The following is a 138,091-nucleotide window of genomic DNA, read 5'->3' as shown; positions in this document are numbered from 1 at the left end:
TTTTTTAAAATAGTGAGATTCAATTACAAACCTCATTACAACATGTTCAGTACAGTTGGAGGACAGTTTTCTTCAAACACATCTCAATGAAGTATTTCCTATGTAGTACAAAATTTTGAAAGCTCATCCTGAATTCAAACATAACTTTACAGCTTAACACTGTTGCACGAATCTTTTTGAAGACCTGTCATGTCAAACTAAAAACGGCATATATGGCATTGAATATACATGTACCATTTGTGGATTGCTTTATGTTAGAGAGACATAACGGAAATTATCGACACGAAATTGGGCATCAAAAGTGATGTTTCCAATGTTTCAACTCCGAAAAACACCTTATCCTTTGCATGGAAACTAGTCTCTTAGAGAAAATATATTATCTATCTAATATCCTTAAATGCAGTCGATCTTATAGAGCGCCCAGAGAAAACCATTGGATTCAACTGTTGTGTACACCTATGCCATATTGATGTGATGTCAAATTAAATACACTGGCAGTCGTTCTAACCAACGAACTGCCAACTTCAATGTATTGACTTTGTTTCCGGCATCTCAAATGAAGCCATCGCAGCCAAAGTGACAAGATAGGACGAAGGCAAAATCGTACCATTGGGACTGCACAAAGTGAGAACAAGACTACATGATGTGTCAATGAAAGGAAATCAAACAACTTTGCAACTTTTGATGATGGATGGATCAACACAGTAAAAGTCCAGTCTTGATATTGCTTTGGAACATTTGACCAAACAAGACACAGACACAACTAAATAGGAAAAAACCGCATGTTTCAAAATTTAAAAAGTTCAAACAAGGGAATTGATGCTATAAACTTAAGTGGTTTCTCACACAAAAATCTCTTTCCTTAAATGACCATGTATTGATATGTATTTCAATTTTCAGGAACCACCAACAGTTTTATTCTCTGATACTAAACCATCTCATCCAAGATGTTCATTTAAGGAATGTGTTGCCTTGGCAGCTCCTGATACTAATTCGATCACTAAGGTATATTTTACTGCAACCAAATCTGTTGATCACACAATCACAGGTGGCTTCACTATTGTTGGCATAAAAACACCTTCGACAGTTATTCAGATACGGTCCAAATTATCGATAACGTTCGACTCAAGTTGGGATTACAACTTTAAAATCTTTATGGATGAGGCCAAAACATGGTCCTAAAGAGATAATGAACCTGTTGAATGTCTTTAGGAGTAGGTCAAGGCATTATGTGATGTTGCCACTTTCTAAAAAAGTGGAAACAAACTTGGAATGAACTCATTCAGTCCCAGCCAGCTGTCTTCAAAAGTCTTGCTTCGTCATTTGATCAGAACTATCAACATTTGGCTCGATACTAAAACATAAAGGCATGTCAATTCCTCCAAAGCTCCTTAGATGTCCGCCCAAAGATATATATTGTTAGGTCCAGCAAAAGTACCATCAAATCCCCTTCTCAAACCTTCTTACTTCTTAACATAATAAAGGTAAGACTCTTTTTTCACATAAAGTATTTGAAACAAGTGCAATTAATTCCATGTGGGTTCTTTAAACTCAAAGAATTGCTGGACGTTTTGTTCAATTATGAAGAAGTTATACAAGCAGCCACACACACACACACACACACACACACACACACACGCACATACGTGAATGCGCGTCGCTATATAAGTGCAATAATCTTGAACGCGACGTTAAACCCCATTTCACCTCACCTAATAATGTGGACGAATCTGTCTCGAATAGAGAGGCACGACAAATATCAAAATGGAACCACGTTTTGCACAATCACTCATAACATCTTCAACACACACGCCAATAATGTTTAGTGGATGTCAATACTAGCAAACCTTTTCTTCAACTACCGTATTTGACGTAATAAGCGCCCAGGGCGCTCTCAAAATTAGAAATAGAGGGCTTTTATAAGAATATTATTTTGGTGAAAAAAGAGTTGAAAGATCGTAAAATTCGTGGTTTATGCTGACAGCCTGAAATGTTTACATACGACAGATACATTTTTCCAGAATTTAATTGCCCATAATTAAGGGTGCATATAACACACGAGTGCGTATTATACACGAACAAATAAGTCTTGTGTACATTGATCAATTGGAAGGGGTGCTGATTGGGATTGTTCATTAGCCAATATAGTTGCTAATATCGCCGTGTGCGCTTATAAGAGCGGGGCGCTTATTACGTCGAATACGGTATGTGAAAAAAGGTCTCACAAAACCATTGTTTATACAAACTCTTAGAACTCATGAACAGAAGTTTAACGTAACGCTCATACAATGAAGACCTTTTGTAAACGCTTGTGAACGTAACCGAACCAATGCATGAAATGAGAGGGAAAATATGATATTTAGTGTCTGCCTATTTTGCAATGACTTTCTATGACATTTCAAGCGGTTCAGTCTCTTTGATGATATTACCTCGTCGACATTTCCACAATAATTTGTGGCTGGCAGATATTTGTGACATATGCTTGTAGACGTCGCGAACGGTGGTATACTTGCCACAACCATTGTCGGAACATTTTTCAATTGGTGTCCGTTCGTTCGTTGGCAAATAAATATTGGTGTGAATAGCAAAATGCAAAATGAATGTAACATTTAAGTTTCTTTGTCAAACTACATGGCTATCTCATCACGTGGCCCTAAACGTTTGTCAGGCTACATACATATATTTGTTATGCAAATTGTTTGGGTGGCACGTGTTACCGGTAGGGAAGGACATGCTTACACTTTTCGCAAACACCTTGTGCCATCACTGATTATCAGTAATCCATTTATATAATTTTCACCGCTATTTTTCCCTTTACATCCAGTGGAATCTGGATAATCGACACTGGTTATTCTCAGGTCACACGATCACGGTTGATGTTAGGACAAAATGAGTCACGCCGGTTCTCTTAAGCACCCTGCAATGGTTTCAACGGGAGGTTGCACTTTTGTGAGGTCAGAGTTTTCAGCGGAGAAGACAACCTTTCCTGACCACCGATTGGTCGATTGACAGCAAGGGGCATAAATTTCAAGCAAGTAATTCAATTCTGGTTACATTTAACTGTTGTATAACAGTATGTTTCTCTAAGTAATATAATAACATTGTAACGACAATAGACAGTCAATAACACTTATATCACATGAAATATATGTATATAAAATGCATCGTCAAGAGATGTACAGACTTTATCAGTAGCACATTCTGTAAACTCATATATCACCTTAGACTGCAATGACGTCATCAAACGATGGGGAGTGTCATCAAGCAATGGATAACCATAACAACCCACACGCCTGGTTGGCTTAAACGAATGTAAAATGTGTCAAAAAATTATCTGTCTGAATAAATCCACCTCTACTTTCATGTTGCAACTCCGATTGAGACGTTTATCAAAATTACAAAAGAATGTAATTTTAAAAACTCCAATCACGTAGCACAAATATGTAACGTATATATTTCAGGCGAAGATAATAGCATTTGTTTATTTCTGATCATTAGCGAGTCCGCATACAAAAACAGGGATTAATATTTAATTGGTCCAATCAATATACAAATATAAAACGAAGAAATTCTAGAATTATAAAATGTTTGTTCTTACGATGTGTTTGTGATCTGAAGTATTACATGACATGAAAAGCACGTAATAATTGATTATATTTGTTTTATGGTGTGACAGGTAGATTAGTACAATGTCCTTGGCCTGCGGTAGATGAGAGCTTGGAGTCCAAAGCGCATAACACAATGGATTTAACACGTCAGCGATATGGAGCGCCACATTCTGCAGTATCCATCACAGCTACAGTGTTCCATGTCACACGTGTTTGGTGCGGCAAGTGGATATATACACCCAAGCCCACAGTGAATTATTAATGATGCACATTATCGGCACTAGAGTCAACTGTTGACGCATTACAAGAACACAGTTTGTGCAAAGGTTGTCTGTCACCTTCTTTTCAAATTGTCGTCATAGTTTGACTTTACAAAAGGTTATTTGTGTCAAGTACGATTGATAACAGATGATGGTATTTAAAAGATGTCTCCGGCAGAATGAAAAACCCAACCAGTGTTTCCAATTAGTTCAGTTGTGTACAGATATGATAGCCCAGATGTTTGCTTACAATGCAGACATTTTATCTATAGTGTGCTGCTAACGAACTCTTCAAAATGGCCTGACCTGTCAGTCGAATTATTCTGGTACCTTTGACTTCGTCGTTTAGGTTTAACGCTCAGCTTAAGACAGTGACTTCTGAGTGTTGTTTCTATGCATGACTTATCTTATGAGGGTAACGGGTGATTAAGTTTTCATTTCAAGCAATTCATTGTACAAGATTATACTGGTATTAGGATCGAATCCCAGATCCGTTCTCATGATGATGTTTGAGTTCATCTGCTGTAAACTTTCCTCCAACAATAACCTGCGACGTTGTGGTTTTTGTGCAATAATAAGTGCTTTTTACCCACCTCACTCGCTCTATATACTTTTTTTTGTCGCTCATGTTAACGTTTAATGTTTAACCGACTCGGAGATCTAGAGCGGAACGTCGATTATCGATCCCGTTATATAAAAAAATGCCTCATGTTTCCCTGCCTGGTGCTCTGCATTGGGAGGATGAAACAAGGACTGGTCGGCTCGGAGTCAGCATCCCGTGTCTGAGTCGGGTATTCATGTTAAACTGAGGCATGATATCTCAGTAGGCTAGCACAATAAAACCCACATAAGTCCGGGTTAGTGCAGTAAACCATATATATACGTGTAATCTTCAAACCGACGATAAACCTCACCTCACATGGTATCGTTTAACCACAGGTTACGAATTATCGTGAACATTGCTCTGATTAGGATAATATTCTTGACATTTTATTCGATGTTTGTATTTATGAGAGCATGTGCATATGAAACATTATCGACATTACAGGCCTAACCACAATCTGAACAGATGATGCCTATACATACTATTTGACTTAAATTGAAAAGAAACGATAGTTATCGTACTAAAGGTTGGATCAGCTTAATAATATATTGACAAACATCTCATTATTAGATATGATTATCTGATGAACGTTATCTGAATCAATAATATTTCTTGTACATAACGAACGTCTTTCTACTTCACTGTCCTTGTGACCATTGACTCGGGAAGATCCGGGGTAGAATAGATCTTCAGCAACCCATGCTTGCCGTAAAAGACGACTATGCTTGTCGTTAAAGGCGACTAACGGGATCGGGTGGTCAGGCTCGCTGACTTGGTTGATGCATGTCATCGATCCCAATTGCGTGGATCGATGCTCATGATATTAATCACTGGATTGTCTGGTCCAGACTCGATAATTTACAGACCGCCGCCACATAGCTGGAATATTGCTGATTTCGGCGTTAAACAACAAACCAACCAACCAACCATGGACACCACTGTGGCATATCCGTTCTGGTTTACTGGCTGTCAGCTGTCTGATGAGGTATGTCAAGATGGGAAGAATGAATGGGTGACTTCATCTGCCTGCAGCTGAAAGAGGCACAACTGGAAGTAATCCGGACATATCCCGACATATCCCGATCAGGGTTAGTTTGGTATTCCATCACTTGCAGTCACGGGGCTCAGTTCGGAAACTTTGACGTCTGCTCTTGCCGTGGTAGATGTAACGTGTCAAAGGTTGTATGTGAAGAACACTAGCACTGGCGTGTGGAGCTGTAAACTCCTCAAATAGCTTGTATGGCCAGCAGTCGTAATGAACATACTGCAATCTGGCATTATGTTTTCTTTAACGCCGAACTTCATATTCAAGCTACAAGTAAATGATCGACTTCGTACTCAGTGATCGCATCCCAGTGGTTGATACCGGGGGACAATTGGGACCTATTTTAAACAGGTCCATACTGGGTGTGGCTTTACACCGCTGTTAGCAATAGTCCAGCAATATCACGGCGGGGGACATCAGAAATGGGCTTCATACATAGTAATGTGGGGCATCTAACCCGGGTCTTCGGCGTGACGAGCGAACGCTTTAACCACTTGGCTACCCAGCCGCCCCGGATGATTATAGACTTTCAAATGAATGTCTTTGCGTCTCAAATTAAATACAAATAAATGCTGATTTGTTTAGCAAAACGTAAATGTTGTTTCGCGGTGATTTACGAACTAAAACACAGGTTAACTTAGAAAGTAAATGACCACATAAGATAAATGAATAATCAATAAATTACAATAAAAAAACAAGAGACTGAAAGCACATGAGTGAACTCTAGCCTATAAGCCCTATAATTAATATTGGTAGTGCACTTACTAATTTTGTCACTCTCGAATGTCTTGAAACAGGCCTGTATCTGCTCTTGAATCAAGAATAGTATTAAATCTGGCAGGAGTTCGCTGTTTACCTATAGATATCCAAACTGCTCTTGGCAAGTAGATAAGACAGGTCAGATCGAATCGTCGTGTTGCTTTTATATAGGTACAACTAGTGTCCTGGAAACTCTATCATCCACAAGTTTCTGCAGTGTTCAAGCCTGCCATGTTGATATCAAGATCGAACTATGATGTCTTATTTTCAATGATGAAATTAGACACTCTTCTCAATTCGAAGTATATAAGTTGTGATATTATGTGGATCAGCCCTCATGTAGACCTGTATGATAATAAGCTTGTAGATAGGCTGGCTAAGACCGCTCTTGGTTTAAGCCAGGTCCTAGAGATTCCGCATCCATTCACTTGTGTAGCAAGTGTTGTGGAATAGAGACAATGCATTACATATGTGACCATTAGTTGAAAAAGCGACAAAACCTTTTCTAGTTGTGAAATAAAAAAAGCAAAGGCTGAAGCTGCTGGAATATTGCTCGATATGAAGGGCAAGTTGACTATTCGAAAGTTGAAGACATTCCTCTTGCCATACAGTTTTGTGGAGAGTTATTTGTCACTCTGAATCTTTATGCCTGGATCTAAATATGAAACAGTTGAGGTGGTCTCACTGGTCTCCATTCCTTCTAGTTAAGGTGGGAATCGGCTATTTGTTATTAAACGACATCAGAGCATCGATATACATGTATACCAATTTTGACGTAGATGTTATCAACGAGGAAGTCCTGCTTTTCACATATTGTTTTCTCAGTAAACTTCAGATTGCATTTGCTTTCATTTTTTACAAATTGTCCTGACCCTGTGAAGATAGATACGGAACTGTATCTGCGGTCACCATTTTTTTTAACAAGAACCCCATGAATCAAGGAATAAAGTTTTCCTCAAGTTTGTCATGTGGCATGGTGGTGTACAAAGTGTCAAATGTTTTGACATAATGGATCATGCTTCTTTTCTGAGACTGCAAAACTTAGCAAATCTTTTGAGTTGATAATCCAAATGGTATCAATTCCATTTGTCTCAAATACTTTCTGTGAATATAAAAAAAGTCCTTCCTTGATTGTATTGTGGATTATGGATAGTCTTTGAGACAGGGATTTGGTGGTACATTTGCTGGACCCAGCGATATATCTCTATTTGTACGTATTTTTATGGAGCTTTGGAATCAAGTACAAAAGAGCAGTGTTCATGTCTCGTCAAAAGTTGATCATACTGATGCACGGTTTTGACAGATTTCGTCCTCAGGTAACATACTGGCCTCAAATGTGGCATTATTTGGAATATCATTTATGCCAAGTTCTTTGATCAAACAATTAATGTAGTGATGCTTACATATAATGGTTATGTTACTTGAGGCCTTGTCAGGGGAATCAACTGCACACTTTTTATGTAGGGCTGCCAGACTTTGGATGACAGCTGACGGGGACAGAAAAGCTTTATTCAAATTCCGTTTCCTTTCCTTAAGTTTGTGCATTCTACCACGACAACACCACGCCCTGACGTAACCCACTCTGAAAGACATTCAACAGGTTCCTCTTTTCGCACATTTTAGGCATATTATTCGAGAGCATCCAAAATAATTTGAAAGTTGTGATCCCAATTGGTAGGAGGTCGCTCGCGGTATTTGGTCCGTATTTGAATAACTGCCAAGTTGTTATTGTGAACAAAAGAAACGTCACGTGTGATTGTATGACCTACAGGTTGATAGCAGTATGATCAGTCTTGGCAGTCACGGGTAGTGGAATTACATCATGATCTGCCAAGTCCTCGTTCTGCAACACGTTTTCTATAACTGAACAACCTGGATGAAATTGTGTTCTTATAGGAAAATGAAATGACTCACCTTAAGATTCGTACATAAACGGGGAGATGAAGTCGTTCTTACGCGGCTTCGCGTTGGGAGTTACTGTGTACATGTTAATTATTGATAAAGAAGTTTCTCCAAACTGTTCAATTCGCAATGGAAGCATTCATGAAACAGTTTCACATTTCCTTTTTGAAAGATCAGCCACAGTAAAGTTTAGACATGACAAAAGTACAATTTTGAAATTTGATAAAATCGATTTGGGGGCTTTACATTTTACGTGGATCGGTTCAAAGGGAAATTGTCGACAGTGTCACTGTGACTCACAAATTAAAATGCGGAGATTAGCCTAGAAATCGGTACGTATAGACCTAAATTGTGTAGTAAGTAAATGACCACACAAAATCAATGACTAATCAATGAATTATATTTAAACATACGGTTTTATTTTTACAAAAACGAGACCATACAATAAATAGGTCAAATGAGCGGCAGCAGCAGTCCCTGGAGTTCACTATAGTGTCACTGTTGAATTCCACAATTCCTGAATCCAGAATAATGCTGAATCCCTGCAGGAATACGGTCCTTCCAAATAGATATCAAAGCTGCACTTGTCATGAGGATCGGAAAGTCGAATCCACAAAAGGCCTCCGAATCGCCTTCTTGTCGCCTTTATATTTATGACAGGCATCAGAAACTGTCCAATCCAGAAACTATAGGACGATTACGCCAGTCATGTCAGTGCAGCCTATATGGGCAGATAACTCTAATTCTAGTACAAAGACCTGCCGCAAAGTTCCATTCGATGCTGTTGACTAAAGTTCAAATCCGGCCACGACAGCACTTGAAATCTTTTGCCGAAGCATCAATAGTTTTCTGCCAATGACATTTACAACAAATACATCTACATTGAGACTACTCACACATAATACTCTCCCTCTTCAAGAGAAGAATCATAGTTTGAATCTTTAGAATGGACAACATCAAGGAGACGGTTTGCCGAAGACAATCAATTAAAATTTCATAAAGTGCTTGGTGCATTGTACCTGGATAATTAGCAAAATTGAATTTGTGCGTTCTTCTAATCTGCGGTCCCGTTGTCTTGGGCTATACATGGCTGATCTCAATACCAAACCCTTGCAGAGGAAAACTCCACCTCATCCATCTTTGATCTTTGTTTATAATCTCATGAAGTAAAGTCATTTGATTGTCATCAGTGAACACTTCATTTGATACTTGACAAAAAGGATGCGTTTCCTCGAGCTCCCATTTTAAAGAGGTGCTTGTCAAATTTCTTTGACAAGTAAAAAGCAGGCTGATCGATACCGTTTGCATCGTCCTGAAACAAACCTCCACCAGCGCCAATGTCACTTGCATCAAATTGCAGGCTTAAATGGTTTTCCGGAATTTGGTGCTGTCAAGACCAGAGAATTCATTATTATTGCTTTTTCTCTAAAGAAAGCAGCAGGAAAGTGGTTATGTCGAAGTGTCATAACTTTGGAATCCAGTAGGAAAGGGGAAAGTCCAAGTCAAAAGTTGATAGTACTGGTTTGTGGGTTTGGGTGATCCGGGGTAGAATAGGTCTTCAAATTCCCATGCCTGCCGTAAAAGGCGACTATGCCTGTAGTGAGAGGCGACTAACGGGATCGGGTGGTCAGGCTCGCTGACTTGGTTGATGCATGTCATCGATACCTTTTGCGTGGATCGATGCTCATGACATTAATCACTGGATTGTCTGGTCCAGACTCCATTATTTACAGACCGCCGTCACACAGATGGAATATTGCTGAGTGCGGCTTTAAAAACAACAAACAAACCAACTCGACTCGAAAGTTTCCAAATCAAGTCTATACACTCGTTTGAAAAGTTTGAAAGCGTAAATGGTTCAATACTCTTCTCTAGCTACTGCCATGGAACCAAACAAATCCAGGAAACAGTTCTCATTTCAGTCATTTGTGGATAACGGTTTGGTATACGCGTGACATATCTCAACTAAATTGACAGATGCATCCTTGGGCGGACGGTCATTAACAACGTAGTTCGTGTCGTTGAACATTCCACTGACACTCGTGCATTGGCTGTGTGACTAGAGGAAAGGGTTGACGGTAATGTGAATGCCCCGACGTTCACAGATATGATCCTCATGATCCTCCGAAGAAATTATCATTCCTAAACTTCCCAAGGACGGATCTTAATTCTGTTAATTCTGAAAGTTAATTCATAATGCAACGTGTTCTAGTGGTAAACCAAATTTGGAATGCTATAACGTCTATCGTAATACTTTTGACAGAACTATCAAATCAGTGGATTGACTGCGTCTACCATAAAATATGACATCATATGTGTTGATTGACTACGTTTACCATAAAATATTATATCAAATCTGTAGATTGACTGTGTTTACTATAAAATATTATATCATATCTGTTGATTGACGGTGTTTACCATAAAATAGTATATGAAATCAGTGGATTGACTGTGTTTACTATAAAATATTATATCAAATCTGTTGATTGACTGTTTACCATAAAATATGATATCAAATCTGTTGATTGACTGTGTCAACCATAACGTAGTATACTAAATATTTATATATTTATATTAAAAAATTTGGATGATGACGATGATGATGATGATGATGATGATGATGGAGATTTAACGAGCGCTTCCAGTGTTGCCGATTTCTCACTCGTATTATTGGAACTTCGTGATGTTATATTGGAACACTTCGTTTTAAGGACGAGACATGATTATTGGAGGAAGCGTGTTTAAACCAGTAGAACGTATTATGTTTACTTCTAAAATGTCATTTACTTACTTATCTTACTATGGATTTGAAGAATCACATAACTCAAACAGCCTCCGTGGCGTAGTTGATAGAGCGTCTGCCCGGAGAGCGGAAGGTCGATGGTTCGATCACCGGCCGCAAAATACTGAAAGATAGAACCTGTTGTTAATAATACTATGTCTGGAGCTCAACATTGAGGATATAAAACGGGTACTGGAGTCACTATTCTGTGTCTGAGTGGAGCAATCATGGTAAACTGCGGCATGGTATCTAAAACTGGCATTTGTCCGGACGGGCACATACAGCCACAGCCACACCCACACACATGCACGCAAGTCGCTATGTAAGTGCATTAATCTTGAGCACAACGTTAAACCCCTTTTCGACGCATTTCACCACATAACTCGAAACGCATCTCTTGCTTGAAAAATTGAAGTGTGTTTGTGTCTAGGACTTTGGACTGAAGTTTTTAAACTCTAGATAAAGATAACAACTCTTATGTTGTTCATGGCTCTCAAATTGTGGTTAAATGTCTTGTTTTTTTGTGTTTTCCCCAATGGTACAACAGATGCAGTTTGAACAGGAGATAAACGTTGAGCTGTACCTTTCTTTTTACCCTTATAAATGGCACCAAGCTTCCCTGGTCTGACGAGTTGTGTATACGTTTATAAACCGTATAGTGCATATCGCCATAATCATTATAAATGTTTGGTTATCAATATAATATGATGACAGTTATTTTGTCTTTGAGGTACCATAAATGTATGTAAGCTAGGATGAACTCATGGTACTCCATGTTCCTAACTTGAGAACCTACAATGCCTGCTACTTAAGGTCTGTAATCTTAGCTGTGGTACTCGATGTTCCTTGTGATACTATCTACAATTAGTGACACCTCTTGAACTATTCATGGAACACACAGGCGGAGGCTTTAATTGAGCAAAGTGTTATGTTGCAGGACCCCAGATACGCGATGGCCTGTCCACGGTAACTATGGGCCAAGCGGCATGCAGTGCATATTAACAGATTTACTTGGTAATGAAACGGTTTCAAGTGACACCAATGACTTCCCTTTTGTTTACCGTTTTTCAGTGTGTTCTTGTGGTGGACTGTCACGAAAATGAACTCTCCTCTTCAAAGGTTTGTTTGCAGCAAGTTAGTTTATTAATTTCTTATCATATAGAATCACCATTTGTAAGCTATCCTAATTACATCTTCACAGTTCATGTCCTGCAATCTAATGCCTGTCATGAAGTTCCGGGTTTGAATTGGCCTTCAGCAACCCATGCTTGTCATGAGAGGCGACTAACGGGATCGGCTGGTCAGGCTTGGTGTCATCTTGTCGCAATTGCGTAGACCGATTCTCGTGATGTCAGTCGCTGCCGTCATAAAGATGGAATATCTCTGAGTGGGGCCTTAAAACAGTTACTCTTAAAGTTGTCTTGCAGTCCTGACTACCATCCTCACTGCAAATGGAACGGCTTACGGAATTGTCTACCAAGAAGGGGTAATCAGGTAGAAAAGGACACACCTGTTGTCGTTCTAGTAAAGATTGATGTGGAAAAACTATTCAAACGTTGAAGAACAAACACCCAAAAATATGCCTGTCCCAAAAGGTGCGGTCTGTTTGTCAACGGAAGGTGTGTGGCTACTTGTACTAGTCTGGACTAATGCCAATTTGTTTTGTGCCAACCCGCTGAGATACCATGTCTCAGTTTAACATCCGAATACCAACTCAGACACAGTCAACTGACACCGAACCAACCAGTTCTTGTTTTAACCCCTTAATGCTGAGCGCCAGCGCAGTCTCACAACAAGTACCCTCTTCTCTTCTGACGTCTTTTGGTATGACGCTGCCGGGGATCGAACCTAGGACCTTCAGCTCTCCAGGTGAACCCTCTACCACTAGACCACGGGGGCGGTCTTGCCTGTGGAAGGACGACGTATCAGGCGTCTTTTTTTTTGTCAAAATGGAAATGGTGTATCAATTAAGGAAACGCTTTAAATCAATTTCTTATTATTTTATGTCATAAACGTTACTGGTTTTACTCGTATGACTTGCAAGGTGCCTTTACGCCATTTCTTCCCAGTGTTGAACTTTGAAATAGAAACAGGGACTCTTAATAAAATCTGGGGGCACCGGTTCCCCAGTCGTCTAAGCCGCCGCGATTCGCTGTGAGTTGCCAGAACGCCAGAAACCTATGATTTTGGGTTCGAATCCCGGTTCGCCCCGATTATGTTTCTAGGTTTGTCAGCACCATACCCGTGCTCGTGGGTTTCACCGAAGTGGTAAACGTCTGATACCTGCATCACTTCGGGCTTTCCTCTCACATTAAGCTGACACGCCGCGATATAACTGTAATACTGTTAAAAGCGGCGTTAAACCCTACTCACTCACTCACTTAATGAAATCTGACACGATATAAATTCCCTCATACATGTGTACCATTCTTGAAATATGCAAAAAAAGACTAATAAATTTGTTAAAAACTAAAACATCAAGCAAAACGAAAATAAGAAGGTTATCTTACATATTTAAGCCTTAATTTGCATTTTGTAAAAAGCTTTCATATAAAAAAGTTAATGGTTCCTTATTTCTTAGATTTTCTTGTAATTGTCGGTAAAAAGGTTTGCCAGATCTCGTTGATTATCACGAGATCTCATTTAATCACTTGCATTTCGTTGGCAATGTGCCGTCCTTTTCATGATGTGAGGTGGAGATAGCCTGGAACTTGTAATGTTCGCTCGTCTTCGCTTCCCTGAATGAAGACAAGATATGAAACTCGTTCTAGGTTCCCCTGTACATTAATCGCTTCATAACATATATTACTTCAGCAGTGAAACGTGGAATGGTCACCTGAGCGTAGATGGATAGTATTCATGCACGTCGCAGACCATGGCTGTTTGTACTGGTAGTAGGCTCATGTCAACTCATTGCTTTTTGGTATCCATGTGTATGGTAAGATTCCTGATCGGTAATTAGAACTAGAGTGTCCAAGGTTACATGAAAATGGGAGGTGATCCTAAAAATAATTATAGTCAACGACATGACTCCCTTGCTTGACAACGGTATGAGGATCTACACCGAAACGTCGCCTTTACAGTAAATACAGAAAACAAGTTGTTACCCATAAATTGTGTCTACTTTGTCATCCGTCATCTAAGTAATGTATATCAAACATTCCATCCGTCGTCTACATAGAGACGTTTCAATCAACACCATCATCCTACTAGGGAAGAGACACATTCAAACCGGCAACCACCTCACCTCAGCCTTGCTTTACAACGGTATTAGGATCTATACCGAAACATCGCCTTTAATTACATTGTGTCTACTTTGTCATCCTTCAAATACCGAAACGTAGCCTTTAATTACATTGTTTCTACTTTGTCATCCATCAACATCTAAGCAATGCCAATCAAGGAATACACCACTTCCAGCTGGAAACATAAACGTGAACAAACCGCCTCTGTCACGACTGAGACGTATCTGTTACGAAGAGACCCGTTGTGACGATACATGAAACGATTTGTAGATGAAAGCATTGATAACATTCTGAGAATTTAATATTTTTGTCGCGTTGAAGGATTTGGCATTATATCAGCTGAGAATATAGTCACCTATATCCAGGATGATTTTCCAGTTTTAAAAGTTCAACATTGTAGCAAATGTGTGATTACATTTTATAACTACACATGCACAAATGTGTTAAATACCTGATTTCTGCATATACTATGTTTTCTGTGATGTTTTCCAGCGATCTATTGTATATTTTATATTAGAAAAGGATAACCAATTTACCGAAGTCAAGATTTGACAGAATCATTATGCCACAATTTGATAATATGTATCTGAATACATATCATTGCGTTTTAACCATGATCTTGTCTCAAGTAAAAAGTGAAGGGGTTCGGCATTACTGTATGCGTGCTTAGAAACCGAAAGAATTCTATGTTACATCTGCCATGTAAAGGGGGCACGGGTGGCCCAGTCGTCTAAGGCGCCGCGATTCGCTGTGCAGAGTTGCGTCTCTTAGGCACGCCAGAAACCTATGATTGTGGGTTCGAATCCCGGTTCGCCCCGATTATGTTTCTAGGTTTGTCAGCACCATACCCGTGCTCGTGGGTTTCACCGAAGTGGTAAACGTCTGATACCTGCATCACTTCGGGCTTACCTCCCGCATTAAGCTGACACGCCGTGATATGACTGGAATACTGTTAAAAGCGGCGTTAAACCAAACTCACTCACTCACTCTGCCATGTAAAACACTTCAGGATTTGTAGTACGCCTGTTAAATTATAGGTTAAGAATGAGCATGTATATGAAAATATGATTCTGTGTTATATGACTGTGTTTGTGGACAGAAGAAAGACACTTACAGGTACATTCCAAATAGGGTTATTGGCATCAGCCACGAATGACTGTGTCAACACCATGACCCCGATTTTCCGTGCCCCGATATTATTTCTTTCTTTGGGAAGGATCAATAACATTCAAAATTCTTCCACGTCGATAGATTACATTTTCAGGTGGAATTGGCTCATTACGACACAGCAAATATATAAACGAAAACATGTGCAAAACATATTTAAATGCAGAAAATAATATTATAAACTGACTTCATGTATTGAACCATTTGTAGTTCTCTGCAGCTTGTCGGTTATCGATTGGTCATTTGTATCACCATTCAACATCAACAGACCTTTTAAATGTGTCATTCTTAAGATAAAGCAATTGATTTCTTACGCTTACAAGACTAATCAGCGAACATAACTCCCATTGTCAAGTAAGTAGAGTAGATGGTTCAATTTGATTTCTGTCTAAAAAGTATATAAATAAAACGTAACTGGGCAACATTAATACAAGGACTTAATTGAAAGCTGTTTTGAGTGTCCTGGAGATTAATTAAACAGAGCTAGTGTTTCAAGATAACAGTCAGTTGTTCTGATTGGTGGGCTCAGGTACCACATGTCTGCATCGTCAGTCTCAGCCTCGGGGGTTCCAAGGACTAACAAGGACTTTCATTTATAAGACTAGATACATCAAAGACAACGTATCCTGCTTGTAACAACCTGAGATTGTTTCATGCTCTATCTGTCTGTTGTCCATTCAGGTATATGCTTCATACATTCGTCGTTTCCGACTGACTCATGTTAAAGAGAAGCCGCGTCAATGTATGGGCACTCCAGATCGCTGATTATTAGTGACGCGTCCTGTCAAATTATGACATACATACATACATACATACATACATACATACATACATACATACATACAAACATTAGAATATTACTTAACACGTAAAAAAGGCGTAAAACAATACTCACTCACTCGTTAACACGAAATCCTCCGTACCATCAGAGATAGATCGAGTTATCCATGGTTTGAAACACGTGGATTGTCAATATATGTAATATTGTGTCGGTACGGTTGGTTCTAGGACTATACATGGTCTTCAGCGATGGAGAACGCATAATGCATGTACCATAACACACCATAAACGCGCATCGTAATTCTGAACTAGCTTCTATTCTTGTACACCATCGTGACAATGCAGTAATTGTGACCATACATTGAAAAAGATGACGTACTAATAAAAACAAAACCAAATTCGATCATGCACTTTAACATATGTTTCTGTTTCCTATTTTAATCAGTTTAAATGTTGAATGTTATTTATAAATTACCTCAAGAGTTATTGTAATGGCAAATACAAAAATTGCTATCACCTTAAAAAGGAAAAGGTCGCGATTATAAAAACCCGAATGGATGAGATCTGATTTAAACCTTATTGGTTACGTATCAGTCAAACACGACACTTCTTGACAAATGCTCTAATCATCCTTCAAATGGCGGACACGATATACACTATTAATGACAATATAATGAGGATTGAAATCTTTACAAGGCAGTGACATTAATTAAAGGTCGCCGGGATCCAATTGTGTGCTCTTTATTCATATTAGAAAGCTACGGATTGTAAGGGATTGATTCGACATTGACAGAATTACATTTTTTCTTCCTTTTTTTAAAGACCTTTGTATTGAACCCGTTGGAGATATGACTCACAGGAACGTGTTTTTGAAAAAACAAGTACCCTCGATATGCGTCTGAGAAAAGAAGACAAGCAAACCTGAGAGGCATCAATGATTTAATGTCGCTTCAGTCGAGAGCGTTTAAAGCTACATTTACATGACGTGTGTGTTTCCGGTAACACAGTTCCTACGGAAGTGGTAAAACTCAAGGCATTACCGTTTCTTTTGTGAAAGAATACTCCACTGTCATCTTTGAATAAGTCTCTGTGATTAGAATGACGGGATGTGGCAGGCTACGGCAACATATTGTAATTGGCATAAGGTTACGAGCATTTATCAACACTTCATCCACAAACAACCATCCTATTGATCCCGAAGTGTTGTGCCTCGCCCGCAGATCGACTCACAGTTGTTGATTTTTGACAGAAACTGCCAAACTCAACCGTGGTTATCTGATGTTCATAATTAAGAAATATTGTAAATAATACATAAATGTATAATTGAATGACTAACGGCACTGTTTCATTTTGCAAATTAAATTAAATCATGCGCACACATAGAATATTTTACTATTAATTTTGTTTTTCCATAATTACACATCCGTAGGGGATTTGTTAAAGTCAGTGTTGTAGACGATCCATCATCATGAAGGGCTTGGGGCTGGTAGTGTCCTTCCGGGGCGATCAGTGTAATTGAACACTCTTCATCGGTTTGTAACATAAAAGAATTCTTCGGTAATGATTTTTTTTTTATTTTGCCTTAATCCTTCAGATTCATCTATTTATAAGATACTTTCAAGATTTTACGACTCAGGTACTGACGTCGGACATGGTGATGTTCTGACTTCACAGGCATGGGCACGGTTGGCCCAGTGGTCTAAGGGGCCAATCATTTGATATTCTGGGAGGCCGGAGATATTTTTGGAAGCAATTAATCTTCCCGAATACACAAAAATAACATACTTTTTTAGATTTTACCTAATAAAACAAATCGTTCACTCGACATGCTCGATTTTCTGAAATATGATTTTTGTGGGTTTAAAAATTGATTAGATTAAAAGTGGTCGTAAAAGGCAAAATAGCTGTGGAAATTATGTATAGGAAACGAACACTGAAAATCAGTAATGACACCAGGTGTTCGCATAAAGGGTAACCATATGTCTGGATCCTACTATCAGAGAAAGCAATTGTATCTTGAAGATCCGACTGAAACATTATCTGTCTCAAACTTGTGAAGATGCAATATGTTATTTTTTCTATACTTCCAAATAATATGGATATAATACCCCGTATTTACGCCCTTAGTACGTATGTCCGTTAAAATATAACTTGAACCATAATCGATTATACAGTCTATCGAAAATCAATAATGTTCGCACATAGTGATTATATCAAGGAATCTTGATTTTATTTGATCTATCGGAAACAATATTAAAAAATATAAATATATTTTTTACAAGGAGATTGTATATCAGGGAACGTGCATTGTTCAATTTGATCCATATTTAATCACAAGGTCTCTTAGGAAGAAGATCGAAAATATATTATATTTGTTTTCAAACCACATTCGATTACGAAATAAATAAAATAGCATCTAGTAACGACTATGTTAAGGTTTGTTAGGAATGATCATAATAATGGGTAAGCTCCTTCACTGAACAAAGGGGTTGAGTGAGTGAGTTGGGTTTAACGCCAGTTAGAACAGTATTCTAGTTATATCACGCCGTGTCAACCTAATGTGGGAGGAAAACCATAAGTGATGAAGGTCTTAGACGTTTATCACCTCGCTGAAACCCGCGAGCACAGGTATGGTGCTGACAGACATTAGAAAAACATAATGGGAGCGAACCGGGATTTGACCCCACTATCTTAGGTTCCTTGGTTAAGACGAGTGGGGTGATGAAATATAGACAATTCGGTCTGTCTGTATTTCATTGAAACGATCTATAATGATGTGATGTGATGTGATGTACGAATTTTGTAAAGGTTTGTTTCCAAAATATATACCGACATTGAAATATCTGAAGTAATGTCTAGATATCGCATCACTGTTATCAGAATGTTCTCTTATTTATTGTTCGTTCCTTCTTCTTTTCCAACGCGATAGCCAATTAAAAGAAGAGTTGAAAGAAATAAAACAACATAAAATATATGACAAAACCCAGTGTGGGTGCAATGGTCTTAAGTTGTCTGGACGGTCAAGGCAACGGATGCAGTTTGATAAAGTCTCCTTTGGGAGGCTTAAGATTGCAATCAAGACATCCGAATAAAGCTTTACGCCATTTTCAGATAGTGTGTGAGCTTCAACTAGTCCACATGGTAACAGTGAATAATAACTTCTATTGTGTCTTAAAAGCTTACCGTACAGATCAATGAAGTCCGCAATATAAAACGTCAAACGTTATGAAGTATTTCGTTGAGTGACTGAAGAAAAACGCCTAAGTGTTTGTGACTTTTATTCCCTTCAGAAAAATAAAACATTTTCTATTCATTTATTATCATAAAAGTCCGATTCCTATTCAAAGGCCAAGATGCGACATGCATGTTCCATTATAGCAAATTAACTTCATCGTTATCTGATAATTATGTATCGGTGCTTCCGACACACCACGACATAATGACGATTTCTCTACAATAGGCTTACGCTTTATTGCTTTATTGCTCGCAGTTGGTTTTGAAATCAGAAATAACAGCACATTTACAAAGAACAGACTGATAAAGTGAACTCTTTAGGAGAGAACTGTGGTCTAGGCAGTATCACAGGTGAATCACAGTGGCAATGATGGAGTCGGATGACGTCACGAGCGGCTGATCAGGCTGTTTTTGGATTGGACCATATAAACAATAGAGTCTTTCCAGCAATGATTAGACTCGCTAGAGTCTGTAGACTGAGAGAGAGTTCACTTCTATAGAGGACTGACGCAACGAGATCGTTAGGGACTGTTTTTCAGCTATGGCTGGCTGACGAGACTCTCGCAAGTTTGACTAGGTCTCGCGAGACTGATTCATGGATGTGCTGCCATGTCGTTGAGTGAACTCATCCAAGCCAGAAAGTTCCCGAGTTCTTTGGTGTCAAGAAAGCCATCTCCTGGAACAGAAAAAAACATGTATAACCAAACTGAGACTCGATCTGGGAACATAGCGCTGACAGACTGTGGCAAATTGAGGTTATCGCAGACAAAAAACAAGTTAGTATGAACAAGGTGAGGTGAGGTGAAATGGGGTTAAACGTCGCGTTCAGGATTATTGCACTTATATAACGACGTGCATGCATGTGTACATGTGTGTGTATGGCTGTTTGTACTAGTCCGGACTAATGTTGAGTTTACAGTGCTAGCCCACTGAGATACCATGCCGCAGTTTAACATGAATACCCCACTCAGACACAGTATACTGACTCCGAGCCGACCAGTCCTTGTCTTAGCCCCTTAATGCTGAGTGTCAGACACAGTAACAACATGTACTATCTTTAAACGTCTTTTGATATGACGCGACCGGGGATCGAACACCCCGACTTCCGCTTCACGGTCAAACGCTCTACCACTGGACCACGGAGGCGGTATCAGTGTGGACAAATGAACCTGGTAAATAGTCCATCTGAAGATGACGGGTAATAGGCTTAGCTTGTCTCAATATCGGATATATGTGGTGCAGAATTATCCACATTTTCAATGTTTTTGTCAAACATGTAGACGTAGAACAACAAGGAATAGACTACGTTTATATTGAGTTAAAAGTAAAATAATTTCTCTGAACATCGCAACGTTCCCGACACATTAAGACGACGAGAAGACAGTATCATATCTCTCCCCTATCGGCAAACACACTGTCCATGCCACAGCCTTAATACACTCCTGTCATGACAAATATTGCAGGTTCTCGTTCTTTCACCAAACTGAAAGCGATAAAGGGTTTCTTATTTGTTTTTTCAATGGCCTATGATTCCATTTTCACAACATTTAATGTATTTTGTCACTATAACGAAACAATACAAATTTGGAAAATATTTCTTCGAGGAGATTCCGTTCACACTGAAGCGTAATGTCGATATTCCAATAAGCATGGAAGGCTGAATGAGAGGACCTTAGGCTATTGGTCGGGACAGTGAGACGGAAAGAGAACCGGGAATATCTGCTGCCTCGACGCTCTATTTGTATTATATCATATCCATGAGTTAAGTGAGGCAGCTGTATCTACGAATCAAGAAACATAATTCGCAAACGTGTTCTGGTGGAAGAATGATGCCATTGGTTTTACGGTTTATGAACAATTCCATTGTTTTTACACTCGAGTGTACTGACTGTCGTGGAATCATACCGTCCATTGCTACCCAACTACATGAAACAAATGTAACCCTGGGACACACGGCAACAGGAGAACAACTACAACGTCTGGTGTATACTCAATAAGGAGTTGCTGTCTTACTTCGACGTCTGGATTATACTTCTCAAGGTGATGATGACTCATTACGACGTCTGGAGTATACTCCATAAGATATTGGTGAGTCACTACGATCTGTGGAGTATACATCATAAGATGTGGGTGACTCACTACGATGTGTGGAGTATACGCCATAAGATGAGGGTGAGTCACTACGATGTGTGGAGTATACACCATAAGATGAGGGTGAGTCACTACAACGTAACGAGTATACTTCATTACATGTGGGTGACTTAATACGATGTATGTAATATACGCCACTACGATCTGTGGAGTAAACGCCATAAGATGTTGGTGACTCACTACGATCTGTGGAGTATACACAATAAGATGTGGGTGACTCACTACGATCTGTGGAGTATACACCATAAGATGTGGGTGACTCACTACGGTCTGTGGAGTATACACCATAAGATGTGGGTGACTCACTACGGTCTGTGGAGTATACACCATAAGATGTGGGTGACTCACTACGATCTGTGGAGTATACATCATAAGATGTGGGTGACTCACTACGGTCTGTGGAGTATACACCATAAGATGTGGGTGACTCACTACGGTCTGTGGAGTATACACCATAAGATGTGGGTGACTCACTACGGTCTGTGGAGTATACACCATAAGATGTGGGTGACTCACTATGATCTGTGGAGTATACTCCATAAGACGTGGGTGACTCACTACGATCTGTGGAGTATACACCATAGGATGTGGGTGGCTCACTACGGTCTGTGGAGTATACACCATAAGATGTGGGTGACTCACTACGATGTGTGGAGTATACTCCATAAGACGTGGGTGACTCACTACGATGTGTGGAGTATACACCACAAGATGCGGGTGACACACTACAATGTCTGGAGTATACTTAATAAAATGTGGGTGACTCACTACGATCTTCGGAGTATACTTAATAAAATGTGGGTGACTCACTACGATCCGTGGAGTATACGCCATAAAATGTGGGTGACTCACTGCGATGTGTGTAGTATACGCCATAAGATGCTGGTGACTCACTACGATCTGTGGAGTATACTCAATAAAATATTAGTGACTCACTACGACATCTCGAGTATTGTGACTAACTGCCACGTCTGGTTTGCACTCAGCAATATAACAGCTTTGTGACGGCGGTCTGTAAATAATCGAGTCTGGACCAGAGAATCCAGTTATTGATATCATGAGCATCGATCCACGCCATTGCGAGAAGAATACCAAAACAGCGAATCTGACCACCCGATCCCGTTAGTCGCCTCTTATGACAAGCATGGGTTGCTGAAGACCTATTCTAATCCTGATACTATTATCTATAAGATGGTGGTGACTCAACACTTTCATAATTTGGAAAGACGGTAAAAGATTTCTGAGGTTGGATAGTTCGCAGCAATAAATATGAACTATAAGGCATTGTCACTTGAAAATAGGATTTGAAATAGGAAATTACCAATGTTATCGACCGCCTCCGTGGTCTAGTGGTAGAGCGTCCGCCCGGAGAGCGGAAGGTCCGGGGTTAGACCCCCGACCGCGTCATACCAAAAGACGTTAAAAGATGGTACTTGCTGTTACCCTTTCTGGCGCTCAGCATTAAGGGGCTAAAACAAGGACTGGTCGGCTCGGAGTCAGTATACTGTGTCTGAGTGGGGTATTCTTGTTAAACTGCGGCATGGTACACACACACGTGCATGCACGCTGCTATATAAGAGCAATAATCTTGGACGAGACGTTAAACCCCATTTCACCTCACCTCACCTACAAATGTTATCAAAACGTTACTAGACTTGAAATCAGTCGCCGCAATACTGCAAACTTAAGGTTCTTTTTTGTTTTATATAAAGCCACCATCAAAAATGGGTGCATTCTTTCTTTTGCACGGCTGTTAAGTTTTAATGTTTTATTTGTTACGATAAACCTGGAACAGAAAATGTAAAAAAAAACCTTTAAAATTCATCACAAAGAGGGTTTATAACTAAACGCACAACATTCAAAGTGTCGCCTTGAGAGACAGCTAGACACGAAAACGGTTTGCCATCCCACTCTTTTTACATGTGGCTTCTGTTTAAGTTACAGCCATTTAAACTTAGTTGATTTCTCATCGAACATGTTATGTAGAGTTGATAACGACCCGTGTCTTATACTATCCACGTGGACGTCAGGAACGACGTTATGCCAGTATCCCCGGGTATTGTTTGGCCCGTTAGGGTCTCTATGTGAGCTAAAGTTGTCAGACGCCATGAGAGGCACGTTGGACTCGGCGTATTATGGAAATACTATAGGTTACCAGTGGTTGAGAGATTCGTGGATGAAAAGGTTGTAGCACATGGAGTTTCATCTACCCGTTTTTAATATCTTTGCTCTTCCAATACATAATGAGGATCTTAAACACAACATGTTAATCGTATACACCTGTTACTCTTGTATTTTATGTTGGACACATACCCAAGGATATCTAATCATAGGTTATCTGTGCCAGAAGGATGTTTAACCATAGGTTATCTGTGTCAGAAGGACATGCAACTATAGCTTATCTGTGTCAGAAAGACGTCCAAAATAGGTTTGCACTGTCAGATGAATGTTCAACCATAGGTTATCAGTGTCAGAATGATGTTCAACCATGTGTTATCTGCGTGAGAAGGATGTCCAACGATGGTTATCTGTATGAGAAGGATGTCCAACCATAGGTTATCTGTGTGAGAAGGATGTCCAACCATAGGTTATCATTGCTAGTAGGATGTCCAACCGTATGTTATCTGTGTGAGAAGGATGTCCAATCATAGGTTATCTGTGTGAGAAGGATGTCCAACCATAGGCTATCTGTGTGAGAAGGATGTCCATCCATACGTTATCAGTGCTAGAAGGATGTTGAACAATAGGTTATCTGTGTGAGAAGGATGTCCAACCATAGGTTATCTGTGTGAGAAGGATGTGCAACCATATGTTATCTGTGTGAGAAGGATGTCCAACTATAGGTTATCAGTGCTAGAAGGATGTTGAACTATAGGTTATCTGTGTGAGAAGAATGTCCAACCATAGGTTATCAGTGTGAAATAGGTGTCCAACCATAGGTTATCAGTGCTAGAAGGATGTCCAACCATAGGTTATCTGTGTGCGAAGGATGTCCAACCATAGGTTATCCGTGTGAGAAGGGTGTCCAACCATAGGTTATCTGTGTGAGAAGGATGTCCAACCATAGGTTATCTGTGTTGGAAGAAAGCCTGACCACGTATTATCTTTCAGAGATGTGACAGAAGAATGTCAGAGAAGAGATTATGTTATGTAAGAAGAAAATGTTTTCTTTTGTGTGGAAGTTTCAACTCAATATTTACTGTTAGTACTATATTGACATAACGTAACAAGCACGAATTATATATCAGAATCGAATTGGAACCACACATGTTTCTGTTATTAAGGCTTTCGTTATGCTAGTTTTAAGTTATATGAGCTGAATAATTGCAGACAAGTATTGACAGAAAAAAGAAAACACCTTAAATTTTAAATCTTACCAAATTCAATTTATCTTAGACGTGATGTTTTTTAAGGGAGAAGTTATATACACTGTGCCTATTGTGTTTTAAATCAGCTCCCTACCCAAACTTTCGTGGCAACAATAAACACCATTAATATTTATTCCTTGATTAATATCTATCAGTGATGCCTACCACACTTGATTGATTTCCTTGTGTTGAGATTCACACCATGGTAGCCATGGAACACAAATCGAAGACAAAATTAAACCTTTAAGTATGCATTTTTGTCAATATCCGCCAACATATCTGTGAATACAAAATCTTCCTTTTATTTCGCACCTAGGCTCCCATCGTGGCTACGGACTTCTCTATTGTTGGATGGACCAAGATGCTGATTTTTCTTGGCCCAGGGGAACACTTCTTGCTTGGGAGGCGGGAGGACGACTCAATTGGGCATTATTAATTTAAATAGACTGCTTCAAGACACATCTGAACCGAGCTATGAAAAGATGCTGTTGAGAGTGAAAAAATATCTTATCGATTTAGCTGAATATTTAAGGGAAACTATTATCGTAACATAATATACAAGTTAGTAGGTGCGTCTGATATAGTGTTCATCATTTCCGCATATCCACGACAAGTAATTATGTGATCAATTGAATTTCAGGGGATAAAAACTCAAAAGTTTTTCATAAAATTACCCCCGGCAGTTGTAAATACCACCTGATAGTTCATTCACACACTTTGGTAACTACCTCACGAATCTTGATCAAGGATCGTTCTTTTCGTAGCTGTAAGGTCTGTGTCTATGCAAGTGCCTACTGCAGATAAGCATGTTCAGCACGGTAAAAGGTATTTTGATGTCATCCAGGAATACCTTGTATTAACGCTTCAAGAAGGATGTTTCTATTGAAAAAAAACTTTCGCCAAAGTTCCTGGCGTAACCACTGCAACTCATAAACGTTAACAAAGGCTTACGGTTTTCTAAGATCATTGCATGTCCACATTTCACAAAATTTAAGATACAGTGGAGCGACAGTCATACGACACTTGTTCAAAGGTTGTATGACCAGGTACAGTAAAACCTAGCATAACTTCCAAGTTTTTATGGGAGACACGTTAAGAACAATTCTACATTTGATGCATCAGTGACTAAACTTATGTCCGATGCAATTGCCTCTTTTGACCTGTTCACGTGTTTGTTCAAGTGAACAAATGAGTGAGTGAGTGAGTGAGTATGGTTTTCCGCCGCTTTTAGCAATATTCCAGGAATAGCACAGCGGGGGACACAGGTGAACAATTGACTTGATTATTCGTGTGTTTGTGAATGATGCCATCAGTGGGGCAAGATTCGCATACATTTTCGCGAACACGTATTATCATCACTATTTGATAGTGATTCATACACACATGCTTATGATATAGTTTGAATCGTACACTGGGCACTGCTTCAGCAGAGAGGTCTTATGATTATGGAAAAAAAATTCTCGCTTGTGAAAACCGGCGATCACCACGCAAGTCGCTGCCTGACAAGCCACCGGTTGTGTTAGGGAAGGGGTTAGCATATGAACATATAACCATTGGCATTCGTTAACCCGAATCCCAGCACAGTCAGTAACAAACGTCCCTGCAACTGATTGACAAATGACGAATATAGCGTTAGTGGCAGCGACGGTATTTCAAGGTTTGCCCCTAAGAACTAGGGTCATCATGGATAAAGTTTAGTTCACATCGAGCCGTGAGTGTAAAATCGCTGTGAATTCGGGGTTCTAGTCCTTTCATATTCCATTTGGCTTTGATGTTTTGACTCATCCACAAAGAGGAATGTATTAAAAGTTATGTGTCTTCATCGTCCATTAAGTTGTCTAGATTCTTTCTTCGTTAAAAGATTCTTGACACCAAGGAACGTTTTGATGCTGATACAAAGTGTGGCCTCTGCTATATTTTCATTGCAAGTTTGCATATGAAGGTTCATCCATGACGTCAAAACGCTGACACGTGAGCCAGCATCAATGATACATGTACAAAAGAGCGTCGAGTCAACCAGTTCTGACTATATTCGTGCAGAACAGGGTGAATGAACTACGACACACAGAATAAAAACTTTAAAACAATCAACTGCGTCGTTAGTAAAATCTTATATCATGAATCACACACCAATTCATGGTTATTTTGCTATATGTCCCTTTCTGTTAAGAAATAGGGCTATCAAATCTACGCTCGAAAGCGGAGAGAGCAAGGAAGTTATAATCGAATGAGAACCAAAAAATATCCATTAATCTGTATGATGAAGTAATTGTGATGGAAGTGAATCCTTTCCTCCTTTCAATTGCAATTTCCCAATAGTGGATTACCTAGATAAAGGACTCACTAGCGGTATGCATCTAGATATACTGGATGCATAATTATAGCTTGAAAGGCTTTTCGACCTTGCATCTCGAATGTCGAATTAATGTGAACGTGGTCCACAAATTCCTATTTTGTTCATTCAATTACTTGCGTGAGGAAATGGAGACAAACAAGTAGCAGATAACACGAGCTGGTGGAGTTGATCTCTCATAACCCTTACAACGACCCCTCAACAGCGAGAGAGAGGAGACAAGCCTACCCATTGCCTCTTTGTTACCGTCAGTCTTGCAAACGCCATCGTAACCGCGTTACCGTTAAGCACAGCAATCGAATTAGACCACTAACAACATGAGCAAAGGAAACTCCATTACTTGAAGGAAATGAGCATATTTTGTGTGTCAGACTTGACTCTGAGTATTGTCATCTAACTAGCACCGCCGCGTTGTGGGAATTCCCACACGTGGTCTAGCATCACGATACGCGGGGATGGGACGTGAGATAGACCCCTGGTGACCGACTCTCGGCTTCACTTACTGAGATCACGGAAATGGCCAATCTATGGGACAGAGACCCATCTCCACGAATTACTTAATCAAACATTTCTTCATCTTCAGATGTGGCGGGTATTTGTTACTTTTGCAGAACCAGGCATAGCGAGAAACCAAACAGAACGGGAAGCTTACTCAGAATTACGTTTGAAGTGGGATCACTTCCAAAGAGTCCATTTTTCTTTAAGCAAATGCCAATTTAACCACTGCCATTTATTATATCTTAAATAAGTTAGTTGTTTGATCAATCTTTAATTTGTGTTTAAAGATAAAATGTCTCTATTACTTCAAAATTAACGTTTGAAATCAAGCTCGTGCGACGTAGTTATTTTGGGCTGATGGCATTCAGCACTCGGGAAGTGCTGTCATTAATATCTGGTTTTGACAGCTCGCTGACCAGGCTCCAGTGCTTCACCTTCTCGACCATCAAGACCTCCAGTCGAGACCTGCCACCAACACAGATGACATCTTTAAGTGTGCAATACCATTTCAGAGATGTAACACATTACATGCTGGTACAGACTTATAGGAGGCTTGGCTTGGCACCATTGGCAGTCCAGGCAAACCTGATTCAAGTGTCTCTATCAACACTTTCCTTGTCTGCTAGCTCACTTTTTAGGCTGAATGGGAATATAGCCCAATTAATAAATGACCCAGTGTCACACATATATCTCATTGCAATATCTACACCCAAGCTGAAAATAGATATCAGACCTTGGAAAATAGAGCCCGTAAGCAAAAAATAGTGCGGAAGGGGACTCAGCGTTAAAGTATAATTTGAATGTGTGACATATTAAAATCTTTAAGAAAACAACTTGGTAAAAACCTTATTCCTTTTTCAATTGTTTGTTCTAGAAGTACTGTTTATATTCAATTTTAGAATATGAAAAATGCTTTAATCCAAACATTTTATTGAAAGCTTCGTTTCTTAAGAAAACATCATGAATAATTCGTTGAATATAAATTACACGCATATCGGATTTCCCTCATGATGATTATAAAGTGACGGATATTTGTTTTATAGCATGATAAAACGGAACGACACAACATAGCTTCAGATCTTATCACTAAGTGCCCTGTATTACCAGATCCTCTCCATCGTTACAGAAATGCCCTTAAGAGGCTCAATATGGATCCAATCTATATTAATGGATGTACTCCCAGCATGTGCTCATGGGTCCACAAAATGGCTCCAGAAATTGATTTTAACAAATGAAATGACGTTTCCATCTCCACAAATCGAGAAGCGTGCTACACACAGATATTGCGCAATAGTTGGGTCGCATGTTATTGGTCGAGCTGAAAACCTCTCTAATTCAACATCCGGGTTCTCAATGTCGCCTGTACAAATACTTGAGCCGCCTATTGGGCTTATGCACGCCTTACCCGTGCTTTTGCTGTTACAAGGTGACAGGTGCCCGACCTCAGTAAATATGATGAGTGAACGGAGCAAGGCTAATAACACACAAAAACATCCTTAATATCAGACTGTTTGATCACACGACACGGCTCTAAATAAAAAACATTAATTCCAATAACAACTGGGCTGGTATTAGTAACGCGTCAATGATGACATTGCGAGCTGAAAACGTGATTTGTCAACGCTACGTTTTGATCACGAAGATCACATTACCAACTTATTTGCATATTAAAGCAGATATCTAGAATTTATTTTACTTAATACTGTTGAGAAGAGAAGATTACTTTATTTTTTCTCATATCAATTAACAAGACTTAGTCAATTTTGTCGAGTAAGCATGTTTAAGTTCGTATTTTAGACGTTCATGTCATCACAGATACATAGTATTTTATCATTGAGGTAAAACATTTCATGTCCATATATCTTTCCATAAGACGACGAAGAAGAAGAACCACAACAACAACAGCAACAAGACGAATCTCAAATATATATGTTTCTCAGGTTCGATTATATTTGGCTGTACGTTGTCAAGCGCATAGAAATTCGTGATCAGTGCTATTGTAAACTATGATATCCTATTTTGACTTCAAGCATTGATTTTGAGACGTGTCAGCATTTGCTTAGCGGGTGTTCGAATCCCAGATTCTGTCCGATTTTGATCAATGGCTCTTCAGCATTATATTTTTTTCTTGTGTTATCCATTCATATAATTTCCAACGCTATTTAGACATTTCGCCCAATGAAATCTGTTTCGTCTTATAATGGAGACTGGCTTTGACGTTTTATTGAAATACAAAAAAATAAAAAAACAGCTTCTCTTTGGGCTTTCAACCGACAGTCGGATGACGCGCCGTGACTGGTACATCGTTCAAAGCGGCGTCAAACGAATCTGAAACACTCTCTCACTTAAACACTGCTAACACACACACGGTACCATGTCTAACATCATTTTCGAAAATATGGCAGCTCTTTTCAAGTACAAGACTGGCTAACATGAGTTCGGTTTTTCATTTTTTATATTTTATTTTTTTCATTTCAGACACTTAAGTTGAATCTGTTGTTTTCTTGGGGAAATCGAAAACTTGTGGAAAGCCTGTATCATGTAGATGTAATTCAGTGTTGTGCAGTGGCGGATTAGCGTATTGGGAGCACTGAGCACCAATAACTAACAGACAGACGCCCCAAACCCCATCACGCCCTTTCATCGCTCGCAAGGTGGCAGTAAATTTAATTCATCAAAAGAATGGCCATCAAATCAGATTTCCTCCTGTAAGTGGGTGAATAAACGGGAGCCTTCAGTGCAGACAACAAGCTACGTCAGATCAGGACGGTAATCCATAAAACAACAGAGACTTAGATCTAAGACGTCACGCTTGGCACATGACTCTCGCGACACATGGTGTCGTGTTTTTAGTCCTCAGAGATAATAAAATTTGTCGGTGTATTTCCGTTTGTATTTGTCACCTGTTTAAGAAGTTCTGGAGAGCTCAGCGGCCTAAGAACCGCTATTCGGACATCTCCTAGCGGCCAGAAAACAGTGGTTTCAATTCCCTATTTTCACTTAAACATACAAAGAGTATATAGACTCCCTGCTCGTACCATTAATTCCCGTGTAATTGACGTGTCTTTGCATGTGTTTGTCACGCGGGTCACCGGTTGGCGAGGATATAATCACCATTTCGCGAACACATGGTATCATCACTCTTTGATAAAGATCCTTATGAACATACTCGCATGAAAATGTCGGAATCGTACAATACCTCTGCTTATAGCAGATATGAAAAGGGTTTTGTCGCTTTTATATACCTTAAGACTTACAAAAGGTTCCTTTTATGATGTGGGGCGGTCGGGTAGCCTATTGGTTAAAGCGTTCGCTCGTCACGTCGAAGACCCGGGTTCGATTCCCGACATGGGTACAATGTGTGAAGCCCATTTTCTGGTGTCCCCCGTCGTGATATTGCTGGAATATTGCTAAAAGCAGCGTAAAACCACGCTGAGTGAGTGAGTGAGTATGGTTGTACGCCCCTTATAGCAATAGCAATAACAATATTCCAGCAATATCACGGCAGGGGACACCAGAAATGGGCTTCACACATTGTACCCATGTCGGGAATCGAACCCGAGTCTTCTGCCTGACGAGCACTAGGCTCCTCGACCACCCCTCAAATCCCCAGAAATGTGTATTTTAATAATAAACCTTGATATTTATAGTATTTTTTAAATTTCATTACTGGATCTACGTCAAAGTTCTAATGTGTATGCAATGCATGTAGTAATACGCTTATTCTACTGATGTGTGGGATGGACCTTCTCTTGTTTATTTTTGGTTCTGCTACCCTTGGGTGCATTATTAGTGATTGGAAAACCAATAGTGGTGGCGGGTACGGATTCCGGATCAATGAGTGAGTTAAACTGTAACGTCACATCGGCATTATTTCAGCCATAGAGCGACGGTTCCGGATCAGAATAGATGCCAGTATCAAATGCATGTAATACAAAAGAGAAAAGCGAGAATCGAGTGGTTACCAAGCACGCGTTGTTCGGTTTTCATCACAATATGTCCAGAGAGTGACACAGAGATGTCATGATTAGGGGTAAAATAGAGTGAACTAGTGATGCATCGTAAATGCCCATGGCAATAAGTATAAATTTATATTTTATTATATCAATAGTAAATATTGATGCCGCGACCATTTATCAATACGCGTTTGGAGAGCTTGTGCATTATCCATAGATGCAATAATATGAACAATATCTATTCAGTTTATATACATCTCGAGTATTCCGCGGAAAAATTCATTTGTTCGTAAAAGGCAAAATAGCGGTGAAAATTATGTGAATGGATCAATGAAAACCAGTGATGAAAACAGGTGTTCGCCAAAAGGGTAAGCATGTCCTGCCCTACTTGTAGCATCCACCACTCATACAATTTGCAGAAAGACAGTTGTGATTGTATCGCTTAGGTTTTCGTTACATCCAAGGTGTATTCGAAACCAAAATCATAGGTTTCTGGCTTGCTTAAGGGACCCAACTCTGCACAGGGAACTGCGGTGACTTAGAGATACGCTAACTCTCAACGAATTGAAAGAATATGCTGTGTGTGTAACGATGAGACGTAGAAAACAAATATCACTTCCTGATATACTCTGGTTATGAACATGGAAGAATATATCACTAACCCAATCAATATTATCTATATCCTACGAATCATGTATTTAATTACCTATGTCCGCAAAAGCCTGTAATGTAATTCAACATTAAACTATGTATATCAACCAGTCAGTGTCACTTCGCAGATCAGGGCGCTGTTCCATAAAGCGATCTTAGAGCTAAGGCGATCGTAACTCCCACACTTTAACACTTTAACATAGACTAAGATACCTTTGTGGAACGGCGCCCTGTGTTGAAATGACCCATCGCTTTATTTGCACTACTACTGTCAATATGTACACCAACGTATATGTAGCCAAGCGGTGTTCTGAATTTAAGACCTGTTCAAGGCAATGTCATCATGCGGTACAGGAACTAATCATGTTATTACAATACTATATACTAGACGTGGGCGGTGGAGCAGCCTAGTGGTTAAAGCGATCGCTCGTCACAACGAAGACCCGGGTTCGATTCCCGACATGGGTACAATGTGTGAAACCTATTTCTGGGGTCCCCCGCCGTGATAGTGCTGGAATATTTCTAAAAGCGGCGTAAAACCATACTCTCTCACTCAGTGTGCTAGACGCACCTGTCACGCAAAAGTATCACTATACTGATCTTAACTTCTTTGACAAACCTATCTTGATAAGGACAGAATTGACAGGATTTCAACTGCTCAATGCAGAAGAAAGAAGTTGAAACCCATGAGCATATTATGTCAACTTTGTCGTCATTGATACTACAGTTTCTCGAAAGTCACTCATGGTTAGTATGCTACACTCAGGGTACCGTTCTACAAAACAACCTTAGTTACGACTGTCGTAAGTCTTTGTTAAGGTGTAAGGGTTGTTCAGAGTGTTCCCGAGCACCTCAGCGCTGAAACCGCTTTGAACATCGGCACTCAGACAAACGTGTTCTATTGGATCAGCGACACACAACGGCCTTTCCCAGATTCACTACTCATCTTTCTTCTCCATCAACGTAAGTAGCATAACCAAGGACAAAGTAGGCCTAGCTTGTCACAGAGAGCGAACCGAATCGAATAAAATGACTGCTGACAAGGACGTTATTTGGACTGGTTACCCTTTATGAGAAACTGCTGATTGATTTCAATACCCAATAAGATAGATGTGACAGAATGAAAACAGGGTTTATTAACACTAAAAGTAAATGTTCTAACATAGGTTTTTAATGGGAATATGTTCCATACAAGTTCCAATGCCTACGAGACTAGAATCATAGCTACTTGTACCTCACTCCCTCCAGTGTTCCCAAGCAATCTACCAAACGGCAGTTATGTTAAACTGATGGCCATCGATAGAAGAAAGGTTCCATACCAAAGTAAGGCCCCGAAGCATTCTATTTCAATAATAGTGGTACAACTTTTGAAGTGATTTCAATATTGTGTTTCCAAATATCTCAATGTTATTGCACTTATAGTTTACAATTCCTCCATTACTCTACCGGTTTACGACTAATTTGTTTCATGTTTACTTCGAACCAGCTGCTGACACTGTCGGCTATTTGTTTAAAGTACACCGTGATAACGTTGCAATTATTTTCAGCGTGATGGGTTTGGCGCTTGGAAAATCAGTGCAGTTACATCACGGCGTGTCAGTTCAACGTACACGGAATCCCCCGAAGTTATGCAAGTTATTGGCGTTTATTTCTATTTTATAATCAGCGCGGGTGTGGTGCTTACAAAGAATTGTAATCATGGCGAATGTGATATTTGAACCCACCCATTATGACAGGCCCAATGGACAATTAATTGCAGCGCTTTCGACGACCTGGTCACCCATGCCCCCTCAATAACATTTACTACGCCTTTAACTCTCTAGCAGGTAACACCTTTGTGCTCCGAAAGTAGTGCTGTGACATTGAACATTGAGATCAGTAACCTTTCTTGATCATGTTCTTATTGACGGTGATCTAGTTCCACGGTGTTTGAGGGCTACCTAAAAACCAACATCACAACGGCGTGACACTCAAGTTGTGTATAATTGTCAAGAAATAAAGGCCTACTGTTCTGAGTGGGCATGGGACAGGGCGAGATAAAACGCCTTCAGTGAGTGACAATCAATATTAGGTCCACTTGAACTTGAAAGACTTTGCCGACATCGACATGTTAAAGTTATGTAGGGTTTAACTAATACACCTTTGAGAAGCTACTATTTGATAAAACAATCTTGTACTGGCAGTGATTTTCGAAATGGTGAGGAAGTGTGTTAGTTGGTCCTAACGCAGTGTTCAATACTGTTATGGTCTTCTCACGAAAGTGTACTGTGCACACGAGCGGGATAGAACCCGGCTATCCCGTTGCCCCTTTTTTCAAATATACAACAATAACGTAAAAAAAATAAACAGTTTCGATTATCCGCCGAAACAGATTCAATTGGGCGTAAAAGGAAAGATTGCGGTGAGAATTATATGAGAGGATCACTGAAAATCAGTGATGACACCAGGCCGAATGCTTTAAGTGTTTGCATATAATATTTTATGGGGGTTTTTTTAATTGGAAAACTTAAAACGGTAACGCTTCTGTTACAAGACGCCAAGATTTCGTTCCAATAAAAGTTTGTAATTATTTAAGTTGGTACAATGAAACCCATGATTCACATTGGTATTTATTGAAATTTATTCAATTTAGATAAGAGAATTGTGCGCCTGTCAGTCCTATCACGTGTTTTATCGAATGGTTATAGCCCTGAATTGTTACATTAGGTTAACGAGGGAAAATGACAACGTTGTATCTATACCCATTAACGTAGGAGTAATATTTAGACAGCAATACATTTTCTTCTTACACATAAAGGAATCTTTGAATTTGCCTTACACACTAATGGTTCATAATGGCGAATATCCATACTGCCATCTTATACAATATTTATCTTATTTGATGAATGGAGTAGCCATGAAAGACATGTTTGATTTTTCTCATTCTCGATATGGGATGGACGTCTTGCATTTCCATTTCTCAATTCATTCCTTTATTCAGTTTCCTCGAGGCCATCATGATCTAGATGCGCTTACAATGTAGGAACGGAAATCGAATGATTTGCTTGAACTGTTAATGCGAAGGGGGCATATCCGCTACAGTACGCATTTCTTTGGCTGTTGTAGAAATTACGGACACTGATTGGTTGAAGTAGCCCTATCAACAGTATTGTAAAGCTACTGTAACTAAAATCCTTTGATTCAAAAACTTTGGAATGTCATCCATTGGTTGGAGACGTTTCAGCACTGACTATGACGTCACTGAATTGTGCACAAATCGTCTGATGTAACAAGTACTGAGGATGACAATATGATTTTGATTTATCAATGAAACTTGGTAGATATATATGGCTGTGAGAGAGTGTAGTTTAAATCCGCTTTTAGATATACATGGCAACTACATCACGGTGGGGGAATGTACATCTTCCAGGGGCAAGAGAGTTAACAGACTATAAAAGTCCAGTTTCCACCCTTGGCTGTTATTATGAAGTTACATTTTGGCTGGACTAACGAGTCTATGCATAGTCCAATCAAAATCGCGCACCGAAATCGAAATCCGGTTCGTAAACTGTCGTGCAGATTTCGGTCAATTGCAGGATTTGCAATGCATGTACAGCATGTATCTCGTTGTGAGCAGTTATTTTCCAAATCTTTTCAGGTTTTTAATCAAGGTGATTTGATGCATTTCGCGATGTAAGACCCGTTTTATCACAATATAGATCTTGATTATTGATCAGATCGTCCTGACCGGGCGCCACCATTTTGTATGAAGCAAGTGATACGAGAGTTGGAATCTGATTGGTCCATCAGAGAGGCTTAGAAGGGACATAACTGGTAATAGCCACTCGTGGCGCTACGATCGAGCACAGTTATTCCAGCCTAGTTCGGCAAGGGTGGAAACTGGACTAAAGTCAGTTAACTCCCTTGCCTGGGGAAGATGGGGAGTGTACGTCATACACGGTACCCATGTAGTGACACAGCTCTACATGATCCAAAGTTTAAACAACAAGCCTACGCAACCGTCCCTGTAGGTGTAACGTAAAGTAAAATATGACTTACCGCTTTCATCGAACAGTTTCATTAACTGGTCCCTGACATCGACCTCGTCGCGTTTGCCCCAGGAAGCGAAGCCATTGTCCCAGCCTGCCCGTTTGCCCCAAGTAGGAAGAGTGTTCCATTTCTTCTGAGACTTCTCCTGTGAACGTTTGCCCCACGAAGTGAGAGCGTGCCAATTCCTTTTTCCCCAAGTGATAAACTGGTTCCAGTTCCTTTTTTGTTCCTCTGGAGATGCGTTCCTCTTGCCCCAAGACGTGAACGATGACCCGGACCATCGTTTTCCCCAGGCAGGAAAGTCAGAAGATGCCCATTTCTTGCCCGATGTTCCAAAATTGCCCCATCGTTTGCCCCAACTATGGAAATTAGACCACTGCCTTTTGTCTGCGGCACTATCACTGTCTTGTAAGGGTCTCTGCCCTGCCCCACTAAGTGGCTTCACCCCTTCCACCAGACTGGGATCCTCCGCCAAGGACAACTGGAGGGTGGCGAGCGTGGGGAGGATAAGGCAGAAGAAACTTTTCAGATCCATGGGGCAAGTTGGTTCTGGAATAGAGATCCGATATGTTAAGGATTATCCTGTTCAAATTGTTTAATCTTTAGATGAATTCAGATGCATTAGGCAGATGGAATATAGAAAAGAAAAGGCAAATATAAATATAAATACATCAAGCAATATCACCGTCAAAATGCCAACGGTTATTCTTTTCACATTCGTGACACAATAAGGTTAAATGATGACACCATACGTTTACACATACATAATTCATTAATACGTAAATATTCGAATATGGGAGTAGAAACAAGCAATACATGTTGTATTACCAAAGTGAAATACCATCACATTGCAAACAGTTATTACGCCAAGGAAAGTCATTCAGAAATGTCTGTACAAGCAGCATCCGTGGTTCAGTCGCCGCTTTGAACAATATCTCAGTTATATAATAAGTCATATAATGGCACTGCTGTTCTTAATGTGAGTAGCATGCTCGCATGATCGCGGACCTTTACACTTTGGTCAATCCTACAACCAGGTGGTGCGAATTCAAGGATCATAATCTGGGATTCGAATCCATGACCAGCGGAACCCGGCACGTCTTTTGTGCTAGGAGAAAATGTGACCACCAGTACCCATGTGGTATAAGAAGACTGAAGCCTGTATGGTTCAGCTTAAAATTCGGCATCAAACAAACCTAAATGACTGACAGTGACATTATGATTGACAGCAGTATAGTGGTAGTGGTTCATCTCACACTTTCACGTGACCTATGACACCAGTTCTAGACTACTAATCATACCACATGCATATTCCGATAACAATCAAATCATGGTTTATGTTGGATTGGGACTTTGTCTGACCACTGTCCAGAGCCTCGGGTCACGGCTAAGTTACGTCGAGACTGGGATCGTGGCCTACCATCTGCTAACCACAAGCCTGGCTACACCGCTGTCAGAGGTAACGCATCTTTAACTGTCATGAGACAATGATTGGGAAGATTGACGAAATGATGTCCAATTGCAATCATTTCCCCGTAGCGACCGCCCGTACAACACAATGACCTGTCCTTCAATACGATTTCTCATTTAATAATCTTACAAATTTTATACCCGCCAGTACATTTGGTAGGGCACACACAATGAATACAGTGCCTTCTACCTTATACCAGTTGCAGGTTGAAGCGGTATAGAAAGACAAATGTTAGCACGCCTTAAAAGTCTTTCATAAAAGAATTTGAGTATTTTAGTTTGATTAAAGTTTTGTTTTTAGTGTTTTCGTGAACATCTGGTGTCATCGCTGCTTTTCAGTGATCCATTCATATCATTTCCACCGCTATTTTGGCTTTTACGCGCAATAGAATCTGTTTCAGAGACCAGTTTTTCTCTGGGTTTGACATTTTATATTACAGTTTATGAGTGTAAAAAATTCAAGCCAATGTGATTTCAAAATGTGTTTAGAATTGTATCAATCATATATTTATCATATATTTTTATAAAATTTCATATGAATTCTTCATTGAACATTTTACAAAGTAAATAACATTTAGATTATCTATTTATACAACAGTTTCTCTCATCAATGAGAAATGATAGGAAATCAAGTACCATGTGTAGTTCCACGAGTGACAATCTACTTATTATCCCCTGCTGGAAACACAGTGAAAATACCATTGACCAATGCGGAAGTATCCATCATACGATTTTCTCTCTAATTAGTGTCGCTGTTTCTATGGAGTAGTTACAATATCCGCTTCTTTTATGATCCACAGAAAGCCTAGGTTATTCACGTTATTGAGCGGTTCCACACAGGTATCGTGACATTAGAACTAAAATGGTATGCGTCTTCAGAGATTTACAGATGTTTGTGGGTTTTCGTTGTTAAAATATCGAGCATACTCAAAAACAGCCGGAAATAAGACAAAACACAATGTTTATCGCCTTAGTAAATACCAAGCTATTAGTAATGTTCTTATCACTCTTTTCAGGTGTACTTAAACAACTGTTCGACACACATGACGCCATACACACTTTGATGACGTTTTTTAATATAACGTCATCAAAGTGCGTATGACATTAAGTGTTTCAATGAATGCAGGATGCAGTAGAATCATGTAATGCATATGCCCCGATCAACGATTAAGCAAGGTGAATAATGCTGTCGTGTCACCAGGCCGATTTCAACGTTTAGCTGACGTTTTATATTTTGGACAGAAAAATAAGTAAGTCTTGAAAGGTCAAAAAGACATGTCACTTCAATAAGTTAAAAGCTAAAATATATATTCCTGGTTGGTCAGAGAAAATTCAGACAATAACCAGTTTCGGTTATCAGACAAAACAGATTTAATTGGGATTAAAAGGAAAATGATATGAATTGATCACTAAAATAAGTCATGCCACCAGGTGTTCGCAAAAAGGACGTGATGTCTAGTTCACAATAATAGTTTCGCAGTAGAAATGTACACATTTTATAATGCTACATTACAACAATGACGTTTTGCACTTTGGAATATTGAGAAATAATACCTTATATAACAGTTAGTATTACTGACTTAATCTGTATCTTTAATATTTTATTTATACTTTCTTGCCAAAATCCTCATCCCCCCCACATGAAATTATTTATAATTGATTTGTCATGGTATTTGCGAAGAAAGAATGAATAGGATATTTAATATATACCTATAGACAGCATTCGAGAAAGTAGTGTATACTTATAGAACGGACACAGACATATTTATTGGTCTATTAGTCGATTTTACTTCTTGCCAGTGAATGCTTTTGTTAGTAACGAGAGGCTAAATGTGCTTGATAGAACTATAATCCGTTTCAAGACATCATTCCATTTCAGGGACATTTGTGTTGATCCTGCAGAGATAGACGTTCTCAGGGAATGTAATAGCGTCCTTTGGCCGTCTCACTTTCCAGCAGGAGGCTTGATATGGTACACGTATTGATCAAGAGGACATTATTTCTGATCCATGGAGTAGATATCAATCATTATCTGTTTGGTCTTAAGTATTGAGGATAAAGTGGATAAAATATTTTGTTGATCAATATTTGATTATGTCTTTGATATGATTGATACGAATCGTCGTCTTCTTGTGTGGTCGTGGAACTAAACTCCACACCACAAAATATTGCTGCGACCAAACATGTGAAATACTCTTGCTATAAAAAGTGCCACACAGTGAAAGTAGAACCACGGCAACAGAGAGTCAATGTTGAATACTCCGAATGTAACAAAATGTAAATGATTCTAATGTGTTTATAAACGTATCATTTCATTATTCATTTACGTCGCCTATGGGTATACAAAATATAGTTTCCTTCATGAGTGAGTGAGTTGGGTTTAACGCCATTTTTAACAGTTTTCCATTTACATCACTGTGTGTCATCTTGATGTGTAAGGAAAGGCCAAAGTGATGCAGGACTCAGGCTTTTACCTCTTTGGCGAACCGAGATTCGAACCAACTATCATAAGTTTCTAGCGTGTCCAAGGGATGCAACTCTGATCAGAGAATTGCGGCGCCTTAGACGACTGGGCCAACCATGTCCCTTTCCTTCATTTATTACACATTTACAGGATTGATATGCTCTCAACAGAACAAGCACACACCAAGTATCTACTGTAAACCATCATAACGTTTCTTTCATAATACAGCTGTGAAAACTGTGCAAAGTTTGATCTGTGATAACTATGCATAATTAGATCTGATAAGATAACTATGCATATCTAGATTTGATAACTATGCAACGTTTGATCTGTAGTAACTAAACAAAATGGCAAACTTTGCTAACATGGATCTGTATTAACTTAACAAAGTTACATCTTTGGTAACTTTGCAAAATTGAATCTATGGTAACCATACGAAGTTGGATCTGTATTAACTTCACAAAGTTACATCTTTGGTAACTTGGCAAAATTGAATCTATGTAACCTTACGAAGTTGGATCTGTATTAACTTCACAAAGATACATCTTCGGTAACTTAGCAAAATTGAATCTATGGTAACCATACGAAGTTGGATCTGTATTATAATTAACTTCACAAAGTTACATCTTTGGTAACTTAGCAAAATTGAATCTATGGTAACCATACGAAGTTGGATCTGTATTATAATTAACTTCACAAAGTTACATCTTTGGTAACTTAGCAAAATTGAATCTATGGTAACCATATAAAGTTGGATCTGTATTATAATTAACTTCACAAAGTTACATCTTTGGTAACTTAGCAAAATTGAATCTACGGTAACCATACGAAGTTGGATCTGTATTAACTTCACAAAGTTACATCTTTGGTAACTGTGCAAAGTTGAATCTATGGTAACCATACGAAGTTGGATCTGTATTAACTTCACAAAGTTACATATTTGGTAACTTAGCAAAATTGAATCTATGGTAACCATACGAAGTTGGATCTGTATTAACTTCACAAAGTTACATCTTTGGTAACTTTGCAAAATTGAATCTATAGTAACCACACAAAGTTGGATCTGTATTATAATTAACTTCACAAAGTTATATCTTTGGTAACTTTGCAAAATTGAATCTATGGTAATCATACAAAGTTGAAACTGTCACTGTTCAAAGCTGAATACGTCGGTAATTTTCCAAAATTAGATCTACGGGAATTTCTCAAAGTTATATCGGTGGTAACTTCTAAATTTAAGTTTGTGGTAACTTCGCTCAGTTAGATAAGTTGTAAATTTGTAAAGTTGGAACTGTAATAACTATGTATGGTTAGAATTGTCGTTACTCTGCAAAGATGGATCTGTGAAACATTGGTAAAGTTGGACCTGTAATAACTATGCAAACTTGGTTCTGTAACAAGAAAATAGTTCTAACATGGCCCTGAAGACATACCAGAAACAGAGAACAGTCGGCTTGTTTTGGCATTTCTGGCATGGATAAAGGGAACATGGGCTTACGCTTGTTATTGACTTTAGTAGTCTTTTGTGTTATGCATCAAAGTCTGGCTAGCCTTAGCAAACAGTCAGATACTAATCTGAAGTAACAGAGTGTTCTAGCCCGGTGTAGTCCATTTGGCTGATAATCACACAACGTGACAGAGAACACGACCAGTGTCGGACTGAGGTGAGCCACTCAAATTGTCCGCCATCATGATCGTTCGATAATCATACGGAAAAATCGCGGACGGCTTACTGGGACAACCACTTCCGTAGTAGAAGGATTAGAGGAGGTATATAGGGGAACATCCAACTTGGTGCAAAACGGGGGGAAATCTAAGGGTTATCAGAGAGATTTCACTAATGTAGTCTGAAGATTTCAGGTAGTAGGAAGAGAGTAAGACCAGTGATCAATGGCGCTGCAGACGTGAAGTAGGTTTACCTCTTCCGCTTCGTCTCAGCTCAAACATCCTCATTACGAATAAAGCGAGCTTTGAGAGCAAATCAATTTGTTGAAATTGTAATTCTCTACCATAAATCGTCCCTCTATGGAGAATAGCAATTGCAGCATGGATTTAGAGACAGGGCCCTTCCTCTTAGAGCGAACTCGATCGATCAAATCAATGCCCCTCCTATCCAAATCGAAGCTGCTCAATACTTTCGCGACAAGTTCTCCCCACGTAGCCAAGAAGAGTCGGAACCCATTGGCGGAGACAGATACCTTAACGGAGGTTGAGTGGCTTATTTGGGGCTTCACGCTGAGAGAGCCTCCAACAATCAACTCTGTATGCGTGTGTGTTTTCACCGTTCAATTGAATCACTAGGGGGTGGTTAGTTTTACAATGTAATTGCTTATACGACATAATAAAGGTGTCTTTCATGTACGAACTTGAGTCTTCTTCTCGTTTTATGTCACGCAATAACAGATGAATATGGTTTTTACCCAGTTTTATATCCCATACATACAATTGACTCGGTGCATGTGGCCTCTCTGTGTGTCAAGACGTACAATTACTGCAGCAATATTCCTGAGATATCCAGCAATTGAACAAGAATGGTAGAATCTCGTCCATCCTTCTGCTCGACTGTTGAATGATTTAAGATCGTTATTTTTAGGACTAGAATCCGATACCGTGACAGTAAGCTCTGCATTTACCAAGAATATTTCTGTGGCGTCGTTTCTGTATCAAACATAACACAGTCTATTACTTAAACCATCCAAAACAGCAATTATTGTGTCCATAGTTGTGCGTCTTAGCCGTCTGTCCCAGACATTCTAATGATGATAAAGTTATTTGCATTATCTAGGACATTTTATGGCTTTGATGTGTTACACTGACAGCCCAGTGTTATGATCGATAGCATACTGCTTTGTTAGGTTAAAATGAATTATTGTCAGTTTTCTTCATTTCGAAATATTTCAAATTGGAAGAGGTTTCTTCCGGCTGGACGGCCAACATCAACATGAAACTAATTTTCAACTCAAACTAATTTTGACAAGAACAAGAATTGAAATCCAAAGCTAAATTACTGCTATTCTAGTTCAGAATTCTATTGCAAGTACTTCATTCGGGATAAAGTGAACTGATTTACCTTAAGATTTAATTTGCAAGGTCTAGTTCACAGGGCTTTTGAAATACGGTAATTTACCCGGATGAGGGATGATGCTTTTCAGCATCAAACAAGTAAGTCTGTAGATGTATTTAATATTCTGTTATTAATAATAAAAGCATCTCTATATTGTTGAAGGCCTGATCTAAGACCTGACGGGAATTACCCAAGAATTCGTTATAGCCTTTACTCGCGAACAGATAAGTCATTTTATATATTACCTGATGTACTTTTGTGTTGGAATATCTGTGGAAAACTGCGAGAGAAATAACCTGTTATTGACATTGTGAGGTCATAATATGTGACGTCATAAATTATGCATGACAAATTGTACTATCAGACAAAATTACATTATGTCTTATCGCCATGAACCGCTACCCACACATTCAAAACATTAGCGCAGTAACGAATTAGTCTACCGACTAAAAAAATATTTTAAAACAAAAGTAATCAAAAATACATTTCCCCAGAGCTATCCCAATGTTGCTAAAATTAATATTTGAAGTGTGTGTGAGTGAAGCTTTATAGTCACACTATATCAAATATAAATAAATAATCGAGTCTGGACCAGACAATCCAGTGATTAACATCACGAGCATCGATCCACGCAATTTGGATACGATGACATGCATCAACCAAGTCAGTGAGCCTGACCACCCGATCCCGTTAGTCGCCTCTTATGACAAGCATAGTCGCCTATTTCACCTATTTCACCTCGGATATTCACGGGTCCACAGTTGGAGTAATCGAGTAGACTAAGTAATCTTCAAAACAGTCAGAAAAATTATGAAATTTTGCAACTGAAGAAAACATTAACACCCATCGGAACTGATGCACATGTCATTGTGTATGGTTCACCTGGAAACAATGGCGTGTCTGTCTGAGTACTTATTATATTCAACATGCTCTCATCCTGTAAGAAATAGCAGAGCTTGGCTTTGTCTTGATTTCCATCAAGAATTGATGTAGTCAGACGGAAATCCCCTGGGTGAATACACTTGAGATGAAGTGCACATGAAATACCTGCCTTGGCTTTACGCTCAGGCTTGTTGAAGTCAATTTAGACAAGGTTCTTTTGATTGACTTCGCACATCCATACACCGCTTGCTGCTTTGAACAGGGTGGTCTAGTTTACTGGCATAGAGGATTATAGGCGGATAATATGAACATTATGTGAAATTATATGAAGAAAAAATACACAATGGCCATTCACGTAACATCTCAGCAACCATTCCCTCCATAAGAATATTTTCACGACACAGTAAACACAGAACCGCACCCTTTATTGTCTACACTCGGTCGGGTAGCCTAGTGGTTAAAGCGTTCGCTAGTCACGCCGAAGACCCGGGTTCGATTCCCAACATGGGTACAATGTGTGAAGCCTTTTTCTGGTGTCCCCCGCCGTGATATTGCTGGAATATTGCTAAAAGCGGCGTAAAACCAAACTCACTCGCTCACTCACTCGACTCTACATTCCTGTACGGAATCTCTCGGATAAGCTCCTTGCACTAATTCCTTTCAATCATTCACGGACTCGGTGTTTCTTGAAGTCTAGACGCATATTACTTCGATGTGGTTATGTATGATTATTTACTCACCATACAACTTCGTGCAAAATCACTGATAGGTTTGATGTTAAGAGAAATATTGTTAGGATATAAGATGGACTACCTCGTGGCATATATAAGAACGAAACCTGATAATCGGTAAGTTTTGTTAACATTTCGTTCGACGTTATACAGTTTCCAGCCTAGCTAAGCTGAACTACTACTACTACTACTACTACTACTACTACTACTACTACCACTACCACTACTACTACGTTATACTACTACGTTATACTACTAGCATATTATCAGTAATTATTCTTTACAACCATGTAACTACAGGACAAACAAAGCCTGACTATATGTCAATATGTTTGCTGAAAGATATTTTGGGGACATTCGGATTCCAAACTGGTTACAGCCCAAAGTTGATTATCAGTTTATATTATTTGAAAACATATTCAGTTTACAACCTGGTGATGCTATAATACGTTTCTTATATCGTAAATATCGACAGACCGTAGAAGATCCAGCAAGTATATATTGGTGACCTGAAACACGACGCAGGAACAAGGACACCGTTGTAGTTGTCGTTCATTAGACTACACGCCATCTCAACGTAGCCGATACTTACAAATGGCCCTGCCGACACAGACATATAATCACCTTACAGCCTCGTATACCCAGTGTTCACGATGAATGTTCCTCTAACCAAGCTGGTCTGTCTCTACTAACGCTGACTAGCCACTCTATATTTATCTGTGATGTAGAAGAAAAAGGAGAGATTAAGGGACATACGTCTTTATTTACATCACTTAATTTCTAGTCACGGCCTTGGAACAGGTTTCCTCTTCCTGAGCCTTTTCCTATAATGTGTCACGCTTATTATGAAGTTCAAGAAAATGGATCACTGAGTTTTGTCAGAATTCGATGAGAGCGTGGTTGGCCTACTTCCGGTACCATCTGTTAGTCTAGTTCTGTGACGCCATCAAGTGTTGCTCTTGGTAACTCGAGGGCTTTCTGCTGCATTCCAACAAAACAAAGGTTGCCGAAACAGTTCATCATTTTCGCTGACAGTTAGGTTCTGTTGACAGAACCCGATTGAATTAACGGAAAGTTTCATAACTGTGTTTTATAAATTTGAAAAACTAATTGTCATCAACATTTTATTTATGTTGTAATTAGATAGAATTGGAGTCTCAGGACATTGCAGCTGTCTGTGTAATGAACGTTTCACAGAGAAGGATGATGTTATTTTAAAAGTGAACTTTCTTGTAGCAGGTCCAAAATTGTATACGAAACTATTATTAAAGGCACATTGCGACAAAACAGTACATAAGTAGGACCTCATACAATACAAATGAGCAAAACCATGCCAAGCTCCACATTTAATATTCTTAAAGAAGTAAAAGTGACGTTTTGAATTACGAAAAAATACTACAACTCGAAGTTTGATCTCTCATTGTCCCCTCTCAGCGTTTTAAAGTGGAGGAAATGATTTTTTTCAAGTCCTTTGTGTAATTAGTTTTTCAGAAAGGTCCATCGATCATGTTTTTCTTAAATTTGATGATTTGTGCGTTCTTCCCGAGTTGAGAGGTATAATTAGCTGAAGTTAAGGATCCTTGAAAAGAGCCATGTCTTTGGAACGACTGCGGGAATTGAAGGCGACGGACTCTCCGGTGGAGGTGCGATTGTGTACGCGAGTGTGCATGGAATGGGACAATCTCCCTACCACGTAACAGCCAGCATTTAGTGTAGGACTACCCCAGGCATCGGTAATTAGTGTTAATTATGTTGGACCATTTGCTTGCCGATAGATCGTGCAATCTCATCGATCCGGTAGTCGTGGTTTCGTCTTGCCGCGGGACATGCTATAATGATTGCGAGCGATGCAATCGGAAACTAAAGTAAACTGCGACTGTACGTCGGAATTCAGATGAAAAGGCAAAACTAGCGGGTAATTGCTCGCCAAACAAATCTGCCTATAATTTACTCTCAGTCTCATCCTGTTCACTATAGAAGCCCCAAGATCTGTCGTGCATCTTTTCACTTAAAGGAGCAAAAAATGGAAATAAAAAAGAAGGTGCACGTGAGGAAATGATCAATTTCTTTGAGCTCTTGCTGTAGTGCGATGTATGGATAGTCTAAACTGATGCCTGGATTACCGGGAAAACGGCATCAACGACGACTTTGTCTGTGAATGGAGTCGGCGTTATATGGACGTAATAGACTCTAATAGTTATCCAATATTTGCCAAGTTAGTATCTGCTGTAATCGGAGCTGGTAATAACGGATTTGTGAAAAGGTATTCTTCATTGATACTAATGTCTGACTTTTACCCTGTTTGGTGTGGAGAGGTAATCGTGTCGTGAACGACCTAAATGTTTCATTTATCATTTGCGACAATGCGGTGATTTAACATCTCGTCTTGAAGATCTATATGATATCATGTTGTATAGTACTTTTTCTTGAAGGATGGTACTGTAGTAGAATGATGGTCCGAGTTCGATTCTCCTTATGGGTTCACTGCGCGATTTGTTGCTGCAATATTTCTAAAGGAATCTCACTGGTTCTGGTGGTTGAAATAAAATCTCTACCTACCATTTGAGATCAGTTGCTGGCATTGCGTGATATCTTATTTCACGGTCATATCAATTATTAGTGAGTGCACTCTTCCATTTCTCGTTCCCACTTTCCTGGAATCTTTCATTTCCATATGTCATAGTGAGTGCGTGAATGGAATTTTACTCCGCCGCAATAATCTGGTTGCGGCATGAAACAACATTTACTTGCTCTCTCCAGGTATCAAATGTAAATGTAGTTTTAAATTAAATCAATTGGTGAAGAACATACCCAACTGCCCAAAAATATTATTTTTTTATTGTAACAATATTATCGCGTTGAGCCAATTTAAAGTCACATACTCTCAGGATAAATCCAATCTAAGGTTTGGAAGAGCTTTATGTTGTTCCCAGACTGGACTCAGTTAGAAGTCACAAGAGACACGGTAATGCCCAGTGTTCATACACTTCTGAATAACCAGTTGCTTTGATGAATAATGTAAAGAGTGGGACGGTTTCGTAACAATTCCAGACTCCATTTATACACGTTACGTACAAAATAGCATCAATCAACGACAAGGATACAGATCTTACTGCTCTCTACAATACGATCCTAATTGATATTTAGGTTTAATTGCATATTATCTAGTCTGCTTCCATTGCCTTTTGTGCTTAACGAGCGTACTGTTTGTTGTTAAAGGAAACCTTACACATAGTGTACAGTGAAAAAGACTCGACATTTCATTAAAGACGACGAAGGGTTTGGGTCCCGTGACAATCGGAATAAGCATTCGTCGAACGCATGTTGAATTTCATGAAGAGCTTCACTGAAAGAGGGGACACGGGTGGCCCAGTCGTCTAAGGTGCTGCGATTCGCTGTGGAGAGTTGCGTCCCTTTGGCACGCCGGAGACCTATGATTGTGGGTTCGAATCCCAGTTCGCCCCGATTATGTTTCAAGGTTTGTCAGCTCTATACCTGTGCTCATGGGTTTCACCGACGTGGTAAAAGTCTGAGACCTGCATCACGTCGGGCTTTCCTCCCACATTAAGCTGACACGCCGTGATATAACTGGAATACTGTTAAAAGCGGCGTTAAACCCAACTCACTCACTCACTTCAAAAAATGATTTACCCAAATGGTGAAATGCACCAAGTAAAGGGGCTCATTCGGCAAAGACAGACACCCAGTAAAGGGGTTCACTCAAATGGAGATCTTCTTCTAGAAAAGGGATATACTCAAGGAAAATTGTGCCCAGTAAAAGCATTTTCTAATTAATAAAATCCATCTAGGAGAGGGTTCCCTCAATGAAAAATTGCACCGGGAAAGGGATTCACTCCGTGAAGGAATTCATCTAAGAGAGGGATTCACTCAACGGATGAATTCAACGGAAGGAATGTACCGAGTAAATGGATTCACTCAGTAAATGCATTCACCAAGAGGGATTAATGCAGTGAAGGAATTCACCTAGAAAAGGGATACCTGATCGGTGAAAAGCGCTTAGTAAAGGGATTCACTCAAATGAGGGATTCTCCTAGGAGAGGGATTCACACAGTGTCGAAATGCGATTAATAAAAGGATTCCCTCAATGAAGGAATTCACCATGAAAAGGATTTACAAGGGGATTAACAATAAAAGGGTTCCACTCAGGGAAAGGACAATGCAGGTTCAATATACTGATCCATCGACTTGGGGAATCATAATTCATTGTGACACAAAATGAGGCTAGCAATAATTTGTTGTTATAATTGGTACTGGATTGCGTTCACGTTACTTCGAACAATATTTTAATTATGCAACCTTGTGTCAGGTTAAAGTGAGAAGAAAGCCCAAATGACGCAATGATTCGAACGCCAGACCAGCGGATCCGTGTACGGCAAAGGGGATCAAATCTGCACGAAGAGTTCTATTCCTTATGATAAAGAGAAAATGAAGAAATTACGTAAAATAAAAGTATTATTAGATGACGAGATAACATCTAACTAGAATGGCTTATGACGTCTATTGTCTTCAGGTCGAATCCGCCGGTAAATGCCACTCGTTAGACGCCGTTAAAGATGAACACTCATGTCATTGTCGACACTTCGTCATCATTTCTTTGTCGCTAACGTCTCCGGTACAAGTGAAAATAGATTTTAATATGTCATAATAGATAGGTTGTCTGGATGGTAAATACCATGCTGGATAAATCAAGGGGAATGAGAAAATCGTCACCTCGTCACGTTTAAGTGTTGGATTGGGAAAGGTCTTAGGAAAGGGTCAATATGGTTGCAAATGGTATGAAGATATATGAATCCAAACGTTTTGGAAGCGCGTTGCTGGAAATGCAGCAAGAAGTACGTGATTCATCATTCGTGTTATAAGGTGGATCAAACTTTCCCAAGTTCGTATCATCACTATGGTGATTCATAAACACATGCTCGTGATGTAGTCGGAATCGTACAATCGACTATGGAAAGGGTTTTGTCGCTTTTATTCCAATATGTTGCAGTTACAAGTTTTAAGGCTGGGGTGTGGGACATTACTTCAAGTTAAGAAATGTTGCAGTCCCATATAAAAGTGAATGGCACACTACTCCAAATTAAGTAACATTGCAGTCATCAGGGTATGTGAGTCGATTATTACGATTAGGTCGAGGAAGTAGCGCATCATTCTTTGTTAAACCCTGTTGTGTTCAGTGCTGAGCCATGGGGCATTGCATAATTGAGAGAACGAAGCATGTTAATCTATGGTAAGCAATGCTTCAGTTAACAGGATGGGCGATTGAATCATTTCTATGTTAAGTAATATGAGAGTTACAAGAGTGAGTTAGTGAATCATTTCTATGTTAAGTAATATTAGAGTTACAAGAGTGAGTTAGTGAATCATTTCTATGTTAAGTAATATTAGAGTTACAAGAGTGAGTTAGTGAATCATTTCTATGTTTAGTAATATTAGCGTTACAAGAGTGAGTTAGTGAATTATTTCTGTGTTAAATAATATTAGAGTTACAAGAGTGAGTTAGTGAATCATTCCTGTGTTAAATAATGCTACAGTTACACGGACGAGTGAGGGAATCATTTCTCTGTGTTCAGCAATGTCAGTTATAATGGTGAATGAATCATTTCTCTGTGTTAAGAACTATTACAGTCAGTTACAAGCAATTAAATTATTTACCTGAACAAACGACGGCAACATATCTTACAAGTCACAATAAGGAATTGCATCGGGCATGGAGCTGCTCGAATATTACTCGACAAAAAGGGAAAGTTGACTTTTTGAACGTTGAAGTCAATCCTCATGTCTTTTTGTCTCTCTCTTAATATTTAAGCATTGATATGAATATGGAACAAGAAGGGTGGTTTCACTTATCTTTTTCAGTGGAAAGGAATTGGTTATTAGTATATTATGAGGTGAGGTGAAATGGGGTTTAACGTCACCTTCAAGATTATTAAACGACATTATAGTGCTGGCCCCTGAGATACCATGCCACAGTTTACCCCACTCAGACATAGTAAACTGACCCCGAGTCAGCCCTTGTCTTAGCCGCTTAATGCCGAGCGTAAGGGTAACAACAATTACCATCTTTTAACGTCGTTTCATACGACGCGGTCGGGGATCGAACCCCCGACCTTCGGCTTTACAGGCAGACGCTTGACCACTTGACCACGAATGGATTATATATGGACATATTGAACTGTATCAGAATATCAATATTCCTGAAGCCCAAACTTAACTTCTTTGCCAAATTCCTTTTTTTCAATCCTAGCAGAAATTCCGATTCATATGCATAGAGAAAAAGATGTGTAAGAAGTGGAGCACAGTTGGTGACCAGAGGGATGACTACTGCTGGCCTAATTGTCTTACACCCAAAGCACAGTTGCATGAATGATGAACATGAATGTAATACATTTCCATTTTCTTGCCACCTTTCTATCCGGTAGGTTTTACTGATAACAGGAACCCATTTTAACCTGGCCACCCCACCACCCACATTGCTCAAAAACATTCCCAACATCATCTACGCTCACCCTCCATCCAATATCCCGACGCCCACCCGACCAAACCAACTCGTGTTGTGTATTCTGGTGCCTTGTACATGCCCTATCCTACCGTGAGGAACCTTCACTCTCCTACAAACACACGACAAATATGTCTGATAGTTGGGAAACTGGTTTCGCGTTTTTATCTCCACCAGATTGACACATCGAGTTCAATGGCTGTGACCCCCATTAGATATGCGGCAATTGATTGAGCCTCTCCCTGAGTACTACCGTCGATGCCTAATTTCCATGATTCTATTGTTCTCGAGGCCAAGAGATCTTTCACGAGAGTTGTGCTAATTAATGATTTCCGAGTTCCACATCACCACGTTGGGTGTCACATAGTGATGTATGGAGCTTGTTCTCTGATCTCAATGGGGACGCTGTTGTCGCTATTTATGCTGAGACTTTGGTCTTGGAATGCCACACATGTCGTTTTCACACCTATTTTTATGTCTCTAATTGACACAAATCTGCGAACTGAAATGTATTTAAATGTTTTCGTATTACAAAACGAATGGGCAGCATTAATTTGCGAAATCGACACTTTTTGCCTCTCAAATACACACTCCTTTCTCGTCAGCTGGGACTAAAGTAACAAACACGGCGAGTGAAGAAGGAAGTATATGATCATCCCCGCTTCTCGAGAAAATGTTAACCTTTTCAACTAAGATAAGAAATTCACTCGGTGGAAATAAAGTGTGCTTAATGTCCACAAGAGTGCCGTATGCCATACAAATGAAAATATCTTCAACATGAACAAAGCAGTCGGGTGGTGCGGGATCGAGAAAATATTTCATGCGAATACAATCAAGTGTGATTTCTTGTGTATGGAAACACATCTAATCAATATTTGACAACAATGTGTTCAGGCATGAAGCAGCGCTGCTTAACGTCCGTGTTACTCCTCCGTTATAACAACTTTCCCTGATTAGCTGACAAAGCTTTCCCCATGTTGGAATTAATTAAGATGGCAGCTAGGGGATCCTCAAGTTACCCGGAAGTTTATCAACGAGACAAATGACAAATTGTAAGAATAAAGGCCATAAAATCATTCATTGTCTTCCTGAAGCAATGACCACCTCAAAGCTTTCCATCCTTGTTCAGGGATCAGAACAAACCATCACTATTTACTCTGGTTATTCCCATGGTAGATCTAGATACAGGCATATCTGTTACAATCTTTGGTTAATTAAATACAGAGGTTTGTTTTTTTATAGAGTAGAGCGGCATGTTTTCATGGGCGTCCAATGATTATGGTAATGTGAAGTAATTACTCGGGAAAATCAACCACGACGAATCATTAAATATTCATTCTTAACATTTTGTCTGCAGTGAAGCTTGAGTGGGACTATCGATAAAAGAAATATGACCGAAAATGTCTTTCTATGTACTTTATTATCATTGTACCATAAATATATTAAGAATTGACTTACACTTTGTGTGAGTTCGTTGGCGTATGGACCTTCATGGAGTGAGGACCAAAGTGTATGAACGTCGTACGTCAGAGTGTGTGTGTGTGTCTGGGTGTCTTGGTGTGTATGTGTCTATGTGTGTCTGGGTGTAAGGGTAGGTGCGTTACGTGGATGTGTGTGGGTGTGTGTAGTGGGTGTGTCTATGTCTTTGTCTATGTGTCTGTCTCTAGGTGCGCGTGTCTTTTTCTCTGTGTGAGTGTATATGTGAGTGTATGTGTATCCGCGTGTGACTGTGTCTCTGTGTCTTTGTTTCTGTATGTTTGTCTTCGTGTAACCATGTTTATCGTGTGTGTATGTGTCTGTGTGTAGGGGTAGGTGTGTATGTGTCTATGTGTAGGGGTAGGTGTGTGTGTGTGTGTGTGTGTGTGTGTGTGTGTGTGTGTGTGTGTGTGTGTGTGTGTGTGTGTGTGTGTGTGTGTGTGTGTGTGTGTGTGTGTGTTGGGTATGTCTATGCCTTTGTCTATGTGTCTATCTCTATATGTGCGTGTATTTTTCTCTCTTTGTGTGTCTGTTTTGTCTGTGTATGTCTATCCGCGTGTGTCCGTGTCTCTATGTCTTTGTCTTTGTGTCACCATGTTTGCCGTGTGTGTATGTGTCTGTGTCTGTGTGTATCTGTTATGACAACGGCACATGTATCAGACACTGTATGCAAGCAAGTGACATATTTGAGCTTACTGCTTTGTATCATGGCGCTTTGAACAATGGACCCACACCGCCTGATGCCAGCACAGTGGAGTGTGAGTGAGGTTGATCAACAACATGCCACAGGCAATACGGGGGCGGTCGGGTAGCCTAGTGGTTAAAGCGTTCGCTCGTCACGCCAAAGACCCGGGTTCGATTCCCGACATGGGTGCCATGTGTGAAGCCCATTTCTGGTGTTCCCCCCCGTGATATTGCCGAAATATTGCTAAAAGCGGCGTAAAACCATACTCACTCACACATTCACAGGCTATACCATGAAGATTATGTATAATGCCTAGGTGGCCTCAGCCAACTAGTCATCACTTGGGGGACGGGTCGAATATCATATTAAAAAGGGAGCACGAATGACCCAGTCCTCTAAGGCGCTGAATCTCGCAGAGCTGCGTCCCTTGTCACGCCAGAAACCAGTGATCGTGGGTTCGAATCCCCGTTCAAACCGATTTCTGTTTCTAGGTTTGTCAGCACCATACTTGTGGGTTTCACCAAAGTGGTAAACGTTTGAGACCCGCATCACTTTCGGCATACCTCCCACATTAAGCTGACACGCAGTGATATAACTGAAATACTGTTCAAAACAGTGTTAAACCTACTCACTCATATTAAGAAAAAGCCTATCTCAGTAAAAGTTAAATACTTTATGCCATTCTCCATTCTAAGGTTATACTGATGTCATGAAAAAATATTATAAGTTTATTAACCGTATGTCTGTAAGGAATCCTACATGACATCTATTATTGCCGACTAAAATGTCAATGTTTTAAGCCACATCTGTTCCCAGCTGTGATGTAGACACAATTCATAGATCAAACAGTGACACCCTAGACACATACAAACCCCCGCGTGCATTTAAGGATGTAATTGGTAGCGTTCGCCGCTGACGTCATATCGTTCTATTTCAAGACCTTTATGGTGACACGAAACCGCACACAAGTGAAAAAAGGTTATTAGGGATAACGAAGTTTAATGTAAGTAACGAATTCTGATTAAGATGGAATAGCTAACCACGAAGCCCCGTGAAACATTGTTGATTTTAGTCATGTTTTATTTCTGTACAGATTAAGTAATAATGGTGGAGGAGGATGTAGACGATGTTATTTGTCTCCTTAGTGACTCATCGGCTGACAATCATGGTGGTATGTTCGTCAACCAAAGATATGGATAGGTGTGTGTGTCTGTCTTTGATCAATCCATTCCGATGTCTGTTATATAGTCTTAAGTCCGGTTAATATGTAATCTATGTAGTTGGTCCCTGTTAGAATAGGTCTTCAGTAACCCATGGTCGTCGTAAGTGGCAACTAACGGGATCGGGTGGTCAGGCTCGCTGACTTGGTTAATACATGTCATCGTATCCCAATTGAGTAGATCGATGCTCGTGATGTCAATCACTGCATTATCCGGTCCAGACAGGCCGAGGTCATACAGCTGGAATATGGCTGAGTGCGTCATTAAACAACAAAAAACACAGCCTAATTGCAGATAGGTTTCATTTCTTAATAAGGTTTTTTTATGAATATAGAAGCAGTATGACGCCGCTTTAAAAAGATGACAAGTAACAAGGCGGGGGACTTACTACTCTTCACACGTTGGACACATGGTAAGTGGGTGAGTGAAAGCCAGAGTGATACAGCAATATTCCAGCTATCCCACCTCGGCTTGTCAACATTCGAGTCTGGGCCAAGCAAACCAGTGACTGATAGCATGAGCAACCATCCAAGCCATTGTGACACCGTGACACGCAATCAGCCAAGTCGCAGAATCAGACCACCCGTACCCCCATACTCGATTTACCTATAGGTTTGGAACAAAACCATTGACGAGCGTTCATTTCAGTACTTATACTACACAATGCACATGTTAAAGTTTACGAGAGACAGAAGTATTTTCAAAACTGAAATGGACACTTTTCAGTTTTTAACAGCTAATTTTACCAGCTCGAGCCAATACTTCAGTCTGCGTAGCTGGTGCTAATACACAATTGCATATTCATTAGTATGCGTGAAACACAAGATGGGCACACGACGCCGTGAGACGTTGACGGAGGAGGTGATGGGGAGAAGAAGTAACAGCATCGTTGTTTTCGGGGACGAGCTGTAAACTGATCACCCTCATTAGCGTCACGCAGCCACCAGGGAGGAAGCCATTGACTGAGAGCGAAACGACCAGGCAGGTACAGTTACTTCAAGAAAGTCGTGGGACTATTAATCACATTAAAACTGGAGCTTAAAGTAGAATACAAACCACATTTCTTTACTCTTTGCCTTTGCTGCCAGAGCTGGTTTTAACCCTTACATTTGAATCATTGCGTATGTTGTATTAGTTGCGTACTCACACACGTCCTTAAGGATGTCCAGGAAGTAATTTGCTATATGAAAGTTTTGACATAACCGTCCCGATGAAAATAAGGTGTGTGTGTGTGTGTGTGTGTGGGGGGGGGGGGGGGGGGGGGACTGTGTACTTATTAACTGCCATGTCAAATTCACACTTTAGCATAGGACATGTACGAAAGGTTAAACACCGCTTATGTCAAACTTACGGTTGTCTCGAAGAAAAAGTTTGGTCCCTGCGTATTCCTTCTTTGTAGAAGTATTTACAAAGCTCCTTTCAATTTCGTCACAACAGTGTTTGACCGTACTTCATTTAAAAGAGCCGTTATAATAATCCGACGAAACACATTTATTTCGTACGTAGTGACATTACTCATTTTAAAACAGAGAAACTGAAACCGGTTTATCTCGTCGTAGCACCTCTATGGCAATAACAATTTGATTATCCTGTCAGTTGCTTCCTGAGTTTCTTGGCATACAGTAAAGTACGTTTATAACGAACACGCTTATAACGACTTGACGGATATAACGAACTGATTTTTTTGTCCCGTCTATTTGCTATTGTTATACTGTATATGTGCTTATAACGAACTACGGTTATAACAAACTAAGGTTAGTGGTCCCTTACTGTATATATACACGATTCCAAAAAATACATGGAAGATCAGCATTTATGAAAATATAAAATAGGTGATGTTTAAGATTTTGCCCAGGTTTGCATATCAATATAGTGAAATCGCTAATCGTGTCATCATGTTCGCTTCACTTGACATCCATAGTGCTTAGCTTTTTCAATTACGTGAATCACAGAAGGATAAAACGTTCAAAGAAAATATACCAATTCAGAAATGTAAGTGAGCAATGACTTGTTTCCCTCACTTTTAATCTGCATCGCTTACACAGTTCTATTCTTATGCGACATTCGAAAGACTCACACATAAACAAGAGTGTTGGGTTTAAAGCCACTTTGACCATTACATCACGTCAGGCTTATTTCATGTGGGAGAAGAGCCCGAAATTACACAGTCCACAGACGTTTAGCACTTTGATAAAGACCACATGTATTGTTATGGTGATGACAAAGATAACAGTATTAACATGGCAACGACCATCAGCGGATCCTGGTGCGACAAAGGAACGCAACGTTGAATTTAAGCACCTTAGATCCCCGTGCCACGTGTGCCCCTACAGGTATGTATACCCGAGATCATTCCTTTCCAGTTAAAGAAGGACGTTGGTGTGCGTTGAGTGCCAAGGATAACGATTAGTTTGATGTGATGTCTCTTTAGACTGTGATACTTGCAGCTCACGACTGAAGCTAATAGTACTAAGGTTAAAGTAACTTCATTTGACACCTGTCTGTCTAACAAACACTTTGAGTTTCCCCACAAGATCCAAACGCAAAGTACAAAAAGTTTTAATGGCGGGAGCCTATGGTGGTTTTTGTTTTTGTTTTAATCGTTTACGTCAGTAAAATTAGAGAGGCGAAAAAAACCCGTTGAAACGAGCAAGCCCTGAGGATGCTTCTTATTAAAGTTACACAGTCTGAGGCCTTGAACATTTTCGTACATCTTCAGATAACTGACAAAGGGTTGTAATACACTTGCTACAACACATCAAAAACATTCACTTATGATTCAAAATAAAACCAACACAATTGTCGATCTAGTCTGTGGAGGCACACTCATTGTCACCTATTTGATAGTTTGAGAAAATGTTTTCTACTTGTTACTACATTGAAGCGTTCAGATACCTTCACAGTAGCAGTTTTATTGATACAAAAGAACCGACTTACAGAGCGTACATTATACTGGCTAAAATACATAAATGAGTGAGTGGATGAATATTGTTTTACGGCGCAGTAAATATCGAGTGTGGACCGAACAATCCAGTGCAAGTGTAACGTTCACGCCGGCGGGGAGGACATTCAATCAGCTAGTCATCACCTTCTTACGTCATTTTAATCAGGGAGGCTTGGGGTAGCCTTAATGATCGGACTAAAGCGTTGGCCCGCCACGCCAAAGATCTGTGTTCGATTCTGTGCTTGGGGATGATGTGTTACCCTCATTTCTGATATTTCTGCATTGGATATTGTTTACGCTTACTGTAATGTACTTACTCACGTCAGTTGAGTCTTATGACAACCATGGGCATTGGAGAACGAAATCCAAACGGAGTCAACATGCTAATACCTTTACAAATATACCAATAAATGTCGCAATGTATAATACATATACCAATTCAAATACATATATCCATGGATATGTCAATAAATATTTCAATCCATTTACTTATACATTTACGTATACATATCCCACTACATATCCCCATGCACATGCCAATGCATATACAATACATATACCAATACAGATACCCATACATATCCCAATGCATTTACTAATATATATGACATTGCATATGCCAATACATTTACTAAACATATACCCATACATATTCCAATGCATATACCATACGAATCCCAATACAGAAGCCATACATATCCTAATACATATACCATTCATAAAGCAATACATACACCGCACATGTCCTAATACATATACCATACATATACCAATATATAGACACCATTCATAAACCAATACATACACCATACATATATAAATACATATACAATATTCATCCCAATACAGATAAGATACATACCCTAATACATACACCATACATATCCTAATACATATACCATACATATACCAGTAATATACCGTACATTAACAAATATATGTACTAAACATATACCAATACATATACTATACATATCCCAATATATAAACTATACATATACCAATACATATACCAATACATGTACCATACATATTACCAATATATACACCAATACACATACCAATACATATACCTATAACATTTCCATATACATATACCAATACATATACCAACACATATCCCTATACATATACCAATACATTTACCCATAAAATTTACCTGAACAGATCTGTATACAAAGTGAAATATATATCCTAACAAATATTCCAATACATGTACGAATATATTTACCCATACCTATATCATTACACATACCTATACCTATATCAATATTTACCTATACCTATATCATTACATTTACCTATACCTATATCAGTACATTTACCTATGTCTATATCAATATATTTACCTAAACCTATATCTATACATTTACCTATGCATATATCAATATATTTACCTAAACCTATATCAATACATTTACCTATACCTATATCAATATATTTACCTAAACCTATATCAATACATTTACCTACACCTATAACAATATATTTACCTAAACCTACATCAGTACATTTACCTATGCATATATCAATATATTTACCTATACATATACGCTGCAAAAATGAAACGCAAAAGTAGTAAAACCGCAAGTGTCTGACAGAGTTTTGCCGACATCAATACTAAATTAATACCCAAAGTGAAATGGTTATGCGGACGGTAGACGTCTTGTTTACGGCATCGCAGGGAACACTATGCAAGAAACTGCATACAAAAGTGGACAGATGTTGTGGTGGTAGTCTAATGATGTGGGTAGACATCTACTATATTGACTTGCTGCAAGTTGTGGGGAATTTAACAACGAAACGTTGTTCGGCCTCACGTCCTTCCCCATGCGCCCTTATGCGCCCAGTGGAAGTCATTTTCCACCAAAGTAACGTCCGACTTCACACAGCAAGACTGAAAACAGCCCTTTTGCAGGAATCACAACATCCAGGTCCTGCCATGGCCTTCAAAGTCTCCAGATTCAAACCCATCGAATATTTAAGGGAAGCACTGCATCATTGACTGCGAGCACGTCAGCAACAACCACAGAACTTCCGATTGTTGGCACAAACACTGCAGGCAGACTGGGTGAACATTCCCCAGGCCACAATTCGGGATCTGATTGCTTCAATGGGACGACGATACTAGTCAGTTTCGGACTCTAATTGTAGCCACACACAATATTGAGAACAGATGACCTTTACCTTGAAAGCTACTGTTCCATGTGTGTCATACAGAACCTGGGTTATTGACAATGATGTGTGCCAATTGTGAACAAACAATTACCAAATGTTGATTATTATGAAATATATATCTAAATCACTTTTGCGATTCTTTGTTTTTGCAGAGTCTATATCAATACAGTGTCGTCTGCGCAGTCCTAGATGTGGATGCAAATTGACCCTGGAATCAGTTGTGAATTTGGATGAACGTCCTTGCAACGTTGCCACAGCGTTATGTGTTAGCTGGGTAGTGACATATGAAATAACTACTTTAGTGTGTGAGAGAGCCTGCGTGCCGTCCAATGTAGACACAATAGCATAACATCTCGTGACAAAAACACATTCGGGTGAAACCTTGCATAACGAGCAAAATCTGCATGTCTTAAAATGACACATAAAACCGACGCAAGATTCCTTTTGCGCTTCACCAATTACCCCAGCAATAAACTAAAACACTTTGCCGTGTTTGTTCCACACGACTTTCATGAAGCAATACGTCTCACATCAATCCTGGTTCATCTAAACGAGAATCGTCTGCCTCGCGACCTGACAAAAATGAAATGTGTTCGAAACGAGACATTCTGCATGACGTCAGTCATATACACTTGATTTATAAGGCATCATGGCGAAACTACACAAAACCACGAAGGTAAACGCGTGATAGCGATTTAATTTCCACCTTAATTCATAGCGGCTGTTCATGTAGCTTTATAGATATAGTTACTCGTCACGCATCAGCCCCAGGCTGGACTGTACAGATGCATGCATGAAAGAGTGAATGATGTGTTACGCCGCTTTTCAATAATAGTACCGGGTCCAAGCGAATGTAATATGCCTGAATTATTGTTGATAGCGGTGTGTCACTCACTCACCCACAGCTACACCTTAAACACTGTGTTGTGTCTCCTGTTCAGAAACTAAAGCTTACTCGTTTTCATGTACACTTGGATGCATTCAAAAATCAAAAGGTTTTATTGGTTTTTATTAGCACTATTATTCGAGCTACAGGGCACCCTGTAAAAAGTCGGGTCTGAACCAGACAAAACAGTGACGATATTGCGAGCAAAGATCCATGGCGTTGAGGCACGGTGTCACGCTATCAAACAAGTCACCAAGTCTGACCGCCTGCCTTTCAAGACAAGCAAAGGTTGATGCGGGCCTATTCTAACCCCGAAATACAGCGGGGTTCCAAAAAGGTTCCCTAAATACTAGTATATGTCTGTCATCAACATCACATGAACAACCTTTAACATCTCAAGTTGTTATATTTTCCAATCAATCTGTTCGCAAACGATAACCCCGAAAGAGCTTGCTTACAACAGCTAACAACTTCCACTCAGTTTGCTAACATCATTTACCCACAAGACATTAATCCAGTCGTTAAGCACATATCTTAAAGGTGGCTTTATTCACGCAAGTGTGTCAATTGATTCCAAGCCCCGATGTCTGACTGGAGAAGTCCGTCTTCTCCCAACCCCAGGCAAGTGTCCCCCACCCCCTCCACTAAACGGACAGCCGGGGCTCGCCAGACCACTATGGCGACATGGTTGTACATCTAAATGCAGCAATGCCTCTGGGTACTGCTGAATGTCTCTATAGTGTTCCAGTCAATGGCTGTCCAATATAACGGCTCACTGTCCGTGTCGTACAATATGTTGAGCACTGGAATAACGTGTGTAGTGGTAACATTCTTCTTTATTTAATACGAATAGGACAGGTGGTGTCGTAAATTGCAGAAAAGATGGAGTGGATTATATTATTTAAGATCTGGGCTCTTGTTTTCAGACATGTGGAGGACATGTTCAAATTTGGCGCTTTAGTGACACAAATTGTGTCCGATGCAATTACCTATTTAAACCTGTACCAACTCTTCCTGTGTTTATTTAGATGAACAGTTGACTTGCCTTTGCATGTGTTTGTGACGGTTCCACAGTTGGGGCAGGATACCCTCACATTCATCACACCTCGTGTAATCACTATTGGATAGTGATTCCTAAACACAAGCTCATGATATAGTCGGAAACGTACAACGGACACTGCTTTTAGTAGATATTAGTTGTGAATATAGAAAGGGTTTTGTCGGGGTTTTTTCAATATTTATTCTTGTAATATTTTATACAGTCAGCGTTTCAAATATTCGGGAAAACATTTACAGTTGTGGGTTTTTTTTGTATGTGCCTAAGAGGAATGTTACCTGTCGTTCTGAATTCGTTGGCTTAACATGATATAATATATTGTTGAACGCTTTGGTGACAGGTAAGGCTTTTGGTACCTATGTAACGGTAATTCTTAGATGGAAATACCACAACACTGGGCAATCGTGTCTCGAGAAAAAGTTGTCTGCTGGCACTGGTACGGTCTAATGCCAATTTCAGTGCTAAAAGATTAACATGGATATTCCATTCAGGCACAGTGTGCAGACTCCGAGCCGATCAATCATTCTTTTATCCCCTTAATACCTAACGCCAGGCAAGGAAACAACAAGTACCATTTTTAACTTACTTTGATATGACACGGCCAGATCGAACCATGGAGGTAAGGTGAGGTGAAATGAAGTTTAACATCGCGTCCATGATTATTGCCCTTATATAGCGATGCGCATGCACGTGTGTGTGTGTGGCTGCTTGTACTAGTCCGGACTGATGCCGATTTATAGTGCTAGCACACTGAGATACCATGCCGCAGTTTAACATGAATACCCCACTCAGACACAGTACACTGACTTCGAGCCAACCAGTCCTTGTTTTAGCCCCTTAATGTCCAGCGCCAGACAGGGTAACAACAAGTACCATCTTTTAACATCTTTTGGTATGACGCGGCCGGGGATCGAACCCCGGACTTTCCGCTCTCCTGGCGGATGCTCTACCACTACCACTTCAGTAAAACCGTAACCCGGATACAAGGATCCGATAGTTGTGGGTTCGATTCCAATATTATACCCAAGTATGATCGTTGGTGTGTCAACACCCCACCGGGATTCGTAGTTTTCATCAAAGTGATCTGCGTCAATTGTCGCTGTCGTTCCATTAAGCTGACCCACGGTAATGTGGTTAAATACTGTTAAAGGGGGCGTTATATCGCACTCTGCACTGACACACACCTAACCATGGAGCGCTGAAGGAGAGAGAAGCCTACAGATAATGTCAAGTGGTTCTCGTTATATTGCTGTAAATCCCCGTCTCGAGTCATGAACATGGGAGAACCTTAACGACTAAAATTGAACTTGATCAACAAAATATGTGTGTGAAAAGCGAAACCAAAACTTGATGGACGTATTTATGGCCATTGGAACTAACTGTATTTCGAAGGTTCATCTGCTCCAGGGCATTGCATGCCTCACTTGTGTCTGAGTAATGAACATGTATGAAAGTTTAAACTAAACCGCGTTGCATGTGTTTTTTAGTATTCAGAACCTTCTGGCGCTTGTACACGACATTTGAGCCACAGGAAGCCCGTGATGGATGCCACGGAAAATGAATCACAAAACCGTAGATGATTGGAATTAAATTTATATCATTTAAAAATTTGAGAATTTCCCCTGCCGTGCCGACGTGTGGTAATGATCGTTTTCAATGTTCTTTACACACTGGTCGAGATCATTTGAATGTGTTCCTTCCCGAATAAATGGTGACCTTTAACATAACTCCTTTCGACTAAATCAAAGAAGAACTGATTTCATCCGATCTGTAGCCATTATTTTACGTGCCGATTGATCATAAATTATTCATGGTCTTTGGCGCCTAATCTGGGGGCCATGTGTGGTTTAGGGTCGGAAATGTGACGGGCGTCTTATGACGGAGGGGGAGTAGTGAAAATGGGGTCTTCAGGATGGAGCGATGGAACACTTAAATATTGTGGCAGCATCCTGAAGGTGCCTTCTGGTATTGATCGATGTATGGGAATGCAACATTTGTCAGGTAGAATCACGGAAAGGGTGGCACATTGTACAAGTGTCCCCACTGACATGGAAACAGCTAATCTTTATTATGTTTTTAATCAATTACATGACTGCAATGTATCGCCTAATTACTTGATTTTCTGATTCAAAGTCTCTGTTGGAAAACTCATTACTTGGAGAGTATTGTTCAATCCTTCGGCAATTTTCCGTGAAATAATGAGTCAACAATACTTTAATTGGAGGGCAGGTGTGGGGGTAGTGCATCTCCCTTGGGCGCAGAGAATACAAACTATGTAGTCTTTGACAACAAAAGAGCACAAGACTTGCTGACTAAGCACATACGACAAGACGGCTGATGAATTTTCAATCAACATCTTAATGGAAAACCTTCTTCAATATCAACATTTTAGATATTTTAAAAACGCCTAGAAAATTAATCTTTTACATTGTAAAGTGCTGCTGATTATAATCGTGTTTGACATGACAGGCATCAGGTGGGACCTAACTTGGCCTTTATTGTCATATTGCGTGCAAGTACAACCTTAGTGTGTATTCAGACAGACTGCAGTGTTTGAGTGAATGAGTTAGGGAGTTTCTTATTAACAAGGTAAGCACAGCTGCATAGTGTATTCTTTGGTTTCTTCTGGGTAACACTATAGTGACTGGGGTTTTTTCCATGGCGTTTTGCAAACCTATTGTTATATACTGTTATAACGGATGAAAATATGACTTTATAAAATACCCGTAATCGTTGATAACTGTGTACTGTGGACTGATTACAGAAAATCAATTGCGTATTGGTAGGGATGAACATGGTCACTTGTTTCTCGAAGAACTGGCGAAGTTTCTTTTTAAATTAATATGGTATCATTTCTCAATAGCTTGACCCCCAAGGTCACTGTTCCCAACACCGGGTTTCAAATGTCTTCAGACCGCGTCCGTGGTGTAGTGGATACGGCATCTGCCCAGAAAGAGGAAGGTCGGATGTTCGATCCCCGGCTGTGTCGTTTAAATATGGTTCTTTTTGTTGCCCTACCTGGCGCTCGGCATTACGGAAACAGAACAAGGACTGCTCTGCTCGGAGTCAATATACAGTGTCTTCGTGGGATATTGTTAAAATGCGGCATGGCAGATATCTAGTGGACTAACACTATATAATCGGCATTAGGTCGGGCGTATGCATGCATGTCGCTGCATAAGTGAAATAATTCCAACGATAAATCCCATTTCATCCCAACACCTCAGATGACTTCATAGTCTTCACTGTTATAACAGCTTCTAAATGCCACATAATTCTATTCTACGCATCTTCATGAAGGCGTTGCAGTCACCAACAACCTGTCTACCTGCTGCCCAACAACCTGCTTCTAATTGCCGCGTATAGACAACGTATATCTTACTCAATCTAATTCTCAAATCCCGAGCCAAATGAGACATACGCTGCAACATAGGCCGATATTCAGCAACACGAAAGTACGATCTAATGGTTGTAATTCAGCCGTATCTCCACACATCTATCATCTGCCTAAGGCATAGATCATGCGCTGTTCGACGACACATGTTGTCCATACCGCGTGTATCACTTGCATACAGGGAAGTCATCTCATTCCTTTCCAAAGTTATATTGAACCTACCTCGCCACAGAGAAAATATAAGACGTGAGGGGCGGTAGGGTAGCCTAGTGGTCAATGGGATAGCTCACCTTGCAGAAGACACGGCGCGATTTGTCAAATGTGTACAATGACGCCAATTCTCGTGTCCGCCAACGTAAGCCAACTTGAATATTGCTAAATACACTTAAAACAAGCTGCAACCAGTTAAATAATAGGTTCTTGCATAGTTTTCAAACCAAACTAAAACCGCTCACATTCATCTCACGCCCATCAACCTAATGTGTAAAACGAGTACCCTAAACGATATACCCCTGTATATTATCCCTGTTACAAAGTAGTTCCTGGACATAACTTTATCCTGTGCATAAAAAAAACACCTCCACATTCACGATCTACTCACATGCGTCCATCCCAATCTCATTGATGCAAAGGTTCAAAGATTCACTCAATGAAGAGGACAATATCGTTTTAAATCCCATCCTTAAAATCCAACATAACCACAAAGAAGGAAGACATTTATCTCTCCGAATAGGCAGGCAGTTTAACGTGGTCCCTAACCGTAGCTGGCAGTGCGATCGCAGTGATTGAATTGTTAACAAGAACATCTGAACGCTGTGATTGACGCTCCCTATCTGACCATTAATGTTTAAGTAAGACCACTCAGTGTCTAAATCCCTTCATTCTATGTCTCGTCAGCTTACTCTCACCCGTGTCAGGAGAGGCATATGCTTTCCCTTCATATGATCTAGACAGTGCAACGCCATCTGTGTTTTAAAGTAGTCGCTTAGATTTTATTTTGAAAATTTTCATCGTGTTCCTTTCCTTAAATAATTGTCTCTCCAAATGACGATCAAGTCAAACGCATTCATGATAATCATCGGACTAGATATTCCGTATCATGTCTTCACTTGTTTGAAGTGTGACATTTCTCACTGAGACGTTGATTTGGGTCAGCGATGAATGTTGTATTAATTCAATCAATCACTGTTTGTGTTATTTTCCATAAATGAAATTAAATTATCTTAACGTTTCTTAATGAATAGACATTTTCGCTGATTTAAGTCCTTACACATACACAAATTCTCCCGTTTGAATCAGTTTAATAATTCGATTGTCAAAGCAATGGGTAGTTATAACAAAGATTAGACTGTATACTAACAACCCACAGTTTTTCATTAACCAAACAACACTCTTATGGATTTAAATGTTGTGTTCTAAAGTCACAGCAAGCTCCATTGTAATACGAACTGAAAATACGTACAGATTAATAAGGACAAAATTAATCCAATTGATTTAAGGCCCCAGGAGAAAATGGAACTTTGTTCACTGCACTTTTTTCACGAAAACTTATACACGTCTTGGGATTTGTAATTCCATTAGCTAACTTGTATGAAGAGATTCAATATATATATATATATATTTATAGTACAATAGCAATATAAAGTTTGTTAGGTGGACAGAAGGTGCAAATAGTTCATATAACATACAGTATAGTAAAATACGTATATAATCGTTATTCAGTTGTAAATCTGACCTACAATCGACGTATCAATGAAATCTTACTACTGCTCGGGTTTTTTTCTATTTGTATAATGAATAATATATTTTAGGAAGATCCTTTCTAAAACAATATGTTTTAACTTGTTGGAAGGAATGCTTTGAACGGAACATTTAGAAATAGTTCTGCAACTTTAAAGTCCTAAATTAATCAATTCATTAACAACTTCTGGTAGGCATCGGCAAGCTGCCATCAAAGTGTTGAAGCTTCACAGTTGAAGCAGGACCTTCATAGAGTGGTTGCATAGTGACCTACCTTAAGTGTCAGTAAAGGAGCGTTCTCGTCGTCGTCGTCGTCGTCGTGTCGTCTCAGCGGTATCTCCGTGTCCGCTCTGGCTCCCTCTGTGAAAGACAGAGCAGAGATAAACCTGCGGGTATAGTATGCTACCTGTTGGGGAGGAGGTGGTGTGTTAATTACCCCCGAAGCAGGGGGCGGTGGGCGGGACCCTCAGTGGCACTAACGGCTTCTGATTCGCGCGCGCTGATCCACCACTGGAGGAAGAACAGCGGTGAGGGGCGGACGATCTCTCAGCGTCTTGACAACAATATGGACCTGTTGGTCGGAGAGACACATTGGTAATCAATCGATAGGCGTCTATCGATAAGCACCACCCGGCAGCGCCCCACAGGAAGGCGGTGAGGTGAAGTCCGGGTATTGATTGTACGGGGGTCTGAAAGAGCAAGCATTAACGGACGCTCCGGATGCGACGTGGGAAATGGGGATACTTAGAAATGGCGATCTTTCTGGTGTCCAATTGATCTTAGGTGGTTATGACACGGTGATAGCAGTAATTGCTATAGGCTTGATTGTGGGGTTACCAGACTTATAAGTGTCTTAAGATGTATGGTGCTAACCTTGTTTCTTCTTGAATACTTCCCCTCGCATATACCTGGCAAAGTTTGGGCATGAAAGATTCCGATCGAAGCTTCTTCAGAGTCTATCTTATCGTGTCTCGTTGAAATCAATATCTTTGGGTGTAGTCAATATAACGGAGCTTTAGAACACGAGTCTGCTGTGCTTAATTCAATACTTGTCAACTCGATATGTCGCGTATATGACAATTTACAACATCTCTCTGATAGTTTCTGTTACTGCCTGGAAAGTTTGGAGCTGGAGTTAAAGTTCAAACACCAATGATGAAAAAGAAATCAGACGTTTGTCGTGTAATGACGTCATCCCCTAAATCTGTACAGTCGTGTGCTTTGTTAACGCCGTTTTCTTTGGAGCGTACAGAATTCCGTTATTATCACATTACAGACGCTTCCCACACAGTCTCCGATATTTCAAAGAAATTCGATAACATTTGGTCGCGATACTTAATGGCTTATAGCTGTACGCACATATCCAATAAAATGACCTTTCAGTCACACCGATATGACTCCTAGCAGGAATGAGGCTCCGTTATATTACAATTGCAATGTTTTGTAACAGATGCACGTTCTGTCCCTAACCTGAAGAACTCGAAAACAACGACTACAACAAACATCGACCATTCATTTGCTGTCAACGTACACTGATATATTTGTCATTCCCCATGTAATCTCTCACCGTGCACACGCCTGGTTTGAAACAACAAAGACTTAAGACACGAGACATACTTTCCAATGTAGCTGGCAGATTTTGTCTATGGTTAACCACGACATCGGCCTCATTGTCACAAACCTTTTTGTAAATCGCACGCCCTGGCAGACCTATAGTAATGCAACCCGGTGGTTGATATTATGAGCAACGTCCCGCGCCGTCGGCGTCCGATGACACTTTCGGGGTAACCAGGCGTGATCATCCGATCTGATTAATACACGCATGATATCTTTTCCCGGGTCCCTGGTTTATTTCAGCACACAACTTCTATCACCAAGAATGGTAAAGCTTGTTACCCACTGGAAACACAGCATATTTTTAACACGACAACACAGGTTTCAGACAAAGAAGGATTATTCTGTCTTGTGATTGCAGCTCTTTCGTAGCAATAGGTTAATGTAAATATTTACAATAGCCTAGCAAGGGCAATATAATAGTTTTATTCTCTGAGCATAAATGCGCAAAGAGACTTCAAAGACACGCACTCTCTTATTGAATATGCAGCATTTCTTGTGACAGAACATTATCATCTACATAACTTGTAGAAATACCCCAAATGTGTGTTTTAAACCTTCCTTTTCATAGACAAGTACTCTTGGTATCATCATACGAGTTCTGTTATTGTGGTAACAGTAAAATCTCGAATAGAGGTACGAGTGAGTGTTTCAATGGGGTTCAACGCCGCTTTCAACGGTATTTCAGTTACATAAAGGCGTGTTATGTGGGAGGAAAACCCAAAGTGATGCCAGTCTCAGACATTTGCCACATTGGTGAAACCCACGATCGCGAGCACATTGCTGACAATAGACCTACGTGCATGCACCTTGTCAGCAATGTTCACACCATTTTCACTGCTCTGACTGCATCCACAAATTTAAACAAAACGTGAAAGCTTGATATTTGATATATTTGTAACTTTACACTTTGTGTCATTATATGTATCAGGTTCCCATTTCCCGAAATATAAGAGATCACTCATCATACTCGTTTTAGTTCTGTATGTATCATCCAATCGACTTACATGCACTGGAAATACCAACACCTTCACATATAAAGCTGTATAATGATGACACCAGGTGTTCGCGAAGTACCCTATCAGCCGTCAGCACTTAATGCTTGGGTGATTATACTCCCTTATTCAGCTGCTCACACAGATCTCTACAGCCGCCTGGGTCAAATATTTCTATTCAAGAAAAAGCGTGAACAAATAACGACATTCTCAATGGCTAGCAAGTCTCTATGATAAAGGCAGGCATGAATGTAACGCTGAGATCGCACAAAATAGAGCTGGAGTATTACCAAGTCACACGTAGCCAAGATTCTCGAACGCTGACCACGTGACATCTTGGAAAATTTCAAAATCACTCCATAGCATTTTTCGTGCAAATGAGTTGCGTTTGTTTCGATTTGAAAATAGATTTTTTAATTGCCTTAATGCAAAAGGGTAGTGATTTAACAGCTCAGTCCCCTCCGTTCTGTGACGTTTGTGCACTGTGCCTATTTAGAATACATGGTGGATTATATCATCGATTACGCCGTAATTTCCCTAATGTGTTGTGGTAAGGTGTTCTGGCCAATCAAATATGTCGAGAAGAACTCAGCACGTTCTCCACATAAATGTCAAACATCGATGGACATTGTTACATTGCTGCCGACTTTTCTTAGCAACTGGAGGTCGACAAAAACACATACTCTCTTTCATTTTTATATGAATCATAATTTCCCTTCGTGATTTGCCTATGTGGAAATTTCTTTATGATCACGTCATCTGACGTTAATCTTTTAATGAACGTCCTTTTGACGTTTTTATCCCACCAATGTTTACTTATATGTCCTACATACATTCTCAATAGGTTTTAACTTGGTAATCCCGGAACAATAATGATTATTTTGGAACAATAAGTAAACCAATAATCTATCAGACAGCACATTAACCCGTTTATGCTTTACACAGGGTGATACCTCGAAATATGTTGTCATCCCTCACGAATCGGTTCGATGGCCTGGATACGATCAGGTGTTCAGAAATGAATAAAATGCTTGCTCAAGGCCTTGTGAAGCTATATCTAGTGACATACTGACCATTACAGAAACCGCAGATAAATTAATGCTATTTTTGTATTCCCTTGATGCTTTAGTGCACAGAGAGCACTGATGGGTTACCAGGAAACCCAATGTTGAATACTTTCAACCTCCAAGTTCTGCCTGAAGGCTCAAAGTAATCTTTAGTCTTCAGTGAACCCAGTACATGTTTAAACACTAATGTCAACAATGGTCCTGCGTTTGCACTAATTATTATGTACATGTAGCCAACTCCAAATACGTATTGAAGACTACTTTCGGTGCGTCTAAATTAATGTTAACATTTTTGTTCTGTGTAGGTGAAAACATTCTTGTGATGTTCACACACCTTCTTACTTGTTTGCTAGGTACCAATTCATACGGGGCGAAATACAAATATTAGTTTTTCATTCTGTAATAATTGGTTCAACTTAGTGCCCCTGTGTTTGTTAAGAAAGTTAAATATTCTCATTAGGAACGACATATATAATTTGTATCCAATTAAAGGAGAATGGGTTTCCTGAATGGTCAGTGCAAAGGAAATCCTAATATTAAAATCACAACGTGAATGACAGAAGTCGATTTACTTGAAAAAAAGGTTAACTGTCAAAGTGATAAAATTTTAAAGTTGCAATTTTCATTATCAATGGATACATAGAGTTCCATATGGGATCGTCTTTGTTAATGAGATAAAAACGAGAAATAACATAAATGACATTATTACAATATTTTTGCATGACTGAAACCGTAATAGGTATGTGTAAAATAATCCATTATACTATTTTTGAAGCAAGTTTGAAGCAAGTTTGCATGCATCAACCAAGTCAGCGAGCCCGACCACCTGATCACGTTAGTCGCCTCTTACGGCAAGCATGGGTTTGAAATTGTCCGGATTCTGTATGACAATGTCAGGTATCTGTATGACAATGTCAGGTATGTGTATCGCAATATCAGGTATGTGTATGACAATATCAGGATTCTTTATGAAAATGTCGGGTATGTGTATGACAATGTCGGGATTCTTTATGAAAATGTCGGGTATGTTTATGACAATGTCGGGTATCTGTATGACAATGTCGGGTATGTGTATGGGAATGGCAGGTATGTGTATGAAATTGTCCGGATTCTATATGACAGTGTCAGGTATGTGTATTGCAATGTCAGGTATGTGTATGACAATGTCAGATATGTGTATGAAAGTGTCAGATATGTGTATGACAATGTCAGGTATATGTATGACAATGTCGGGTATGTGTATGACAATGTCAGGTATGTGTATCGCAATGTCAGGTATGTGTATGACAATATCAGGATTCTTTATGAAAATGTCGGGTATGTGTATGACAATGTCGGGATTCTTTATGAAAATGTCGGGTATGTTTATGACAATGTCGGGTATCTGTATGATAATGTCAGGTATCTGTATGACAATGTCAGGTATGTGTATGAAATTGTCCGGATTCTATATGACAGTGTCAGGTATGTGTATTACAATGTCAGGTATGTGTATGACAGTGTCAGATATGTGTATGAAAGTGTCAGATATGTGTATGACAATGTCTTGTATGGATATGACAATGTCGGGTATGTGTATGGGAATGTCGGGTATATGTATGACAATGTCGGGTATGTGTATGGGAATGGCAGGTATGTGTATGACAATGTGAGGTATCTGTATGACAATGTCAGGTATATGTATGAAATTGTCCGGATTCTGTATGACAATGTCAGGTATGTGTATGACAATGGCGGGTATCTGTATGACAATGTCAGGGGTGTGTATGACAATGTCGGGTATGTGTATGGGAATGTCAGGTATATGTATGACAATGTCGGGATTCTGTGTGACAATGACAGATATGTGTATGACAATGACGAGTATGTGTATGGCAGTGTCGGGTATCTATGTGACAATGTCAGGAATATGTATGGCAATGGCAGGTATATGTATGGCAATGTCGGCTATGTGTATGACAATGTCGGGTATGTGTATGGCAATGTCGGCTATGTGTATGACAATGTCGGGTATGTGTATGGCAGTTTCGGGCATCTATGTGACAATGTCGGGTATGTGTATGACAATGTCGGGTATCTGAATCACAATGTCAATTATCTGTATGACAATGAAAGGTATGTGTATGACAATGACGGGTATATGTATGAGAATCTCAGGTATGTGTATGGCAGTGTCGGGTATCTATGTGACAATGTCAGGTATGTGTATAACAATGTCAGATATCTGTATGACAATGATGGGTATCTTTATGACAATGTCAGGAATATATATGACAATGACGGGTATCTGTATGACAATGACGGGTATCCGTATGACAATGTCGGGTATCTGTATGACAATGTCGGGTACCTGTATGACAGTGTCAGGTTTGTGTATGACAATGACGGGTATCTGTATGACAATGACGGGTATCCGTATGACAATGTCAGGTATGTATATGACAATGTCTGGTATGTGTATGACAATGACGGGTATGTGTATGACAATGTCTGGTATCTGTATGACAATGACAGGTATGTGTATGACAATGACGGGTATGTGTATGATAATATCGGGTATCTGTATGACAATGACGAGTATGTTTATGACAATGTCAGGTGTCTGTATGACAATGATGCGTATGTGTATGGCTATGTCGGATATGTGTGTGACAATGGCAGGTATGTGTATGACAATGTCAGGTATATGTATGACAATGTCGGCTATGTGTATGACACAGTCAGGTATGTATATGACAATGTCAGGTATCTGTGTGACAATGTCAGGTTTCTGTTGTCTCTGGAGACAAAGTGGTCCCATGTGTGACATCAAAGTACATGTACATACATTCTCTTCACCACCATGCACAATCTATCATAATGAGGTAGAATTCCTGATGAATAATATAGTGAAGAGATCCCCCGTTTAACAGTACACTGGTAAAACACAGTGTTTACTCATAAAGCGCACACTTATGTTCTGCGGGAACAAGTTTCACTAACAATATTGAAAACTCTTAACATGCCTTGGCTAATTGCGTGTAGACATTGCGTATAGAGATGATAGATCACTGACAGAAGCTTCTGCACACGCGATGAACCCAGCAGCCCTGTTTCTCTGCTGACGTCACAAGGCACAAATTACATCAAAGAGTATTGTGACGTCGCTGTAAACTTTGTGGTGCGGGGCCCCGTTCCTCAAGGCCTTTTGTCGTAAGTCTATGTTGGAGTATGGAAGTTACAATAACGATAGCGTTGTGGAAAGGACCCCCGAATGATACAGGTAGACGTTGTTTCAAGTATGATTTTGTTAGACTCAGTAGGATTATCCTGTGAACATTTTTTTTTAAAAGTTATAAACGGCAAGTACTAAACAAAATACTAAACTCGCTCCCGTGTAATACCAATTTCATGAAACTCGTGAATAGTGAATAGTATTTGACTCGCTTTCGGTCTCATAAAATGGTATCACACGGGCGCGAGTTTAGTATTCTATATATATTCATTGTCTGATGCTATCGACTTTGTCGTGCCTGAATTCACCGTAACATGTCACAAAAGTATCAAACCGGAAGTATTATTCGTTTACAATGGGGAGATTGCACCTAAAACTTGCCATGCCCGATGTCCATTTGTCTTCTTAAATAAGTAACACAATAGCCAGATTGATGATTTTGAAGCAAAATATATCTGCTTCGTTGGAGTCAGTGCGCTGAGAAATGGATTGTGCGCATTGATTTGTTACAGACATAAATAAAGTTGCCACAGGAGTTATTTTTCAAACATGAACTGACACATTAGAAAAAGAAATAAATTGAACATTTGCTGATTGTATTGTCATTGCAACGAATATGCTTCAAAAATAGCTCAAAGCGTTAGCGAGCCTTTGTTGTTACAATACTGTTATGTACTAATGGTAATTGATAAAGCACATGAAAGATATAAGGATTTAATGTTTTCCTTAAATGCATTACACAATAGTGTGGTAGGTCACTAAGTGCAACCTTTTCTGATAGACTATTTTAATATTTTTATTGAGTTAGTTGATATTTATTGTATGCAGTAGCAACATCCTAGTATAAATGTACATTTACTCTACTGCAGAAAGTCCCATAAATGGGTTTATTATGTGTCGAACGGCACAATGATAACTAGGGCAGGTGCACGATCTACATGTGATGAATGGAAATAGTACCTTCTTTGAAAATTAGATTTCAAAGTAGTCTTCTTTGACATTTTGAGTCCTTAGGCTGAAGATAAAAAAGAAATTAATATGAAATAACATTTGTCTCAAAGGACATACATATAGAGGTTCTCAGACTAAAGATGTCCGAGATGGCTTCTACAGAATTACAGTTGTATGAGTCTTTTGATTAAAAATCGATTCACTGCGATATGTCATACCTAATGGGGTCATGAACAGTAACACAAACAATAACCCTCCAACAGCCCAACAACCGCCTCACCAAAAAACACCCTACACCCACCGACCAACAACCCTACACCCACCCACCAACAACCCTACACCCACCTACCAGCAACCCTACACCCTACCACCAACAACCATACACCCACCTATCAACAACCCTACATCCACCTACCAACAACCCTACACCACCCACCAACAATCCTACACCCACCCACAAACAACCCTACATCCACCTACCAACAACCCTACTCCCACCCACAAACAACCCTACACCCACCAACATCCCTACACCCTCCAACCAACAAACAACCCCACACCCACCTACAAGCATTCCTACACCCTCCTACCAACAACCCTACACCCACCCACCAACAACCCTACACCCTAACACCAACAACCCTACATCCTCCTACCAACAACCCTACACCCTACCACCAACAACCCTACACCCTAACACCAACAACCCTACACCCACCTACCAGCAACCCTACACCCTACCACCAACAACCATACACCCACCTATCAACAACCCTACATCCACCTACTTACAACCCTATACCACCCACCAACAATCCTACACCCACCCACAAACAACCCTACATCCACCTACCAACAACCCTACTCCCACCCACAAACAACCCTACACCCACCAACATCCCTACACCCTCCAACCAACAAACAACCCTACACCCACCTACCAACAACCCTACACCCACACACCAACAACCCTACACCCCTCCACAAACAACCCTACACCCACCCACAAAAAACCCTACACCCACCTACCAACAACCCTACACCCACCAACAACCCTACACCCTCCAACCAACAAACAACCCCACACCCACCTACCAACATTCCTACACCCTCCTACCAACAACCCTCCACCCTCCTACCAACAACCCTACACCCTCCTACCAACAACCCTACACCCACCTACCAACAACACTACTCCCTGCAACAAACAACCCTACACCCTCCCACCAACAACCCTACACCCTCCAACCAACAACCCTACACCCTCCCACCAACAACCCTACACCCTCCAACCAACAACCCTACACCCTCCCACCAACAACCCTACTCCCAGCAACAAACAACCCTACACCCTCCCACCAACAACCCTACACCCTCCTACCAACAACCCTACTCCCACCAACAAACAACCCTACACCCTCTCACCAACAACCCTACACCCACCCACCAGCAACCCTACACCCACCTATCAACAACCCTACACCTACCTACCAACAACCCTAAACCACCCACCAACAACCCTACCCCCACCCGTCAACAACCCTACACCCACCTACCAACAACCCTACACCCACCCACCAACAACCCTACACCCACCTACCAGCAACCCTTCACCCTACCACCAACAACCATACACCCACCTATCAACAACCCTACATCCACCTACCAACAACAATTCACCACCCACCAACAACCCTACACCCACCCACCAACAACCCTACACCCACCCACCAACAACCCTACACCCACCCACAAACAACCCTACATCCACCTACCAACAACCCTACTCCCACCCACAAACAACCCTACACCCACCTACCAACAACCCTACACCCACACACCAACAACCCTACACCCACCTACCAATAACCCTACACCCACCCACCAACAACCCTACACCCACCCACCAACAACCCTACACCCACCCACCAACAACCCTACACCCACCCACAAACAACCCTACATCCACCTACCAACAACCCTACTCCCACCCACAAACAACCCTACACCCACCCACCAACAACCCTACACCCACCCACAAAAAACCCTACATCCACCTACCAACAACCCTACTCCCACCCACAAACAACCCTACATCCACCTACCAACAACCCTACTCCCACCCACAAACAACCCTACATCCACCTACCAACAACCCTACTCTCATCCACCAACAACCCTACACCCACCCACCAACATCCCTACACCCACCCACCAACATCCCTACACCCACCCACCAACATCCCTACACCCACCCACCAACAACCCTACACCCACCCACCAACAACCCTACACCCACCCACCAACATCCCTACACCCACCCACCAACAACCCTACACCCACCCACCAACAACCCTACACCCTCCTACCAACAACCCTACACCCACATACCAACAACCCTACACCCTAACACCAACAACCCTACACCCTCCCACCAACAACCCTACACCCACCCACCAACAACCCTACACCCACCCACCAACAACCCTACACCCCTCCACCAACATCCCTACACCCACCCACCATCAACCCTACACCCACCCACCAATAACCCTACACCCACCCACCAACATCCCTACACCCCTCCACCAATAACCCTACACCCACCCACCAACAACCCTACACCCTCCCACCAACAACCCTACACCCTCCAACCAACAAACCTACACCCTCCCACCAACAACCCTACACCCTCCAACCAACAACCCTACACCCTCCCACCAACAACCCTACTCCCAGCAACAAACAACCCTACACCTTCCCACCAACAACCCTACACCCTACTACCAACAACCCTACTCCCACCAACAAACAACCCTACACCCTCTCACCAACAACCCTACACCCACCCACCAGCAACCCTACACCCACCTACCAACAACCCTACACCCACCCGTCAACAACCCTACACCCACCTACCAACAACCCTACACCCACCCACCAACAATCCTACACCCACCTACCAACAACCCTACACCCACCCACCAACAATCCTACACCCACCCACCAGCAACCCTACACCCACCTACCAACAACCCTACACCCACCCGTCAACAACCCTACACCCACCCACCAACAACCCTACACCCACCCACCAACAATCCTACACCCACCTACCAACAACCCTACACCCACCCACCAACAACCTTACACCCTCCCACCAACAACCCTACACCCACCCACAAACAACCCTACTCCTATCCACCAACAACCCTCCACCCAGCAACAACCCTACACCCACCAACAACCCTACTCTCATCCACCAACAACCCTATACCAACATCCAAACTGCCCTACCAACACCGAAGCATGCTCTATCGGGACGTAATATTCACGCACCTTACCACTTATATGCAATATCCTATCTACGCGCGTGTGGGTATATGTCTGTGTATATATAAAGGGGTGTCGACCTGTGATATGTGATTTATTTTCTTGTATTTCTGAATATGAACACGTTGATTCTAGTTGTTCGATTACGTTATTTTAAAATGTGATTGACCGCAATTCACCCGCTGTTAACATTATTCCATTATCATCTTTTTATGAGTTTGGTGGAATTTCGATACAGATCTATCACATTATTTTTAGAATACAGTAAATAACAAATGTCAAAGCTGATTATTATTTCCTCTCTTTTAGGTAATCAAAGTTTTTATATTCTTCTCACAATCGTACTTATAAATGTCAGATACCATTATTTTTACAATGTGTTTCAAAGTTTATTCACTGGACAGGGTGTCATTATTGCTTTTGTGAAACTGTAAACAAAACAGCATCTGAATCATTAACCGCAAGAAATTTCCCTCGCGTGTTCACTCGCACCCTCCTCGTATTCTTCTTCAGGAAATTGGGGGCACGGTTGACCTAGTCGTCCAAGGGGCCGCAATTCGCTGTGCAGAGTTGCGTCCCTTTGGCACGCCCGAAACCTGTGATTGTTGGTTCGAATCCCGGTTCGCCCTGTTTATGTTTCTAGGTTTGTCAGCACCATACCTCTGCTCGTGGGTTACACCAAAGTGGTAAACGTCTTGGATGTGCACCGCTACTGGCTTTCCTCCCACATTCAGCAAATACACCATGATATAAGAAGAATACTGTTCAAAAAGGCGTTAAACCCAACTCAGGGGACGTCAGGGGACGTCAGGGGACCCCCAATAATAACTTTTAAGGGTCCTTGCAACCAATGTGAAGGTCCTGAACTGTAATGAAATGGTTTGATCTACTGTACGTTTAGATAATTACTTTAGAGCCTGGACTGAATCAGTCATCAATGGGACAGTGGTCAGGATTGATGGATGAAACGACAGACGCCCTTGACTTCTCTTGATGCGCTTTATTCGATGTTCTTTTTAAAGAATTAGGCCTCCAGCCAATGTCCATACAGTTGGTCAGTCACATATACTATATATAACAAATGAAATAATCAGTCAACGTGGATCTTTCTAAAGCAACTTGCATAATCGATAAACATAGCCGGGTGTCCATCCGTTGATGCCAAAAGCACCTACAGTAAAGTACGTTTATAACGAACACGCGTATAACGAACTGACGCTTATAACGAACTGATATTTTTGTCCCGACAATTGCTATTGTTATACTGTAAATATGCTTATAACGAATTACGGTTATAACAAACTAAAGTTAGTGGTCCCTTTGAGTTCGTTATAACCGTACTTTACTGTATTTGTAACGTGTTGGGTATGATATGAATATAGTAGGTACTTCTCACGCAGGGTTTTACAACGGACACAAACAATAACAAATGGAATTCATCTTCGACGTAACCTTCCTTACAAAGTGTGCATATCCTTCTATCTCACGGGATATTGCAATACCTGCGCTGTAGGTACAAGGACTATATTTGTGCGTCCCTCGGGACTCAGTATATTTGTCTCTGCGTCCATTTTCTACATGTGTACGTCGCTTAAAACCCTGCCAACTCACTCAGTCACTCGCTCAGTCATGTCTTTTACTTATGAATATGATGTTCATGGGAACTTCCTTGATGTTTAAGGCACTGGCTGTTTGCGTTTCGCAGGAGCTGCTCACCACTTGATGGTTCACCCGCGGGAGATCATCGATATCTCTCCGGATACTTCCGACCCCAATGTTCCCGACACCTCGTTACTTCCGACATTGCTAAGTCAGACACGTAATTTGTTAATTTGTTTGTTGTTTAAACGCCGCACTCAGCAATATTCCAGCTATATGACGGCGGTCTGTAAATAATCGTGTCAGGGCCAGACAATCCAATGGTTAACATTACGAGCATCAATCTACGCATTTGGTATACGATGACACGCATCAAACAAGTCAGCTACCCTGACCACTCGATCCCGTTAATCGCCTCTTACGACAAGCATGGGTTGCTGAAAAATATGCTTGTAATCCTCATTTCGGAAACTATTTTATCTACACGATTCGCGACCGTATGGAAAAGCGTATGTACTACAAATAAACCATTCGTTCATTCATGTTCAGTCTACATAAGCATATGACGCATGTGACAGTGATGGGCATTCGTTTTCGTCGTTTTTCACCTGTCAGTGTATCATTTTCCAGTCATGTCTTGTCGCGATGTGCTACCTCAGTATTTCTCGCGGCTATGGTCTCCGTGATGATCTCAAGCAATTATAGCAAAAACGCTATACTTGGTTTTCATGAAATTGGATAAAATGATCGGAAATAAATGTCAAATTAAAAAGCATCTGGGGTTTGAACACTTTTTACTCGTCAGAAATAATGACGAAGATAATATTCGCTTGCGACTGATATGAGAACAAAATACGAGTTCACCGCAATTCTTAACATTTCCTGTACAGCCAAGATGCGTGCAATCGCTTCACGTGATCAGCCCTAATGCAAGGATGGGCAAGCCTTTAAACTGATGGAATCTCACAATTATTCATGGAAACAGAGTTGTTGGTTTTTTTTATTCTATTCAATAGAAACATACATTAACCTTTCATCCAGCTCTGTAGTTTGTTTTACGATTGAAGTTGGGATTATAGAAATAAAGGACCTCTTGGATCTCGTTGTTGTGGAAACATGGTTTTGTAATCCGGACGCCGATAATCTGGACTGTTGTCATGGGAACCGAGGTATCAGTACTGTCAATATGAAATGGCATTATGTTAAAATATTTTATCTAATTCCAAAATTAGCGAGTAATGGCTAGCCTGGTGGTCAAAGAGTTGTCGACTCACACCGAAGGCCCGGGTTTGATTCAGCATATGAGGAAAATGTGTGAAGCTCATTTCTGGTGTCGCCGCAATGATATTGCTAGAGGGCTGTTAAAAGGGGCGTAAAACTATACTCACCCATTCAATCCATACATGTAGAGTCACACAGATAATAATCCTTAATCAGTAAGCACCGTACAGGTGAACATGGTTACCGCCGGGGATGGGGGTGGGGGTGGATGGTGGGGGGATGCGGGGGGGGGGGGGGGGGGGGGGCAGGCGGGTAGCCTAGTGGTTAAAGCGTTCGCTCGTCAAGCCGAAGACCCGGGCTCGATTCCCGACATAGATATAATGTGCGAAGCCCATTTCTGGTGTCCCCCGCCGTGATATTGCTGGAATATTGCTAAAAGCGGCGTTAAACCATACAAACTCACTCACTCACTTACGTCTGTGCGGAGTCAGGTACAAACACATTTTTGAAAATGTTGCGGGTGGTACCAGTAGGACAGGACATGCTTCCTTTTCGCGAACAGTGATCCATTCATATAATTCTTACCGCTATTATGAGTTTTACGCCCAATGGAATCTGTTTGGGTGGACAATCAAGACTTATTATTCTCTGCCGTTGACGTTTTATATCTTACCGAAGTAGTAAACGTTTTAGATTCAATTAACAGATGTTAAATCCTGGCACTGGTCTCTTGGTTACAACAGCTGACAGGGAGGAAACAGTCCTTCTTAAGTTAGTCTGTTATGTCCTCTGAATAATCATTCCGACGTACACCTATAGTGACAGGCAAAAAAAAATATACTCCGATGTTTAATGTTGGATAAAAATGACATAAGCATATAAAAGCGAAAAAAAACCACATATATCCGCGAAGCCCTTAAACAGCGATGACACCAGGTGTTCACGAAAAGGCGAGCGCGCCCCGCCCCACCTGCGGCACAAACACACGCAAAGGCAAGCCAAGCGCTCACATGAAAAACACGTGTACATGGGAAGACAAGGCACACGGGAACACAAACAAGAAATGGATATTGGATGGAAATGTATTTGATACGAGTATCGTATTGGTGTTTTGGACCTTAAGTTTTCTGTTTTGTGGTAACTGCTTGAGCCTAGTAACGTCCCGATAACATTTCTAATTGTTTGGACAAATCCAATAATCATGAGTATACTTAGTGCATATGCGAGTATATCCCTTTAGTCTCTTTTTACTACATCAACATCGTGGGCCATAATGTTCTAAGGTAGCGTGACGTAAACGTTTACAAGTTGGGTGATAAACATATACCGGACGTAACACATATCACACATTTCCTTGACTTTGACAGTTGTTTGATTGTGTCTAGTGTCCCTTATCTATTTTATGATTTCATGCCACCTATATTATGATCTTATATTCTAAAGCAGAATACCGTAGCGGCGATAACCCAACACACGCAATGAACTTTCGACTGGTCGAATGGTGAAGGATATGATTAGTTGGTGACGATGTTGCTATGTCATGGATTACACGTTGCAGGGACACGAGTATTTGTCCTCAAGAACGCTGGTGAAGCTGTACAGTGAACTGCATAACACGTGCTTGGAAGATAACATGTGTGTTCTATATGAAAAACCTCAAAGGTCCTTTAGAATTATGGACAGGGTTTGTAATTAGCATTTATGATAAAGTACACCTGGGATGAAATATAGCACAAAAATTCTCCTACGAGTTACGCGTTGTTCCTTCAAAAGTTTCATATGCATTCTTACAAGGTAATGTTTTCATCACGAGTGTGTTGCATTAATGATTAATTATTAATAACATGCCACCTATATCATTAATATCATTTGACACGTATGATATATTGTATCAGTTGGAGAGTCTGATTCCCAACTTCATAGTGAGTGAGTGAGTGATTGAGTGAGTGATTGAGTGAGTGAGTGAGTGAGTGAGTGAGTGAGTGAGTGAGTGAGTTGAAAAGTATTCCGGACTGACTGGATATATCCCTACGTGTCAGCTTAATGTGGGAGGACAGTCCGAAGTGATACAGGTCTCAGACGTTTGCCACTTGGGTGAAACCCACGACCACGAATATGGTGCTGACAAACCTAGAAAGGAACGAACCGCTCACGGCGAACCGGGATTCAAACCCACAATCATAGGTTTCCTATTTATTATATACTTTTTGTGTAGTTGTAAAGCCTTGAAACGTAAATTTTCTAACACGCAGGGACGTTTCACCACCACTTCGATTTAAAAAGTAGTTTAGAAACAAAAGTAACAAAAAGCTATATTTCATGTCAACAGACTCCTTCACCATGCAATAGGATATATAAAAAAATCAACTAAATATTTTAGAAATCTGAGAGACCGTTGATGGAAACGAAAGAATACACGCTTGTCAAGTAACAAAAATGGAGCCTTGCCAAACGAATAGTCTCGATTGACGAGTTAAATGAGAACTTTACAGTTTATGACGGAATATTTTCAAGAGAATAACAAACGACAAGAAGGGAAATGAACTCCATAAATGACTCTGTCAATATTTTGCCTTGTCAATTTGGAACTAACGTAAATAGGAAGTCAGCAGTTTGTGTTCTGGCGAGACACTTACGATAATGGGGAGATAATTTGCGGGGAGGTAACTCTTGTAAAACAATAATTCCGTCAAAGTGTTAAGTTCACTGCGGTAAAATATAAAGTGTTATGTTCACTGCAGTGTTAATATCAGAATCTCATGCATGCGATTAAGAGATAAGGTGTGGGAGAACTAGCCTAATACCCATAATACAGGCAGCATCGGATACCACGTGAACCGGTAAAGACGTTCTGCTAAAACGAGGATTTATACCGTTTTGATTACATCATGTTTGTACTAAAGAATTTAAGAGCAAGATTCGCTGTTTAAAAACGAAAGTAAAATAGCTTCAAAGCAGTGCTACTATTACGTTTTTTTCAAAATAAATCATTATTTGGTTTGATGTTTCGGCGTGGAAGCAATTGAAATGATCTAAGCATTGGCCAAATACTAAACTAAAAACTAATTTGATTGCGAGCTAAACATTGCAAGTGGCTCGCTTTAGGGCACAGTTTTTGTCTACTCTTCAGCCTCGTTCTGCGATATCATTTAAACGTGCTGAATGTTGATTGGTTCAAATATCGATTGATGTGGGTGATCAAAGATGCCGACATTGCAGGTGTGCAAAGGTAAGGAGTAGGATAACCCTCACTGTGGCAACTTAGTTAGATGCTTCAAATATCAAAGGTTAGCTGCGACGGCGACCGACGTAGCTGAAGACGATGTCAAGTCAAGCGGGCGTTCTTCGGCTTGAAATGACAGAATCCTTAACGCTGGCACAGTATTGTAGATTGAACACACTTGACGGTACATGCACCAGTCAAAGCAGGATGTCTCTTGAGCACTCGACTGACGCAATGAACAATAATGATGTTTTATAGCATGTCATAATGTTCCCATTCCGCCCTATCACTATCACCCAAAGCCGTCTTATCCATCCATTCAACTTGGACGCCCTTGTGGAAGTATTAAAAGCGTTTATTTTACGACAAACGATGACAAAAACATTACATTGTGTCCTGATGTCTAACGGAACTATGCAAAATAGGTGGCCCATAATATATAATATAATTCACAATCGTATAACGTTCTTAAACTGCAATGACGTCATAAGATAATACTTGACAAAAAATCCCGTGGAATTTAACTATGCGCGTTAAAAGATAAGAAACTGAGTAAACAATAATATATATATTTGTTTTATATCTTAAAATTGACATATTGACATATTCAAGTTATTATTATTCATGGTATTCAGAAAACAAACAGAAGGATATCCTTCTTAAAGAAAGAACACTACTATCTGAATTCCACCTACGCCTTTTTTAACAACGTAATATAAGGTATCAAATTACAGTTAGAGCAATTAAACACTTCTTTGCGGAAGAATGAATTGAGAATTTCACTGACAACTCCGTTGTTTTCGAAATTTACATTTAAGGGAATAATGTCAATTAAATACATAAACGATATGCAATAAAAAAAATTGCAAGGAAATAGCTCATATTCATTTGAAATATGAACCAATTCAATGAAGACAGGATGGCTACATCAGCATGATTTAATTCCTATGTTTTATATTTCTTTCTTCTTTTAAAGGATTCTAAGAATTTGGTGTATGGAATGCTACAATCGCAATTCTTTTTCTAACTCTTTTAAATGAACTTTATGGATTTCAGTTAATTGTTCGGCATAATTCAGACCAGAGTTTTTTGCAAGTGTTTCACAAAATGGCAACGATTTTTGCATATTTAGGCAGAAACTGTAAAGTGATACAGCACTAAAGAGTAAACGTATTTGCAGTTCTGACATATATGTCGGAAAGTTATGGTTATGTTGAAAATCAGAACCAGGCATGATGGCAACAACCTGATGAGATTCACTTCTCTGTATCAACAGATAAAAGTGTGATGCGAAATGGTCATTGAAGATAGCTACGATAAATTCGAGGATTCAATCAAACATGAATTCAACATTGTGATGGTGTTTCGTGGATTGGTAAAAATTTGGTGGATAGGGGGAAATGTACTGACAATTTCCAATTTTTAAAGTATATACGTGTTATTCCACTATATTGATGAAAAGTATGTCTCTTGCGTGGTTATTGTAAGGTTATTTTGACCAGTGCGTCTTGGCTGACTGGCTGCTCTGGCTCGATGGCGATGTATTAAAGGATTTGAGATTTATGGTTTTGGACCATACTTTTATGAATCTAAATTTGGCAAGCAAGTGATTTAGTTTGCATGTGAGAGGAAAGCCAAAAAATGATACAGGTGTGAAATAGTTATCTCTTTGGTAGGTTACATGGTTATTGTGATGTTGTTTCAAGGCTTACTGGCTGCTTTGGCTCTTTGCTAATGTTAGAACCATATTAACCAGGATTCGAGATTTATGCTATTTTACCATACTTTTTTAAGAATGTAAATAGGGCAAACATGTCACTACGTCGACATGAAATAGAGTTATGTTTTCTGGTACATATTGTCCTGCTATGAATTCGGTGTCAAAATGATATTCATCATTGAGTAAAACCAGCCGAATATCATCTTAATCTGTCTTAGTGTCATCGTTTGAATAATTGAAACGTTGAACAATTTGACAAGTAGCAATTATTCTGATTGTTACATGATATAAATGAAATGGTTATTGTCAATAGAATTGAAGTCTGCTCCCCGTACATAAAATGAAGTGTAAAAAATAAGATTTATCATCTCTGCCTGGATGCAGTTTCTGATAATATCAGCCCAGTTTCAGCCTATCTGAAAAGATATATGAGCGGCCATTCGGTGTACCTCAGATTATTATATAGCTCAGAGATGTAAAATGTTAAATTTCTTGTCTGATGGTGTAACTGTAACTGTAAAAATTAAACCGATTTGAAAACGAGACACTGTTCAGTATTGTCCGATATTTTGTTATCCGTTAAAACAGCAGAATTTCGACATATTTCGACACAATATATGAACGACATAATTGCCGAGATGGCTGCTCTGTAAATATTGTTGCAGTGGAACCTGTTGTATGTGACTGTCACATATGTCACACGCTGTGTGCACGACGTAATACATTGAGCACTTCGGCATGCATTTATCACATACACGGCCGTATAAGCCGATTAAAAACGGAATGTTTTACAAATTGCAGTGCCATCTGGCGTTCTTTATTGTCAACGTTGTCGTTTAGCAGTTTAGTGTCCTTCCTGTGCTGTGACCTGTTAGTACATATTGTTCTTTTTTTACATACGTCTTTTGTTTGCGAGTTGTCCATTGGAGTTGTTTTGTATTTTGAATTCGGTATCCGTATTTAAATAATGACCTTTATTTGTAACATTCATTCTGTATATGTAACATTTGAGAATTATTGCGTACTGTTGTGTTTTATTTCAACATTGCATTTTTGACCGAATTGCTGCCCATACAGGTATTAATTATCATATATCCTGCGAAGTTAACAGCCTGTATCTTTAATATCAACCACTCTGTCACGTACAACCAAAAGGTGAGGTGAGGTGAGGTGAAATGGGGTTTAACGTCGCATCCAAGATTATTGCACTTTAATAGCGACATGCATGTACGTACGTGTGTGTTTGTGTGGCTGCTTGTACTAGTCCGGACTGATGCCGATTTATAGTGCTAGCTCACTGAGATACCATGCCGCAGTTTAACATAAATACCCCACTCAGACACACTATACTGACTCCGAGCCGACCATTCCTTGTGTTAGCCCCTCAATGCCGAACGCTAGACAGGGTAACAACAAGTACCATCTTTTACCGTTATTTTAGTATGAAGCGGACTAAAACCAAAAGAGTTTCGGACTATTAGAAAACTTGGCCACTCCAAATCAGAGCCGAAGTTCTGAAGGAGCGCTCGCTGTGTGGCGTTGCGTTCCTATGACGTGATATTGACGTAAGAAACATCGGTTCTAATAACACGTCTCGTGGTTACCGGGTTTACACGTCTCGTGGTTTCACCGAGTTTACACGTCTCGTGGTTACCGGGATTACACGTCTCGTGGTTACACCGGGTTTACACGTCTCGTGGTTTCATGGGGTTTAAACGTCTCCTGGTTTCCCCGAGTTTACACGTCTCGTCGTTTCACCGGGTTTAAACGTCACATGGTTTCACCGGGTTTAAACGTCTCGTCGTTTCACCGGGTTTAAACGTCTCGTCGTTTCATCGGGCCTGCATCACTTTGGGCTCTCCACATTGAGTTGGCATGCCGTGATATAACTGTGATAATGTCATTATTGGCGTTAAAGTATATGGATTCAATGAAAACTGTCGCTTGGTTTCTTCACTCACTCCCCTACAGGGAGCACGAATGGACCAGTCGCCCAAGGCGCCGCAATTCGCTGTGCCGATGTTTGTGAGTTCAAATCCCGAATATGTTTCTAGGTTTGTCAGCGCCATACCGTACTCGTGGGTTTTACCGAAAGGGAAAACGTCTGAGACTAGCATCACTTCGAGCTTTCCTCCCACATTAAGCTGCCACGCCGTGATATAACTGGAACACAGCTGTTGCAAGAGGCGTTTAACCAAACCCATTCGGTTACCCTTCAACACTACTAACCCAAGTACCATCACTACACTGTACACTATGCACACCAGTACAAAAATTGGCCCCCGTAGACCAGTACCATCCCTAACTCCTGTCCAACAGTACAGCAGTAACAGTATGTTCAACATTCTATGTTGGCATCAGCTGTCACAGCGGACTGATTTACATTCGTATGACTCCAGCCGTGGCAACAGTACTTAAAATTATATATTGTTATCGACTGCGGACTGTTATATATTTGAATCAGTCACCAGCTGTCGAGCGCAATTCAACATTATATATTGTCATCGACTTTCGCCGCGAACTCTTTTACATTCGTATTTGTTACCAGCTGTTGCAGCGGAATTTAACATTCTATATTGCCATCGACTGCGGACTGTTATATATTTGCATCAGTCACCAGCTGTCGAGCGGAATTCAACATTATATATTGCCATCGACTGTCGCAGCGAACTCTTTTACATTCGTATTTGTTACCAGCTGCTGCAGCGGAATTTAATATTCTATATTGTCATCGACTGTCGCAGCGAACTCTTTAACGTCCATATTTGTTACCATCTGCTGCAGCGGAATTTAACATTCTATATTGCCATCGACTGTCGCAGCAAACTCTTTAACATCCATATTTGTTACCAGCTGCTGCAACGGAATTTAACATTCTATATTGTCATCGACTGTCGCAGCAAACTCTTTAACATCCATATCTGTTACCAGCTGCTGCAGCGGAATTTAACATTCTATATTGTCATCGACTGTCGCCGCGAACTCTTTAACGTCCATATTTGTTACCATCTGCTGCAGCGGAATTTAACATTCTATATTGCCATCGACTGTCGCAGCAAACTCTTTCACATTCTTAGCTTTTAGCAGCTATTATACTTGGCTGTTCAAAATTCGTAGTAGTCAGTGGCTGTAGCAAGGGAATAATCAACACATATAATTTCAATTGACTGTTGCAACGGATTAAGTAGGTAGTTCTCAGCGACTGTCGCATTTGTCTGCTTAACATTCGTTGTGACATCGTGCCCACGTTGCTGTATATTGTGATAAATCCTGTTCACTGTCACACTCTCCCTCTCTTGACCCTCACTTCAAGGGGGATTTCATCGTCTCTGAAGTGGTCAGCGGGTCAGGTCAGCTCTAATCATTATATGTCTCTGTCCGGTTGGTCGTGATCCTATGATAGGCCAATTCTTAAGCCGGCGGCTCAAACTGCCAACAAGCTTTGGTAGGATTATCCTTATTAATATTTGGCCTCAGACAATGTAAGACAAAAGATTCATATTTAAAATTAATGTGATTAGTCAGGGTATTTCGTGCTAATTGATGTAAGTCAGACGGGAATATATTTAACCAAACAATTGACAGATGTGACATCAGGGTTTTTTTCATCCTATATGTCCATCCTATTCGTCCTCGGGCCATATTTCTATCAAAGAATGCGATATTCATTATCACAATAACTTAAATCAGTACATTTAGGTACAAATAATTGATACGATTATGCCCAGACTAATTCGACAAAAAAATCTTGTTCGATTATGCATTTTATTACGTCCTGTAGAAATAAAAATGGCGAAATCAAAAATGGGTGAGTGATTGAGTCAGTCGGTACAGACGCCTCTTTGACGAGCACTGTTTGTCAGCTTCAAGTGGGAGGAAAGCCAAAAGCGATGCAGACCTAAAACCTCGCTTCGTTTTTGTAAATCTTTTCAATCGATGTGTATGGATTCAACTGATTGTACAGCATTCCTCATTCCAGATTGTTTTGGAAGTGTTTCACAAAATGGCAAAAGTTAAAGTGATACAACACCAAAGAGTAACCATATTTGCAGTTCTGGCATGTATGTCGGAAAGTTAAGGTTGTGTTGAAAATCAAAACCAGGCATGATGGCAACGTCCTGATGAGATTCACTTCTCTGTATCAACAGATAAAAGTGTGTTGCGAAATGGTTATTGTGGATATCTACGATAAATTCGAGGATTCAATCAAACATGAATTCACACATTGCGATGGTGTTTCGTTGATTGGTAAATATGTTCTCCCGTGCAGCTGGTGTCGGAGAGGGGGAAATGAACTTAAGTCTAACAATTTACAATTTTGAAATACATGTTATTCCACTCAAGAAGAAGTGATATTGACAAACAGTATGACTCTTGCGTGGTTATTGTGAGGTTATTTTGACCTGTGCGTCTTGGCTTACTGGCTCCTCTGGCTCGGTGGCGATGTTATAAGGGATTGGGGATGTATTGTTTTTTAACATACTTTTATAAATCTAAATTTAGAAAGCCAGTGATTTAGTTTACATGTGACAGAAAAGCAAAAATGATACAGTTTTTAGACAGTTATGTCTTTGGTGATAGCCAGGGGCATGGGTATGGTGCTAATACCCTAGAAACATAATCCGGCGAATGTGGGATTCGAACCCATGATCCAATGGTTCTGTGGCGCCCAGCGGAAGCAGCTCTGGACCTCGGAAGTCTAGGACACTCGTGGCGTATTGTGTGGATGATTAAAAGAGGTGATTTATACATCATGTACAAAGGCGACCACGCCCCAGGATGCGTACCTGACAGTTAGGATGTTTTTATAATTAACAGAAATCCTCGACATTCAGAGTAACTTAACAAACTTGAAAAGTAAAATTAGAGACATAATTCCGATTACCAATTTTCAAGATTTCCTGTTGACGGACAATGTAATTATGTTTTTCACAATACACTTTCTCACTATACCCTTTGATGCAGCTATTTATACCACGTACGTTTCGGTGACACACTCGTTCATGTTTGAAGAATTAGCTGTGACACACAGCGTCCCTGGAATGTAGCAGAAGGGTTCCACTCAGTAGTAATTATCAGTGGAAACGTTTGCACTAGAACAGGGATTTAGCGAGTGGGTGCAGGAATCACCCGTTTCAGTCAATCGGATATCAAAGTACAACATCGCTCTTTCTCAGCGTGTGGCATAACACTTTGTGTGGGTGAACAGGAAGCCACGAGCTTGGTGGAGTTGAAGATGGCGTATAAACCACCATGACGTGTTGGTTTATTGTCACAAGTAGCACCATGTTTGTCGACTGCCACATGTAACCCCGACCCACGTGTCTACTGCTACATGTAACTCTGACCAATGTGTCTACTGCTACATGTACCACCGACCCACTTGTCTACTGCTACATGTAACATTGACCAATGTGTCTACTGCTACATGTACCACCGACCCACGTGTCTACTGCTACATGTAACACTGACCAATGTGTCTACTGCTACATGTAACACTGATCAATGTGTCTACTGCTACATGTAACACTGACACGTTGGTCTACTGCTTCATGTAACACTGACACGTTTGTCTACTGCCAAATGTAACACTGACAAGTTCATCTACTGCTAAATGTAACACTGACACGGGAGTCTGCTGCCACTTGTAACACTGATACGTTGGCCCACTGCTACATGTAACACTGACACATTGCACTCTGCAATATGTAACACTGGTACGTTGGTCTACTGCTGCATGTAACACTGGTACGTTGGTCTACTGCTACATGTAACACTGACACGTGAGCCTACTGCTACATTTAACACTGACACGTGGGCCTACTGTTACATGTAACACTGACGTAAGCCTACTGCTACACGTAACACTGACACGTGAGTCTACTGCTACATTTAACACTGACACGTGGGCCTACTCCTACATGTACTCTGACACATTGCACTCTGCAATATGTAACACTGGTACGTGAGTCTACTGTTACATGTAACACTGACGTAAGCCTACTGCTACATTTAACACTGACACGTGGGCCTACTGTTACATGTAACACTGACGTAAGCCTACTGAAAGACGTAACACTGACACGTGAGTCTACTCCTACATGTAACACTGACACATTGCTCTCTGCTACATGTAACACTGACACATTGCTCTCTGCTACATGTAACACTGACACATTGCTCTCTGCTACATGTAACACTGACACGTTGGTCTACTGCTACATGTAACACTGACACATTGCTCTCTGCTACATGTAACACTGACACATTGCTCTCTGCTACATGTAACACTGACACATTGCTCTCTGCTACATGTAACACCGACACATTGCTCTCTGCTACATATCACACTGACACAATGCTCTATGCTACATGTAACACCGACACATTGCTCTCTGCTACATGTAACACTGACATATTGCTCTCTGCTACATGTAACACTGACACATTGCTCTCTGCTACATGTAACACTGACACATTGCTCTCTGCTACATGTAACACTGACACATTGGTTTACTGCTACATGTAACACTGACACGTTGGTCTACTGCTACATGTAACACTGACACATTGCTCTCTGCTACATGTAACACTGACACATTGGTTTACTGCTACATGTAACACTGACACATTGCTCTATGCTACATGTAATACTGACACGTTGGTCTACTGCTACATGTAACACTGACACATTGCTCTCTGCTACATATAACACTGACACATTGCTCTCTGCTACATGTAACACTGACTAGTTGGAATACTGCTACATGTAACACTGACACGTTGGTCTACTGTATACGTTTAACACTGAAATGTTGGTCTACTTCTACATCAACCATTCTTTGTAATCATAAACAAACAGATTTTATCCCGTGATAACCCCATGTGAATATAAACGACATATGAAAATATTCATTCTGCACCTACATGGTACAACACCGAAAAGTAGATGTCAAACTAGATGTCACAACCAGTAAAGGTTTATCTAATTCCTCATTCGCAGTTTGCAGTTGTCGACCAGGAAAAGAGGTCGAGGTGCCCCCTGACCTCAAGTAATGTTATCAGACATTTTCTTCTTGACCTCTGTTGGACATAATATGATTGATAAATTCCGGCACACAATCAGCTGTTGATATGGTAACTGGCGCCGATATCGACGGGACAGAATCGACTGTTTGGGGCCTTGAAGTGGGTCCATATCAGTTCGCGAACAGCTGCGGGGCTAGTGAATAAACACTAATGAATGGCTCGACGTATTCTCATGTAAGAATTGTTAAGAACCACCCCGCAAAAGACACGTTTGGTCCAGCTAAACAAAGGAATGATTTGAATGTGAGGTTATTATGAACGCTGAATACGAATGTCAATATTGTTTTTTTTCCGTGGTCAGTCTTGACTGCTAATATATACCTCCTTGTAGAATTATCTTCAAAGTCCTTCTTTATGTCTTACCGTCACATATATACATTTGTGTGTGTGATAGCTGACCTATACTACTCTTACGGAGAGCAGCCGTGATATACCAAATCCCCTACATACCCACGTGGAATGGGTTATTGTCGGCTGTACTGTTACGTGGCTTCCTTGCCAAGAAACAAAGGGGAGGGGTTGGGAAAACAAAAAGGGATGGGGGGGATACATGGATTGGGGTCGTGTTTGTTTGGTTGTTGTTTAACGCCGCACTCAGCAATATTCCAGCAATGAAGCGGCGGTCTGTAAATTTTCGATTCTGGATCAGACAATCCGATGACTGACATCATGAGCATCGAGACACGTAATTGGGATACAATGATATGCATGAACCGTGTCAATGGGTCATCCCACGATCCACCACACTGATTAGTATACCAATAAACTGATGTATTCCATACCTTTATATCCCTGTGAAGCATTGAGTGGTATATATATCCAAAATAACTCACATTTTTTGAAAATGTATATAGTGACGATATATTTTGTTGAAAAGTAAGTCATAATTCATTTAATTACATTAATATAGGATAATACAAGACATGTATCTTCATATCAAAACACACACACCATCTCTCTAAGAACATACACACATACATCCACGTATACACACGTACGCAAACGCACATACACACACACACACAGACACACACGCACGCACGCACGCACGCACGCACGTACGCACTCACACACACACACACATAAAAAGCAAAATAACGATTCACTAGAAAGTGTCATTAGGAAAGACACATCCGTGTTCCGAATGACATTCACATAAATGGCTAGAAGATATCAGCATTAATATCACCATAATGCCTCGCCCTAACCTCCCTTATCCCTCCGCGGGCCTTGCTCCACCGGATGTCAGTTCTACAAAATTGTTCTAAATTGCCGCCAATCTCATCAGGCGCTGTTATGAATAGCAGGCGACAGTAGAATCTGGCGGGAGATCGATTAGCGAAGAATATTTGACTAGAAGACCAAGACTTCTGCCCATTCCTGTAGGAGGCCAGCTTTGAATAATCTATCTCTTTATGAGCAGTGTCGATTAAGAGCTTAATGGCGGAAGAAAACAAACTTTACAGAAAGTCGGTTTCTAGTCGTAATCCTGGTGTGAATTAAATTGAAATGGAGAGACTTGGGACAAGGTTCTGTATCTTGAGGGCTCAGGATGGCCACTCCCTCTTCCATCAAGCTGTCCCATCACACTCCGCTAATCACCCCAACCAGGCCCTGTGCGGTGTACGTCCCCACATAATTACATAGTGTCCCATCCGTTATTCAGAGTAAAGAGGTGTTGGATGTCACATCTTCCTTCAGTTACATCGTGGCATCTAGAACAGCTCAAACTAAGTTGTTGTTTTCCATTTCGATCATCGTCATAAAGATGACAAAGAAAACGATAACACCCTCGGTGCTTTTACCATAGAAAAATTGCAATATGTGGAATTAATGGCATGATGTTATTTTTGTAAAGTGAGTGAGTTCATTAGGTTTAACGCCCCTGTGAACAGTATTCCAGTTACATCCCGGGGTTAGTTATTAATTAAAGAATATACACGAAACAATCGCTGATATGTTTGAGGCTAAGTCGTGATCGTCGCACTGTGCAAATATAAAATCAGAGAAGTACACGCACGTTTTACCTTTAGCCACTGTAGCTTTTTTCTGTTCATTTGATCACGTGGTGCACATCTATACGTGTGTTTATTAGTACGGAAGCATACGTGAGCACATAAGTTTAACTAAAATCTTTCCACAATTACCAGTTTTAGTGCATTTAGGAATATTAAAGCAATAACACGGTGACGGACACCAGAAATGTTCTTCCCACATTGTACCCATGTTGGGGAATGGAACCCGGGTCTTTGACGTGACAAGCGAACGCTTTGACCACTGGGCTACCCCACCGCCCCTGATGTTAACGCCAGAGCATTATCGATTATCCTACAAACAGATTTCATTTGGCGTAAGAGGCAACGTAAGCGGTGGAAATTATATGGATGGATCACAGAAAATCAGCGATAGCACCAGATGTCATGTCTGCAGTATTTCAGACACATTGTGGCTAGAACATTTTATACGTTTATGTCACAAGAACGATAAAAAACAGTATCATATCACAGAATTGCATAGTGTCCTAGCTGGATTTACGCCACCCCTTCCGCCTGTGGGGATTACGTCCCCAGTTTAACCGACAATTAAGAGTACAAATGCACCAGGATAAGATGTCAAATAAACAACTGTTATAAAATGACTTTGTCTTACGAACTACGTGAGTGATATGAGTGTATGAATACAACTATGGTATTAACGGTTTTATGTGTCTCCACGGCAACCGACACAGCGAAAGACTTACATGGTCAGCATTTAATGTTGAATTACAACAATAAAGACAAACCTCAAACGTGATGACAAAAATATCGCAAATGCCAGATACTCAATTAACACATAAAGGTCCAACTAAGAGAGAACTGATTTTTATCGGCAAGTAAATACTGTGAGCAAAACGAGCGTTGAGGATTTAAATCCAAAGGAACCCTTCAAGTCCTTGAAACCTGAACCGAAATCATTACGGAGTATCCTTAAATCAAATGTGTGTAAAAAGGACTCCGATGACAACAGATTCCTATCTTGCATGTGATGATTTTTCAATTTTTGTCGATTATCGAGAATACAATTATGACGTTTGCTCATATCATATATTGTGAAGGAAAGAATGTAACCAGGCAAGAATGGATGGTCAAATACCACATCTATTTCCTCTAGTCATTATCCTGATGAAATATAAAGTGTAGAAATTATGTAGTTGTTACATATTTCATCAATTTCGACGGAAAACTGTTTATCTTTGACTTGTCTTTAAACTATACCAACATAACTGATAACGTCTTTGAGAGGCATTTAGAAGTTGAAATACTAAGTAAGGATAACATATATGGATGAAGACCTTTATCACAATTAGGAGCGGTACGAGTCCGGAACATCTACTCTACTAAGCATTACCTTACCACTGAACTAAATCATCTCAAATAAGCTTTCATACAATACATCCGTTACCCTGGACAGCTTATGCAACAGACAATACAGAGCATCACCACGAAAACACAGAAAAAACAAGAAATCTCACGACAACAATCTGCACTCTTTGTCGTCAACCACCTCTATTTTGAAACTGTTACCAATAAATTTGATCTAGTCTTCAAAAGATGTGATAGTATTCGAAACACCACCAAAGCCAAATGAAAACCACCATCCACCCAACAGCAAGAACCATCAGGAGCATTGGACCACATTCAGTCAGTATGTAATCGTGGACATGTTTATATTGGCGAAATATCAAGACCCCTGGCTCAAACCCCGAATTATATAACATCAGAGCTCAGTTTCCAAAGTTGACGCAAAATCAGCTTTATGAGACCATATCCGTGACAACCCTTGCCGCAACATCCAGTGGGACAAAATAAGAGTCCTTTCAACAAGCTCAAAGACTTCAAAATAAGAAAATTCCAAGAAGCAAACCACATCAAACGACTGCAACCATCAATCAACCATATTCATTATTTCATACCTCCTGCTCACCTTCAACTCCCACAAAGATTCCATTTAGTCACAATCCTCTTGTCTATATTACTGGCTCCCCGTAGGATTGTTTTACTTTATTTCACCCGCTTTGTGTAAATAACAGACTTCTCCACTCCACTGCAACCACATCCCAATCTATTCAACTGTATAAACTCTAACTCATACTTGTATATATGCTTCTCATCCATACTCGGTACGCCACTTGCTTGATAATAGTGTCAGAACCAAAACCGAAACGTCGCTCCTAATTGTAACAGTAAAGTTGTTAAGTCATATATCTCATCCTTACTTAACCTAACTGATTAATAGTACATCGTTCATCGTTTGATAAAGTGTGACATTGTTTGACGTCATTTCCGGTGTATGATATAAGATATCACGACTTTGAGCTACGACGTCAGTTTATAGTCATCTAAAACTTGTTATAATCTGCCGGGCAAAAGAGGGTATGCACTTTCACAATTAGATTTTACCGGAAAGTTACAAACGTTATCAAAACGTGACTAGACTTAAAACAGTCGCTGAAACCGATATACTGCAAACGTAAATCCAATACACAACTATGATGCTCGTATAAATACATCAACATCGAACTATTTCTTGTTTGTTTCATTTATAGCCACTACCAAACATAAGTGTATACTTTCTTTTACTGAGCAATTAATTCTAGTCGTTTAGCAATGTAGACACAGTTCCATGAGCAATGGCAAAATCATGTATGTCATCGGGTCGACTTTAATCAGAATCATATATTCACGACAATATGTCACTTAAGTACTTTACAAAGTACACGTTGGAGCACACGTATCCGAATCTAAGAGGTTACGTTTACTAATTGCGTGAGTAATAGTATGTCATCATCTGCTTCACGTCTTTGTTAAAAGTGATTGTAATATCATGGACCCCCTCCGTGGTCTAGTGGTAGATCGTCCGCCCGGAGAGCGGAAAGTCCGGGATTCGATCCGCGGCCGCTTCATACCAAAAGACGTTAAAATATGGTACTTGTTGTTACCCTGTCTGGCGCTCGGCATTAAGGGGAAAAAACAAGGAATGGTCGGCTCGGAGTCAATATACTGTTTCTGAGTGGGTACACCGAGTTGCTGGTCTCTGAGCTACCAATTGGTCAATTTTATCAACTGAACTTGAAAGGGGACACATTTAGACAAACGAAATCAACACAGATAATGGTATAATATCACAGGGGTGGGTTGTAAACTGTCCAATTGTATTATCTTGTATCTGTTCCTTATGAGCGGTTGCACGGGTGACCCATTCGCCTTAGTCGTCGCTCTTCCATTTACAGAGTGCGTCCCTTAGGCGTGCCAAAAACTTGTTATCGTGAGTTCGAATCCCGGATTGCCATGGTCTATCTGTTTCTCATGAGCGGTTGCACGGGTGACCCATTCGCCTTAGTCGTCGCTCTTCCATTTGCAGAGTGCGTCCATTAGGCGTGCCAGAAACTTGTTATCGTGGGTTCGAATCACGGATTGCCATGGTTATGTTTCCAAGTCTGTCACAATCCCTGTGTTAATGGGTGGTAAACGGCTAAGACCTGCATCACTTCGGTCTTTGCTCGCACATCAAGTTATCAGGCTGTCAGACGCATGTAAATATATTGTCCAAAGCGGCAAATATACCCAACTTACAAACTTTTTGCGAAACCCACAGAAACTGATATGGTGATGGCAGACCAAGGATCATAATCGGTGTTATTCAGTTTGATTATCATCGATACAAGGCCCCCGTTCCCCTTTAACACTGTTATATGCATACATGAATTGTGTGTCTACGTATATGTTTCGCACGCTTACAAAATCGCAAATCAATGGAAACCATTTTGATAATATAGCAGTCGGGGTGGAACAGTGAGTGACTGAACATGGTCGGGCTTAATCACCACAACCAACTATTTACAATGAGCAAGCTCATCTGACACATGCAGTGAAACACCGTTAATCTTGACGTTCCTGGTAAAATTGTCACGAGTGGTAATTTTCTGAATGAACTTACCATTGATCTGGAGTACTTAAAAACTTGTTTCCATTTATGGAATTATGACATGTTCGCATACTAGGTAAATGTTCGCATACTAGGTAAATAAGACAGGACATGCTGACCCTTTTTGCGAACACCTGGTGTCATCACTGATTTTCGTACACTTTTCACCGCTATTTTGCCTTTTACGCCAAACGGAAACTGTGAAGTGGGATGATCGAGACTGGTAAATCTCTAACTTTGACACTCTATATGTAAGTTTATTATTCAATAACCGAAAAGACCCGTGAAGATTCCGGGGTAGAATAGGTCTTCAGCAACCCATGCTTGCCGTAAAAGGTGACTATGCTTGTCGTTAAAGGCGACTAACGGGATCGGGTGTTCAGGCTCCCTGACTTGGTTGATGCATGTCATTGATCCCAATTGCGTGGATCGATGCTCATGTTGTCAATCACTGGATTGTCTGGTCCAGACTCGATTATTTACAGATATATTTTTGCCGTCATATAGCTGGACTATTGCTGAGTGCGGCGTTAAACAACAAACCAACCAACCAACCATTACCGAAATACATATTGAAGTCAATTTTATCAATAAATACGTCAACAACAATAACTTGACACGACACGACACGAGACAAGACACGAAATCGGGGACATTGTTCAGCGCAATAATGCAACACAAGCCCCGCCCATTCTATTACCATCCAATCAGCAGTAGTCCATTAAAGGGCGTGACTTAAATATATTTCTTTGCGGTTTAAGAAAACATAAACGCAAAAGAAATTTCTTGCATAGCCAATTAAATATCACGGAATCACTTATTAATTAATTAATTAATTTGATTATGTTGCTCTCCATATATTTGGACGTCCAAATCAAGATCGACTAAAAACTAAGATTTCCGGACGGACTAGGTATCACTGTATTCGAGAACACCTGGTGTCATCACTGATAATCAGTGATCCATTCATATAATTGTCGCCGCTGTTTTGCCTTTCACGTCCAATGGAATCTGTTTCGTCGGATTTCCTGGCGTTGGCGTTTTATCTCATTATGGTGGATGACGAACTTCATGAGAATGCATTATTACAGTGTTCTTCTGATTTCATGGGTCAAAAGAAATGAGACAGTTGTTAGCTGAATAAACATGGCGTGTGGAGATTGTTTGGTTCTTGTCCATCCCTCATCTCATACGATCTCAGCGTTTTCTTTCATGTTTCAAGTACCTGCCGCCTGCACATAATGGAAAGCAGCTGTTTGTTCAGGAATAACAGTAGTCATCATAAACGTACACCATGTTTTTTTGTGAAGGTGGGAGAACAGTGTGTCAACTCTATGGAGGAGGAAAGCAAACGCGATGTGGATCAACTTCTTAGACGTTAACCACTTACTAACCAAAGATCATAAGCAGCGAATCTGATGCTCGAATCATAGACCAGCGTATCCTGGCAGCTTAAGGGACTCAACATTGCATAGTGAGTTGCAGCTCTTTATTAAATCCCTGCGATACGAATGCCCCCGTTTTGTTTAGACAGTCTTCTAATATTTCTCGTATCGATTTTGAAATATAATTTATGCCTACATCCGAATTCACCTACAAACACACAGTAATAACCCAATCTCAAAACTCTAACCTAGACGTCATAAACGTAATCAACCAGGTACTCCTCAACTATGCAACAGAGACAATCAAACATGTGTCCAATTCATTCTCATGTTCATTTTGCTCTCTGGCTGAAATCTTGTTGATGCCCAAATGTGATAACCCATTTTGTCGGTAACATGGTGTGAGCATGTGGATTGTTTCGTGAAGTATTAGCATCAATGCAGTCAACCTGTCTGACACACTGGACACTGCATCTGACCAGCAGTTCATTGAATGGTCAACCTTTCATACACAGATGATGAATAAATAAGAGCCAAGTTCTGCACAGATTCTTCTGACGGACGGACAATATTATATAATAACGCCCAAATATATAATCCAAAGAGATGCTGCCAGACCCATGATAAATCTATTACTCGCTTGGAATGGTTTGTCCTTCGCTCAGCTGGCTTCGCTAAGAGTGTTACACGGTCGAAGTTAAAATCACCGTAGATGATTACGTCCTAGCTGCCTCAATCCTATTGGTAACTGTCGTCCACCGCCAGTAATACGACACAATCTAATGTGTGGCTTTATGTCGCCACAAATGCACAGCGGGAGAGGCTATTGTGCTTCGGCGCTTACACTGGCTCTACACACAACGACAAATGTTCAATTTCGTTAAACAGCTTGCTTCCTTGGGACTTCCAAAATTAGCTGAGATTGTGTATGGTATGGGCATGTCAAGGAACGCACAATGAACATGTTTCTGATAATTGAATCAAACACACAATTATTTTATGTACTGTTTTTACCCGGAAGAATTTCTATGAATTAATTCAGTGTATATTCCTTATCACATGCAACGTGCGTTTGCAGTGTTAGAGCCCAAGAATGCATCTAATTGATTTTAGCTTTAACTCTCCTTGAATGATGTAGTGCTAAATATAGAGACTGCTCTAGGTCTCGTTCTTCGTTAATCTTGTTACGGGTTTATTGCATAAAAAGGGTAAAAAATGTTTTAAAATTGTTGGTGTAATAACAAGGCGTCACCTGCACAGCCTTCATCATCTTAGATGTTTGTTAATGGAGACTGTGTCCATTAAACGAGTGTATATATTCATGTGTAATGCAACGACGAATTAAAAAATTCTCATTCATGAAATGACACATACATGTACACGTACATTGTATCCACAAGTGGAATATTGTTTTAGTCATCCATGACATCGTCGTCCATTGCTTTTCTACGGAAAATTATAGATTCATGTGCCGAAAACTCAGTTTTGTGTCTATTGATAGTGTTGTTGCAAATCCGCTATTTTGATATAGGGATAAGTCTTCACCCATTATATCACGGACTCAAGTTTCTTTATGGCGGAAGAAATGTCATTGTCAAGTGTATTTGGTAGTTTAAAATGAAAGTACGTTTCTTTTCATATTTTCATTTCCAGCTTGCATAGATGTGTCCGCGTATGTTTGTGTGTGTCTGCAAGTCAGTTTATGTGTGTCTGTGTGTCTGTTTTCGTGGACCACAGAAGAGAAGGTTGTCAGTAATAACAGCGCCAAGTCTCTGCCATCACTTGAAGCAACAAATGCTGTAATTTTCCCTAACAATCAATACCTAGTTTGACTGATCGCTGCAAGACAAGCTTAGATACCAAAAACAAACAAGGTATTGAGTGTTTGTTTTAGCCTGGTTAATGCTTAAACCGCACAGTGTTCTTAACAAGTATAATAGAGGCTCCTCTGGAGAAGCCCAAGTTGGCCTTTGATGTGTCGCTGGCAGCAGCGCCATCTAGTGACAGGTAGGGACATTACACGTGATTCAGCTTAGCTATCCCACGGCTCAGCCCCAGCGAGGAACACTTGTTTAATACGCAATAAACGTGATTCGCTTTGATTCATGAACAGAGGGGGTAACGATCACATTTTGTTTTGGTAACAGATCTGAACCGATTTCATTGTTCTGGTCCGATAGGAGGCTGGTGAAAATAGGTCTCAGATAATCATTAAAATGTCAGTGAACCATTTAATAAAAAATAAGTGATAAACATGTGTTTCGTTAAAAATAAGAAGTCAAAATGACAGATGTATCGATAAATCAACGTACAATTTCATGCCAGACATGTGCTGTGCATATATTAGTTTTTGCTCTTTTAACAATCAACGAAATCATTTGAACTTACATAAGATGTATCATATTCACAATAAAGGTAGGCAATAACAATGTATGACAATTAGGAAACTCATGACAGAACTATTTTATCTACCACTAATGATGTTGTATCAATGACACCTAAATGTTTTCCAATAGTCTGTTTATATTTCCAATCCTCCAGTATTCGTACGAAACCCAATAATAATTACTGCTCCTCGCTTCTATTTACATTTATTCACAAGTTCACAATATGGTATCTGTGAAAGATGATATGGGACACTCGCCACCTGATCGCAAGCATTAAAGTGCTATGTGAAGGTGCAGAAATAACCATCGTGTGTATATATTGTTTGGATGAACTGAACACGGCTTGTATGGGAAGGTGTCCTTCGTTGTACTGAAAACTCCATATGTGAATAATGTTTCAGCTGGTTACGGCTTCATATGAGTAGGGATGTTCTACGACATACTGATAACATCATCACATGTGAGGTTGTTCCACAACATACAAATATCATCACCAGGGTGTGCTACGACATATAGATAACATCATCACATGTGAGTATGTTCTGTGACACACAGATAACATCATCACATGTGAAGATGTTCTACGACAAACTGATTACATCATCACATGTTAGTGTGTTCTGCAACATACTGATAACATCATCACTTGCGAGTATCTTCTACGACATACTGATAACATCATCACATGTGAGAGTGTTCTACGACATACTGATAACATTATCTCATGTGAGTGTGTTCAACGACATACTGATGACATCATCGCGTGCGAGAGTGTTCTACGACATAATGATAACATTATCTTATGTGAGTGTGTTCTACGACATGCTGATACCATCGTCACGTGAGGGTGTTCTACAACATACTGATAACATCATCACATGTGAGGGTGTTCTACGAAATACAAGTATCACCACATGAGGGTGTGCTACGACATACTGATAACATCATCACATGTAAGAATGTTCTGTGACATACAGATAACATCATCACATGTGAGGATGTTCTACGACATAATGATAACATTATCTTATGTGAGGGTGTACTGCGACATACTGATAACAGCATCACGTGAGGGTGTTCTACTAATTGCTGATAACATCATCACATGTGAGGGTGTTCTACGACATACATATGTCATCAGATATTAACTTCTTTATTACAATTAGGAGCGACGTTTCGGTGTAGGCTCTAACGACGTTAACAAGCAAGAGATGTTACACCGTAACGTCGCTCCTAATTGTAATGAAGAAGTTGTTCATCCATAAATCGTATCCTTACTTAGTACTCCCACTTTCAAATGCCTCTCAAAAAAAGAAGCGATTCAAACATCACTTGCTTGATAACGGTGTTAAAAACCTACCCCGAAACGTCGCTCGTCATTGTAACAAAGAAGTTGATCATCCATAAATCTTATCCTTACTTGAATTTGAATAGATTTAAATGAGGTGATACGGTTAACGCATCTTTCGAAACATGAATAAAAAATTGCACCAATTTCGCATGAACATATTTGGAAAGCCTCCAGGGTGTCATATATTCATGTGACATGGGACAGTATAGTGAGGCAGCCACATTCGTCACACCAGTGGACATAACGGGATCTGTAATCAATGCCCCTGCTTTAGTCCTATATGCCTTTGTTCAAGGGAAGATAATTATTGCTGGTGGTTCACAGAGCTTCTGCGTGACGCGACAGAGTAAATCGTATCTTTTTAGATAGAAGTAGGGGACTCCATTTGACTTTTCCTGATTAAGGTGGGATTTTATTTCGTTTTTACTCATCCTATTCTAAGTGAGTTTTCGTTATTGCTTGAGTACGTCACTGGTTAGCGTTAAGGATGAAGCCGTCTGATCTTTGTGAAGTTAATAGGTCATAGGTCAGTATGGCCTGTGGTCTACAAACGAACAGAATATAGATATTTGTGATAATTTCAAACAAGCGTAAATATTTGTCCACAAAAATGTCTCAGCATCATTTGCATACGTGAGTCAATACATGAGTCCATTTCAAGTATGTAGGTCAATTTGGTTCTTCGGAGTCATTTGATTTATGTGTTGGGTGTAAGTCCAGGTAACGTGTCGTTTCATTCCTTTCGTTTTGAGCAACATGTATCTGAGGTTCACGAACATAAATGAGAAATGCGCGCAGATTAACTGAGTCACATGAGTTTCACTCTTTGTCTTACATGTCTTAATGTCGTACGCTTACATCAGAAGACCGCCTACGTGGTTCAGTGGTAAAGCGTCTGCGCGGAGAGTGGAAGGTTGGGGGTTCGATCTCTGAACGCGTCATACAAAAAGACGTTAATACACGGTACTTGTTGTTTCCCTGCCTGGCGCTCAGCATTACAGCGCTAAAACAAGGACCGGTCGGCTCGGAGTCAGTACATTGTGTCTGAGTGGGATATTCATGGTAAACTGCGGACTATAAATTCGACATTAGTCTGCCTAGTCCCAGAACGTTTCGAAGAATATGAAGACTCCCCATCTCTGCAGTCTTCTGCATTATTATTACATTATTTGATATGATTTACAGATTAAAACAGTAAATGCAGCAAAGAGGGTTTGGGTCAGGCTGCTTAGGCTCATCAACAGCTCAGGGCCCTTGCCCCCTCTACACGCAGCCCAGACAGCGAATGGGACTTTTCCCAGGAAACGCTGCCTAGTCAAACCCTCCCAGACCTTTCCGGAGAATATGAATACTTCCCAACACTGCATTACTGCCTTCTGCATTACCGAGATCGTCAGAAGGGCTGTATTCCTGGTAGCAAACCCGGGTACTCTCCCAATGTCAGTCAACAGATTGGGAGGTACCAAACCACAGGCACCGAGAACAATGGGGAATCGGACAACTTGGTACTTGGGATGCAAGCGTGACATTTCGAAAGTGAGGTCCGCATATTTGCCATGTTTTTCCTAAATCTTGTCAATCACATTGGTGTCAAAAGGGACAGAAACTTCCATAATATAAATGATTTCATTGAATTTATCAAAAAGGACAGGATCAGGTTTGTTGGCCTGGATACGTCTGAGGCTGTAAATTGGCCTATTCTAAAGAATTTTGTATTTATCATTTTCCATGACATCCTCTACATATTCCGGGTCGTACTATTGATAGACCTCTGTGTCAAAACCACAAGCATGGCAAAGGCGGTAATAAAATGATCGAACCAATCCATCATGTCGCTTAAGATACTATGTTTGTACCAAAGCTGGGCATCAACTGACAATGTGACTGTCTCATTAAATTCATTACATAATCTACATTTCATATTTACATTTTGATGCAAAATCACACATTGGTGGTTTCGAGTGGGGAGTGACTGGTCCTGAGCAGCAAACAGTCTTCTGTTTCACTTTTTAGGCCAGCCGACTTCATCCACGCATCCATACTCTGTAGGGTTGCTGGACTTTTGAACACAGTGCACATAAATTCGATGCAGTGGTTGTTCAGATAGCCTTTCCTTGAGTCTGGGCCGATTTGATATGGCACTTCGCTTGGTTGTCACTCATTTCTGTACCGCCCAGCAATACAGAACCATCAACAAAATCAACACTGACATTGAGATTATGTCCCACACCCTTCGGTCGTTTAAGAAGCCCGTGGAATGCCTTGTTTTCATCATGACTCTTGGCATGCTTCACAAATGCAAATTAGCATTTATAAGTGTTATGCTTTTGAAATCATCGTTATCCGCGAATACTGGAAATGTTAGTAGTGGCCTCACACTTTGCATGTGAATAGTGATCATGACTGTCTGTTATGCATGCACAACAGATGCCCCAGAGTGAGTGAGTGAGTGAGTGAGTATGGTTTTACGCCGCTTTTAGCAATATTCCAGCAATATCACGGCGGGGGACACCATAAATGGGCTTCACACATTGTACCCATGTCGGTAATCGGCGTGACGAGCGGACGCTTTAACCACTAGGCTACCCGACCGCCCCAGATGCCCCAGAGGGGACAGGGCATGATCATCTTTTTCTCGAACACCTGGTGTCATATGATTGTAGATCCTTTGACTTTAGAATTTCTAGCTCGTTTCTTTCATGTGTCCGGGAATGCATGTTCATGAGCCACAGATGAGAGACTTTTACCCTTTTAGTTTTCCTTCTTCGCGATTAAATATATGATAGTTCCTATGTATTCAACTAGTAACAGATACGTTTTGCTCATCGTAATTTTCCTCATTAGGGTGAGTGAGTGAATCAATAGAATTTGAGCAAGCTACAGCAAGAAGAACCATCATCCAAATACATGACTGTTCAAAATGTACTTCAATTTCGGAAATCCAACCGGGGACATTGCCAAGCCAAGAAAAAAGATTTGCATCTCAGATTGTAAGTTTCCTTTTTTGGACATTTTAACAGATACAATTTGTCGGTAGATATCACGAAACAGTGCTTTCAAGAATTCGTTTTACTTAATCTTGTAATTTATGTTTCTTTTGCTCTCACTGACTGCAAACAGCGTTGTTACACGCAGCCATTTCTGTACGCTTTACATCTTATACCAAATGATCTTGCCATTGACCATGTCTAAAAGCATATTGTTTCAAAAAATGATTGCAATTGGGTGCAACTTGACACCGCGAGGCGCAATTTTCTAAGGCTATGAAAAAAGTGTTTCTCGTGAGAAACCCGGTTTCAAAATGATACGTTCACTAGTTCTTTTTCAGTATGCAGGAATTTAATTCAAAGTCGCTAAAACCATGTAAGAATAGCTAAGGCAAGAAAGGATAAGTCTTCCCTTAAAATTCGGAAATCTTCCAAGTTTGTTTAAAGTCCATTTGACCCCGCACTTCTGTGTGCTGGATATTATTCTTGATCACTTAGTTGTTTATTTCGTGTCCTATGCCACTCCCAGCTAAACGAAACAATTAAGTCATTCTAAATATATAACATCAAATAGATCCAATCTTTCGATGTATACTCACGGTATCCTCAGCATCATATTACTTTCTTTGCTTTTAGACAAAAATGACATTTTGCAAATATCAAAAATGAAATCAAACACGTTTCACATTATAAAGTAAGTACACATGTTCTGTTTCCAACGACTGAAACATCAGTACATCAGTCTGGCTTGCTGTCTGACTACACATATTAACCTTACAGACCAAACAACATTCTCGTTACTAGATAGGGGCAATATTGTGATATATGAACGCCTGACGAACATACAGTGGAACAAACAAAAAACGCAAAATCATCATTCTTTTTGTTTTCAGTGTTTATGACCATCACACGTTATCAGTTTTTCTCATGTTATGACGAATTGCAAAACGTTTATCACACGTCCTTAGCATATGAATATAGATGCAACATAATGAACTAATTGAACGTGTTTACAGTTACACTCCATGTATTTAGTTATTATTAAAATGTCCCCTTTTATGAGACAAGTAGAAAAACGAAAAGTGTATAGATAAGATAAGAAAATCAAAACAAAAGTAAATGTTTTGGTCTGGTAAATGTATTTCTTACATTTCTTCAGTACGCTTTACATCTAAAACCAAATGGTCTTGCCACTGACCATGTCTAAAAGCAGTATCTTCAATAAGTGATTGCAATAGGGTGTTACTTGACACCGTGAGGCGGAACTTTATAAGGCTAGGAAACATGTGTTTCTCGTGTGAAATCTAGTTTCAACATAATATAATTCACCAGGCCTCTTTCAGTAAGCAGGAAACTCATTCTAAATCGCTAAAACCATGTAAGAATGGCTGAGGCGAGAAAGGATAAGTCTTCCCTTAAAATTCGGGATCTTCCAAGTTTGTTTCAAGTCCAGTTGTCACTGCACTTCTGTTTGCTGGATATTATTCTTGATCACCTAGTTGTTTATTTCGTGCCCTATGCCATTCTAATTTAAACGAAATAATCAAGTAATTCTAAATATATAATATAAAATAGATCCCTCCGTTCGATTTATACGCGCGGTATCCTTAGTATTGTGTTACTTGTTCTATTAGACAAAAATGACTTTTTGCAAATATCACGTAGGAAATCAAACACATTTCGCATTATAAAGTCAGTACATATTAACCAAAACGCCCAAGCAACATTCTCGTTACTAGAAAAGGGTCATTATCGTGACATTTGAATATCTGACAAACGCACAGTGTGATAAGAACATTTGCAAACTCAGCATTCTTTTTGTTTTCAGTGTTTATGACCATCACATATCATTTTTCTCGTGGTATGACGAATTGCAAAACGTTTATCACACGTCCGTAACATATGAATATAGGTTTAACATAGTGAAATAATTAGACGTGTTTACTGTTACATCCTTATTAGTTATTGATATCGTTATCATTGAAATATCTCCTTTTGTGACACAAGTAGAAAAAAAGAAAGGGGTACAGACAAGACAAGAAAAACAAAACACTTGTGCAAAAGCAAATACTTTCATCTGGTAACTTTATTTTCAAGTTTTGTGTATTTTCGTGTCTCTGAGTGAGAATGTCTTATAAGTGAACTACAGTTCAAAGATGGTCAGTTCCTTAAATTACACAGCTTGGACAAATTTGGAAACATAAAAGAAACATGCATTTGAACTTACCTGATATAATTCTTCATATCTCCGTAGTTGTAAATAAGCATGTGTTTTTAGCAGTTCCTCGGTTTTAAATTGGTTGTGTAAAATAGCGTGTGGTGGGTTTTTTTATACTTTAATGTTTAAATTCATTTCGTTTCTGACTTTTAGAAAACATTTGTAATATAGGTGTAACATAATCTACCTATACTTTGACATTATTTGAGTGAGTGAGTGTTGTTTTACAACGCCTTTAGCAATATTACAGGAATATATCTGTAGGGGGCACAAGAAATAGGCTTCACACATAGTATCCATGTGGGGAATCGAACCCGGGTATTCGGCGTGACGAGCGATCGCGAACCGCTAGGCTACCCCACCGCTCCTTATATTTATATTACTGTCGATATGGAAATTGGCAAGACACAACAAGACTCAAATACTTCGTTATACCTTGATGAAGTTAAAAGTAATTTTGTTCTGATACATTACAAAAACATACGCTAGTTTTGTTCTTTATTCCCCATGCAACTCGTGCACCATAATTGGGTGCGTTTTTTCTAATTGACACCCAAAGGTGATTTCTTTTCAAAATTACATTAAGGTTTTGTAATCTAATAACATTTATTTTAGTTGTATAACTTAAACCTTCTACATTTGATGAGTACTCTCCCTTGAATCGGTGTCAGGAGCTCTGGGCGTCAGGAGTTTTGTTCTAATAGAATCAAAAGGAGATGTTGTAATTAGGAGTTTACACAGTATAGAAAGTCAGGATGTCTCTTGAAATTCCTGTATCAGCTGTCTGTGAGAGTAAGGTAACCTAAAGAGTATTGTGTTAACTTGAGGCAAACGTGCCTGATTAAATAAATGCTTACGATGCGTGAGAGCCATCCTTGGAGATCTTGCGGCGACACTCGTCGTCAAATTACAGTTAACAATAGACAAGCATGTTTTACTCCGGTCTTACTTTAGTTCCAGTACAATATGTACATGCGACATTCGATAAGGTTTATGTGTTCAAATGTCATCCATTATGCTGTATTAGTGGTGTAGTGATTTTTGGATCAAGTTGGAATTCTTGCCCCCGGCCACACCTGTCCTACCTTTGATATCGATACTGATTCACGGCAGTCTTTAAAGGCTGACGGTTCGTTGACGACACTTCACAGAGATATGTATTGTTTCGTCGCGTTGGGATAATATCCAGACAACGTTAGCGACAGAAATAGTGTATCTATACGTGACTGAAGGGTATTTTCGTTGAGCAAAGATATACGACGACAACAATCAGTGAAGATGACACAGTGTAACCACCTGATCCTCATCTTTGTCGGTGTTTTAGTCGAATAGGACATATATTCCACTCCAGAATCGTCGCGGGGTCAGCAATGGGTTACTAATGAGATTGATCTTCTCCATGGGGACAAGTAGTAGATACACGAGACCCCCCAAATGGCATTGTCTTTCCTAACATTGGAAACAGAGACCAATCTGTCTGAACAGTTATTTTCCAGTGTTTTATCAGCTACCATGTTTAATAAGATTAAAGGCTACTGTGTTTCACTGGTATTAAAGGAGCTTTCCAATAATTATGTTTTCTTAATGCGAACATTTTAGATGGAACATAATTCCTTTGAGCAACGAAGCTTCGAAGTTAGCATTTGAACATATTAATGTTATTTGGAATACACACGGAAGAATATTCCTGTCTTGGTGAAGGGAGTTCATAATGTCCCAGGCGGTGTCCATATTCTTCCAACTTACTTGTATCATACCCTACTGACAATGCTACATAAATATCCCAAAGTTCGTTGTTGTTTCACAATATGGAACAATCATCAGCATAAATTAGTAGAAGGTCTTTACCTGATGTGTTTTTTGGTAATGGTAACGTTATATATCATGTTTATTTGCTTATAAAAGAGAGTTCATAATTGATTATTACAAAGTGTATAATTGACCCCTGCGTTCACGCGAAGTTTATTAATACATTGCCCAAAGCGCAAAATGGGGATTTTCATATTTTCAAATCAATAATCGCATTTGCCCATACCTCATCACAATAGTCACTACAGAACTCTATAATACTCTTTGACAGCTTTTCAGTAATGTAGTTAATTTTGTGCATGGTCTACTAGCGCCAAGCTGGCAGAATGAAAGGATCACAAGATTACCCTTCTTACCTTGTGTGATGTTGAGCTGAGAATCAGTCCCACCTGACACAAGGCTTGGATTGAAGGATCTGCCGCCGTGAACAGGCATTGATCGAGTGGCCACTGTCTGTGCACGTGATGCACGAGCCGGCAAAGATTCCGCTGGCTTACCTGCTATAGGTAGGGACAGTCGCCGGTATGCAATCACATTGGTTTCACATACATACATGGATATTGGCATCGCTACGATTTCCTCTATGATTGTCATATTGACGTGCATCCTTTAACAAAGTTACAAATTGATGCATTTACACACATATTGCTAAAGAGTATTATGTATTTTTTCTCATCAGTTTGTTAATTTACATATTTCAGATCCTATGTTCTTTGAAACAAAATTGTCCTGTGATCTTTAATCAACTTATAGATCCTTTCTACATCAATGTGTGGCCCGGTTGGGATAAGTCCCATTCTATTCCTTCACGAAAGATGCAGCTAAACGTGATAGGATGAATGAGGCTCGGTCATATTGTTGACTCCGTGTCACTGTACACCGACAGTGTTGGACATTGCTGTTAATATCATCAATGGTTTGTCTGATCCAAGATCGGTTATTTATAGTCAGCCGTGATGTCCATCCCTTTAATGCCATTCTTTATATACACGATCCAAAGTACGACCTACGACAGACATTCAGACATTCAGTGATAATATTACAACAGTTTGTTGCTGTATCATGATCAACAGTGTTGAAATATAGGCATATATTACACATTACAAATGGGTAAATTGAACATGAAAGAATATAACTATTTCCATAAATAGAAATCAGTAATAAAGTCCGTTGAACGATTCCGACTTCATCAAAAGCAAGTTCCCGAAACCCGTAAGCGTATCATGCCCTACAGGTGAACACTGTCACATGCACATACACACAGGCAATTCAAGTGTTTTTGCCTGAAAAAAAACTTGGAACATATGTTCAAAATAAGGAATTCCTTCGGACATCATTTTTGTCACACATGCGTCAAATCTGGACCACAAGCTTTATTGAGGCCGTGAACTTGATCAAATAACGTCTGAGAAAGAGTCATATGGTCCTTGTTGAAATATACGTAGAAAAAGCATGCTCTACTGAGCCCCACAAGTTGTGAAATGTAGAAACAAAAGGTTGGGACTGCTGAAATATTGCTCGGAAAGTTGATTACTGGAAAGTTGAAGGCATCCTTCTTGTCATACCGTCTTGTGGACACTTTATTATCGCTTTGAATCTTCATGTCTATAACTATAAAAAAAAAAGATTAGAAGGTGTCACTGGTCTCTTTTATTTCTACTTTAGGTGGGTACATCAGAGAAAGAGAATTGGCTATTTAACAGTTATTGAACGAGCAGATCATCGATATACCTGAAGCTTAAGTTAAACGTCTTTGCAAACTTCGATGCTTTCATGTTGCCATTCCGATTAGAAATTCGGATTCATAGGCATAAAGAAACATGGAGGAGAGCACACATGGTACCCTTTCGGTCCCTAGTTCTTGCCTTAATATGGGTGGTCGGGTAGCCTAGTGGTTAAAGCGATCGCTCGTCACGCCGAAGACCCGGGTTCGATTCCCGACATGGGTACAATGTGTGAAGCCCATTTCTGGTGTCCCCCGCCGTGATATTGCTGGAATATTGCTAACAACGGCGTAAAACATACTCACTCACTCACTCTTGCCTTAATGTCCTATTACTAACTTTCACATAGATGTTATCAATGAAGAAGTCCAGCATTTCTTATATTGTTTTCCTCAATAAACTTCAGATGACATTTGCTTTCAAATAATTTGTCCTTGGACGCTAGAGATAGAGAGAACTATATCTATGGTAACCTTGTTTAGTGATAACTGCACATGGGTGAAGGAATGACGTTATTTTCTTAAGTTATTCGTATGGGACAGCTGTGTTTAAAGTGTAAAGTTTTGCACAGAATTAAATTTGGCTCTATTCTGAGATTGCAAAAACTTAGGCAATCAAACCGAGGTTTCGAGAGTCCTCATGGTATTAACTGTTCTCAAAACTTTCTGTGAATATCAAGAAGTTCCTAACTTAATTGTATTAAGGAGTACGGCTCATCCATGATACACCGAATTCGTTGTACATAATGATAATCCAGTCCAAAAGAAGAATTGCCATGGCCATGCCATCAGGATTTAGAATCAAGTCAAAAGTTGATAGTACAAGTCAAAAGTTGATAGTACTTTTAAATGGTTTTGTCACATTTCTTCTACAATTATCACGCTGGCCGCATATGTGGCATTATATCTTATATATCTCTCGTTCAGCGTATACCAAGTTCTTTGATCAAACAATTAATGTAGTGATGCTTACATATAATGGTTATATTATTTGAGGCATTACCCTTTCATAAATGTCAGCTAGTTTGTATATGAAATCTGTCTGAGACAGAATATGGTTATTCCATTTCTGTTTCTTCTCTCTCAGTGTGTGCATTCTGCCAATGACGACACCACGGACTGGCTTAATCCGCTCTTAAAACAGGTTCAACTTCGCTTTTGGCCCATTCGTGGGATTAAAGTTGACAAATTCCATAACAATTTAAAAGTTGTTATCCCAATTGATAGCAGGCTGTTTTGGTCGATTTGTGAATGACTAACGAAGGTTGTTGTTATCAACAATAGAAACCAGTGATTATATTACCAACAGGCTTGTAGCAGTTCCATTAATCCTGGCAGTAACAAGTAGCGGAGTTCCATTTTGAGATGCCAAGTCTAGTTTCAACACTGTTCATATAGATAGGCAATTGAAACTGTTGATGGTTCCTGAGATTCATTCTTTGTCCAGGAATGATAGAAATGTTAAAGACCTGTGAAGATCCGGGATGCAATAGGTCTTCAGCAACCCATGCTTGCCGTATAAGGTGACTGTGCTTGTAAGAGGCGACTAACGGGATTGGGTGGTCTGGCTCGCTGACTTGGTTGATTCATGTCATCGATCCCAATTACGTGGATCGATGCTCATGATATTAATAACTGGATTGTCTGGTCCAAACTTGATTATTTACAGATCGCCGTCATATAGCTGGAATTCTGCTGAGTGCGACGTTAAACAACAAACCAACCAACCAACAACAAAAGTTAAAAGCATCAATGCCCTTGTCGCGTGTTGTTCTGTCGTAAGACCTGTACATTTGTATATATATTGTCATGCTCTTCTAAATCCGTGAACAGGTAATGTATAATTTATTCTATTTATGTATGTGTTTGTTTGTGTGTTTGTTTGTCTGTTCTAGCAATCGGTCAAGAATTGCAGCGTGACGAGCGAATGCTTTAATAACAAGGCTATTCCACTGCCCCTATTCTTGCTTCAGAACGGCAAACCGACCAAACTATGTGAAACAAGGAGACTATGACTTGTCAGTGGAATGTGAGCTAGCGGGATACGTGAGAGTTAACGAGCTGTCCGGTTTTGTACACGGGGATGAAGAGAACCCATGCTAGCTTGATTCTCACGACGGACAGCACGAGTAGGATTGGACACCTTGTGTCACTGTAACATTTGTTCGCAAGATTGGTTGGTTGGTTTGTTGTTTAACGTCGCACTGTTTTAGGCAGTCTGTAAATAATCGAGTCTGGACCAGACAATCCAGTGATTAATATCATGAGCATCGATCCACGCAATTGGGATCGATGATATGAATCAACCAAGTCAGCGAGCCTGACCACCCGATACCGTTAGTCGCCTTTTACGACAAGCATAGTCGCCTTTTACGGCAAGCATGGGTTGCTGAAGACCTATTCTATCCCGGAATCTTCACGGGTCTTGTTCGCAAGGGTAGGTTCATGATCATTTCGCTTCCATACTGTTTTGAATCTTCCTTGTGACAAGTGGATATAAATGCACCGAAGGTATGTCTCTCAGACTAAGCGTCTCCCGTTACCGTAAAACATTATATCGCGGATCAAATTGAAGTCTTCGAAAACTTGAATAAAGTCATCCAAACAATTTTTCAACTGTCTGCTGACCTATGTTTTAATTATCTAGCAATTACTGGTTACACTATTTACCAAGACAATATATCAATTCAACAAGAGGAATTAATTCCACTGTCTAGACCTAGAGGACATAACATACGCCAACCCTCTTTCAGACAATACAGCCATCAAACTGCATCAACAACAGAAAACCTAAGGAAAATGCTGAAAGGTTCGCCAGAGCTTATTTTTAAATCAGAACGCACCGTTAGAGATTTATGTATCTCAGATCCAGAGCAATTCGATTCCTAGATCTGATTATTTATGCGAATCAGAGGTTTGGGTTTGTCGTAGTTTACGCCATATCTGGCATGACGAGAGCGTGTATTGAGAAGTAGTGGATTTATTGCCCACTTAATGAGTGTATGTCTTGACACAATGCTGTTAATTTGTGCGTTAGCCTTGAACTAGATTAACGTTGATATCAGTGTCTAAATTCAGTGAGGAATAAGGAACTACTGCCTTCCGATGACGCTCCTGGGAATAACTTAATTAATGGTTCTACATGTTTTCCTCGCCAGGTATTCTGGTGAGCACCGGAGCTATCACAAGTATTCCTAGATCCTTGAAAGGAAATCAGGACGTTGAGGTACTGTTGCTCACCTGCGTATATGTGGTTTAATGAAATTAGTGTCCAAACTGATGTTTGCAAATAACTTTTAGGTTTTGTAGCTCACCCTAAAGTGAGTTGTTTCATTCACCCAGTATATATATTAGGAATCTAAATTTGGTTTGTTTGTTGTTTAACGCCGCACCTAGCAATATTCCAGCAATATGACGGATGACGGCTAGACCAGACAATCCAGTGATATATAACCCGTAAAAAATCGCTTACCATATTATTTCACTTATTTTGCGACAAACATGCACATAGGTGTGTCTTGCTGCTGATACTAGTCCGGACTAATGTCGGTTTGATAGCGCTCGCCTACTTAGATACCCTGCCGCAATTTAAAATGGATAACCCATCCATACACAGTACAATGACACCGAGACCTTTTTTATGCCGAGCGCCAGGAAGAGTAACAAGTACCATCCTTTAATGTCGAACACCGACCTTTCACTCTTTCAATATATGGATAAATATGTCATAAAAACATGTATCTAACCTAAATATCATCATTATCCATAACCCGACGATTGGCATATACACACTATCTGGTTTGATACAAAGCGCGGAATACTTAATTTTCTTCCCAAAAGGAATGCCGATAAACACACATTTCTGCTTCCTTTAAATGTATGATCGAATGCTTTTGCGTACCTCTTTTTTACCACGTTAGTTTTCTCAAACTACGGATAACTTCTTGTAATGTGAAGGCTTAACGGGGTGATGCATATAAAGAATACTCGTGATGTACTAATAAAGTATTCACACATTAATGTACGATCCATATGATGAGTACGCAGCAAGGGAAACAGACACCCACGTGTTTCACGTGATGAATCCGGTGTACCACGCGTGAATACCTCGAATGCAACGCGATATTAACGCGGTCATTGTACTTGAGTGTACACATCCTCGCTTTCAGATGAAAGATCTTCATTCGGTTCAATCTATCCACGGGGTTGATGCCTTATTACACAATTAGCTTCCCACAACAAACACTGAACCAGTTTAAGCTCACTTGGACAGGCGGTAATATCGTTACTGCGTCGTTTTACGCCAAGGTTCCATTTCCCTGGTCATTTTACAGTTACAAATGAAAATGGCTTTCTGCAGAAGGTGTCACTTTAAGTTAATTTGAGATCACTGGAAAGAAATGAAATGATGTCAGGAAAACTATGTTACTTTACAACAAAGATCAACTATTTGAAGATTTCAAAGTTTATTTAAACCATGATGACTTTATTAAATACGTTTCATCTTTGAAGACCTCTTAAAGCTGTCTCCAATTTCGATGTGGTAACTGTGAAAGAAAGAGAAGAATGAACGATTTAGAGCATGACCAGATACTGATGCTTGTGTCAAGGGATGTTTGGTTTTACGGTGCTATAATGAAATAAACACATTTCTGACGGTAACTAATTACATTCGTCTCAAACATGATCAAATCAACTTGTTAACTCTCAGATATGTTAATATTGTAAAAAGGATTCATTGCTTGCGTAACACATTTAAAGGGGTGATGGTTTTATAAGACTAATTAAGCATGAAAGCTGAAATGTCCCGAAGCCAATTTCTACAGTATCACATATACAAGAATAAACACAAGCATGCGGAGTTATAGAACATTCTCATATTAGCACATGTGCGTTTTAGAGATTATCGATACTCTTTTTCATATTTTCAAATACAGACATTGTACGATAGGAGTACTAAATAACATATATCAGATATATTTCAGTGTATAAGTATTACAACACTGTACAAGTAAAATATAATGTTTTACTACATAGAACATATACAAACATCAGTAGTGTGTGGCATCAGGCAATAGATACCTACTTCTTTGAGCAGGGTGTGTGGGTGGTGGGTGCAGCAGGTGGGGGTGCAGCAGGCGGGGTGGGGCATGCTTGCCCTTTCCGCGCCACCTGGTGTTATCACTGGTTCTCAGTGGTCCATTCGTAAGGTTTTCACATGTGAGATATTCTCTTTTGATGACAATTCCAAAGCAATATATATATTCATCAATTTACATATGTTAGCATATGAGTTATTCAATGTGTTTATCACTACTGATTGGCTGGTTCAAACTAATCCATAATTGAAAACACAATAAGTCATCTATTGCATATGATGTCACTAATTGATAATATTACGTAATCAGAACATGAGAGGAACTTCAATGAAGACACTGGCTGACATTTATTACGTTTATTCAGAACCAATAACTTAAAGTGACAAAGGGTAAGAAACGACGGGGGGGGGGGGGGGGGGGGGGGTGTCTGTTGAAATACAATACAATTGCCTGCTACAAAAATTATATTATACTCGGGATTGTCCGTCTTTTTCAATTTCTATGAAAGTCGTTGTTACTGATTATCAAATCATGAAAAGGTCTACCACCCGCCAGTCCTCAGCAGGATCGTGAGATAGACTGTCCCTCATCTAGGGTGAACCTGCTGTAATGAAGATGAATCCAGCAGAAGTCCGGCCATGATGTCCCGAATCCCAGATTCAACCTGATGATGACTCGTGTTTTGTCTTCACTATAACCACATTCCACATCATAACCATAAAAAGCAACCAAAAAAGGCAATGCTATAATCATCAGAAATCTCTAGGAAAGGTCCATTTTACGATTCCGACTATACAAAGAGGATGTGTTTATGGAACACTATCAAATAGTGATGATACCAGGTGTTCGCGAAGCTGTGAGCGTATCCTGCCCCATCGGTGGCACCCGTCACAAACACATGCATGGGCAAGTCAATTGTCTACCTGAAAAAAAAACACGAGATCATGTAGTATAAAGCTAAATATATATTTAATTAAATTGCAGACGATTTATGTCACTGATAATCGAAGCATAGTATGCAATAATACATTCAGTTAAAATGTGTATAGTGTTTGATCATAATTTATTGTACAATTATCGTTAGTGAATTCACAAGTCACTGTCCTCGAACATCACGCAAGAGTAATATTTGATATTGTAAAGAAAGAAAATTCAACTATCAACTGGTTATGCAAAAATAATTAAGCTTTAATTTGCAAACGACGAAATAAGCAAAAGACACAATGAGATAGAAGAATTATCTCATCATGTTGACATTGATACGAATGTTTCAGATTGCAACGAGTGTTGGGCCACAAAAGCAATTCTGCAGCCTTTCCGAATCTATAAACGTGATGCTTGTATCACCATGCGGTCGTTTGTCAAGTCCCTTCGTGTTGCGCAGCATAAAATTGCTTGGCTGAACCTGTCTTGTGATAAAGCATCTGTGTTGCCATAACATAGGAAATTTACTATCCGTGTGTGACCTTGTCAAGTCATAAATAGGTAACCTTGTGCCGTGTCAGTGCACGACGACTTTTGCTTGGTCTTGTAACCGCGAAATATAGACACGACACGTGCTTTGTTTTGGGGTTTCTTTTACGTTTTTTGTTGTTGTTGTTTTCCTTCTTTTTTTTCTTGTTTATTAAGGAGATGGGGTTGGGTTTGTTTTTTGTTGTTTTTTTGTTGGGTTTTTTTTTTTTTGGGGGGGGGGGATTTTTTGTTTGTTTGTTGTTGTTTGTTTGGTGTGTTTTTGTTTGTTTGTTGTTGTTGTTGTTGTTTTGGGGGGGAGGCTGACCGACACATTCAGTATAAGTCGAGCTACATCATGTTGACCTGTAAATACTTGACTGATTCCATGAGCAATGTCCAACCAGGTCGGAGGACAACCAGATCCAATAAGATCGCCTCTTACATGTACATGTACACCAAGCAATAGGATGTTATTATATTATTATCGCTGACTTGGTTGATGCATGTCATCGTATCACAATTGCGTAGATCGATGCTCATGATGCCAATCACTGGATTGTCTGGTCCATACTCGATTATTTGTAGACCGCTGTCATATAGCTGGAATATTGTTGAGTGCGGCATTAAACAACAAACAAACAACAAAAACAACATAGATCAGGTTACATGAAGGTCAAAAAGCCAAATATACACACAAAAAACATGTTTACGTTATTTCGTATGGAACAAAACTTACAATAATAAAGCAGAAATTGATTAATAATGGACACGTGCGACATGTGTTATTAATATGGCTGCCGGGACGACCATGTTTAAAGTCTGATTGCAATGACTTGGCCTTGAAGTGTCAGAGGAAGTGTCGAAAATAAGAAATTGTAAGTGCCGATCGTTTTCTATTTAACATAAATCGTGTTTGAGGATTGGAGCTGGTCTCTTTCTATGAGCAGTGCTACTCTTCTGACGCACGAACACTTTCTCTGGTAATATACCGAAGCTGGGAACTGGTGGACGTGTCACGTCCCCTACTTCACGGGTTTCTACACACGCCTTTCACGCCTGGGAATACAAACGGCCACTTAGCGTTGAAATGGCATTTGCTCGCTGCCGTTTTGTTTGGTTGCGATTCCGAATATGGAAGTCATGGTCTTTTGTTTCCCTCGCTGTCATATCGAGGCCAAATTGATTGTAAAATACCAAATCTCTTACTGTAAAGGCGATAATGCCCTTTCCACCATTATACGAAATCTCTGCCAAAAGCTACAAAACCCTCACGAAAAGCTACAAAACCCTCACGAAAAGCTACAAAACCCTTCCCACGATCATACGACATCTCTAACTGAAAGAATTTTTAAGAGTCGAGATTTAAGATTTTTCTTGATTTTTCTCATTTTAGTATATAATTGACATTGCAGCACATTAAAAGCATTTGTACTGCAACAGAAACAATGTTCCTGGGTAAATGAACCCGGTTGAATGTCTATTCACACTGTTGCCTTGTGAATGCAGCGGGGATGTATAGCAGCGTTGCCTATTCTCTCATGATCACCCACGGGCGAGACCACGCGGCCGAGAGTCGACTGTCGGAGCGGGCCGCTTAACATTGCAAGGATACAGCAGTGATGTTCTCTTATTGCACTCAGATGTCAAAGATGGAAATGTTATCAGTAGAATTACGTTGTCACAGAACAGATGCTACCTGGCTTGAAACAAAAGCATCATTTCAAACGGCAAAAAAACAGTCTAGAAGACAAATACCTCATGCAACTTAAGACATATATGATTAATGTAATATGAAAATGAAGTATGATGTGCGGTCAATTAAAATACAAATCTCACAGAAAATGACACAGCTTGCGATTGGAGGTCTTCTGCCTTCTTCCATTGAACACACAGTCAATTATAGGGTGACAAATGGAGTGGGCTTCAGTACGGGCGGCGAAGTAGAATCCGTTTGTCAGGCTGAAGACTGTGTGTGGGACATTGGTTGTTGGTTGGTTGTTTAACGCCGCACTCGGCAATATTCCAGCTATATGGCGGCGGTCTGTAAATAATCGAGTCTGGACCAGACAATCCAGTGATTGATATCATGAGCATCGATCCGAGCAATTGGGATCGATGGCATGCATCAACCAAGTCAGCGAGCCTGACAACCCGACCCCGTTAGTCGCCTTTTACGACAAGCATAGTCACCTTGGGGCATTTGTACATGCATGTATGTGTGTAGGTATTCTTTGTGTTCCTCTCTTTGATACCACTAGATCATTATTAAAGGCGGCGTAAAAACGCTCTCACTCACTCGTTTATACTCTCCTATAGACGCCTATGATTCTGACTGCACCAACGACCAAGGTCCCATATTTTATAGACAACTATAAAGACGACATACGTCTATCCAGTCTATATTTATGTGTGGTGTAGATTTCAAGAAAATGTGATATGTCTTTAAAACGGCACGTGTAAAAAAATAAATGCCCGCTTCGGTAGATAAACGTTCTACATTAATGTCTTAATCGCGTCGAACTCGCCATTTCGCCTGCCACAAAACGGAGGGACGCCTTCTCCCGACCAGTCAACAGTAAATTGCATAAGATTCAAAATTATTATTGATCCATCCAACGTCAAAAAGCTCCTACTTTTGTTGTGGCTCTGACATCAAGATGTGGCTCTTGCCGTGTCATTATCCCAACAGCGCGACCATAATTCACACTGAGAGCCCAGTCACACTACAAGCGTGGCAACTAAAGCGATACCTTCCTGTCCGAGATGGTTATTTCCCCCAGTAAACTACTATTTACCCCCAACGCTAGCTTGCCCTCCCGCTACGATACAGCTGATTACTAGTCTGTGACACCACCGACAGGAGCGGCAAGAGGTGTAAAATTGATGATCTTCCGGTTTGACTTCCATATTTGTAAAGTAGTCTTATGAATCAGAAGGTAATCGCCTAACGCTGGAGTCGGTGTATTGATTCAAAGTGTGCAATGCTATTGTAAAGGTTGGAGAATATAGGTTTCTAATACCACACAATATGACAGTTCCTTGGTGTTGTACTATGTACTTATACCCACTCGTTCATCACACAGCCGTGCGTGGTCCTGTCCATATGAGGTCACGTCCTTAGTTCGTGTGTGTTTTGTGTCTTCTAATCAGACAACCAATGATGTTAGTGATTCATCACCAGTGCACTGTGACACAACATGAAAGGTCAACTGGTGAATTGTTTGTTTGGGTGTTTGTTGTTGAACGCCGCACACTATTCCAGCTATATGACCGCGGTCTGGACAAGACAATCCAGTGATTGACATCATGAGCATCGACCAATGCATTTGGGATACGATGACATGCATCAACCATGTCACCGAGACCGACCACCCGACCCCTTAGTGGCCTGTTACAAGCATGGTTGCTGAAGATTAATTCTAACCTGGATCTTCACAGGTACAGATGGTGATTGAGTGAGTGAGTGAGTTGGGTTTAACGCCTCTTTTGACAGTATTCCAGTTATATCACGGCGTGTCAGCTTAATGTGGGAGGAAAGCCCGAAGTGATGCAGGTCTCAGACGTGAAACCACGAGCACGGGAATGGTGCTGACAAACCTAGAAACATAATTGGGGCGAACCGGGATTCGAATCCACAATCATAGATTTCTGGCGTGCCCAAGGGACGCAACTCTGCACAGCGAATCGCGGCGCCTTAGACGACTGGGCCACCCAGATGGTGATTGAGTTGGATACTGCGACATGTTCCTGCGACATGTCTAATCAGGTAGACTAACCATACCAGCCGATCTATCCAATCATAAATCTAGTCGTCTTGTATGTCACGCATGGGTAGACGAGGAGACAAGCATCTGGTTACGGGAACACATTCTCCCCCGAGTCATTGCGGTTGACAAGTAGTGGGTACTGGAAACATATTCTGCCTTGCTTTTCCCATTGGGAGAAAGACATTTGGAATAACGGACATGTAATCTGCGCCTATATCTGTCTCAACGAAGGGACAATCATTGGCTACGAAACAACCTGGTAAAAGAAAGTGTACACACATGTTTGATGGTGGCTAAAACTGAAACAAAAAGTCAGCCCCCAGAGAGGAGAATATGTACCTGAAGATATCACGACAGTCAGCTGAGATATACCCAGTTCACGCCCATGCGGGGCGGTCGGGTAGCCTAGTGGTTAAAGCGTTCGCTCGTCACGCCGAAGACCCGGGTTCGATTCCCGACATGGGTACAATGCGTGAAGCCCATTTCTGGTGTCCACCGCCGTGCTATTGCTGGAATATTGCTAAAAGCGGCGTAAAACCATACTCACTCACTCACGCCCATGCGTCATATTCAATCACATTAGAAAAGTAAATTCGAATATGATTAATATTGAAGCGGTAATGACGTCAGATGAACTGCGTATTCTTCCCAATAGTAAATAATGAATGGTCCCTCTGGTTCATCATGGCAACACCTGGGCTATTTATAAGATATGCAGTAGAGTCCAGCCGTACACGTGCCACCACATGAAACTGATTTAGTACATAAAACATTCTCCTACAGTGACCAAACATCCTAACCTCATTATTCCAGGCTTACCAGCTGAGCTGCCGCTCACGGTTCACATAATTATCAGCAGCGTTTAACGCTAGTCGGTCCAGATCAGAGAAATAACAGAGGGACCACATTTCACCTCACCTCCATCATTGATGTCGATTGTTGCAGCTTTGATATTTACAAATGTTTGCGGTGTTTGAATGTCAATAGTCATACACCTCTCTCTGAAACCGGGAAGACGGTAATAGGTGTGTCAAGTTACCGTGATCGAAGAACAAATGACACACAGTCTCAGGAGCGTTAGCAGCAGTGATGCTAGATCACTTCAGGGGGTATTTACAGTTAACGTCAGTGGATAAAAGTACATAAAATCACACCAAAGACCAAGGGTTCTCCACAAGAGTACAATGTGTGAAGAACCGCGGTCATATTGCTGGCATATTGCTGAGTGCGGCGTTAAACAACAAACAAGCAAACAAACAAACAACGATGTTTGAAGATATTTTTGGTGTCCCTTGTCGCAAGCTGCCTATGCGTGTTGTAAGAGGCGACTCGGTGGTCAGGCTCGAGGACTTGGTTAATTGCATGTCATCGTGCCTCAATTGTCTGGAACGATTCCCATAATGTCAAACACTGGATGGGCTGGTCCAGACTTGATTCTTTACACACCTCAGTCATATGGCTGACCTGTCAAGTCCAGACGTGATTCTTTACAGACTGGACCCGTGAAGATCCGGGATAGAATAGGTCTTCAGCAACCCATGCTTACCGTAAAAGGCGACTATGCTTGTCGTAAAAGGCGACTAACGGGATCGGGTGGTATATTCTATGTCCAACATGAATATCAAACATCATATTAACACAGCGTTATTGAATATATTCTTCCTGATAAAATGTCCTTTGTTTTTATCATTGATTCCCATATGAAAATAATTACCTGTTCGTGCATAAACGTTCCGCATTGTTATTCCGCCTGGGTATCGTTAGGAGGTATTGTAAGTCCAGTGTGATCACCATAAGGTTGCTTGGCTTAATTGCTTATAGCCCGTGTTTTAAAAACAATAATTGGCTTTCAAAATGTGTGACAAATTACTTCCATATATATCCTTTGTGTATTGATGGCATATGGTCTTAGCGTGTTCACGTCGTATGGGCGGTGGGGTATCCAAGTGGTTAAAGCTTTCGCTCGTCACGCTGAAGACTCCCGCACGATTCCCCACATGGGTACAATCTATGAAGCCCGTTTCTGGTGTCCCCCGCCGTGATATTGCTGGAATATTGATAAACGTTGCGTAATACCATACTCACTCCATGTTCACGTCGCTATATTGCTGACACCCTGCTGATGCGACTAGTTTTAAACTCACGAAACGATAACAATATAACTCAGCAATAACGAGCTTCTTGCGTCGAACTTGCTATTTCGACTTCTGGACCTAGTGGCAGTGATTAGACCTGTGATTTAAGCGTTCGTTCGTCTCCCCGAAGGCCTTGGTTCGATTCATAAACACGCGCAATATGTGAAACGATTTCCGCCGTGATGTATTGGAATATTGCTACAAACGACACTCACTCGCTTAAAATACCCCTATATTTGTTGTGATGTTATATTGATGATCCTATGTCCACATTTTACCCAAAATGATGTTTTTGCATTTTCTTTCCAAATGGATGGGTTTTTTCATCATTGTTGTAAATTTGATGCAGTCCCTACTGCAGGAAAGTCGTTTCTCAGTGAGTAGCAATGGTTCTACGGCAAAAAATTCATAAGTGGCTCAAAACCAGAATGTCCTATGTCCATGTCTAATCTGATGCTTGAAATGGATCATGTGACAAGGATTTAGGACCATTTATGTGTAAATCATTTATCAACTGTAAAATGTGAACATTAAGAGTCAAATTATGTGATGTTAGCTGAAATAACGAATATCATTTGGTAGATACATTACAATAAGCTGTCTGAAATATGTGATTTCTCCTTTGGCTGAAACCATGATCCAGGATAATAAGAATACGCCAGTTGAATTTGCTTATGTAGATACAACACCATAATTCTAAAATAAATAATAAATAATAAATAATAATTCACATGTTTTAATATGGCAATCTTTCTTGTTTAATTTGATATTTCAATAATATTTCTGTTTCTGAGAGACTCGATGAAAATGAAGTATAGTCGTAATACCTGAAATTATGACAGACGACAGATGTTTTACACACCCCAAAAACTGTTTTTAAGTCTCATTACAAGATTGTAAACAGCATTAGAAGATTTTCAATCTATCGAAGGATTAACATGACGACATTGTAGCCATGGTTAAGTTACTATCACCGGTGGATATAAGTTACATGTACATTTTTTATCTTTTAACTTGTCGTTGCTTGATGCGGAGATATTAACGAATGTAGGCAATTTGTTTACATAAAGAGTTTGGTTTAACGCCACTTTAAACAGTAATCCAGTTATGTCACGGCGTGTCAGCTTAATGTGGGAGGAAAGCCCGAAGTGATGCAGGTTTCAGACGTTTACCACTTCGGTGAAACCCACGAGCACGGGTATGGTGCTGACAAACCTAGAAACATAATCGGGGCGAACCGGGATTCGAACCCACAAGTTTACATTTAGAATCATTGATACTGAGCATTATGATTATCGTCAATATACACTTAAATTAGTGCCAAACACGGAATTGTTATCTTATTATAGTGTTGCTGGCTTGTATTTCGTCTATTTTGATATTTTAAACAAAATATTGAGTCTGCCATGAATGAATTTGGTGTCTAGATGGCCTTTCCTCATCTGGTCTACACCTCATATCGCCTACACTACTATTAAAACAAATTTATGGATGAGTGCACATCACACTGGTTCCCTTATCCCTTCAGTAAAATGAACTCTTCCAACAAGATAACAAAGAATGAAAATGACTTTTAATACAGTAATTTCAATTTGTATATGAGATCATCTTCACAACTCAAATGTTTTCACATCAAATATCATAAATACACATGTATTAGCATAGCACTGTACATTCATATCCATCATCTTCATGTTTTATAACATTAGCACCAGATCATTACTAGCAAAATTACTGTAATTTGATGAAATGGCAACAGCACTTACTACGGTATATAATACACACTTACAGAAATTTGGAGACGTGTAGACCTGTTAAAATGCTCAGAATGGATTATATCAGGTAAGGTAATGTATACACACTTACAAAACTTTTGAGATGAGTAGACAGGATCGAGAGACTGAAGCAGTTAAATGATCAAAGTGGATTATAACAGTAAACCTGTATAAACAGTAAAAACAAACTCAGCGATCAGATACCACTATGAAAACATCGGATTAGTTGGAAGGCCCATGTACTTAGGTCATTAATTCATATTAATGAATGAAATCATAAATGGGTTAATTGACAGTACCATTCTACACAACAGGGGTGTGGAAGTAACCATTTGTATTTGGTGAAGGCCATATGGGGTGTAGGCCAGATGAGGGCAAGCCGTCTAGATAGGGAGGATTTAATCCCCTGTACGCCTGAAATGTACATCACCCAGTTACATCAACATATACCACGAATAAATGGCAAGTTACTGATGCAGTATTGGGACAAAGCGATGCCAATGGATACATACCTGACAGAGCAGAATATACGTGACCAGCTTCGGCGACTAAGGCTTTACATGTGCCGTGAACCAGGTGAGCTAACTGCCAACACTCGTCAGGCACGTTTGCATGAACCCTCAGTTCCAACAGCATCAGACCCAAAATTACAGTTGAACGTTCGCATTATTCTCCCTAAATTACCTGATGCAGTTGTCTCTGATTGCCCACACGTGGGCTCACAAATTGAAATCCCTGACGTCGGCCTCGAAGATTTTGTGTTCTCTCCTGATTCCGACCCCTCTTTTGTCGAGGATCTTTCTAATGATCCCTTGTATGTTTTGTTTATTAGCTCACCGGGTCAAGAGAACCAAGGTGAGCTTATTGGATACCGTCCGTCGTCCGTCCATCGTCCGTCATCCGTCCGTCGTTCGTCCATCCAACAATTTATTCAAACGACTTCTTCGGAACCACTTTTTGGAAATTAACGAAATTTGACTGGAAGCATCTCTAGGTGGTGGGGATTCAAAATTGTACAAATGGTGGGGCCGACGCCCCCCACCCCCAACTCAATTGGGATCGATGATATGTATCAACCAAGTCAGCGAGCCTGATCACCCGATCCCGTTAGTCGCCTTTAACGGCAAGCATGGGTTGCTGAAGACCTATTCTACCCCGGATCTTCACCGGTCTATAACCATATGTACAATTGAGAGCATAATGAGAGGAATGCTACCAGGACTGGCCCTTTTTTTCATGTGTTTGGCACTACCAAGGGAGTTAGAACCTTGACCATAACATGCAAAGCGATATTATCCCAACCCTATAATAAACAGATACAATGTATACATTTGTTTGTTATGAAGAGAGTATTACCTTTGACATGATTTATCCTGGATCATAACATGGAAACAGTTCATATCTTTATGCTACATTTGTATGGAGAGAAATACACGTTCATGCTGTCAGATTTGCCATCCACCCATTTTAAATGCTGAGTTAAAATTACGAAATATTTGCAGCATTATATACATGTACAATGCAAATGTACATTTATTGATTGCGTAAATATCCAGGTGAGCGATACAGACCCTATGGGCCTCTTGTGCTATTTTATAATCAAATCTGTAATTCACCGATTGAGAAACAGATGCCAAATAACCAATTTAACCAATCATTTCCACAGAATCAACTTGATAAATTAAATGACATTATTTCTGTCACTCTCAAAGCGGAATGTTCTTTGCATGACATTCACTGTTGCATGTATGCTGCTACGCGAACTCCGCAGTTTCCAGAGACAATGAACCAATAAAGAGGAATAAACAAAATAACCAAAAGAAAAACCTGTTCCAAATTAAACTAACTGAAACAAGGAGAGATATATTCTGAATAGAACTTTGCTTGAAATTAGGTTCCCCAGGGCAAACAATGTCAAAAACGTCAGCAATGAATTTGGAAAAAAATGAAAACAAAGTATAAGACAACAAAAGAGAAAATTCTAAATGAAATTCTTGATTCTTTGAAGGCAAAGTTGAATAAATTTGAGGAAAAAGAAAGTGGAACAAAATATTAGTTAAGCAGAACAAAATGAACTCTTCATGTTGAAAGCTAATGCAAAACTGTTTACAGAAAATTAAATGAAAAGAAAATGTCAGTAATGAGAGAGACCCTCCATGGATTCTAGTGAAAAGTTACGAAAACAGTTGTGGTCTCTACTCGGCAATTGTAACCTCGAGAAACCAGGGGAAGAGGATTACAAGGATAGTGTACATGAACAAATAACCTTACCATTGTTATGTTTAATGCCACCTGATTGCCTGATAAATGTAATAAAACAGTCCAAATTTAAAACGGCGCCAGGGCCTGATGGTATTCGAAACAGGTATCGGAAACATCATTACTTCACTGATGTCGATACAGGGGATGTTCTGCCTTGGTTGTGCGAAGGTCGAACAGTACTTCTCCAAAAGAAAGGTGATTTGACTGATCCCCAAAACCTCTGCCCTATTACTTGTCTTGTGTCATCGTGATGCACTTCCAATGATATTATTAACATGGAGCAGAAAGGAGCCAGAAAGGGATGTTTGGGTTGCAAGGATGAACTGTTGGTTCAAATAATGATCCTCGAAGAGGCTAAAACTTACCACCGTAACCTCTCAATGTGTTGGATTGACTTCAGGAAAACTTATGAATCTGTACCTCACGAATGTATTCTGAAGTTTTACTCTAGTCTTTAATGAATTGCTGGTCAACTCAACTTTAGATGTACTCAGGGCCAGGTGGAGACTTCGGAACCCATTTCTATAAGACGAGGAATATTTCCGGGCGATTCTTTCAGTTCTTTGCTTTTCTGTTTGTCACTAAATCCTTCTAAGCTTTTTGCTTAGCAAAGATGAAGGTTATTTATCCTGGACCTCCTCAGCACAGATCCCCAGCACCACTTACTCACCTCCTTTACATGGATGACCTTGAAATGTTGTCAATTGAGAATCCACACTGAAAGAAAACCAGATTTTTGTTGTCGAGTCCTTTTCTAATGATATTGGCATGTCTTTTGACTCGACAAATTGCAAACTTCCTCATCTGAAACGTGGTAAGATAGAAGCGGGAGGATCAGTCTGTTTACTTGTTTACATCTCGTGTAAGACTAGGCCTATACGTACTTAGGGATGCAGGTTAGAGACAAACTCCAGCATGCCCATATCAAAGACAAACTTCGGGCAGAATATAAATGTAGACTAAAGAAGTTTAGAGCTGAACGCTCGCAATAAAGTTAAAGCCACGAATACTTATGCTCTACTCGTTCTTTCGAATTCTTTTGGTGTTACTGATTGGATGAAACACGAAATTCAATATATCCCAACATTCTCGCTCTTCCTTCAATCGCTTACAAGTTATTATGAGAGGGCGTAGTTTGATTAACGGGAAGGCTCTTCGTGATAGAATTGTATTGTGCACTTTAGAACACATTTTTTTTTGTCTGATGGTCGCTCACACAGAGGCACGTTCAATTCATTTTCGGTTGTACTTTTCTTGTTCTGCTGATACTGCTGTATTAGTGATTTTGGCGTTAAATGCCTTGTGTTAAAAAAGTCGTCTTTTACTGTATTTACCGTTTTCCATGATACTTTTATGTTAACAACAACACGCCAGTCTGCATTCAAGTTTGTTTGGGGGAATCCGATGGTGTATTAAATGTTTATGCAAATTATATATTGATACCTGAATATTGTTGGTTAAACATTAACGCATGCATGAGTTAAACATTAAAGTGTTCCTTTATACTTCAATAACATTTTAAACAATGATTAATGAATCAAAATAGCAGACTAAGTGTCTTCCTATCAATTCCCCTTTATAGAATGTTATATTCACCTTGAACAGTTGGTTTTGTTTGAATAAAAGTATACAGATACTTAATGAATACTTTTTGCCATATCATCTCGCGTAGTCGTTTTGGACTAAAACAATAGAGAATAACTCAATTTGAGAATCTTTATCAATATATTGAATGATAGATTAACAAAACATAGTATTTGACAATATTTCGACTGATTAGCAAGACATGGAAGATTTTTTTTAAATAAAAATGGAGATGGAACAGTATGGGTCTGAAAACAAATGTCCGAAATTCGTAGATACTCTTACATTAAAGTAAGATTTATATGTAAATGAGAAGAGGGGTCAGAACGTTTGCTTCATAGAATATGTATGTGTTTGGTGTATGTGAAAAAACATACATAATGTTCAAGATAATGTTATATACCTCTTCAAATTTTATAATGTTATTTACTCAAAACTTGTAAAAGTGGAGGACGGACATTATGGTTCTTAGGTGACGATCACCCAAACGAAAAACTTGAGTTTTAATTAAAGTTTGCAATGTCATTGTAAACTGAAAAATGACAGTTTCAAGGTGACATCCGTTAATATTCATGGAAAACTCGTTCAATCACACAGCTCAATGCGTGCGTGGTCCGATCATGTGAGATCATTCCCGCATTACAACATTACATGCAGTGTGTCTTATAATGAGAGAACCGACGACAGCTAGAGACAATTATACCTTACGATCACTGCTTCAAGACATAAAACAAAATTCACAACAACAAAAGTTTTCATGACATCCAACATATCCAGCGACGAATTTGTATTTATTTATTTTATCTTTTCCAGTATTTTCTGGAACAATGATCTTTTTTATATCCCCATAGAGAAAATAGTGTAGCGATTGCTAGGAATGACTTGGTCACTGAAAACATAACTCGGTCATCAACGTGATTGTACTGGACTTTCTCTGCCTTACTTGGTTTCGCCGATTTACTCTGCGGAGAGGTTTAATTGCACGATGTGGTGTCAAATGTTCCAATTTCAAATGTTATTACTTATTTTAGTAAGAGCAATGTAAGGAACTCACTTGTTTCCATTACATCCAATTGGTGTGTGACCAATTGATTATTGATTAAAGTTGTGTCTGAGGCGATGAATGTTGTAACCCTGCTGAAACAACTTTTGAGCAAGAGTCGAATGACACTCTTTGGAATCTTGGTAGAAAGAACATGCCCGATCGTACCTCCAACGGCGTGAAATGTAAACAGCAAAGGCTCGACATAACGGGAATGTTGGGTATAAGAATGTTGTACTCATGCCCTTGTCATACAGTCTCATAGTCTTTTTATGCATATATCTAAATATGAAAGAGATGGGGTGGTCTCGCTGGTCTACGTTCAGGTGGTAAATCAGTGAAAGGGAATTGATTACGTGATGGTTATTGAACGATATCATATCATGGTTATACATGAAGCCTACGTTAATCATCTTGGCCAAAGAGTCGTATGCGCTCTTTGTAAAGAGCTCTCTTAGAAAGAGCATGCTCGGCTGTATCTCAAAAGCTGTGAAATGTAATCACCAAAGGATGTAACTGTTGGAATATTGGTCGGCATAAAAGGGGAAGCTGACATAAATACATACGACGAATGTATGTATTTAAAACTAATGTCGGTTTTATTGAGCTAGCCCACTGACATAAATACATTCCGTAGTTTAACATGGATACACCTCCCATACACAGTATACTGACTGCGTGCCAAGCTGTCCTTGTTTTATCTCCTTAATGTCGAGCGCCAGGCATCGTAAACAAGTGCCACCTTTTAACCTCTTTTGGTATGTTATTTCACTCAGAGGGTACATATTTGTCTTTGTTATGACATCATACTGTCCTATATTTGCCATACGAGTATATATTACATTATGACATATCTAGAATGAACAAGGCAGGTATTTCAGATAAGGACAGCCTATAATGAGTTGTTCATTATATATTGTGTATATGGTTACAGTATTAACTACATGGACGTGACTAAAACTCACCAACAATCATTTGAACAGTTCATATTCCCAGGCAGATACTGCTCAGTTCAATAATCTCAGGGTACATTGAACATGTGATGGTGATAATTGTAGCAATACGACGACGGTTTTACTGTAGAATGGGCTGTATCTTGGACAGAAACTGTCCTCATAATATATCTTAATGCGAAGACGTATGGCGAGTGGGTTTGGTTGTACGCGGCTTGAGAAAAATTCCAGCATTACCGCGACTGGAGACACGTGAAATGGGTTTCACTTGCACCCATGTGAGTGAGTTGGGTTGAACGCCGCTTGGAACACTGTTCCAGTTATATCACGGCGTGCCAGCGTAATGTGGGAGAAAAGTGACTTGAAGGTCGTAGACCTTTACCACTTTGGTGAAACCCAGGAGCACGGGTATGGTGCTAAGAAACCTTGAAACATTACCGGTGCGATCCAGGATTCGAACGCACAATCATAGGTTTCTGCCGTGCCCAAGGGACGCAACACTGCATAGTGGATTGCGACGCCTTAGACGACCGGGCAATCCCGTGCCCCTTGTGTCCATGTGGGAATCGACGGGCATTTGGCGTAACGAGCGAACGCTTTGATCACCCCACTGGTCCAAAGACGTACGTAATAAATTAGGAGTAATTGTATGTACTAAGTATGCGACTGATATTCAACGTGAGTTACTCAAAGTCTTGGTTATGATACGTTCATAATTATTCATTCAGAGGATTGGCGTGAGTGAGTAAGCATGGCTTTACGCCGCTTTTAGTAATATTCCAGCAATATCACGGCGGGGGACACCAGAAATGGGCTTCACACATTGTACCCATGTCGGGAATCGAACCCGGGTCTTTGGCGTGACGAGCGAAACAGAGGATTGGAATCAGCTGGTCCATCCCATGACCAACACGCCATTCACAAGATGATGATGCTTGGTCCAGGTTAGCTGCATCGAGTCCCGCATCTTGTTTTTAGATATCTTTGTGATTTCTTACATTTGTACATGCAGCTCGTCACGATATGGCTGAAATATTGCCGATGTGACGTAAAGCATTAACTCACTCACTCAATTTACATGCAGCGAGAATGCGATATACCTATTAACATGTGTTACGTGTTGTTTTGTCTAGAAAAATACTTTTAGAAAAATATCAACCTTTTTCTGACATTTTTGAAAATCCAAATTTAGCCCTTTATTAAAACTGACAATTATCAATGTTTCAAAATCTAATAAGGTTCAGGTGCGCTACAGTGTCCCGTGTCTCCGTGTAATATTGGTATATCGTGTTCGTTGAAATGAGGCCGTGTGTTTATTTCAAATAAAGAAAGACTTCATTTGCCGTTTTTAATTATCAGCAGGCCGAGATTTCGGGAAGGTCATCCGTCTAATTATTATCTGTGATGTCGTGCAAGATTGGGAGATACATCGGTTGCTGAGTATGAACCATGCTCACCATACTTCGCAGATATCCGCACTATTAACATTAAGTTGAGAAGAAACGTCTCTATAATCTTAAAACAATTCTGATAACAGCAGAATCCATTGTATGATTCCGGCTATGTCATGTGCATGTGTTTATTAATCACTCTCACTTTATGATGTTTGTAGGTTTTCGCGAATAGGTGAGCGCATCCAGTCCCATCGGTGCCACCCGTCACAAACACATGTAAAGGCAAGACAAGTATTCATCTGAAAAAAGATATGGGAACATAATATGGTACAAGGCGAACTAGAACATTCTGCTTCAGTTTTCTCACGTGGAGACAAACACGTGGTAACGTGTTTTGTTAGCATTGCAATGGTGTTACAATAGTATGATGAGTACCCTTTATAGTATGATGAAATTTCATTAGTCATGTCAAATATGGCATCACCGCATGTTCCTAGATTCAGTATGTTGCCAGCGAAAAAGGTAGATGTGTCTACAGTTTTATTTTAGTTTGTTTATAATTTATGGCTTTAGCGTGGGTTGCTACTAATAAAACTAAATTTATAAATTCTCTTTATATCTGTAATCCATCAAACATTAAGCGACGTGACGAACATGAACTATTTTGAAATAATTTTCTCTGATCTTAGTTTCTGCCTCCTGTGTGTCGAGTCCTCGAACTGTGATACGGTGTTGCCTTGTGGACGAGGTTCTACAGAAACATAAAAATAAAATGTAAAGTTCTTATATAATAGTTAGGATTCAATTATCAGTGTTGTTTTTATTCCATTACATCTATCAAAACTGTCGATATTCTAGTGCGTTATCGATGTTGACAAATGGCATTTCAACACGCCATGTTCAGTTGCGATGCATGCATACTCTGATCAATCGGTTAACGCCAATACAAACAGTATCGACCCTTCTGTTTGACAGAGACGTATACATGAACAGAGATCTTGTAATTAAGCTGAGGATCTATCCAGTGTTGAACCTAGTATTGAACTCGTTCAATCGACTAGCTCAGGTCAAGTCACCTTAAAGGCTGATGTTGCTCATAATTCTTGGGACATTGTAACCAGTGCCCTGTGTCACACTGACAGTGTCGCTGTGTTAACGGGTAATGAAAACTACTAGCAGGATGGAAAACACAAAATTTTACTTTAAGTGATGCTTGACAATTTGAATCAAACCATGTCCGAGCCGAGTCCCCCTTTAATGGAATGCGTGTTAAGCCCATTCTTCTCTGTCCCAAGCTCGCTGACTTGGTTGATACATGTACATGTCATTGATTCCAATTGCATGGATCGATTCTCGTGATACCAATCACTAGATTGTCTGGTCCAGACTCGATTATTTACAGACCGCCGTCATATAACTGGAATATTGCTGAGTGCAATAAACGAACAACAAACTAACCAACCAATTTCTCTGTCCCTTTGTGCAATAAGAAGTCCGCTTTAATGCACCAAATTCAATTCCCATGGCGTTACATTATTATGAGTGTGAACTCGATTTTCATTTTATGGGGAGTATACTATCACAGAAATATTTACTAAAGGTAAAACCAAACCCACCCATAAACTCACACAATCCATAAGGTTATGTCAGGTATGAGGTGCCAGGATTTGGTTTCACATTTTACAGTGAAAACACACTAACGTTTTTTTCTGGAAAGACACGTGTAGTTCCTGTAAAGGAACGGTCCAATGCAAGACTTTAACGTTGAAAATGCAATACATTCCCCGATACACAGATATGAAGTCATCGTTGGGGCACCGTTCGTTGGTTTCCCCGTCTCAAGAATCTGCGGAATGACCTCTGACTTCCTGTCATTGTCCATTCCTGTCCTTGTCACAGCAAAGAGGAATCCAAGTTGGACGTTCCCTGACAGAGAAAAGCGTAATGCATCTCAGCTAAGACATCGCCTAGGGCGTCTGTCAGAAACAAAGGTCAAACTGTTATAGAATTACCTTTCAACTGGGAAAGTGAATGTCGTTATATTCAACAACATTGGTTTTTACAACGATGCGAATATCGTAACTGGAACCTATACTTTATATGAACACTTTGTATTTAGTGTCTTGATTAATCAAATGCTCGGATACACTCTACGTCAACTGCCGTTTCCATTCCAGAAAATGCTAACTGAGTGTTTGATGTCGTTGTATCGAAGGACCTTTAGGATATGGGTGCGGTTGGTAATAGGAGGGGAGTCCTTAGGAGGGGATATATTTTCTTGTCTTGGGTGGAGAGGTAGCATTTGTCATGTGTTGGGTGGGTGGCTGTACTTTTATTCAACTACATCACATACGTATATGTCTTTCTTGATTAAATTTGTACCGGCGATGTTAATGTCAGAGATTGTATGGCTTCATATATACCGGCGATGTTAATATCAGAGAGTGTATGGCTTCATATATACCGGCGATGTTAATGTCAGAGATTGTACGGCTATATATATACCGGCGATGTTAATGTCAGAGAGTGTATGGCTTCATATATACCGGCGACGTTAATGTCAGAGATTGCACGGCTATATATATACTGGTGACGTAAATGTCAGAGATTATACGGCTATATATATACCGGCGACGTTAATGTCAGAGATTGCACGGCTACATATATACCGGCGACGTTAATGCCAGAGATTGTTCGGCTACATATATGCCGGCGATGGTCGTGTTGTCATCCCATGTATGGTAACTAACGTTCATGGTCTCTTGTGGAGTATGGTACCTCAAACACCATTGTGTTATGTGTTTAAATTTGACCTGGCTTGTTTCATGTTTAAATTCTGATAATATCCCTACCGTTGTACAGTCTTTAGTTCTCAGCTAACTATTAATGATTTGCGATATGGCAGCAATATTGCTGACACGAGGTGAAAAAGTCACTTACTATTAAATATATGCTCTTTCTGCGAGGACTTGCTCAAAAGTTGTTTAAACACATGCTCATGATATAGCCGGACTCTGCTTTATGAACATGGAAAGCATTTTGTCGCTTTTATTTAGATGGTACGACTACACAGGTACCGGTCTTGCCCATGTTAGAGATGGTACGGCTACGTGTGTACTGGACATATTGGATAGAAACAGAGATTGGTTTTGGTTGTAGCTGTCACGCACCTGTTAGGAATGGAGTACAAATGTCGTGTTTATAATGGCGGCGATCAGTGAATATTGCGGAGTCGCGAACACCTGGTGTTATCACTAATTTTCAGCGATCCATTCTTATAACTGTCACCGCTGTTTTGTCTTTGACGCCCAATGGAATCTGTTTCCGCGGACGATCGAGACTAAATATTCTTTAGCGTTGACGTTTTATAATTAAGTTAAAGATCAATATGTACTTGACATATTTATTAACGAGACTTTTTTTATAAAACTGGAAAACGTACGTGTTACAAAGTTACGCCGTGAGATATTCAATTCTATATTTCCGTCCTGCGCAGGACACGTGACTGTGCGATAATCCCACCCTTCAACCACCGGACTTGACGAGCCTCTCTTTCGACGCTTAATTGCAATCACTACTCTTTCCCTGATTTCAATCGAAGTGAAAACGAGTTCTGATAAGTAATAAGTCTTTGCGATAGCTTGTGTTACTACTAATTGCGCATTTTCAGTCCATAAA

At 40.1% G+C, this 138,091-nt stretch overlaps 1 protein-coding gene across 2 annotated transcripts; it reads right to left on the bottom strand.

Moving 5' to 3' along the window:
- Positions 1-17,139: 17,139 nt before the first annotated feature.
- LOC139462366 (uncharacterized) lies at positions 17,140-111,644 on the bottom strand. Of its 2 annotated transcripts, XM_071244046.1 has the most exons (4): positions 111,584-111,644; positions 67,375-67,460; positions 36,402-36,941; positions 17,140-20,062 (listed from the first exon to the last, which is right to left on the bottom strand). In XM_071244046.1, the coding sequence occupies exons 3-4, from the start codon at positions 36,925-36,927 to the stop codon at positions 19,980-19,982; spliced, it is 609 nt and encodes a 202-aa protein (XP_071100147.1). In that variant the 5' UTR covers positions 36,928-36,941; positions 67,375-67,460; positions 111,584-111,644; the 3' UTR covers positions 17,140-19,979. The 2 variants fall into 2 exon arrangements, with proteins under 2 accessions (XP_071100147.1, XP_071100146.1); XM_071244045.1 differs by lacking the exon at positions 111,584-111,644 and having other exon boundaries at positions 67,375-67,514.
- Positions 111,645-138,091: the final 26,447 nt, after the last annotated feature.

Source organism: Haliotis cracherodii, unplaced genomic scaffold (assembly GCF_022045235.1).
Source record: "Haliotis cracherodii isolate W230 unplaced genomic scaffold, xgHalCrac1.p SCAF_15, whole genome shotgun sequence".
In the NCBI taxonomy this organism is placed as follows: domain Eukaryota; kingdom Metazoa; phylum Mollusca; class Gastropoda; order Lepetellida; family Haliotidae; genus Haliotis; species Haliotis cracherodii.
The sequence above is the reverse complement of the archived record's forward strand: the minus strand, read 5'-3'. Positions and strand labels throughout refer to the sequence as shown.

What these genes read in the sequence shown, in the direction of transcription:
- LOC139462366 (XM_071244046.1), bottom strand. Translation starts at nt 36,927, where the DNA reads ATGGATCTGAAAAGTTTCTTCTGCCTTATCCTCCCCACGCTCGCCACC. An exon ending in GAAACTGTTCGATGAAAGCG is followed by an intron (nt 20,063 to 36,401) that starts GTAAGTCATATT and finishes TTTCTGTTCCAG; the next exon opens with GAGATGGCTTTCTTGACACC.